Source organism: Manis pentadactyla (genome assembly GCF_030020395.1).
Source record: "Manis pentadactyla isolate mManPen7 chromosome 15 unlocalized genomic scaffold, mManPen7.hap1 SUPER_15_unloc_1, whole genome shotgun sequence".
Lineage (NCBI taxonomy): Eukaryota > Metazoa > Chordata > Mammalia > Pholidota > Manidae > Manis > Manis pentadactyla.
In genome coordinates, this window is record NW_026644588.1 from 327,889 (window position 1) to 449,784 (window position 121,896).

Consider the following 121,896-nt stretch of genomic DNA (forward strand, 5'->3'; position numbering starts at 1 on the left):
ACTCTGACCCTTTCAGATAGCCCAGGAAGATAACTCTAACCTTTTGTGTTCCAGCCTTCACGTTTTATGTTCATTGGCAACATTTTTCCAACTAAAACCTAAGCCCTTGGGGCTGGTGGGTGATTCCCATAAGAACACTGAATTCTCTTCTGCAGGCATTCAAGGTTGGCTCACAGAGCAAATTACTAAATGCACGTGCATCTCCCCGTTCTGCCTCTCAAGAGCTGTGCATGCTGAGGCAGGGGCCTCGAGGTTAGACAGGCTGCTCAGCAACCCTGGGGCCCTCACTCCAAACATCTGTGGGCCCCAGCAGAATCTCCAGCGTGTGGTCTGGCCATCTTTTCACCCATCATCCCCAGCACAGCTTAGGCTCATCACTATGTTCCCTCTCCCTTCTCCCCTTCCAGCAGAGATTCTGGATGAAATCCCAACTAAAATGTCCATCAACTGATGAACTGGATAAACAAAATGTGGTCTGTCCATACAGTGGACCATAAAATGGAATAAAGTATTGACCCATGCTACAAAATGGATGAGCCTTGAAGACAATATGCTCAGGGAAGGCCAGACGCAGAAGGCCACATATTGTATGATTCCATTGGTATGAAATGTCCAGAAGAGGCAAAGCCATAGACAGAAATTAGATGAGTGGTTGCCAAGGGTGGGTGAAGAAAAAATGGTGACTGGTATTGGACACAGGGCTTCTTTTGGGGTGATAAAAATGTTCTGGAATTAGTGGTGATGGCTGCACAACTTGGTGAATTAAAGTCACTGAATTCTATTCTTTAAAACAGTGAACTAAGTTTTAAGAAGTCCCACTCCAAGTCCAAATCTCTGCTCATCCACAGACGGGCATCTTAACGAAACTGGTCTGATACACAACCATGCCGACAAGTTTGCCTTTCAGCAAGTGGCCCCCGAACCTCAGGGGTCCTGGGTGAGCTGCTCAGCAAGCCCATCTCATCCACTCGACCCCCTGAGGAACAGAAGCCCCCAGCATCCTCTGTGACCTTACCTCATGGAAGCCACATGGCCCGACTTACGGTGACCTTGCTGGGTGAAGACACAAGCCCGGCCAGATCCTAGGAGGGAAGGCATGGCAAATGATTTGCTGTCACATTTGAAACTGCCGCAGATGGGAAAAGTCACCTCTAGTGGTCACCTTCTGTCAAGAGTGGCCTTTCAGGATGAAGGGACAGCTTGAGGACGCCTGTGGGTGGCCCTGGGCAGCAGGGCCGGGCACCATGGTGAGGCCGCTCCCGAAGTGCACGAGCGGGGCTGCATCATCAGGACTGGGAGGAGCTGGTGTCCCCGTGGAAACGGCTCCCTCTTCTCCGGGAAGATCCCTGGCTCTCCAGCGGGAGGGCAGCGGGGCCCTGGGCAGGCCCTTCAGCCCAAATGCTCTCACCTCGCAAAGGAGCTTTCCACCTGCTATTTCATTGGCTTAGGCCTTGACCTTAAATAGCTTTAATGAATTTCTACTTTATCTTTGGCTTATTGTGCTGTTTTTCCAATACGTTAAGACAAAAAATTAATTCCTTTCTTCTGGTAATTTCACTTTAGTAATATGAACATCAGCCCACACACTGAGTGCTGAGGCAGGGTATCGAGGGCATCGCGGACCGACGCTCCTTCCGTCTTCTGTTGTCCTTGGCTACACCTCATGTTAGGCCGTAGTCTTCTCATGATGGCTGCCACACACCCAGGGTGTCACATCCATGTACAAGGAATGTATCAGGTTATGGACACGATGAGATGTGATGCAGCCGCCACCAGCCCTGTGCGTGGTGCATAGGAAGCAAGAGGGCTGCTGGTGTGCCCTCTTTCTCTGGGCACCTGGCCACTGCCTCTCTGCTTGTCTGCAAGCCCATTCACTTCTGCAGAGCCAGGGGTGAGGGGCTGCTGAGCCTTCCCTGTCAGCAGGACCCAAAGGCTCTGAAGACGCTGGGCTGAGCAGCGCTCTTACCATCATCTATGGGATGTAAGTTATGCAGAACCCAAAGGTTGAGTCCGGAAGAAGGCATGGATAGGCTGTGGGCTACAGGCTGTGTGACCTAGAGAATTTTAATGTTCTCTCTCGTGAAACGTGGGCATCAAATACACATCCCTGTATTGCATCTCATTGCTTAAGTTGGCGATGTGCATCTGGCCAGAACTGGCATCCCTCAGGCAAAATGGAAACGGGAGGCCAATGAGCGCCCCCCGCCACTTGCCTGGCATTTCCTGCCCTGTAGGCCTTCAGTGATTCCTAGAGGTTCCCATCCAGCCGCTGACTCCACCTCGATTACGCCCTAGGGATGGAAGGACCTGCTCACGCCCACCGCTGGGAAGGGCTATGGCCTTCCACGGATCTGCTAGAACTGGTCCGGCAATCTCCTTCCTTTTGTTGTCATGTTGCTTATTTTAAATGTCAGATCATCAATGAAAAGATTGTAACTAAATTGGTGGGAAAAAGCATTCACAGATTCTACCATAGAAATATACTTTATTTATCCATGTTCTTTTAATCCTTATCCATATGCATAAATATTTTATCACAAATACATCAGTGCACAGACTTTTTGGTACCTGGCTTTTCAAACATACATCATGAGCATTTTCAGGTTTCACTAATATCACTCTTGGTGGCCAAATGAACAAATAATTACAACAAAGCAACTGAATAAAAAGTGTAGATCTGTGTTTCCAATTGTTGGATTCATTAGCAACAACTCGCCACCGGTTTTCACGTTTACTTGTACGCAGGGCGGTCTCCTGCGGCCTTAAGAGAACACCACCGCTCGGCGCCTCTCTCCACGCTGGTCCTGAATCCCGACCAGGCCCTGCAGGACGGTGCAGGACCACGCGGACAAGGCCCGGGCCCCCCAACCCCCTCGAGGGCTAGGCGGCAGGCTGTTTCTTCTTGCACCTCACCCCACTGTGTGTCTTCTGATGCCCGATGAGGTGCGAGCTCTGGGTGAAGGCCTTCCCACACTTGTTACACGGGTAGGGGCGCTCCCCGGTGTGCGTCCGCTGGTGCCTGATGAGGTGCGAGCTCTGGCGGAAGGCCTTCCCGCAGTGCTGGCACGGGTAGGGCCTGGCCCCCGTGTGGGTCCTCAGGTGCTGGGAAATGGCCGAGCGGTCGTTGAAGGTGCGCCCACACTCCCGGCATTCGAACGGCCTCTCCCCGGTGTGGACTCTCTGGTGCTGGGTGAGCGAGGAGCTCTGCACGAACGCCTTCCCGCAGTCCCCGCACACGTAGGGCTTCTCGCCGGTGTGGATTTTCTTGTGCACAGAAAAGTACCTTGGGTTCCGGAACGTTTTGCCGCACTCGCTGCACCGGCAGACCGGGCTCCCTTTGTGAATCCTTGTGAATGTGACGTGCGGAGGTCCTCGGCCGAAGGTCCTCCCGCGGCCACTCTCCCGGGCTCTCCCCGCCCTGTGGCTCTTCTGATGAATGTTTGCCCGGGGATTGCACGTCACTTTTTTAACCCGGGAGCTACGGGTGCGCAAGCGTCTCCCGGTGAGAGTCCTCTGCAGCAGGACGGGGCTTGTGTCCAGGGCGGTGGCTGCCTGGGGCCGGGAGCTGTCACGGTGCAGCTTCTGGGGCAGGGACCTTTCCTGGGGAAGCGCCACCTGTTTCAGCGCCGTGTCTAGGGCCTCTGGGGCCCCGGCTGGCAAGACGCCTCTCGAGGCGGAGGCCCAGGCACCACCCTTTGGGGACTCATCCACTTTCAGGTCCTGGGCGGGTTCTTCCTCCGCAATGTTAGACTCCGGAGTTAACTGTTTGCTTTCCAGTGTAGCTTCCCACCCTGCAAGAAACCAACAGATGTGGACACCACAGTGACGAAGTGCTGAAAAAGGCTTAAAGTGTGACATAGGAGGTATCCCAAGTCAGAGGATTTCCTCCCAAGTACGCTCGTGCACCACGGGAGGAGACTGAGCAGCAGTGCGGCGGCACAGGGGCCTGGCGGCCGGGGGCGGGGCGGCCTCCCAGCGCTCCGAGGTCGCGGTCTCCGGGCAGATGGCAGGTCCGTCCTGCCCTGGACCTGGGGCTGCCGCTGGCCCCACAAGGCCCACCCTCCAGATCCACAGGCCAGGTAAAGGCCCGGGATGATGCAAGGGACTCGAGGGCGTGCCCAGTGCTTGCCCTGGGCCCAAAGAGGGCACAGCCCCAACTCAGGACCCTGCAGAATCCAGTCCTATAGGAGTGGGGCAGCGGTGTGGGCATGGCCTTACCCACAGAGACCAGGTGCCCAAAGGTCTCCAGCATCACGTCGTGGTACTCGGTCCTCTGCGAAGGGTCCAGCAGCCCCCACTCCTCCTTGCTGAAGTCCACGGCTATGTCCAGGAAGGTCACTGGCTCCTGCAACGTCACACTTTGTGTCTGCCCAGCGGGCGGCAGGAGGCAGGCTGGCTGGGACACTGCGGTGCAGGGGGTGCCCCTGCTTTGGGGGTTTGCTTGAAAATCCTGGCTTGGGGCCCAGAAGAGGTCCAAACAAAACCAGAGACAGAGTACCTACTTCATGAAGAGCTACAAGTGCCACGACAAACCACTTCCACCCTGCCCACCTCTACCAGCTCACCTCTCCCCACAGGAGACACCCCCAGACAGGCCCACCGCACCTTTGTGGACAGGGCTGCCTGGGGGTGGGGCGAGTGCCCAGGCTGTGAGCAGTCCTTCCTGAGGATCTGACCACGACTGCAGGTCGAAGGGGCCTCCCTCCTGACCTTGCCTGCATGTGGGAGGCACTCTGCCCTCCGGGGCAGCCTGCCTGGGAAGGAACCGGAGAGCGCGGTGCTGGAAACCACTTCTGGGGAGTGACTGCTCCCACCCCGAGGCCCTGAATACAGCCCTGCCTGAAGCCCACTCAGACCCTCACTGCCGAGGGCCGACACAGTCACTCCTAAGGCCGAGGCCACATGTAGGCCACCTGCAGCAGAAACAGCCCTGGCCACTGCCACATCCATGCCACTCGCTGTGTCACCTGCAGCCACACAGGGCCAGTCCGGCTCTGTCCACAGCCCACCTCTGACCCCTGGGAGAAACCCCAGACCTCCTTCAGGCCTGAACACCTGGGTTGCAGCTGAAGGGCCCACGTCTGCGGCTGTGACACACGGGCCTCCCTGCTGCCTGTTCCCTGGGGGGCCTCAAGGCAGGCCTGCCTCACAGGGGCACCGGGACCAGAGGAGGAAGGCTGACCCCCTCACTCACCTCCGGTGGCATCTTTGCTGGCCAGACAGCTACATCCTCCTCTTCCTCCGGTTGAGCTGTGGTCTCAGGAGGGCAGGGGGGGCCCTTGGCGGGCAATGCTGGGAGGAGAGGCAGCGCGGAGTCACCAGGTGTGGGACCCTGCCTCGCACCAGGCACTGTCTGTCTCTCGGGCCCCTGGGCCCCCAGCACACCCACATGCACCATGCTGGGGGAGCCGCTGGCCCTTCTCACAACTCGGGTCCCCACTAGGCCTCTTACCTGTGCCCGAACCCCCACACCTGTGTGGTTCACCTCTGTCTGCACGGCTTAGACCCCCTGTCCCAACCCTTCCCTCTCAAGGACAGCTCTGGATCTTGGCCTCCTTGAGGCAGCTGCCCGTCTGTGCACCAGCTCGGTGGTGGCCTTGTACCTCCTCAGGGGTGAGGACCCCGTTTCCGGCCTCTGAGTCCTCCATCCCCCCTTCTACCCTCCCTCTGCTACCCTGTGGAGGGCGGGACTTGCCCTAGCTCCAGGGCCCGACCCACTCTCCCAACACACACCCATCTTAATGCAGCTTTTACCAAGTTTCCTCCACCGTAGAAAACGGCTCTGTCTGGCCTTACAGCCCCTCTCAACCACAGGTCCTTCGTGTCAGCTTTCCTCATTGTCCCCACATGGTCCCCGGGCTCCCATAATGACGAGTCCAGCCACACCGGCAAGGGGACATATGAGGTCACCCAGGCTGACCCAGAATGATTGGACCAGGGATGAAGAGGGGGTGTACAGCCAGCCAATTAGAGCCAAGAAGGCTTTTGTTGGAACATTTAGGAAAGAAAGCTCCCTGCAGGGAGGCCCCCACGTGGAAACAGCCTGCCTGTGGGTGAAGCCAAGAGAGGCCAGCAGAAGCACGGTGCAGCAGACAGGACAAGTCCTGGGAACACTACGAGAGCCCCTGGGTGCAGCCACGCCTCGAACTAGTCACCCCGGGGCTTTCTCGTTGAATTCCTCTCCCTTGGCCTTTCTGTGCAAGGCTTTGCGGCAGACACACCCAAGAGTAGCCGGGAACACTGGCCACAAAGGCAGGATCCCTGGAAGGCCTCTTCCTGTCCCCCTCTGCAGTACTAATTCACTTTGTTCAGTCCCAAGGTGTTAAACACAGGACAGACTCACTGACTCTCCCTCATGAGCTCCACAACTGTCTCCTCGGTACCGGTATTAGTCTCCTGTTGCTGCTCTAACAAACTGCCACAACAGTACAGATTTGCTTTCTCTCTGCTGCAGAGGTCAGAGGTCTGGCCCCAGCCTCACTGGCTAAATCATGGTGTGGGCAGGGCTGCGCTCCTCCTGGAGCTCCGGGCCAGGCCGCTCCCTGCCTTCCCCCGCTTCCAGAGGTCTCCTTAGACCCCTGGCTCATGGCCCTTACCGCACTCACTGCACCCTGCTTCGCCGTACCCCCTGACCCTCACCCTCCCGCCCGGTGACTACCCTGGGCCCACCCAAATAACCCGGGATCAGCTCTCCATCTCAAAATGCTTAACTTAGTTGAATCTGCAAAATCCTTTTTGCCATGTGAGGTAATATATTCAGAGATTCAAGGGACTAGGATGTGGACACCTTTGGGGGCTACTATACTGCTAACAGCAGCACCCCAGGCTCAGCTGTGTGAAAAGACAGTGCACGCTACTGCCTGCCCTGCTCCTTCCCACACCTGCTTCTCCAGGAGGCCCTGTCGTCTGTACCCCACCATCCACCCCTGGGTCCCCCCACTCCCTCAATCACAAAAGTCCACCAGTCATTCATTTGCTCTAGAAAAATCTTCTGGGCACCCACAGAATCTGGGTGCCGTCACACACCTGAGCAAAGAAGAAACATTTGTGTTCCACGGAACTCGGCCTGGCAGAGATCAGGCCTCCTGGAGACTCACTCCCAAATCCCTCCCATACACGTGCTTTCTCCCCAGCCCCCCGCCATCACTCCTGCCCAAGCCACCACCCCTCTCGGCAGGAGCGTGACAGCTCTGGGTGGCCCATCTGCCTCTGCTCTTGCCCTGTTCTCAGTGCACCACCGCAGCACATCACAACCGGGTGAAGCTTTAAAGCTCAGTGAGATCGTGCCACCTTCTCCTAGCACTCTTGGACTGGGTCCCCCTGCTTTAGAACACTTCCCATTGCTTTAGGATAGCACGAAAACCCTGCCAGTCCAGCCCTCTGCTCCCTTCTACTCCCACCCAATTTCTCTGCCTTTTGATGCAGCCATCACTCCCAGCATGGCCCTCACAGGTGATGCTCCCCCTGCCTGGCTCATCCTTCCTCCCCTTCTGAGTTCTGCTCTGTCCCAGGGGTCAGCTGCAACTTGCCTCCAGGAGCCTCACCAATGCCCAACCCCTCTGAACCCTACCATTGACACGTGCACATCCATTTGTCAGGTTCTGGTCTTTCCTGCCTAAGCCCAAGGCTTGTTGAGCTCCTGAGTTCAGGGTCCTGTCCTGGGTCCCTTTATCCACAACCGCTCAACCCCAAGTTCGTGCCATTAGGAGGGGCTCTAGGGATACCCTTGTGTGACCGAAAGGGGCAGGAATCCCCAAGGGGCAAAAACGAAGCCCTTCATCCTCAGCTTCCAGCAGAAGCGTGTGGAGGGCTTGTTAACGCAGTGCCAGGCCCCAGCCGCACGTTCCAGGAGCTCTGAGGAGAGGCCTGAGACCTTCCATTTCCACGAGCGGGACGATGCCCAAAGCCCTCGATCCGTGAGCGACAGCAGGAACATCAGCAAGGAAGTGTCCTGAGCTCGGACTCCGGGAACTCAACGGCGAGACGGGTGCCCTCAGCCCCAGATGGAGAGAGTGGCACTCTTCCCCTGCCCCTACCCCTCCCAGGAAGCCTGGAGCTCTTCCTCCAAGATGGCCCTCTCCCACCCTTCCACGACACTCACCTTCCTCCTCAGATATCCAGGTCACATCCTCCACCAGGGCCACCGCCTCCAGGCAGTCCTCTGGATGCTGCGACTCCACCCATATCCGCAGCTTCCCAGGCAGCGCGCCCAGGAACTGCTCCAGCACCAGCAGCTCCAGCATCTGCTCCTTGGAGTGCACCTCGGGCCGCAGCCAGTGGCGGCACAGCTCCCGGAGCCGGGCCAGGGCCTCTCGGGGCCCTGTCACCTCCTCAAAGCAGAATCCCCGAAACCTCTGACGAGCAGCCTCAGGGTCAGCTGGATGCGTGACAGGATGTTGAGTGGGCTCTCTGGGGCTGTCTGGGCTCAGGCCCTCATCTTCAGCATAGAGGGCACGGATCTGGGCGTTCCGGGGACGAGCTACCTCCTGGTTCAGTGTGAGGACTTCAACAACCTCTATTTTCATAAGGGGATTCCCAGCAGGAAGAGGATCCAACTGAGGATCCGGTGGAGGCTCAGGACACTCTAAATCAAAAGCAGAGCAAAAGAGATGGCGAAAGGCACACGAAAACATGCTCAACATCAGTAACCACCAGGGAAATGCAAATTACTACCACTGTGGGATTCCACTTCATACTCACTAGGATGGTTATTATCAAAGATAGACGGTAACAATCGTTGGTGGGGATGCAGAAAAATTGGGACCCCTATACACTTTTGACAGGAACAGGCAATGCTGCACCACACTGCAAAACAGTCTGGCATTTCCTCAAAAAGTTATACTTGAAATAGAAAAGTATGTTATGTCCCAGGAGTTCTACTTCTAGGTATACATCCAAGAGATCTGAAAACATAGGTCAACAAAAAAGCTTCTGCAAGGATGGTCACAGAAGCATAATTCCTAATACCTAAAAAGGGAAAAAGGTTCAAATGTCCATCAAATGAACGAATAAACAAAATGGGTCTATCCATAGTGGAATATTATTTGGCAACAAAAAGGAATGAAGTACTGACAAGCTATAGCATGGATGAAACCTCACCACATTATGCTAAGTTAAGCTGGGCGCAAAAGGTCACATATTATATTACTTCATTTACATGGAATGTCCAAAATAGGCAAATATATAGAGATTGCAAGTTGATTAGCAGTTTTCAGGAGATGGTGGAATTGAGGGGGTTCGGGGGCAATGGCTAATGGATACAGGGTTTCTTTTTGGGGGTGATGAAAAATGTTCTGAAATCAGATCACAGTGACGGTTGCACAACCCTGTAATATAGTAAAACCACTGAACTGCACACTTTCAAAGGATGAACTTTATGGTTTGTAAATTACATCTCCATACAGGGGAAAACGAAAAAGAGCAAGAGACTATGAGGGTTAAGAGACCGGAGGTGCCACAAGTCTGCAGCCCTCAACCTGATCCCCGCTCCATGGGGAACAAGAATGAGAATGTCCGGGAGAGGCAGAGGCTCTGGGTCCCGGAACCCCAGGATGGCCCTGAAATACTAAGGAGAGTGCGCCAAGTCAACAGGAAACAAGAAAAACTACAACGCCAGGGACAAATGCTGATTGTAAATGACTTGAAGCCTTAAAAAAAACAATAGAAAAAGTGTAAATAACCATGGATTTTGCTTTACTTCTAATCAACGATTCTTCACAAAAACAGAAATTGGGCGGGTGACCTCAGGAGCAAACCTGCACTTTCGCCCTTGTTGCTGTGAATTTAAGTGGTTGGCACAACTCTGCCTGGAAAGGAATTTACGGCATGAACTCACACAACCTTAGCAAAGAGTGCCCAGGGACTCCCACCAGGTCACTCTACTCATGGTTAGGGAGCTACCTGGAGGTGAAGGCGGGGTGCAGAGATACCCGAGTACCAACCTTTAGAGATCACAGGTAACGAGTGCTCTGACCCAAAGCCCGGAGAGTCAGGACCTGGCTAATAACCGCCAGTTTCCGTTTCGCCCTGCAAGCCAACAACCTCTAATCAGAACTTCCCCCTTTTCGGCCGTAAATCTCCCCATTCCTTGCGCGACTTGAAAGTCTCCCAAACACGGTGAGCAAAGGTGGGAAACGGAGGGCAACAGGCAACGACCGCCGGACGCACCCTCTTGCAGGCAGGGGCGACCCGGCCGGCCCGCGCGTGTATCACCCGGCGCAGAGTAACTGCGGCTGCGCGAGAGGAAGAAAACCGAATCGAGGAGACAGGCGGTAAAGCGGCGCTGCCGTCCGGGTCTCTGTGCCCGGGTCCTTCCAGCCCCACGGGTCTCCGCGCCGAGATGTCGAGGGCCGGGTTCCGCCCGGGGCCAGAAGCGCGTACCGCGCCGGCGCACTACAACTCCCAGGAGCTTCCGCGGCGCCGACTTCCGGCGCCGCCATGCTGCGGGTCCCGATTCGGGCCGGGCCCCGTTCTGAAGCGAGTCGCCTGGCGCTCAGTTTCGGCCTCATCTGTTCTCGCTCCCTTCCCGGACACCCGCGGGGGCTGAGCCGCTGGAGATTACACACACACCCGCCCGATCTGCAAGTTTCCTTCCTTTTGGGTACAGCGGGGCTGGGGACAGCGCGGTCGCTCCCCTCAGAGCGGTGAGCACACGCTTCCCCACCCATTTCCGGAGCCCCGCTTCTAAACCCCGCCTCTCTTCCTGCCCCCAGCTTGGCTGACTACCCCCTTGGCTCGTCTGTGGCTTCCTGCATTCACCGGTTCCACGGACCTAACAGGTGTTGCGGTTTGCTGGCGCGCCATCCGGGTAGTGAGTCAGCTTGGGGTTAAGAGCCGCCCGACGCCGAGTGCGGCCGCGCCTGCCGCCCCGAAGCCCCAGCGGGGAGTTAGGCGCCCCGGGGTTGCAGAACAGGTCCTGTGCCACACTGTTAGTTCCCGGCCACTACCAGTCACTCCTACGCTTAAAGTGATTGTTTTCTTGATAACTACAGGGGTTTGACCCATTTCCAACCTTTTCCCCAAATAAACATTCGAATTAGTTTCATTTGGGGACTTACCCTTCTCAACTCATTTAACTCTGTTTCTTGGGACTTCTGGGAGTTTATAACTACTCCCCCTGCAAATTCTTGATTTGAAAAACGTAATTCATTTTTCTTTCAATTAAAACTCTTAAGGCTTTAAATTTCCCGAAGGATAACTCGGGAAGCCAGGGACTTACTGGATTTGCGGCAGCACTGGCCCTTTAAGTTCCCCGGATGTGAGACGGGAGAGTGGCAGGAGAGGCTCCCCAGTGGCTTGGTGCTTCGCAGGGGCACCACTTTGGGCAAGAATCACGCATGACACTTAAAAAACAATCTTAATTCTCTGTATTGCTTCATATCTTCCCAACTTCTAGAGTTTTGTTTTGCATTTCTTGGCTAGTCAAGGGTTATTTAGTATTTTCTCCCTTAAGAAAATAACTTGGGTTCATTTTCTTTTACTCCATCCCTTCTGTCCCCACTCCGTTTGTAATTATTTCTCCTTTAATCTTAATCATGTATTTAGTTCCTTTTCTTATTCTCAGGATGGGAGGGCATCAGGGTGCTTTCTCAAAATCTTGCATTGAGTGCTTACTCAAAAATGTTAACTTGCTGCTTTAACTCCTACTGTCTGAGAGCCTGACTAGGTTTGGATGTCAGGAACTCTGCCAATCCTTAGGGTGCTGAGCCCAGTGGATCCACAGCCCAGCTCTCCCTGCTACAGCAGTCGTCAGGCCGACATAGGTTCTGCAGTAATCAGAAAGCACCCGCTGGTGGCTTTGCAGCAAATGAGATGGGTCACAAGCCTGGAAGCTGGTGGTAAGTATCATTATAGGCACCTCAGTTCTCTCATCCCACTCCCAAGCCCTCAGGCAACCAATCCTGCCTTCTGTTCCAGGACATTATTCACTCCACTTCACAGAAAAAATAGAAACTTAAAAATTTACCAGCTGGTAGGGCTGAACTGGGTCCTCACATCCGTGGAGCATAGCTGTGATGGACTACCCCACCCTGTGTGGGGCTGGTAAATACAATTTTTATTAGCAGCAGCTCCAGGTGCTGGCTTTCAACTCATCAGCTTAATGACCCTGGGGAAACTGGGGCCATTTAGTCCCCTGCCTGCAACTCCCTATCTAGTGGATCCTGATATAAATTCACTGACCCTTTGGGCAAAGGGCTTAATCCTTCTGGGCCTCATTTTCCTCACCCTACGTGATTAGGACACAAAACCAGGTACAGCATGTAGTAAAGGTTAACAGGAGCTGCTTCTTTCTCTTACAGCTGTTTTTTATATTGTTTCTCTGTTCCCTTCCTGGGTAAGCTGGCTCCCCACAGTGTGAGTTTCCTAGTGCATGACAACCAGCTAGGAATTACTAGGGCTACCAGTCCACAGATACACTATAATAAGTAACAGTAACTTTTGACATCTTGTTGGGGGCAGGATTAGGCATGCTTGCCTCAACTTCTCTCGCCTCCGTACATACTCCCGTCCCTTTTCCTTGTCCAAAATGCCTTCACCTCTCCACCTTCTGTCCTCCTCTCCCCATCACTCTGCTGGTACAGCTGCACTACTGTTTACAGTGTCTCTCCCCCACTGGACTACCCACTGGATCTGGGGCATCTGAAGCCCTAAAGCCAGGTGCAGAGGAGGATCTGCCAAAGGTACTGATGATCATCTTTATGTCAGTCAAAGTCTTTAGGTCATTAATAGTAGCTACCATTTCATCAAGGCCCCTCAGACCTGGGCTTTTCACAGCCACAGTCCCAGTAAGCAACAGCACTCAACCTTGACACAGAGGAAATCCATTCTGGGAGACACTAGGAACATCACCCAAAGCCATCGGCTGGGGGAAATCCCACACCTGGGATTCAAACCCTGTTGACAACAAAGGGGGCTTCACACAAGCACCACCTTCCTTTTCCCCAGACATGCCCAGGTGTGTCTTGTCCAGAGGTCTTTGCAGTTGCCACCCTCCTAACACCGTCACCTGGTTCCTCTTGCCCAGCCCTCTCAGCGCACGTCATCTCAGCACCGCCTTCCTATCCAGTTCTAAACTAGTATCGCCCACCTAAGCCTCTCTGCTCCTAGCATGTCCTACTGTTTCATTTTTCTTCCCAGCACTGATTGCCATCTCAAAGTATCTGGTTCATACATTTCACTGATCACTTCTCCACCTTCTCTAGGGCTCGCTGCCCCGTAGAACGTCCCTTGTTGAAGGAAGTGTTCTAGGTGTCCACTGTCCAGAATGATGGTGATGAGCTGCAGCTGACCAATGAACATCTGAATGGAGTCCAGTGTGACCGACTGAACTGGTAAGCTCATTTTAGCCAGTTTCATCAGCCACATGTGCTAGTGGCTGCTCTGCAGTTAATGCAGGCCCAGTGAGACCAGGGGACTTGCCAGCCTGTTGTCTCTGTGATTCACCCCAGAAACAGTACCTGGCATTTTGGCAGGTGCTCATTCAATATTTGTTGACTCGACACAGCTTCTGGGAGACTTAGTGAAACAATTTCCTTCCCCAAGACATTTGGGCCTTTTAGCCCTATGTCTTGATCTTCCCATATTTCTATCAGGTTGCAGGAAATCTCACTGACACCAGAATTGCACACCCTATGTAAGTCATCACGGGAGGATTGTAATTTGTTCCCTTCTACTTGGGACACTGAGCAGTGGCTGGGAGTGCAGACGACAGGCAAGAGGGCACCTGGTTTACACCCCAGCTGCTTCTTCCCGGACTAGCCAGGCTGGGGAATTGCGTTCCTGCTACTGCAGGTCCAAGGGCCCCAGCAGCAATTTACTCTGGGTGCTGCTGGCTGGGATGCCTGAGGGTAGGACTTGAGCTGAGAATGGGCCCTCCTGGGCCTCTACTCACCCGTCTTCCCCATCTCACTAACTTAAAATTTTTATCAAATAGAAATTCCTTAATTTTTAATCATTCCTTAATAAGCTGTTCTCAGATACCACTTCAAAAAAGTACTAATACAGTTCCCTCCATCGTGTTAACTAGGCTATTCTTGGTGTAGACCAAAGCTGTTTGTGTATTTTGTAATTTGTCACATGGCTGAACTCTTTTAACTTTCAGAAGACTTTTTTTTTTTTTTAAGATGGCTGTTTGAAGCTGTGCATATTTCCTGCTTCTCACTGTGTATACTATGTAGGGACAATCTATTACCATGCCAGCTAGTCTGTGTTCTGTCCTTGACCTGCTTACGTTCCATGGAGACTATTTTTTAACAGAAAGTTGGGAAATATTCACCACCCAGGTCAGTAATGAGACTGCAACGGTACCTTATTTTAAAAATGTTAATTTTAACATTGTCCTGGGACCAATTTTGACAACTTGCTACTTTTCCAGGAGTCTTTCCATCTTGTTTGTTCATTCCTACACTCAACAAGTAATTATGGAGCACCTGTACTGTATTGGGAACTGGGGACACATCAGGAAGGATAGCCGTTCTTGTTTTATAAGTGCAGTTATGGAGTAGCATCTCTAAAAATGGAAATTCACTCTCCCACCCAGTTTCCTTCTCAGGAGGCAATCACAGCCTAACAGTTTTTACATCCTGCCAGTGACAATCAACCGACACATACTCACATTTGTGTGTGTTCATGTATATATTTTTGAAGGAAAAAAGACATCAATATTATGTACATCTATTTATATATATTAAGATACATATGTTAAAAGATGTATTTTAAGAAACACATCTTGGAGACTGTTTTGTGTCAGTCTATAGAGCTGGCTCATTCTTTCTCACAGCTGTGCAAAGTACTATAATGAAAACTATACATGTTGCCGAACGTATAGTTTTTCTTATACAGGTTTTTGCTTGCCTTTGCTTGGTTTTACACTTTGGCTATCCAGAAAATGAGCCCTTGGATTACTTTTTTCTCCTTCATTTCAGATTTGTTTATCCCTGCTGTATTTATTTTTCCTCTTTCCTTAGGACTTTTGGAGATACTTTCCCCAAAAGAAATGTTTGAGTCAAATGCTCAGTTTGTTTTCCTTTTTGCTCAATTTATTGTTGCATTTTAGGCCTTGAAATCACCCTGGGTAGACTACCAGGGGAGGGTCCCAGATTACACGGGTCCTACGAAGCAGATGCAGAGCATATATTTGGGTGAGTGTATTCTTGAATAAAGATTGCACAGTATGTGAACACACTCTGCTAGGCTGGATTCCTGCCAAAACATGTTTGACAGTCACTTAGATTCTACATTCTTGACTCAGTCCCCAAGGATGTGAGCCTCTCCAAGTTCTTTGTAGCACCATCTGTCTCATCTCAAGATTTCCCTTTACCATCCCTTACCCACCCTTGTCTCAAAACCTGGACTTTTCTTCAAAGTCTCTTTAAATATATCCCCAAAGTCTCTTTAAATGTATCCTCTACCTCTGGCGATTTCTTCAACAATTTATTCACTCAACAGTTTCCTCTAGAGATTCAGTCATTGTGTTAGCAACTGGGACACACACAGGAAACTAAGATGCCTTCCTACACTCACTCACCCAGGTTAAAATTTGTTGATGATGTTCAGATAACAGAACAAGTTGGAAAAGACTAGGCTTAGTGGTCAAAAGTTTTATGTGGTTTTGTCTTCTGTAATGACCTATCTGACATTTCATTTTTATTATTCAATGTAGGGTTCTTCAGTGTAGTTTTTTGTTAAGTAAGATGAGCGCTAAGGCTCACGGTACGCCTGCACAGGTCACCCTGAGGGTCTGCGCTCATATGAGTCCTCTGATCATCCCACGAGGACTCCTACTGAAGTGACTCCCGAAGCCTCTGACACTGATCACATTCCTTGGTGCTCTCCAGTGTGACCTCCATGGTGCTGAGTGAGAGAGCTATGCATGATGCTGTTTGCACAGCAAGCACATTTTCATGGTTTTCGAATTCTCAGATGTAATTATTCAATGTGAGAACTTTTCCAAATTTAATACAACTGGATTTTTTGGGGACCAAAATGAATTCTCTCAAGTCAGACTGGATCAGGCTGGAAGCCTTTCCTCCTTTGGATGACATTCTTGGGATTTGTTACGTTTTGAGTTCTCATGTCAAAGAACTGAATGGATTTCTTCTATTCGGGGTCTTTGCATGTTAGTCTCCTGTGTGAACTTTCTCTTAGTTGAGCTGGTAACAGGCTTTCTCACAGTAAACACATTTATTCAGTCTTGTTCTTGAATGAATTGGCCTCCAAGAGCCACCACATTTGCGTCATAGCCCATGTGGGTCTCCTCAAGCTATACAAAGGATGAGATCTAGAGGATTCCTTCTCTTCCTCCCAACAAAATGACTCCTCCTCGTATAAACTAATGTTTGTACTGGAGTTTTGAGAGTTGGCATGTTCATATTTATATGCCTCATCTCCTGCTTTATTTCTGGACAAGTCAAAAGTTTATACTGTAGGCATTTCTTCAATCATGACTCAGCAGTGTCTTCACCCCATTGCTTTCCTAATGTTTAAGTCTGTGTGTCTCTGGTAATCCACCCAAACCACACATGGAGCAATATTTCCTTCAAAGAAAACTGAGTGATGGCTGGAGACTGAGTGCCATCATATTTCTCCACAGCACCTTTCTAAATCAGTACCTTCTTAAAGATGAACACCATCATCTTAAGTGTTTATCCAGTTACCCTTGTACTGTGATCAGTGCCGCTGCTGCCATTTTTGCTACCATGGAGAGCTGGAGAGGCATGCAGTCTGAGTTGGCACAGAAGGGCCTGGTTCTCCATCTGATCCCCGGTCTCTGCATTAAGCAGAGGCACAGCTGTGAGAGAGAAGACCACTGCAGGAGACAGTTGTCTTGTCTCTAGTAGTAAAGCATCCCGAACGCCTGTGAGTCCTATGTTCTTATGCACTGCCTGGACCTTCTGAGGTGCACACGGGTGCATTCCACTGGCTCCACAACCCAATAGCTGGATATCTCTTAAGTCCCTTCTCATCCATACTTCACAGGACCAGTCCAGACAAGGACACCTCTTGAATCTAAGTGAAAGCTACTAGGGAGTTACTTGTACTAATCATGTAACTCTTTAAAATTACTTCAACATAAAAAGTAAAACAAAACCATACCTCTCTTATCACCCTTCAAAAGTCTGCCTCTGTCATTGACAAAAATTCAGTTATTTTTCTCCTTTATTGTATTTTTAAGTTATATATTGATACATACAAAAAGGAAGTGTGTAGTAAATACTTAATACTTACAGGAATCCCTGGAAGTCTTCACCTATGAGGAATTCTTGGCTGCTTCCTTCCTTTACCCCTTTTTGGCCTAGCCCCAGTGAATCCACCTGTGAGTATGGAGGGGCCTTTGCAGCTTCTCCTCAACCTGCTACTGGTCTCTCAGGCCGGCCAAGTATCACCTCCTCTTCCCTGCATGCTACCATGCCCACTGCCTGCTTCCATCTAGCCCCACAATGGGTTTTTCTTCACAAGCATCCAGAGTGAACTGTAAGGAGCCATACCACACACCTCATCAGTGGAAGTCAGCCCCAACAGTGGAGGCCCTCTGTGCTCTGCTGCGGTTACTGTGCGTGTGAGCGCACCTCATCCTCCCAGCCCCCTGGGTGACCTTCTGTTCCCTGTAGGTGCCAAGCTCATTTCCATTTCCATGGTCACCTCAGACACTGTCTCAGTGCCTGGAAGCTCTCCTCACTGTCAGCTTTACATGTCTCTGGACTTCTTTTCCTTTAGGAATGGGCTCAGAGCTCATCCCTGCAGCGCCCCCCGAACTCCTCTGCAGTGGTTCCCCACAGCTGCCTGCTGTGCATCATGCTTTCTCTCTTCAGTACTCATCACTGTTCAATTGTGTTTACAGTTACGTCTTTGTAGCTTGTTTTGTAGAGGCCGTCATCTATTAGGCTACAAGGCCTACAGGGCAGGGATTGTTAGGTCTTTGGTTTACTACGAAATGTTTAGACTACTGCGTGGGATAAGAGGCTACTCTGCAGCACGGCTTGATCTCCAGTTCTGTTAGGCCAGCTCTCCCAAGACATGCAGTTCTGCCTGACAGCCACACTCAGGGAACTCCTAGGTCATCCAGAAGCACAGGGCTGGAAGGTTTGCCCACACAAGACATGGGTCTTAAGTTCCAGAGAGGAAGGTTTACAGGGCCAGACGGGAGACAACATTAGGAGACTGGAGCAAGAGCCATCAGGGAGGACAGAAACCACAGCAGGTGGAGACACAAACTGCTTGTGTTACTGGGGCTTCCCAGGTGAGGTGTATCGTGCAGTGACCCGTGCTAAGGTTAGAAGGGAGGTTTCCAGTGTAGGAAAAGGAATGCCTTTGAATATGGAAATGAAAGATAGAACAATGCTGAGCCAATCAGGCTGAAAAATGGAGTCCAGAAAAAAGGGATAAAGAGTTGAGACTCCAGTCTATGTTGTGGCAAATAGAAGGTCATCAAAGATGGGGGCCAGCCACAGATTTGGGAGCTGCATAGTGCCAGAAGTGGGAAGTTCCAGTGTCACCTGCATTAGCAAATAGAGAATGAAGCATCCAAAGTTTCCTTTACAAAGCAAGCCTTCTGATACAAAAGTTGACAGCAAACAGGAGAAAACCACCCACCTCCCCAACCTAATTTATGACTATGGATGTAAAAGTCTCCCAAATAAGTCAATGGACACCTGCACATAGTACAAGGGTGCTTCTATATTATGTCACTGCATTAACTTCTGAGAAAATAATATCACCTTGGAAGGCTCTGGAGGACAAACTGGGTCTGTTACTGATTTGCATTTATTAATAAGGACTAGACGACTATTTCTCTATCCAGATATAAAGTGAATCGACAGAATCCAGCAGCATGCTCATCAAAAGCCAGAAACTTTCCCATTTAAGACTAGACACTCACTCTTCACACTTTCAGCTTCACTATGTTTTGGAATTACCAGCTGTGATGAATGAATTACGTGATTGTGCCAAAGAAGTAAAAAATTAATACGAGTGCCTCCTATATACTTGCTGAAATGACTGTACTGAGAAAATCAGAATCTAACAAAATGTCACAAATAATAAGAATTTAGTATCATGGCAGGCTCATCTAGAATTAGCTACAAAAAGCTACAAGAGAGGATTAACCCGAGCAGATAAACTACAGGGAAAGCCCAACAGGCACTCAGAAGGCCTGGCTTAGCACCGTGAGGTGAGCACATCCCTCTTCCTGTGCGTGGGCCTGAACTCAACGAGACAGACAAAACAACTTTGTGTCAAGGGACTTCTAAATCCAATCAAATGTAGTACATATTCCAATTAGGTTTTCTCAATCAAACCTGACAAGCTGATAGTAAATGTTCACCTGGCAAACTAGGCAGTTGAGAGCAGCTAAGAATTTTTTTTTAATGAGAGGAAGTACCACTTACCCAAATTTGTTACACAAAACCACCAGTACAGCATATGGTATTTACTCAGAGACAGAGATCAAGGGAGCCAAAGGGGCCAAGAAAGAGGCTGCACGTGACAACTATGGGAATTTAGTTGATGATTTTTTTAAAAAAGGGTATTTTCAATAAGCAGAAGAACCTAGTCAAAAAATAGTGTTGTAAAAACTTGTACCCCATACCATATAAGGAAACTCCAAATAAGTGGAACAATAGTGTTGTAAAAACTTGTACCCCATACCATATAAGGAAACTCCAAATAAGTGGAACAATAGTGTTGTAAAAACTTGTACCCCATACCATATAAGGAAACTCCAAATAAGTGGAACAGCGGAACAGAAAAAGAATACTAAAATACAATAAAGTATTTGTGCAACCTACCTGTGTATGAAATGAAACCTACAATAGGAATAGACAGAATGGAAAAGTCTGAAATGTCTTTATGGAGATTAAATAAAGGTGTAAGATGAATGTCGGCCTGGGATGTTTGCAATATTAACATCCATTATAGAGTTCCCGTAAAAACAGAGACAGGGCACCACCACCACTAACAACAACAAGAAAAAAGGGAAAGGGAAGTATACATCTCACAAAAGAAAAAAATACAAATGGTTCATAAACTTACAGAACAGTGTAACATCAGGAGGGAAATGTGAATTAAAGTGAACACATTTTTTTCCCATCAGATCTGCAAACTTTTAAGACCACTATAAATTGATGAAGGGGGAAAAGGAGCTGCTGTCCTGTGTACTGGAGAAGTTAGGTAAATTTTAAAGGATTTTAGATAGCAATTTGTTGCTCCCATATTTTTAGCTTATATCTCCGTTGAGGGTGAAATTCCATTTCTGGAAATCCTACCTACATAAAAATCAACTTGAATGTGAAAAAAAATACGCAAGTTTTCTGCAACAATTTCAATATCAAGAGAAATCAAATGTTGACTATACTGCATCTGTTAAAATGAATGAAGCAGGCCTTGTCTGTACTAAGATAATAACTTCAAAATATAAACATACTCATACACAAAGATATGTATCTAAAAAGTCTGGTCAGAGACAGACCAGTGACTGGTGATTACATGAAGGGAGGTCAGCAGACAGTGGAGCTGAGTGAAAGACCCTCCCTACAACCTGCCACTAGAACAGGTTCTTGTTCAAGAAGTGCGCCTCTGCCTCTGAGGCCAGGGGAAAACAGCTCAATTCAGCATGTCTGTGGCTATGCAGCCCAGCACCCAACCTGGGGGTTCCCCCAGCCCACTTTTCTAAGAGACCAGTTCCTGACTGACCAGTCAGCCCGTTTCCTGCCAAGACACCCACGTGCCTGGTTCTCACCTGAAAAGGTGTCTTGAGGAATTCCTCTCTCCACCGACCAGAGCTCTTCCTCCTCCTCTAACTGAGATACCACATCTGGCTTGGAAAGCTGATGTTCTGCCCAAGGGAAAAAGAGACAGGGCTTGGTGGGGTCCGTGTTCAGAGAATGCTTCCCCCCTGTGGCACATGATGTCCCCACCTGCACTCTCCCCTTCTGGGGATGTGGCTTCTGGCCCAAGGCATTGTGGACAATCCCAGCCACCCCCTTCATCAGCGGCTTGCTTTCCTGGACTCTTGCCAGTAAAGGGAGCCAGGGAACTCAGTTCTGAGCAGGAAGGCACAAAGAGAAGTCAGTAGCTGAGGGCCTTAGGACTTTTTCCTGCTAAATGTGACACCTACGAAGAGACCTTGCCAGGGCGGCTCCCTTCCCAATTTCTGCTGAAGATGGACAAGATGTTTGCTGTCAAAGCCATGCGGTTACTAACCTAAGAATGGAAAAATTCACACTAACCACAGAGAGATGGAAGGGATCAGGGTCTTTGACGATATTCCTGAGCTATGGGACACTGACACCATATCCTCTGGAACTGTTACAAAAACAGTAAGCATTCACTACTGCAGCTGAAAACATCCCTGGCAGACCCACCTCCCCGGCACTCAAGACCTCTGGGGATGGACTCAGTGAAACTTCAGAAGTCACGTAAAGTTGCCCTTTTCCTACAGGTACCATGTAAAGCCCTCTCCCTCAGGCTCCAGGGCCTTGACACTTTAACTCTGACCCGTGTAGCTTAGGCCCAAGCAGACACACACTTTAGAGGCACCACATATGCGCTGCAAAACGTAGATCTTTATTGACACAGAGGCCAACCTTACCCACTGAGACCAGGTTCCTGTAGTTCTCCAGCATCACCTCCCTGTACAGGGACTTCCGTTCAAGGTCCAGCAGTTCCCATTCCTCCGGGGTAAAACCGAGGGTCACATCGTCAAAGATCACTGGTTCCTAAAACCCACAGGTTCCTGTTCAGCTAGGGCCTGTGGACACCCATGCTGACAGGAGGGGGAGGCTGAAGGCACAGTGTACAAGATGACCTGAGAGCATTTCAGGTGTCTCATCACGTGTTCTGTATTTGTCTGAAACAGCAAACCCAAACTTAACCCTACTCAAGTCGCAGCGATAAAGACACGTGACACGATTCTTCGTTCTCTGAAAACCTATTTCTTATTAACCTGGGCATTTCGACACTGGTATCAGCCTGTACCATACTACTAGGGAATTCCGAGAGCTGGATCATTGCACTCAAGCCTTCAGCCCCACCGGTTGCCAATACTGCTTCTACTTCCTAGTGACTGAACTCTCGTCAGCTCTTGCCTTGATGCCAAGTTAGCTGCTGAAATCTAAACAAGAAGCCTGATCCCTGCTTAGACCTGCCAATGCCTCTCCCCAGTTTAAAGGGTGTGTTAGAATCTCCTGTAATCTGCCCTCTACCCTAACCACGCTCTAGGAAAGCCAAGGAACGTGCGGTTCCTCCATCCCGTAGGGTCTCGGGGCCTGTCAGTCCCTCTCCCCTCCCCAAGATGCTCTGGGGTTTGGGGGCACCTCAGGGAGGCGGCATCCCACCACCATCCTGCTATCCCCGCCAAGTCCAGGTGCAGACTCAGAAACTCGAAAGAAGCCTCTACTCACACGGAACCAGGCAGTCGGAAGCAGGGAGGCCATATTTTCCTCCTCTTTGACGGGTCTCGGGGGCGTGGGCACAGTCCTGAGAAGGTCGAATTTGGGAGGTGGAAGGGGTGTGAGGCTACGCCGAGGAGCCTGCCTGCCCATTAGCAGCTCCATCAACTGGAAATGACAAGTCCACCCTCCACCTCGGAACATGCCCCAAAGGAGTCGTTCCCACCTACTCTCTAGAGTAGAGAGCCCGCAGCCCCCTAGCCGAGGATACCGCCCTCCTATCCTCCTCACCCAGAGGGGAGCCGACTCCCCTCCCCAGTCCGCACATGCCCGACGGGGGTCGGCCAGCCCTACGTCCACGCCCGGAGGCATGTCTTCCCACTGCCCCACGAGTGCCCGACCACACCGCCCCTTCCAACCCCGCGGCAAGGGGACGGCAGACAAGGCCGGCTCCGCCCAAGGAAAGGGCCTGCGGCTGGGCGCGCCCGCGGAGCGACTCCTGAACGGATCCGCACCGGCTCCTCACAGCCCCCGACGGCCGCCGGTTTCGCGCCGCACTCACCCGCGCGCGGCGCACAATGGCGCCCGTCGGCTAGCGGCGAAGTGCGTCAGCGCGCGGGCTCGGACTACAACTCCCAGACACCCCCACGGCGCGCCCCGCCCGGCCTCGCCCGGGGGTGGCCATCTTGACCGGCCCGTTCTGGGTGGCTGGCGAAGCCGCGGAGGGCCGAACGAGCATCCTCCCCGGAGACCCTTGGCTGTCCAGCGGGGCACGGAGAGGCCTCGGCTGGGGCAAGGCAGGTCGCGGGGCTCTAACACCTGCGTGGGCGGTGCCGCCGCGACAGAGTCGTGCTCCACCACGACGGCGACCACGCGTTGGGTGGGGCGGAAGTTGGGGAAAGAGGAGAGGCGAGGAGAGCGGGCCGGAAGTGCTGGAGTGGGTAAGAGTTGGTGGGTGGGGTGGAGGCGGGACTGATGATTACCTGGGGGTGCGGTGGGAGGGCGGGCCTAACCGCCTCACCCCGGGGTAGAGGGGGGAAGGGCTGGAACCGAGGGCCGCGGGGAGTGCGTAGGGGGCGGGGCGCCGCCGCCCCCAAGTTCCGGGAAGAGGGAGAAACTGGATGGGGCGGAAGCAAGTGTGCATCGGCGTCGAAGGGGGAGGAAGAAGGAGCGGCGCTGGGAGGGCCCGGCGAGGAGCGGGAGGCGGGACTAGAGATATCCTGAATACGGGGCGGGGCCAGGGCAGGGCGCGTCTTCCCGGAAGTATAGTGGGGGGCAAGTGTCCTCCCACACCGGTTTGGGATGGAGGGCCCGGCTTAACGTCCCTTCGAGTTTTGGGAAGAAGGGCGCGGTTACGGGTAACCCTGGGGGCTTGAGGTGGCAGAGGTTTGTCAGAGGTCAACCAGAGCTAGGCAAAGGTTAAAGTGAAAATTTTATTCAATAAAACTGTAACAACAGGGACAGACAGATGCCAATGTAGAATGGAGGTTCTGAATACAACCAGAACAAGTGGGGATTTTATAGCCAGGGCACAGGTTGGATTGGGGTGGTGGGTGTTCGTGGGAAAGAAAATTACAAAGAGCAGATGTCAAGCCTGGGGGGAATTCTGCCTGAACTGACATGACGGTTTTTGCTGAAGGCAGGCCTGGGTGATGATGGGAAGTGGGGTTGAGGACTTTGACATCAAGGGTAGAGAATTATTGATAAACTGACTTAGCAGGGTTCTTGCTAATTCTACAAGGAAGTATACAGATGGGCCTTGTCGGGGAGAGGATTCAGGGGAACTTCATGAATGTTTGGTTACGCGAAGAATCTTCGTCAGGGAGGAGTGGGCTGGTGCGGGATCATCTTCCCAGTGTCATCACCTGTGAGCCGAGCAGCCCATGACCAGGAAATGGAAGAACACTTGTTGCCAGGACCTGGTGCATACACTTCCTCAGGCTCAGCATGCTCTCATTGTCCTTGGACGCCTAGGTCGATGTGCTCGGATACTCTATTGTCTTCCTCAAGTCTGGTATCTGGTGTTCCCTCTCCTCCTTGGTACTTGGGCTCTCCTATCCTGGGCGAGGAACTGGTGTACTTCCTCTTCCGTAGGATTTCCTAGCAGGGCTCAACAGCCCTATGCCTCCCTTTGGGTTATCTTGTCCACTGCCTGCTAAAGTTGTTCCAGGAGTTAATTTTTATGGCCACTGTGGAGAGGATCCACCTGCAGGCTGCACATTGTTCATCTTATTTGTTGCACTTAGTAAGTCTGTTGACTTTTGCATGTTAGTATTTACTCAGAGGCTATGCAGATGTCTTTTATTCTATCAGTATTTCTTCAATTTTTTTCTTGGCTGTTCTAGGTAAAACACCATCCCTGTTCCATAAGTAATTTGGCTCTTCCATTTCTGTATTTCGACTTCAAAAAGAATTGATATTATATAGCCCTAGGGAGTGGAACAGAGCCATGTTTATTATGTTGTTGTTATTTTGTTTTGGATGTGCCTGGGGATGCTTCTAGTGGTTTACCATTGAGTTTGACAGAGACCTTTAACATTTAAGTAAGCAAGCCCCCTTGAAAGTTCTTTCAGTTATTTTTTTGTGTTTATATTACATAGAGTAAAAACATGATTTTAGGTTAAAAGTTTATTTAAGTAAGTGTATTATTAAAGACTGGCCCATGAAAACTACTTTAATACAACTTTGAATAATAAATTGCATGTTCTTTTTCCTGTTTAGCAAATTAGGCATGCTATGTAATTTATTGTAATTTGATTATGTAAAAAAAGAATTTCTGAGTAAATGTTAACTATTGTACATGTAAAATGTCAAAAATATTATGCATCCTGTTTGCATACAGGGCCCCAGTCCCTTGTTCAGCACCTTCAGGGTCAGAAGTATTTTGGAATTCACAAGCATTTGGATTTTAGCAAGATGTTAAGGTGCATATACCACACAGTAAGTAGCATCCCCAACAGGTTTAGGGCTGTGTCTAGCTATCAAACACCTGACCGTATCTGTACTAAAATATATGAACAGTCACTCTAGGTTGGAGAAAGACGAACTGTAAATATCCTTGTTAGTTCAGGTAAATTTTCGCTACATAGCAAAGGAAGAAACTTTTCATTAGAAAGGGTTTTGGAATTAGAATCACAGAAAAGGCATTGTGGATCATATATGAAAATGGCTGGATTAGTAATAATTTATTCAATTACAAAGTTAATTTGTACTTTTTCTCTCTTAATATATTCCATGTATCAGACACATTTATTGAGACAATTAATTGTTGTGGATAAAATTACAATATTTCCAGAATATCTCACCTGGCTTTAGTACATCTGCATATCAATAGGCGTTCAGAGGTGGAAAGAAGTATGGCTTTAGTGCATTTGCATCATTCCTCAGGGGTGGAGAGAAGTTCATCTCCATATCAATGGGTCCAGCCCACCTGGACTAGGAGGGCTTATCTATACCTGAGAGGTGAGGGGAGGGCCGGTTTTGCTTCTGCTAGAGCAGGAAAGAGAGAAGGCCCCAGACTGCAGTTTGTAAGCAATAAATGGGTTTTAAACTTTATTTCTCCCTTTGACTGATTTTGGTTTTTAGAGGTATTTTGCCCTGGGATTTCCTCTGCCCAGACTTACAATTGTTTAAATATGTTAAAACTCTTCTTTATGCTTTCTCTAGTCAATATCCCACCATTGGCTTAATTTAAATAACATGACTAAGAATAAGTAATATAAAACTACACACAAAAAAAAACCAACCAAACAAACAAACAAAACGTATACTGGCCAAATCACTGTGGCAGCTGGTGGTATTCAACTGAGTTATAAACCAGCTGTGGAACTGAATCATGGACTTTTGGTTTAATTTCCACTCACCATTCTCTATTCTTGTTTCATCACACAGAGCCTCTCAAATTGCTCCATGTGAAGGGGAACACATGTTTAAAAGTCATTTTAAAAAAAGAAAGATGTTATCTTTTGTCCTTAAAACATGAGCCTCTAGGACACCTCTTGGAACTTCTCAGAGCATAAGAACTTAAGCAGTAATACATTAATTAGTATTTTACCTGTAATTATTGCTATCGTAATTATTTCCCAGAAAATAGGCTTTGGATCTATTTATTGCAGCTACACATTTATTCTTTGCCTCTTCTCCCCAACACCGATGATAAGGTCAACCCAAAGCTAACTCGGACTCAATGTAGCACATGGGGAAAGGTGAAGAATCTGAGCTCTGAGCAGGGGTGGACCACAGACAGCCTCCAGAGAATGGACCGTCTCAGACAGGATTGCAGGACAAACCGGTCGGTCGGGTTTGGAATAATCCAGCTCACACCTTTGTACTCTGTATCTCATCGGGTGTTTGGTTGTACATAACTGAAAAATCCAACTAATGTAAATAACGGATGCCATTTCCTCACAGAACCGAAAGTCTCTAAGTGGCTCCTGGTGCTGGTTAAACTCCCCACCCGTGTCACCAAAGGGCCAGGCTCCTTCCCCTCCTGCTGTCCTCAGTGCTGGAGTGTCTCATGGTCTGGCCGCGAAGGCACATGCAAGGGACACACCAGCCAGATGCTCGCTGCCGGTCCTGAATGCAGCCCCTTTCGATGTTCCCTGTGCCTTAGGGAGTTGACTTCTCTCCTTTGATGAAAATTGACTCCTGTAATTCTTCCTGAGTCTCTTGTTTATTCACTCCTCAGTTCAACAACCACAGGGCGATATGCACATCCAAATGGAAGGATATCTGCTCTTAGCAATCTTAAACATTTCTGGATGTTCTTGTTACCACAAATAACATATGAAACAGACCTAAGTGATACAACTACTGGAAAAGAAAATGTAAAATGCATTTACTAACAGCATTATCACACTTAAGAAACCCAATTGAAAATTTTTAAAATCAATGAGATTGCAATAAACTAGGCAGAATAAGAAATAAAGATACATATATCAACATGTACACACAAAAATCTCTATAACCTTAACAAGTATATTAAAATTCACAGCAGAATCATAACATCAGAAAATTCTGGGTTTAAATTGTCGGGAAAGGCAGGTGCTCTACATGAAAATGAATTTCTGCAAATAATTACAAGTAAACTTTCGTAAATGAAAATGCTTATCGTGTTCGAGGATGGGAAGGCCAATTGTAAATCCCAAATGGTCCCTAGGCTCAATACAAGAGCGAACAGGGTTACAAAGGAGCCCTTTGGGAGCCTGGCCCTTAGACTCTCCTCAAAGGGATGGAAGGAACTGACTGTAGTTCTTCACAAGAACAATTAAGTTGGATTCAAATTAATCTTAAGGAGAAATGCCTCCAGAAATGACTAGTTCAAAAAGTGCTGTTTTTCACCAATAAATTTAGACTTCAGAGCTATTAACTGCATACAGTTATAATCATGGAACTTTTTTTTGTGGTCGTGGTGGGGCACTCATCTTGCAGTTTAGTAAGTCGGCATAGTTTTTTTGAATTCAGGTGTGCAGTTTGTTTCAAACACCTTTCACCCAGAGAGAACTCACGTCACCTGCTCTGAAGGGCAGTGACAGAGTGAGTCTGTACTGGCATCTGCATATGTAATTTGATGAGCCTACCACATCCCCTTGCTCCCACTGTGTTTTCACATGGGGACCTCTGGAATATCTCATTTCCTCCTCTGTAGCCCCTTGGCTGTGCCTCTGAGACTGTGGCTGAAGTGACCTGGCCCTTCCTGTTGAGTGCAGTGCATCTATGCTCTGTGGTGTGTCTACCTCCCGAGGAGTGACTTTGCGGAACCTGGTTACCCATGGTGGCTACTTTTAGGAGACCCTAACTCACAGCTCAGCTAAGCAAGAGACTTGGGAAGAGAAGCTGCTTGGGAGCAAGAAGGGGATGTCATTTAAGGTTTTTATTTTGTTTGCCACAAGTAACAGAACATACCATCAGTCATTACACTGCATGAAGTCCACAGGCAAGGGCTTCCAGCATTGTTCCTGGGCTCAGCCACCACCCTTAGCCAGGCACTGTCCATCTTCTGGCCCAGCCCTTCTCAGCATATTGTCTTGGCCGTTCCGAAAGCTTGTGTCCTCCTGGTCTCAAGGTGGTTGTCACAGTCCTAAGCATCATGGCTGAAGATACTGGTGTCAGGAGGGTATTTGTTCCTTTGCCACAGTAACAAATTACCACAAACTGTGGCTTAAAACAGGACAAATTTACCATCTCACAACCTGGAGGTCAGAAGTCCAAAAAGGGTCTCACTGGGCTAAGATCAAGGTGTCGCCAGGCCACATTCCTTCTAGTGGCGCTACGGGAGAATCCGTTTTCTTGCCCGATCCGGCTTCCAGGGGCTGCCTGCATTCCTTGGCTCGTGGCCTCTTCCTCTGCCACCAAAGCCAGCAGTGTAGCATCTATAAATCTCTCTCTGACTCTGACCTCCGCTTTCATCCTCTCATCGCCTTCTCTGACTCTTCTTCCTCTTAAACATCACGCCCACCACACGTATTCCAGGGTAATCTTTCTGCTTTGAGATCCTCAATTACATTTGTGAAGTCCCTTCTGATCTGCAAGATAATGTATTCACAGGTTCCAGGCATCAGACTGCGGGCATCTTTGGGTAGACGTGACCTACCACAGGGAAGGAATAAAATGTCTTCAGAAGCCGTTTCTCATAGGCTTCCTCAAATTCCACTGGCCAGGACTGGCACATGTTCTGGCAGTGAGACAAGTTGGACAAGGGAGCGGCTGGCATTTGGAAATCTGTAGGGGGAGCTGGACTCTCCATTATGAAGGAGGGTTACACAGCCACAGTGGCTAGAACAAAAGTCTGTTTGGGTGAAGCTCATCTGCCCCCCGAGTCCTCTCCTTAGGTTGAGCTATAAGGCCACATGCCCAATCTGAGCGCAGCTGGTCCTGGAAGTTTCTGGACTTGCTCTGGCAGAGATCTGGAACTGAATGAAGTCTCAGTATCAAGGGAGCAGCAAGAGGACCTTACCCCTCCTCCCTTCGCCAGAACACTCCAGATACACTTTTGGGCAGCTATGCATGAGGTTTCCTACTCATCCCAGCTTTGTAAGGGATTGTAGTTGAAGCTTGTGAGGTTTGCATCATTCTTGGAGTGTGGATGCTTCACCAGGCTCCATATGCCTTATTAATCCTGCCTGGAAACTGGCTATACCCGTAGAAGTGTGAAGATGCACACACCTATGATGCCTCTCTTAAAATCAATAGTCAAATGCCATTTGTGAAGCACTGATGAGTTAGTATAAAGGTCTCTGATTTGTTTGAAGTGACAGCAGTTGGGTTGTGCAGGAGAAAGAAGGATGGCATGTTCTTCAGCTCTCTTGTATGAATACTATAAAATTATACATACATTGATGCCAATGACACTAAAAGATGAATAATCTCTGCATGACACTTCAAATCTGTAGTTCTTTGGTTCACATATAGTTTAAAAGATAAGTATGCTCTTGTATTTGATAACATTGACATTTTATTTTCTATGGAAATCATTTCTGAGACATTCCCCATTAGGCTTGTGAAATGGTGTTTCTGTGGCCAAAGGCACACATGTAGACTAACTGCTCAAACCTGTCCACCTGTGACTGCAGGGAGCTACAAGTGCAAAGTCCTATTATAATTGGGTACCTATTTGTGGGTCAAAAATAACTTGTGGGCTCTGCTTCCTTTGTGGTTTATTTCTGATGTTAAATAAAGTGGAATTCCAACCAACAGATTTTCTGCATTGAATATGTTCAATAAGTTTCTGTAATCTATGTGAAGTTCCTGGTGTCAAATAAGAGGAAAGCCGTAGTTGAAAGCCTGCTATCAGTGACTATACTCCTGGTGTCCTATGTTCTCCAGGGCTTCAGTACTAGTGTTCTCTAGTTCTCTACTCTGAGTCCTCTTGTGTTGAATTAAAAAAAAAATGTGTCCTGAAAGCTTTTCCACACTACTTACATATATGGAGCTTTTCCCAGTATGAGTTCTCTGATGTAGAATCATTAAGTGTTGCGCTTGCGCTATATTTAAAGGCTTTCCCACGGTGACTCTATCCATAGGTTTCTCTCCAGTGCATCCTATGATGTTGAGTAAGGAAGGAAAAGAGCATGAAACCTTCCCCTGAATGATTACATTGTAGAGTTTCTCTCCCTTACAGATTCTTAAATGTAAAGTAAAACAGTCACTCCTTGAAGACAGTGCCCTGAAAATTCACTACAAATATGAAGTTTCTCATAATTATCAGTTCTTTCTTACTGTGGAAGGGGTAATTTGTTCCTATATATTTATAGAGTTTTTATCCTGTATGTATTCTGAAATTACTGAAAGGCAATCTTTCTCAGTAAAGACTCCCACACTCAACAAAGTTGCAAGGTTTGTCCCCTGAGTAAATTTGTTCATAGTTAAAAGAGTTGACCTCTGTTCAGACCGCTCTATACTCATTACATTTATACGATCTCTCTCAAGTATGACTTCTCTGATATCATTGTATAGTGAAAGAAGGGGTGAGTTCTAATTAACTTTTCACCCAAACTCTTTACTCTTGCAGCCTCTGTCTTGAGTCAGTGTTTCCTCAAGAGCTGTATGTTCCCCCATCTCTCCTGTTTCTCCTGCTGCTCCATTAAGTGGGTCCCACATTCCTGCTCTCTGCCAAGTGTAGATGGCTATATTTCATTCCTTGTGAATCCTTCTATTTCAGGATAGCAGTAGAGCTCTAAATGAAATGCCCTGCTTTCTGGTTAACTCTGCCTTTCATTCTAGTTTCCAATCTGGAAAAAATACAAGATAATTATAAGTGTTTAGTGAAGACTTCCTGGAGAGAAAATAGTGAGATTAAATGAAGAAGCACATCTGAAGCATGTGGATTTATTTTCAGATATGCCCTGTAACGAGTGACTGAGCTGTGAGCAGAGAGAATGAGCCCAGCCTCTCGAGGTGGCTGGTGGGAAGACAGAGCAGTCTATGATTTTTCCATAGAATATCTACTGATGGCTCCTCCTTCTCCTTTTCCAGATGCTCCTCTGTGCCCTGGTTCTCTGGGGACTGTTTCTGAGCCTCCTTATCTCTTCTGCCAGTGTCATCTCTTTCATTCCCCTGCATTCAGACACCAATCTGAATGTTACACAGTTATACAGCTTCAACCCAGATTCTTTTCTGAGCATTAGACACATTCAGCTGCCTACTGGGAATCTCTACTTATTCTGTGACCATAATCTGTCAAAATTGAGTACTCATTCCACAGACACATCTGCTCCTACCCCAGCTGTTCCCCATGAGTGGATGGTGTCACATCAACCCAGTTGCTTGTGCCGGTAGCCAAGGACCCCGTCCACCTCTGTTTTGAGTCAATAACCAAATTTTGAATCCACCTTAAGTATACATCAAGTCAGTCTCCTTTTTGTCTCCATGGTCCTGCCCTACTCTGAGTTGCTGCACCCCGTTGAGCTACCGCACTGGGGCTTTGTCATCCCTTCTCCTTTTCATACCGTGTCTCATACACTCATCCAGAGCAGTCCTTCAAAATGTAACCAGATCATGTCATTTTCCTTACTGAGCTTAAACAATGGTTTTCAATTACTCTTAAGTATTTATGATTTTTCCATAGAATATCTACATCTACTGTGTTGACGCCACGGAGTAGGAGCTGAGTAGTTGGTAAATGCTGGTGAGTGAACGGAAGGGATGGAGTTAAAAGGAACTCAGAGGGATGAGTCTGGGCCCTGCTACCTCGTACTTAGATCACTGAGGCAGCCTTAATATGCTCTCCTTCGTCTTTGCTCTGTGTCTCATGCTGATGCCAACGTATCTCATATGTACGAGTAACGTCACATCCTCAGGGCACCATATAATCCCAGTGACCCTAAACTGTAAGCCCTCCAGTACGGTGATTTGAGCTCCTTAGGAGGCCATGGCGCCTCCACTTTTCTCCTTACTGAATTAATAGTGTGTTCAACTGAGAGACATAAGAGATATGTGTAGCCTACGGTCCTCAAAGAAAATCCATCCAAGGGACACTTGTAGCCTGTAGTCCTCAAGGAATCTTTCACGGAAGAAGCAACTGAATGGAGATGTCAGGTCGTGAGTGCAGTGTAACCAAAAATACCAAAGCAGGGCTGACTGGTCAAGTAAGAAGCCTGGTCCGCAAACTCCTGGGAACACAGGTAACAGAAAATCATCTGTATGACCTTTCAGGTTTCACATCAAATCAAGTAAAAGGAAAATAAATGGATGGTGGTATGATAGGCAGTCTCCACAACGACCTCTAGTGGACCCCACCTCCTAGTATTCACACCCCTGTGGCTCCCCACTCACACATGTACTGGGTTGGTCTGTGCGGTTCATAGAATGTTTCAGAAGTAAGGGCACATCACTCCCAAGAGTAAATTGTAGAAGACCTTGTGGCTTTGGTCTGGTTTCTCTCTCTCTCTCCTCTCACTCTAGAGGGAGCCATCTGCCATATCATGAAGAACACTCAAGCAGCCATGTGGAGAGGCTCGAATCGTGAGGAACTAAGAGGCCTCTTGCCAACAACCACATAAATGAACTTGTAAATAGATCACAAGTAAGGTTTCATGTGACTACATCCTTGACCAATATCTTTTTTTTTTATAAAGGTATCACTGATATACACTCTTATGAAGGTTTCACATGAAAAACAATGTGGTCACTACATACACCCATATTATCGGGTCCCCCCCAAACCCCATTGCAGTCACCGTCCATCGGTGTAGTAAGATGCCTTGGTCAATATCTTGATGACAACCTTGATTACAACCTAGAACTATCTGGTTAAACTGTTCCCAAATTCTTAACCCACAGAAATTGTGAGGATATCAGATATTTGTTGTTTTAAGTTAGAAGTGAGAAAACTTACATCCTCCAGGCCTAATCCTGTCTGCTGTCTTTTGTTTGTGGTTAAAAAAAATCAAAAGACAAATGACATTTTATGTGAAAATTATATGAAATTCAAATTTCATTGTCCATAGAGTTTTAAGGGAACGCAGCCATGCCCATTCATTACTTAGTGTCTATGGCTGCTTTGGGTTGAGTAGTTGCGACAGAGACCGTACGGTCCACCAGACTTAAAATACTTACTATCTGGCTCTTTACAGAGAAAGTTCGCTGCCCTTGTTTTAAGCCATCATGTTTTGGGATAATTCCTTACACAACAGTGGATAATTATTAATACACATCACATGTCCTTGTCCCCCAACTTTGGACTAAGGCATGAGGTTTGCTTCGGCAGATGGGTCAGCAGTTGTGATGTGAGTAGAGACTCGGAATGTGCTGCTGAGGCTGGGCTTCCCCTTTCTGCTTCCGCCATCACCGTGACAGGAGTGTGGCCTAGCTGACCTGCTAGTCTGAGGAGGGTGGGAGACAAGGGGAACAGCTCTGCTCCTCATCTGAAGGGTGAAGGCTGGCTCAGCACCCCGAGCCTGGGTCAGCAGACCTCCCGCCCCCCATGTCCCCACCACCCATTGGCCTGTAGACACACGAGCCAGAATAAATGACTATGGTTTTAAGCCACTGTTCTAACAGGAGCAGTTTTTTGTACATTCTTATTGTGGTAATAACTGACTGATATGTATTCCCAGTAGCAATATAGACAAGAGATTTCTCCTTGACTTACAGTTAAAACAGGAATAGTCATTCCTTTTAATCATGACATAATATTGTATGGTGACAAGAAAAATTTTAAACAGTATGATCTTAACCAGGCAAAAAAAAAAAAAAAAGCATGAGAAGAAACCTAGGAAGAGTAAATATGCTAAGATGTTCACAAAGATCATGTTTCAAATAAGACCCATTCAGTAGTCATTAGTAATAACTTACTGTAAATAGTTGAGAGTAGATGGCATTTGTTCTGGAATCTAAAAAGTATTGACCAGCTTTGCTGGAACAAAAATAGCTCTTGGACTTCAGTTGTCAGAACTTAGTCTTTGTGAGGACAGCACCATCATTAACGAGTCCCAGCTGGTCCATCTGCCAGTTCCACGTCCTAACTTTAGATCCCAGGAGAGGGCTGTGAATGGCCCAACGAAGGTCAGGTTATGTGCAACAATGAGCCAGAGACAGAACATGGGTTATGTTCTATGTCATGGCCATGTGCCAGACAACCATACGAGTGCTAGGGGTCACGGGCATTGCCAGAAGAGGTAGATTCTGTGAGGAGGAAATTACCTTGGGTAATTTCCTTCCTGCTTTTCACTTTTTACTAAATGCTGAAAAAAAAATTTTAATGAACATTACTAATTTAAGATTAAACTGTATTCCTCCTTAGCAAAGCACTTTTTTCTCACTCTTTTTTTATTAAGGTATCATTAATATACACTTATGAAGGTTTCACAAGAAAAACAATGTGGTTATTACATTCACCCCCATTATCAAGACCCCCCATACCCCTTGCAGTCACTGTCCATCAGTGTAGTAAGATGCCACAGAGTCCCTATCTTCTCTGAGCTACACTGTCTTCCCCATGATCCCCAACACCATGTGCACCAATCATGATATCCCACAATCCCCTTCTCCCTCCCTCCCCACTCGCCCTTCCCCACCCCTCCCCTTTAGTAACCACTATAGTTCCTTCTTGGAGTCTCTGAGTCTGCTGCTATTTTGTTCCCTCAGTTTTGCTTAATTGTTATACTCCACAAATGAGGGAAATCATTTGGCACTTGTCTTTCTCTGTCTGGCTTATTTCACTGAGCATAATACCCTCTAGCTCCATCCATGTTGTTACAAATGGTAGGATTTGTTTTCTTCTTATGGCTGAATGATATTCCATTGTGTATATGTACCACATCTTTTTTATCCATTCATCTACTGATGGACAGACACTTAGGTTGCTTCCATATCTTGGCTATTGTAAAAAGTGCTGCGATAAACATAGGGATGAATATGTCTTTTTGAATCTGAGAAGTTGTATTCTTTGGGTAAATTCCAAGGAGTGGGATTCCTGGGTCAAGTGGTATTTCTGTTTTTGCTTTTTTGAGGAACCTCCATATTGCTTTCCACAATGGTTGAAATGCTTACACTCCCACCAGCAGTGTAGGAGGGTTCCCCTTTCTCCACATCCTTGCCAGCATTTTTTGTTCTTAAGTCTTTTGGATGGTAGCCATCCTTACTGGTGTGAGGTGATATCTCATTGTGGTTTTAATTTGCATTTCCCTGATGACTAGTGATGTGGAACATCTTTTTATGTGTCTGTTGGCCATCTGAATTTCTTCTTTGGAAAACTGTCTCTTTATATCCTCTGCCCATTTGTTAATTGAGTTATTTGCTTTTTGGGTGTTGAGGCATGTAAGTTCTTTATATATTTTAGATGTTAACCCCTTGTTGGATATGTCATTTACAAATATATTCTCCCATAATGTAGGGTGCCTTTTTGTTCTGTTGATGGTGTCCTTTACCATACAGAAACTTTTTAGTTTGATGTAGTCCCATGAGTTCATTTTTGCTTTTGTTTCCTTTTCTCGAGGAGATGTGGTCAGGAAAAAAGTTGCTCATGTTTATATTCAAGAGATTTTTGCCTATGTTTTCTTTTAAGAGTTTTATGGTTTCATGACTTACATTCAGGTCTTTGATCCATTTTGAGTTTACTTTTGTGCATGGGGATAGACAGTAATCCAGTTTCATTCTCTTGCACGTAGCTGTCCAGTTTTGCCAACACCAGCTGTTGAAGAGGCTGTCATTTCCCCATTGTATATCCATGGTCCTTTATCATATATTAATTGACCATATATGGTTGGGTTTATATCAGGGCTCTATAGTCTGTTCCATTGGTCTTTGGTTTTGTTCTTGTGCCAGTACCAAATTGTCTTGATTACTGTGGCTTTGTAGTAGAGTTTGAAGTCAGGGAGCATAATCCCTCCAGCTTTATTCTTCCTTCTCAGGATTGCTTTGCTATTCTAGGTCTTTTGTGGTTCCATATGAGTTTTAGAACTATTTGCTCTAGTTCGTTGAAGAATGTTGTTGGCATTTTGATAGGGATTGCATTGAATTTGTAGATTGCTTTAGGCAGGATGACCATTTTGACAATATTAATTATTCCTATCCATGAGCACAGGATGTGTTTCCATTTATTGGTATCTTCCTTAATTTCTCTCTTAAGTGTCTTGTAGTTTTTAGGTATAGGTCTTTCACTTCCTTCTTTATTCCTAGGTATTTTATTCCTAGGTATTTTATTCTTTTTGATACAATTGTGAATGGAATTGTTTTCCTGATTTCTCTTTCTGCTAGTTCATCATTACTGTATAGGAATGCAACAGATTTCTGTGTATTAATTTTGTATCCAGCAACTTTGCTGAATTCAGATATTAGACCTAGTACTTTTGGAGTGGATTCTTTAAGGTTTTTTATGTACAATATCATGTCATCTGTAAACAGTGACAATTTAACTTCTTCTTTGCCAACCTGGATGCCTTTTATTTCTTTGTGTTGTCTGATTGTCATGGCTAGGATCTCCAGTACTATGTTGAATAGAAGTGGGGAGAGTGGGCACCTTTGTCTTGTTCCCAATCTTAAAGGAAAAGCTTTCAGCTTCTCACTGTTAAGTATGATGTTGGCTGTGGGTTTGTCACATATGGCCTTTATTGTATTGAGGTACATGCCCTCTATACTCATTTTGTTGAAAGTTTTTATCATGAATGGATGTTGAATTTTGTTGAATGCTTTTTCAGCATCTATGGAGATGATCATGTGGTTTTTGCCCTTCGTTTTTTTGATGTTGTGGATGATGTTGATGGATTTTCGAATGTTGTACCATCCTTGCATCCCTGGAATAAATCCTACTTGATAATGATGGATGATCTTTTTGATGTATTTTTGAATTTGGTTTGCTAATATTCTGTTGAGTATTTTTGCATTTGTGTTCATCAGGGATATTGGTCTGTAATTTTCTTTTTTTGGTGTCTTTGGTTTTGGTATTAGAGTGATGCTAGCTTCATAGAATGAGTTTGGGAGTATTCCCTCCTCTTGTACTTTTTGGAAAACTTTAAGGAGGATGGGTATTAGGTCTTCACTATACGTTTGATAAAATTCAACAGTGAAACCATCTGGACCAGGAATTTTGTTCTTACATAGTTTTATGATTACCAATTCAATTTCATTGCTGGTAATTGGTGTGTTCAGATTTTCTGTTTCTTCCTGGGTCAGCCTTGGAAGGTTGTATTTTTCTAGAAAATTGTCCATTTCTTGTAGGTTATCCAATTTGTTAGCATATAATTTTTCATAGTATTCTCTAATAATTCTTTGTATTTCTGTGGTGTCCAAAGGAACTTTTCCTTTCTCATTTCTGATTCTGTGTGTAGACTCTTTTTTGTTCTTGATAAGTCTTGCTATGGGTTTATCTATTTTATTTTCTTGAAGAACCAACTTCTGCTTTCATTAATTATTTCTATTGTTTTATTCTTCTCAATTTTATTTATTTCTGCTTTAATCTTTATTATGTTCCTCCTTCTACTGACTTTGGGCCTCATTTGTTATTCTTTTTCAAGTTTCATTAATTTTGAGTTTAGACTGTTTATATGGGATTATTCTTCCTCCCTGAGGTAGACCTGTATTGCAATATATTTCCCTTTTAGCACGGCCTTTGCTGCATCCCACAGATTTAGTGGTGTTGAGTTATTGTTGTCATTTGTCTCCATATATTGCTTGATCTTCTGTTTTAATTTGGTCACTGATCCACTGGTTATTTAGGAGCAAGTTATTAAGCCTCCATGTGTTTGTGGACTTTTTTGTTTTCTTTGTGTAATTTATTTCTAGTTTCATAACATTGTGGTATGAGAAGCTAGTTGGTACAATTTCAGTCTTTTTGAATTTACTGAAGCTCTTTTTGTGGCCTAGTGTATGATCTATTCCTGAAAATGTTCCCTGTGCACTTGAGAAGAATGTGTATCCTGCTGCCTTTGGGTGTAGAGTTCTGTAGATGTCCATTAGGTCCATCTGTTCTAATATGTTGTTCAGTACCTATGTCTCCTTAATTATTTTTGTCTTGTTGATCTGTCCTTTGGAGTGAGTGGTGTGTTGAAGTCTCCTAAAATGAATGCAATGCATTCTATTTCCCCCTTTAATTGTGTTAGTATTTGTTTTATACATGTAGATGATCCTGTCTTGGGTGCATAGATATTTATAATGGTTATGTCCTCTTGGACTGACCCCTTTATCATTATGTAAAGTTCCTCTTTGTCTCTTGTTACTTTCTTTGTTTTGAAGTCTATTTTATCTGATACAAGTACTGCAACTCCTGCTTTTTTCTCCCTATTAGTTGTATGAAATACCTTTTCCCATCCCTTTACTTTCAGTCTGTGTATGTCTTTGAGTTTGAGCTGAGTCTCTTGTAGGCAGCATATAGACAGGTCTTGTTTTTTTAATCTATTCAGTGACTCTATGTCTTTTGATTGGTGCATTCAGACAATTTACATTTAGGGTGATTATTGATAGGTATGTATTACTGCCATTGCAGGCTTTAGATTCATGGTTACCAAAGGTTCAAGGGTAATTCTCTTACTATCTAACAGTATAATTTAACTCATTTAGTATGCTATTACAAACAGAACCTAAAGGTTCTTTTTTTCCCTTTTTCTTCCTCCTCCATTCCTTATATATTGGGTATCATATTCAGTATTCTTTGTCTATCCTTTGATTGACTTTGGGGTTGTTGATTTGATTTTGCATCTGCTTAGTAGTTAATTGTTCTACTTTTTTTACCATGGTTTTATTTCCCCTGGTGATAGCTATTTAGCCTTAGGAACATTTCCATCTATAGCCGTCCCTCCAAAATGCACCATAGAGATGGTTTGTGGGAGGTAAATTCTCTCAGCTTTTACTTAACTGAAAATTGTTTAATCCCTCCTTCAAATTTAAATGATAATCTTGTCCAGTAGAGTATTATTAGTTCAAGGCCCTTCTGCCTTATCATTAAATACATCATATCACTCCCTTCTAGCCTGTAAGGTTTCTGCTGAGAAGTCTGATGATAGCCTGATAGATTTTCCTTTGTATGTGATCTTTCTTCTCTCTCTAGCTGCTTTTAAAAGTCTGTCCTTATCCTTTATCTTTGAGATTTTAATTATTATGTATCTTGGTGTTGTCTTCCTTGGGTTCCTTGTGTTGGGAGATCTGTGCACCTCCATGACCTGAGAGACTACTTCCTTCCCCAGATTCAGGAAGTTTTCAGAAATTACCTCCTCAGAGACACTGTCTATCCCGTTTTCTCTTCTTCTTCTGGTATCCCTATAATGCGAATATTGTTCCGTTTGGATTGGTCACAGTTCTCTCAATATTCTTTCATTCTTAGAGATCCTTTTTTCTCTCTGTGCCTCAGCTGCTTTGTAGTCCTCTTCTCTAATTTCTATTCCATTTTCTGTCTCTTCTACTACATCTAATCTGCTTTTAAATCCCTCCATTGTATGTTTCATTTCAGATATGGAATTTCTTAATGATTGAATCTCCATCCTAAATTCATCCCTGAGTTGTTGAATATTTTTCTGTACCTCCATGACCATGTTTATGATTTTTATTTTGATCTTTCTTTCAGGAAGATTGGTGAGTTCAATTCCACTTGGTCCTTTTTCTGGTGTTTGTGAGGTTTTGGTTTGAACCAGGTTCTTTGACATTTCAGATTTGTATGTGGCGGCCTCTAGTGCCCAGAAGCTCTAGTCTCTGGAGCTGCTCAGCCCCTGGAGTGATGTCAGGAGTCACAGGGGAGCAGCGCTGGTGCCTGGGGGGAGGAAAGAGCTGTTTCCTGCTTCCCGGCTCCAGTGCCTGTCTACACTGTCAAAACCAGTGGGCTGAGCACACAGGTGTAAGCCTCTGTGCTTTCCATTTGTAGCTGCCATAGGCGGGGCCTCCCTCTGGCTGTGCTGACACCAGGGCAGGGATTGCCAGTTTGCAAGCTGGTGCCAGCAGGCCAGGAGGAAGGCACAGCAGGTTGCATATCACAGTGGGGCGCCTCAGAGTTGTGTTGCCACCCAGGGGGATGGAGCACCTGAAGCTCCTAACTGAAAGTTCCCAACCTGCTGGGCAGAGCACACCCAGACAACCTTGTCCACCTATCCCTTCTCCCAAGCAACAAGCTCAGTGCAATCCCTGCCCCTTAAGAAGCCCTCTCGCTGCTAGGAAGCCTCTCCAACCACCCACCTTTCCTTTGTCCTCGAGCAGCTGGATGTGGATCCCTGTCCTCCACAAATGGCTGGAATCTCAGTCTCTCCAAGTATTCTGCCTGTCTTAGCTTTCCAACCCCACTAATCTCCAGAGCACCATGCAATGTAGTTTCGTGCTCCCAGAGCAGATCTCCAGGGCTAGGTGTTCAGCAATCCTAGGATTCCACACCCTCCCCGCTCTGTTTCTCTTCCTCCTGCCAGTGAGCTGGGGTGGGGGAAGGACTTGGGTCCCACTGGATCAAGGCTTTAGCTCATTCCCCTTTTTTGTGAGGTCTGCTCTGTTCTCCAGGTGTATGCAGTCTGGCGCAGCCTTCTTTCCTGTTGCTGTTTTAGGATTAGTTGTATTAACTATTTAATACAACTATTTAATAACTATTTTCATATTATATGTGGTTTTGGGAGAAGTTCTCTGTCTCACCTCTCATGCTGCCATCTTTAATCTCTAATAAAGCCTTTAAAAATTTTAAATTCTGTAAGCCCATTATATAATGCCAATGTCAAAATTATAGCATAATGTATACTCAAAGAAGTCTACTTTCTGTCCTGTCCTTGCTACCCTAGTGCATGTGCCATCTGTACATAAATCATTTTTATTAGTTTTTTCTTTATTCTTCCATTGTTCTTTATATATTTATGAAGAAACATGTTTATATAAAAATATAGACCTATATGTGCATCATATACATAGATATATATACATATGTATTACATAAATATGCCTCCTTCCCACTTCCACAGGTAGCCCTTGTTAAGTCACTAGCAACATGTAGGGACATGAAATCCTCCATCAGGGAAAGCAGCAAAAAACTGGGACCACCAGTTCAATTGACGGCTTTTCAGTCAGTGAAATCACGAAGCCCCTAGTATGTACCAGGTATGAGTAAAAACCCAAAGAGGTCAAAGAATTTGCTGGTAGATACCAGGTGTAAGGGTGTTCCAGGCAAGGAGAAATAGCACATGCAAAGGCCCTGAGAAGGGCGCATGTGTGAACCCATATGTGAGCACCAGAGAGAGGACCAGGGTGGCTGGAACTGAGAGTGGTAGAGGGAAAGGAGTGGACAATGAGCTCAGGAAAGCAAGAAAATATCTTGCTGGCTGTGGTTTGGGCTTTGGTACCACTTTGACTGTGGTATGGACTTTTACCTTCAGAGAGCTTGGAACCCTTGAACATTTTGAGCAGAGGAGGCCTTCACACTGTAGGTGGGAGAAGTATGAAGGGAGATTTCATAATATATAACTGAAACTATTTAGAATGTTTATACTATGCTCTCTACATCTAGGAATTCCACTTTTAGCAGTTCTTCCTAGAAGCACTTACAAGTTAGTAACAATGGCGAATTTGCATTGAGGGTTTCTTGTGTGCACAGAACAGAGATATTAATACAATCCTCACAGCCCTCCAGTTATTCCAATTTTCAAATGAGAGTTGAGGTCTTTTTAAGTCAGTTATGGAGCTAGAAAGCATCTATGCTAATCTGAGGCAGAAGCTGTGTCTGTTTAAATCCATGTCATTCTCAATCCTATTTGATTATCATCAAAGTCAATCAAATAGTGAACATGTGGGTAGTCATATGTTCTGTTACTGTACTGTTATAGTACTGTTAGATATTGTCTAATTTAGGGCTGGGTACATGGGTGTTCACACAGTTCGGTTGTTTTCTGAACATTAGAAAATGTCTTAAATAGAATATTGAGGAAAACTAAATCAAATAAATGCTCTTTCTTAAGGTTCAGTTATCTTTGGCTGAGGGAATTACCCTTCATTACTTTCTAAACGAATTGTCTGTGAGCCACCCACTGATTTTTCCTTGTAATTAAAACACACTCGGATAAGAACCTAGGATGCCAATAGCTAATGTCAGTCACAGATAAATAGTTATCTACCTCCCCCTACAGGCAAGAGTCCGTGCTCTGCGTGCAGCCCGCAAGTGTGGATCACAGCGCGGCGACCGGCGGCAGGTTCTCGTTTGTTGCTCCAGTGTGAACACCGCAGGTTGTTTTTCCTACACCTGTGGGGTTCACTTTAAGGTCCTGCGGCCCCAGAATCCTCCCTGAGCGTCCTGAAAACCTTGCTGTCCAGGATCCGCTGCCACCTCCCCTCTCCACCGTAGACGGCACCGCCACCACTGCTAACGGAACCAGCCCGAGAACGCGGGCATCGCGCGCCCGAGGCCTTCTGGAAGATTCATGCCGCGGTGGGGGAACACGCAAGCGCAGAGGAATGCGCCGAGCGCGGGCGCATGCGCGGTGGCGGGGCACTGTCGGCGTTGCCGGTAGGCGGCCACTGAGAGTCTTGCGCCCGCAGGACTGCTGGTGGTTAGAGATCTCTGGGCGCGCTGGGGCCCGGGCGGCGGAGGGCCTGCCCGGAGGGCGGAGGCCGTGGACGGTTCGAGTGCGGGCCCGTTCCTGCGGTTGGCTGTGAGCGGGGATCCCACATCCCAGCAAACCTCCCCTTCCGGAGGTGGAGCGTCAGTGGTGGCAGAAGGCCTCTGGTCAGTGGATGTCTGTGAGCGGCTCCTTCCTAAGGAATGGCTCAAGTCCTGGCCAGGCACAGGTTCCAGCTCAGGTCCAGAGAATACTCGAGATCCACGGGCCTTTTCACTGACGGAGGAGTTACGAGCCCTCCCCCACTCCCGATGCACGGTGGTGAGCAGCGACAGCGTTCTCACAAGAAAACGCAGACCCCAGTGTACAGCACTTCGGAAAATGCTGCCTGACCGCAGAAGAGGCTCCTTTAGACCCTGATTCTTCTCCCTGGGAGAAACCTCCCTATTCTATGGCTTTGGGTTTATGGGTTTTGCCCAGCTTTTTCTCCTAGCATTATACACAAGCAGGCCAAATCCTGAATCGTAGGCACAGACAGCAAAACTCTGGGAAAATCCCATTTCTAGCCAGAGGACCAGAAAAAGAAGCCTTAGTTGTTCAGAATTTCGGGGGAATCCTGTTAATCTTGCTCTTTTCACCCACCATTTTTCCTGGAAGGCATACCCTGTTGCGTGGAACTGCACAATATAGCACAAGGGACAAACTTTGAGAAAAACCTATTTCTATGGCCAGAGAAATCAGGCACATGGCCACTTTGTTCAAAGACTGTGGGGAAAATCTCAATTATTTTTTCTCGTTTTCCTTTCAGTGATGTACCCCAAAGGTGGCCTCAGTAGCACAGAACTGAACTCTGAAGTAAACATATTTTTTCCTGGCCAGAGAAAATAGGAAAAAGAGATGCTGGGGGCCAAAAAATGTGAGGGAAAATCCTGGTGAGGAGAGACCTGAAGAGGGTCCTCAGATGTATGAACTGACTTAAGTCCTGGGCTCACCCTCATGAACAAGGATGAAACAGACCCAAAGAAGCATGTCAGGCTTTGGGAACAGAAATAAATATAAACCACTGCCCAACTTCCAGAATAACTCCTGAGTGATGTGTATGTCAGCAGACCCAAAGACCATAGCAAAGACTTTGAACTAACTTTGGAACCACCATCCACAGAAGATGAGACAGAACTTACAGTCTAAACCTAGCTGGGTCGATAGCCTGATAAGGCAAAATATTCAACATTTTCCAGCTGATTTTAACAGACTTCAGAGTCTCACAATGTAATACTCAAAATATCCAGGACACAGTCCAACTATTTGACTTAAAAAGAACCAGCAGATATGACCAATGGTCAACACTTAAAGGAAAAGACTCTCAGGTGTCAATCCAGATGTTGCACTATCAAAGATTTTAAAACAGCTATTATAACTATGCTCCATAAGGTAAAGGTAAACACACTTGAAATTAATGGAAAGATACAATTTTCTTTTTTTCTCTACTTTATATTATTCTTTTTTTAAATTTTGGTATCATTAATATAAAATCACATGAGCAATATTGTGGTTACTAGATTCCCCCCATTACCAAGTCCCCACCACATACCCCATTACAGTCACTGTCCATCAGTGTAGTAAGGTGCTATAGAATCACCACTTGTCTTCTCTGTGCTATACTGCCTTTCCTGTGCCCCACCCCCACTACATTATGTGTGCTAATAGTAATGCCCCTTATTCTCTTTCTCCCTTCCCACCCACCCTCTCCAGTCCCTTTCCCTTTGGTAACTGTTAGTCCATTCTTGGGTTCTGTGAGTCTGCTGCTGTTTTGTTCCTTCAGTTTTTACTTTGTTCTTATGCTCCACAGATGGGTGAAATCATTTGGTACTTGTCTTCTATGCCTGGCTTATTTCACTGAGCATAATTAACTCTATAGACTGTGAAAAGTTAGATATGTATATCATAATTCCTAGAGGAACCACTAAAAATATTTCACTGAGCATAATACCGTCTAGTTCCATCCATATTGTTGCAAATGGTAGGATTTGTGTTCTTCTTATGGCTTAATAATATTTCATTGTGTATATGTACCACACCTTCTTTATCCATTCATCTACTGATGGACACTTAGGTTGCTTTCATTTCTTGGCTATTGTAAATAGTGCTGCGATAAATGGGTGCATATGCCTTTCTGAATCTGAGAAGTTGTTTTCTTTGGGTAAATTCCTAGAAGTGGAATTCCTGGGTCAAATGGTATTTCTATTTTTAGTTTTTTTTGGAACCTCCGTACTGCTTTCCACAATGGTTGAACAGTTTACATTCCCACCAGCAGTGTAGGAGGATATCCCTTTCTCCACATCCTCGACAACATTTGTTGTTCTTAGTCTTTTCTATGTTAGCCATGGAAAGATATAATTTTCATTAGGGAAATTGAAACTATAAACAAGAGCCATATGGAAATTTTAGGACGGAAAAATACAATATCTGAAATAAAGACTTCACCAGATTGGTGGGCTCAAGTGCAGAATAAGATGACAGAGGAAAAATCAGTGAACTTGTACATAGATCAAGCTGAAAATAGGCAGAATAAAAAGATTTAAAAGTAATGAAGAGCCTCAGCTACTGATGGGACAATATTTAAAGGTCTAAAATTTGTGTCATTAAGGCATCAGGAAAGAGAAAAGACTTGTGCAGAAAAAATGTTTAAGGAAATAATGGCTACAAACTCCCCAAATTTGGTAAAGGACATAAATTTATAAAATCAAGAAGCTCAGTCATCCCCAACAGAAAACCATGCTCAGACACATCATACTCAAACTTAGAAGCCCTCCCCTCTCAAAAAGAAAGACAAAAATGTATTGAAAACAACCAGCAAAAAATATTGAAAAGGAAACATATATAAGGGACCAATGATTCAAATGATGGTGGATTTCGCATTAGAAGCCACAGAACCTACAAGAGAGTGGGAAAATATCTTTAAAGTGGTGAAAAAACCCTGTTAGATGAACGTTCTGTACCTAAAAAAATATCCTTTTGGAGTGAAGCAAAAGAAAGGCATTCTCAGAGGAAGAAAAAGTTAGAAAGTTCCTTACAAGCATATGTGCTCTACAAATGCTAAAGATCGGTCATCAGGCTGAAGGGAAATGATACTGGATAACTGCAAGGTTAACTGGAACCTCAGGAATGAAGGAAGAGCAACAGAAGTGGTAAATGCTTGGATAATAACTCTATCTTCTTAAGTTCATTAACATGCACGAATGTTGAAAGAGAAGTTATAACATTGCCTGAGGGTTGTTCAGTGTGTGTAGACATCACACCTATGCGTAAAGGGATCTATATGACTATAAGGCATGTATCTCCTACCTGAAGTAAAAAATATTAACTCTAAACTGTGAAAAGTTAGATATGTATATCATAACTCCTAGAGGAACCACTAAAAATAGTACAAAGATATATACCTAAAATGCCTAACATGGCATATATACCTAATAAATAAACTAACATGGAATTCTACAAAATATTCACATAAATCAGAGAAGGCAGGAAAGGGGAAACAAAGGAACAAAAAAACAAGAGACAAACACAAGACAAATAATAAAATGGTAGGCCTAAATTCAATCTTATCATTAATTACATTGCAAGTGAATGAGAGAAATACTCCAATTTAAAAAAATTTGTCAGAGTGGATTAAAAAAAATAAAAACAAGACCCAACTGTATGGTATCTACAAGCATTCCCCTTTAAATACAATGCTAGAAGTAGGCGAAAGGTAAAAATATAGAAAAATACACATGGCAAACACTAATCAAAAGAAAGCTGGAGTGGCTATGCTATTATCATAGTAGACTTCAGAGCAAAGAATATTACCAGAGATAAGGAAGGACATTACATAATGATGAAAGGTAAATTCATCAAGACATAACAATCCTAAATATGTATGCATCTAATAACAGAGCTCCAAAATAAATGAAGCAGTAACTGGTAGAATTGAAGATCTAATCCATAATTATAGATGGAGACTAACATTCCTCTCTCTGTAATAAGTAGCAGAATGTAAGTAAGAATACAGAAGACTCAAACAACACTACCAATAAACTTTACTAATTTGTGATTTGCTCCTTTCATAAACCACATTTCTGGCCTTTTAATTTTTTTTCCTATACTCTTTTTACAAAAACTGAATCATAATATTGTTTAATATAATCTTTTGCTTACTAAATGTGAACTTATTTTCATAAGAATAAATACAGGGCTAGAGCTTTCTTTCTGAATTTTATTTTAGAAATGATTTTAATCTTACTGAAAAGTTGCAACAATGGCAGACTGCCTGTATACTTTTCACCAGCTTCCCCTAATGTTAACACTTTATGTAACCATGACATATTTATCACAACTAGGAAACTACTGTTGGTTTAATATTGGTGGTTAAATTACAGACTTTATTTGAATTTTATGTTTTTCCCCTAATGTCCATTTTTGTTCCAGGCTCCCACACAGCACGTATTTTGTTTCCTTAGTCTCCTCCAATATAAGACAGTTCTTCAGTCCTTCCTTATTTTACATGACCTCGACACTTTTGCAGAATACAGTTATTTTGTAGAATGTCTCAGTTTGAGTTTGTTTGGAGTTTTTCATGATTAGATTGAAGTGGTGCATTTTTGACAAGAATTCTACAAAAGTGATGATTAAGGTGGTGCCTGACAGTTTTCTCCACTTTACTGTTTATTCCTTTGTAACAAAAAATATATTGAGGGAGATTCTTTGAGAACGCTCCCCTCACCTTTGATTCAGGATGGGCTAGAGGATCCTGGCCTGGTATCCTGGGGCTCATAACCTGCCTGGGCTACCCCAGGGGTCCCACCATCCACACCCATCCCCCACCCCCGCGATAATGCTGAATGGTGGGAGTATGGGTATTTGTTTACTATGTATGTATTCAAGTTGTTATTGAAATTATTTTAATACACACATCTAAAAGAACATCTGTTTCATTTCAAAGCACATCTCTGCTTTTTACTGACTTTTATAGATTTTTCTGTAATACATACATTGATTTGTATTATTTATCTTCTATGTAAAACCCTTAGTTAACTGTCCTTCTAATTCAAAAAACATGTAGCCTGTTTCAAATTACAAATTATTATACTGTCAATGAACGAGATGGGCTTCTGTTTTAACATTTTTTCTCAAAATAAAATAATGGTATAGAATTATTTTTGATATCATTAATCTACAATTACATGAGGAACATTGTGTTTACTAGACTCCCCCCATCACCAAGTGGTATAGAATTATTTTGGCAAATTGCGCAGTAAATAAAAATAAGCCTGTACAGTAATGATGGCATCGGATTAAAACCACAGGAGAAAATGAACATCCGCGAGTCCATATTGGTAACAATAAATAATTAAGTAAGGAAATAAACAGGCAGGAAAGGCGAGCGCTCCCGGACCGCACTCAGGCAGAGCGGCGGGTCTGGCGGCGCGGACGTAAGGGCGAGGTCGAAGCCGCCCGTGCCGGAGGAGGAGGGAGGGCGAGGGTGACGGGAGCCGTGAAAGGTGCGAGCCGACTCCCTGCACCGCGGGGCGGGGCGGGGCCGCGCGGCGTCCGTGGACGCGCACATCCGGTTCCTGGCGCGCGCACGCGCACCCGCCCCGAGCATGGCCGCCGCCGCGCGTCCGCCGTAGGTGAGTCCCGCCGCGCCCCTCGGCCTTCGGCGCCTGCCTCCCCGCAGAGGCGGTGTGTGGGCGGGCAGGGCGTCCTGCTGGGGCCCGAGCTGCGCGCCTGGGGCGGGCTCCCCGCGGGCCGCGGGCGGCGGGCTCGCAGGGGCGGTGGCGGCTCTGGGCTCGGCCGCCCTTCCCAGGGAGGACGCCCCTCGGCGGGGAGGTCGCCCCAGCACTTCCCTGTGCGTTGCGCGGGGCTTCCGTGCTCTCTCCAGCCACGGCGCCGTTCGCCCCGGCTCGAGGGGCGTTCTGGCCGGGCCGTTAGGGTCGCCCCCAGTCCACCGTTCTTCCTCTGCCGGGTGATGGGGGGTCGGGGCCCTCGTCGCCGGGTCCCAGGCCAGAGTGGCCACGTTGCACCAGTGGACTGTGCCGTTTCCCGCCGACTCCGCTGGTGTCAAATCACCTATTTTTTTCACCACCTAATAACTGCAAAGTCAGGTTTGCTGCAGTTCCCAGTGAGGGCCGCGTTTTCTCGCCTGTTTAGTGGCGGTTCCGCTATCCTTCTCCTTGGTTTAGTGGTTCGTTTCCTTAGCTGCTCTTCCCCCAGTAGTTTAAGACAAAAGTTTTCATATATATAGAAAAGATGAAATTCTTGTGCAACTTTATACCGACCCATTAGCACCTGCTATACTTGTTGTATCCCGTATATTTTCCTCTGTCCTTTAACCATCCATCTTTTTTGGGTTAACATTTCAAGTAAGTTGCAGATATCACAATACTTCCCCCCAAAGACCTCACTATGCTTAACATCAATCAGAGTTCAATATTGCTCTTTTAAATTTTGGGGGCAAAATGGACTTACAGTAAAATGAACAGATCTTCACTGTACCACGGGAGGAGCTTTGACAAATGCAACCCAAATCTGTCAAAATCACCATCACCACGGAAAGGTTCCTTATCCTTTGCCAGTTAAAAAAATTGGTTATCTGGCAGTTGGATTTGTAAAATATGTTTCAAATACCAAGTCCCCCGCACCTTTTTCCTTTACAGCAAGTAACTTTCCCCTATTCTACTGCTTGTTTCTCTGTCTTCCCACCCAGTGTATTTTGAAAAGAAAAGTTGCAGGAATAGTTTAATGAACACCTGTAAAGTCATCCAGATTTTCAAGTTATTAACACTTTGCCACATTAGCTTTATCTTTCTCTTCCTTGCCCCAAACACACACCAACACTCTCTCTTCATATTTTACACACACACCAAGAGGGTAAAAGGTTTATTAATCACATACTGAGACTGTCTGAGAGTGTCTTAGGAGAGCAGGACAGCCATCCCAAGGAGATTCAAAAATTGCTTGAGAGCAGGAAGAGGAAACTGACTGGACTTTTATTGTGATTAGAAATTGCCGCTGGGGTGCATTTGTTGGGGCCTTCGTGGTTGGAACTTCCATCCACAACAATGAGAAAACACCTAGGCTTTCTTGTTGGCTTGCCTAGATGTGGGGCTGAAGGAGAAGGGGCACTGGGGGGTGGAGGCTTTAAAGCTGTCGGCAGGCAATCATCAAAAATGGAGTCAGACTCTTACCACAATTGAGAGTTAGGTGGGTGACTTTATTAGGACATGGCCAAAGGTGGCAGACAATTTACTTTTTGTTAAAAAATTTGCACAAGTAAGGTAAACATTATCATGGTGGTCCATAGAGATGGTAGGAACATGCAGATGCGGTCAGACAGCTGAGGTCTGACAACCATTGATGTCAAACCTCCAGGCATCCGGTCTAAGCGGATCCCTCTGCAGAGTTGTAAAAACGGATAAATCCCTTCACAAGTGAGTGGCTGGGAATGGAATTCTACCCAAGTGTGGTATGTCCCTATAAAACTTTTACCTCTCTAATGAAGTGTTAAGGTACCAGAAGTGTGCCAGGTGAGATCTAGACCAGTGGTTCTGACCTTGACAGACTCAACACCAGCTTATTTTTTAAAAACAGCTTTGTTGAGATATAATTCACATACCATAGAGTTCACTTTAAGGTAAACATTTCAGTGGTTTTTAGTATATTCACTAGGTTTTGCATTCATTGCTACTATCAATTTTAGAATATTTTCATCCTCCCAAAAAAGAAAACCTGTGCCTCTTAGCAGTCACTCCCCATCTCCTCCATTCTTCATAGCCCTAGGCAATCACCAGTCTACTTTCTGTCTATGCATTTGCATATGCTAGACATTCCATATACATGGCCGTACAATATGTAGTCCTTTGTTTTGGCTTCTTAGTATAGTGTTTTTGAGCTTCATCCATGTTGTAGCATGTATCAATACTTAATTTTTATGCATGAGTAATATTCTATTGGGATATACCACATTTTGTTTATCCAGTCATCAGTTGTTGGACATTTGAGATACTTCCACTTCTTATATATTATGAATAATGCTTCTGTGAACATCTGTGTGTAAGTTTTTTTTGTTTTTGGGGGAATGCGTGTTTTTATTTCTCTTGGATAACTACCTGGAGGTGGAGCGGTTATAGCCATCCTAGTGGGTGTGAAGTACTATTTCACTGTATTTTTTATTTGCATTTCCCTGATGGCTAACAATGTTGAGCATATTTTCATTGTGCTTATTGGCATTTGTATATCTTGTTTGGAGAACTACCTATTCAGATCCTTTGGCCATTTATGAAGTGGGTTATTGATCTTTTAATTACTGAGTTGTGTCAGTCTATATATAAGTGCCTTACCAGAATATGATTTGCAAATGTTTTATCCTATTCTGTGGGCTGTCATTTTGTTTTCTTAATTACATTCTTTGAAGCACAAAAGGTTCTAATTTTGATTAGTCTAATTTATCTACTTGTTGTCACTTATGCTTTTGGTGTGGTATCCGAATTTCTGAAGATTTATGCCTGTGTTTTTCTTTTTTTTTTTTTTTTTTTTTAAATAATTATTTTTTATTGAAGGGTAGTTGACGCACAGTATTACATTACATTAGTTTCAAGTGTACAACACAGTGGTAGAACATTTATATACATAATTCTAGGTTCCAGCTATCACCCTACCAAGCTGTTACAATATCTTGACTATATTCCTTATGCTATACATTACATCCCGGTTACTTATTTATTTTACCATTGGAAGTCTGTCCTTTTTTTTTTTTTTTTTTTTTTGTGAGGGCATCTCTCATATTTATTGATCAAATGGTTGTTAACGACAATAAAATTCTGTATAGGGGAGTCAATGCTCAATGCACAATCATTAATCCACCCCAAGCCTAATTTTCGTCAGTCTCCAATCTTCTGAGGCATAACAAACAAGTTCTTAGATGTAGAACAAATTCTTACATAATGAATAAGTTACATAGTGAACAGTACAAGGGGAGTCATCACAGAAACTTTCGGTTTTGCTCATGCATTATGAACTATAAACAGTCAGTTCAAATATGAATACTCATTTGGTTTTTATACTTGATTTATATGTGGATACCACATTTCTCTCTTTATTATTATTTTTAATAAAATGCTGAAGTGGTAGGTAGATACAAGATAAAGGTAGAAAACATAGTTTAGTGTTGTAAGAGAGCAAATGTAGATGATCAGGTGTGTGCCTGTAGACTCTGTGTTAATCCAAGCTAGACCAGGGCAATAAAACATCCACGTATGCAGAAGATTTCTCTCAGAACAGGGGGGGTGAGGTTCTAAGCCTCACCTCTGTTGATCCCCAATTTCTCACCTGATGGCCCCCCTGCGACTGTGCCTGTCTTAGGTTGTTCCTCCCTTGAGGAATCTTACCCATCTCTGGCTAACCAGTCATCTTCCGGGGCCATACAGGGAAATGTGAAGTTGGTAAGTGAGAGGGAAGCCTTATTGTTTGAAAAGGTTAGCTTTTTACTTCTTTGCATATTTATGCCCTGTGGCTTCTATGCCCAGCGTTTGTCTTGAGGTATCTTTACCACTTGGAGGAGTTATGATACTCGGTAAATTTGATATGAGGGCCTGTGTTTTTCTTTCAAGAGTTTTATAGTTTTAGCTCCTACACCTAGGCCCATGATCCATCTTGAGTTAATTTTTGTGTAAAGCTCACTCATTTTGATCAATAGTTTACAATGTGCCTTTTATCATCCTGAAAGGAATTTTATGGACAGTATTAAATATCCATATAATTAAAAAAATTATAAAGTCTTATGTTCACATAATGAATCAATAAAAAGAAAGGCATTTGTCTTAAGATTCCATGCATTTCTATAATTAAATGCTTGGGCACAGCTACCCTGGAAGACATAGGGAGCAGTCTGGTGCTAGAGACTGTAGGTTTGGGTTAAGAGAAACAGACTGTTGGAAATCATTGTCTTCAGTGAAACTGAGTGAGGTATGGGTGGATGCTGCTGGAACAGTGAGTGTTGGGAAAATGGGCCTAGACCGAGTGGATTCAATGAGAAAAAAGACATTATATTGGAAGCAGGTCCTCAACACTGACACAGTAAAGCTGTCTGGATGGGCTATGTCTTCCTATCCACAGGTGGAGGGTCAGCCACCCCTGTGATATGACCAGGAACAGCATCAGGACAGTTTGTCACAGAAAACAGTTCTCCAGACCTGAAGTCTCAGCATGTGCTGGGGCAATATTCAGTGTGTAGAAAGGCCTGGAGACCACCACCTTTGATGCTCATGGAGAAGAAAACAGGCTGAGGAACATTAGTAATATCAGGGCTTCAGAGGAGTGGTAGGGTGGATATCGAAGGAGACGGTCAGAAGAAGACTGGGGGAGAAACGGGGAGCCCCCAAAATGTCTGAACAGCATCTGTTAGGGTCCGGAGTCGACCACCTCTAAAATAGACAGAAGGCACTCACAATAATGCAAGTCACACAGCGAGGTTTATCTACGGCTAGCTGGGGTCCAAGTGTCTGCCCGACGCAGTGGGTTTCAACAAGGACCCAGAGCACTCAAAGCTGGGGGTTTATATGGCATTTTCAAAAAGCACTTATTCAGTAATTTTCCATAATTTTTGGCTTGTGCCACATCCTGGGGGTTAAGCAAGAGCAAGATAAGACCACTCCTCAAATATTAGGGTGGTTCAGCAAGATAAGCTGACCAGAGTCACTACCACCCACAACCCAGTGTCCATGATTAACTTGTTCTTCAAAACCTGTTTATCAAGCCTTACCCAGTTAGTTCCTCCTTTCCTGTGTCATGCACTGAGAAAATGGCTTTTCAGCCCTTTAGATGGCCATTCTCATGCTAACTCATTCTTACACATAAAGAGATTTTTACAACATAAGTTTTGTATCATTTTACTGCTAAAAATGGTAATACACAAAAAAGTAGGAGAAAAATAATATGAGATATTTTTAAAACAATGTTAGTTAATGAAATTCAGTACAGTTCCTGCATTACGTATCCTAATACTTTGGCTCTGAAATCTGTCCTAATGTCCTGTATACTGGTAGTTACTTGTTTTTGCGGTAACCTCTTTATGGCGCTCAGGCCTTCATCGACTGAGTATAGTTGAAATGGCCAGTTTTCATCAAGGACAGAGATGCAGAGTGAGGAAAGAGGCGATGAGTTCCGGGCAGTATGCGGATTTCCTTTCACTGCCTTCTCTTAAATGAAGCATCCTTTTCCCCACTGTGTAACTCATGTAGTACTGTTCTGTTCTAAAGGACCCCCAGTTGATACCTGCATGGACTTTGGTCCCAAGGATGGTCACGCATCATATGGAGTTGTCCTAAGCCTGGGAACAAATCTGCACCCCCAGCCCAGGCACCTCAGATGCCAGGAGTTTCCCCCTGCCTCCATCTTTGTGACAGTCTAACACCCCCACAGATTTCCAGATGCATTGCTTTCGAACTTACAAGTTTATTTGTTACAGCTTTATTGAGATAGAAGTCATGTGCCATACAATTCATCCATTCATTGTGCACAATTGAGTGGTTTTTAGTATATCACAGAGCTGTGGGACCATCATCCCTTGGAATTCCAAAACCTTTTCATCAGTCCAAGAGGAAACCCCACACCCATTAGCAGTCACTTTCTGTTCCTCCCTTCTCCCAGATCCTGGCAACCACTAATTGACTTTCTGTTATATGGAATTGCCCATCCTAGACATTTTATACAAATGGAATAATCCAATATGTAGCCTTTTGTTTCTGATTTTTTTCACTGAGGATAATGTTTTTAAGGTTCATCTAAGTTGTTGAAGCATGTTTCAGTACTTCATTCCTTCTCATGGCTGAAGAATATTCTTATGCATGGATTTCCACATTTTGTTTATCCTTTCATCAGTTGAGAGACATTTGGACTGTTGTCACTTTTTATCAAGAATAGTGCTGCTATGAACTCATAATTCATGTACATGATTTTGTTAGACACACGTTTGCATTTTTCTTGAGTAGATAGATACCTACTAGTAGAATTGCTGGGCCATATGATAATTCTATGTTTAACTTTTTGAGAAACTGTCAGACTGTTTTCCAGGCAGCCAAACCATTTTATATTCCCACCAATATAAAATGTATGAGGATTCTAGTTTCTTCACATTCTCACAACATCTGTTATTGTCTGTTTTTTAATATTGGCCACAGCAGTGGGTGTGCAGTGGTTTCTCACTGCGGTTTTGATCAGCATTTCCCTAACGACTAATTATGTTGATCATTTCATGTGCTTGGCTATCTGTATGTCTTTGGAGAAATGTCTATTCAGATCCTTTGCCTATTTTTAAAACATGAATTGTCTTGTTATTTTATTTTCTTGTAAGATTTTAAAAATATTTTCCATATACAAGTCCTTTATCGGACGTATGTATGCTTTGTAAATATTTTCTCCCATATGGTGGGTTGTCTGTTCACTTTCTTAATGGTGTGTAAGCTTTACTTCAATAGAGGAAGTATATATTATAGATGAAATGGATATTCCCTTTGGTCCTCAAGACCTTTTCCCGTCTGCATCCCAACAGTTATGATCACAGCTTTGGTAGGTGTCTTGCCAGGATATTTCAGTATTTTCACTTCCAGAGTATTGTGTGATCCCTAATTGGTATCATCCTATATACGACTTATTCCTTTTAAGTACAAACATTCCTCTTCTCCCTACAAACCTGTAAGGAGGTGATTTCCATCTCTTTGTTTTCATAGGACAGCCACAGGCTACCCACACTCTGGTCTAGTTAGAAGGCCTACTATCAGAAACACGGTGGCCGGACAGCATCAGGAGGCCTTTTCGGTGGGAGAGGTCCTCTTGGCACCAGTGGTGGCAGCTGGGGGCATAGCCCTCCTGACCGACCAGCTGGCCCCTCCACATCACTGTTGGATGCTGCGGGCATCACAGGCATCTGGGGTTTGGTCTTGGCTTCAAAGTGAACAGATCTGATGTTTCCTCATTAGCTGTGATGTTTACCTTAATTCCCTGTGTTCAGAAGTTGTTAAGAATTTTCATCATGAGTTGGAGATTTCCTTAAAGTACTTTCTGAATTTATTGACATAGTGTAAAGGGGTTTAATACTTTAATCTGAGAGTATTTTGGCCATGAGTCTGAGTGAGATTTCCTTAAATTACATTCTGGATTTGAGATACAGTGTAGGGGACCATCAGCTTTTATCTGAAAATATGGGCAGTTTTATCAATAGATATTCTAATGTTTCACAGTCCTTGCATTCCTAGGAGAAGTCCAAGTTTGCCGTTTTGGTAATTTTCTACTGTTTTTTGGTTAAATCTCCTTTTCATGACTGAATCACTTATGTGTGCTATCTAGTTCTCTTTTTATGATAATTCTTGCCAAAGGAATGTCTATTTCATTAGTTTTTTCAACTAACAGACTTCAGGTTTTCATAATTGTCTTGGCTGTTTACTTGTTTTCAGTTTCTGTAATTTCTGCTATTACCTTTATTATCACCTTCTTCTACCTCCTGTTGGTTTACTCTGTGGTTCTTTCCCGTAAGTCTTAAATTGAACAGTGAATTCACTAACCTTCAATCTTCTTTTTTAAATAAGCATTAAAGACCCTTTCCACCTGGGAACTGTGTTAGCTGCATCCTCCTTTGTCAATGCTTTGAGATGTACCAGTTCCATTGTTGCTGAGTTCTAAGTGTTTTCTAATTTCTATGAAGATTTCTTGTTGATCTGTGAAATACTGAGAAATAAGTTTTCATTTTCCCAAATAGTGGTTTGTTTTATTTACTGTTTTTCTTGTACTTGGCTTTCTTCCTGTTACCGGTTTTTAACTTGACCACATTTGTAGTCAAGAATCTGTGGTCTTTGTTATGCTTTGGTCTGGCCCTGGCTGAACTTGTTCTTTGGCCTGGTTTATGGTCAGGATTAGTGAATGTTTTACTTGTGCTTGGAAAGCATTTGGCTTTAATTGTTGATACATGGCTCTTCAGCTTTGTGATCAAGCTGACTAATTACATTTTCTTCTGCTTATCTCTATTTAGATTTTGTGGGTGACCATTTCTGAAAGAGGTTTATTAAAACCTCCCAGTATGGTTTGATTTGCTGATTTCATCTTGCAGTCTTGCTGAATTTGCTCTGTTTTAAGGCATGTTGTTAATGTAGACACTTTTGCTGTATTGTTGTTATACTTGACGTTTATCTGTTGGTTAGCAAAGAGTCATAAAACCTTTGGGTAGCATTTGTTCCACACTTTGGCTTTTGTCTTTCATGTCCTTTGGCTTTGTGTGTATCTGTTACAAACACATTCTTTTAAATGCAGTCTGGCGCAGTATCTTTATCTGGCCTATCAAGGCCATTTGCGTTCATTGTTATTGGTGATATCCTGTCTTATACTTTCTGTTTAACCTGTCCTTTCTGGGCTTTTCCCCCTTACCACCTTCTGGATTGATCTGGTTTTCTTTATTATTCCTCCTTCCTACAACAGAGTTTTTCCACCTTAATGCTATTGACACTTGGGGCTGGATGGTCCTGTGTTGTGAGGAGCTTCCTGTGCGTTAGAGGATGTCAAGCAGCATTCCTGGCTTGACCCACTAGGTACCAGTAGCATCTGCCCCCCAGTCATGACAACCAGAATCTCTCCAGACAGTGCCCAGTGTCCTTTGGGGGCAACACCATCCCTGGTTGAAAAATATTGTTCTGTCGGCTTGGAAGTTTTACCCTACATTGATTTTTTTATTCCTGACTTGATCAGATCTAATACAAATCATGAACAGTATAAAGATGTCAGGACACTTTAGTTTGTTACCCTTTTCCTGTGTCACAGGCCACTGCTATCCACTATTTTAGTCCATCCTGTTGTTAGCCCCTTGTGTCATTGCTATTTCTGCATTTTACTATTGTGAGTGCTGGATTTGATTTAAATACATGTTCATTTCCTTTTCATTCCTTCTGAGTTTTCTCCTGAAGAACAGCTTTTCCTAATTCTTCCAGCTGATGTCCTTGGAGATAAACTGCTTTTGCTTTTCTGGAGCTGGCATTATCTTACCCTCACTCTTGAACAGTGTGCCTGGTAATTTTTTTCGTTAGCACTTAGAAAGTAACATTCCATTAACTTCGGGTTTCTACGTTTGCTATCAAATGATCTGTCAAAATACTTTTCTTCACCAGTGGTCTCTTTTCTCTCTGCTGGCCTTTTAAGACCAACTCCTTAGTTATTATTGATGCCCATTTATACTTGGGACTCATGCTTGCCTAGTCTGAGTTGCTTCCAAGTGGAATTGTGGAATTGCTGGGTAGTGGAATGTGTCCATTTTATGTTTCTATGGCTGCTACTAGAGTACTGTGCCAAGTGGACTGACCCACTGGACATGCCTGCCAGCCCTCCCCAAGTTTTGTATTATCACACCTTCTTGCATCTTCATTCATATCACACATGCATACTTTGTGTTCTTAAAGATACAGTTTATAATTGCCTGAATGATGGTGAGAGTGAGCAGATTTCATGTTTTGGGGAAAATTCTATTTTCTCTCCATGAAGTGTTTCTTTGTATCCTTTACCCATTTTTTTCTTTTTTGTGCTGTTCTATAAGAATTATTTTGTACACGTTGGACACTATTTCTCTGTTTCTTTTGTATTTTATAATACTGTCTATTTGTTGCCTATGTTTTGACTCTGGTTGTGTCTTTTGTTTGGAAATTTTAAGTGTTGATATCAAATTTGTTAATCCTTGTCTGTATGGTTTTTGCTCATTCAAGCCTTTTTTGTTAAGGACTGCCCCATTCATAAAGGTTTCCTACATAATTTAAGTTTTGATTTTATGTTGAGGTGTTTATTCATCTGGAATTTCAAAATGTGTATTTTTGAAGTAAGGGTCTAATATCACTTTACCTAAAAAAAACGACCAGTTGTCTGGATGTCATGATGACAGAGGGGTGAGAGAGTAATCAGAGGAAGACTGGCAGTGGTGAAGACCCTGGCGATCACAGATGCTTTCCATTTCCCAGCTCAGAGCCAGCCCCGGCCACAGCCTCATTCTCACGGTAACCATACAGGGTGGTCCTTGACCAATCTAGGGTTTTCAGAACTTTCAGTTCACTGAGACAGTGCTGCATCCTACCCTAGAAAGCAGTACACTGCCCACCAAGCTGGGGCAAGAACTCATTCAGTGCCATTGTAGGCACACTGTGAAGTTAGGGCTTTGAAAATGTGTACTGATTGTTGGCAGGCATCGGGTGATGGGAACGAGCCCACAGTGGCCAAGGTGGTGTTCCAGTGCGACCAGTGACACCTGTCCCCCAGTCTCATCCTGCTGGTGCTGTCCACCCCAGTACCGTTCCTCCTGTCTGTTCTCTCGGAGGGTGAGAATGCTTGCTGCTCTCTCTGAATATGCTCTTGGCGCCATCCCTTGACTTTCACTTTGCCTTCCCTTTGTACAGCTGTGAAATTGAGAAAGAAAACAAAAATACATACCCATACACCTGGTTTTTCATCACTTTTCATTCCTCTTATGATAAAGCTTCATGTACTTAAGTCTTACCTTTTTCATTCTTTACTTTTCAGCCTGGAACGTAAGATTGAAAATGACAGCTCAGAATATTCCTAATCAAGAACTATCCTGTGATGCAGAAATGGAAGGCTGTATGAGAGAGGGTCCCCGTTTTTCCATTCTAGGTGACAGTTGGGCCTATAAGAACCAGGAGGGACATTTGAAGCAATCAACTTTAACTCAGGAGAAACTAAGGGCTCAGGAAGCAGTTTGTGTATATGCTGGATTTGGAGAGCATTTGAGTGTGAGCTCAGACCTCTCACCATCTCAGAGTGTTCTTACAACAAATGGTTTTCATATATGTGACTCAGATGTTAAAAGTTTGGATTGTGACCCAGCTTTACACGGTTGTCAGAAAAGTTACATACCTAAGAGAACTGGTGACAGTGATGCTTGTGGAAAAGCCTCCAACCATTCCATGGAAGTTATTCAACTTGGAAAAAAACAAACAAGGGAGAAACCCTATAAATACCCTGAAAGTGTTAAATCTTTCAACTGTTTTACCTCTCTTGGCGAGCAAAAAATAATGAAAAGAGGGAAAAAATTGTATGACAATAAGGACTTTGGGGACATCTTTACCCTGAGTTCATCTCTTAATGAAAACAGGAGAAGTCACCTTGGAGAGAAACTGTATAAGTGTGCTGAATGTGGAAAATGTTTCAAACGGAATTCTTCTCTTGTTCTGCATCACCGTACTCACACTGGAGAGAAACCTTACACCTGTAATGAGTGTGGAAAATCATTCTCCAAGAACTACAACTTGATTGTGCATCGAAGAATCCATACAGGAGAGAAGCCCTATAAATGTAATAAATGTGGGAAAGCTTTCAGTGATGGGTCAGCTCTGACACAACACCAGAGAATTCACACAGGGGAGAAACCTTACGAATGTCTAGAATGTGGAAAAACCTTCAACCGAAATTCATCCCTGATTTTGCATCAAAGAACTCATACAGGGGAAAAACCATATAGATGTAACGAGTGTGGGAAACCTTTCACTGACATCTCCCATCTCACCGTGCATCTCAGAATCCATACTGGGGAGAAGCCCTATGAATGTAGCAAATGTGGAAAGGCTTTCCGAGACGGCTCATACCTCACCCAGCACGAGAGGACTCACACTGGAGAGAAGCCCTTTGAATGTGTGGAATGTGGGAAATCCTTCAACCGTAACTCTCACCTCATTGTGCATCAAAAAATCCATTCTGGGGAGAAGCCCTATGAATGTAAAGAGTGTGGGAAAACTTTCATTGAGAGTGCTTACCTCATCAGACACCAGAGAATTCATACAGGTGAGAAGCCCTATGGCTGTGACCAGTGTCAGAAACTTTTCAGGAACATTGCTGGCCTCATTCGGCACCAGAGGACTCATACTGGTGAGAAGCCCTATGAGTGTAATCAGTGTGGAAAAGCCTTCAGGGACAGCTCCTGTCTGACCAAGCACCAGAGAATTCACACCAAGGAGGCCCCTTACCAGTGTCCAGAATGTGGAAAGTCCTTCAAGCAGAACTCTCACCTGGCAGTCCATCAGAGACTCCACAGCAGGGAGGATCCCAGCCAGTGTTCTCAGTGTGGGAAAACATTCAGAAGGAGTTCATCCTTCATCCAACATCAAAGAATACACTCTGGAGAGCAACCCATGGAAACACAATCATTCCCCACTTGCTCTCACAATTCTGTGGGAAGGGGAATGTCTTCAGAGGCAACTCGGTGGTAGAAAGGAACTCTTTAAGCTATCCAGTGAATTGGTGAATGTAAGACATTCCTTAGCTGTACTATTAAATATGTACATCAAGGAACTCCAGAAGAAAACATAGGATGGTAATAAACATGAGAAAGGCTTCAGGGTGAGTCAGCCTGCAGCAGACATGAAGGCACACACACTGGAATGAAACCTGTGAATGTCAGAAGATACTTCCCTGGAGATAACTAGTTACTCCTGCCTGAATGTTTAAACTGGAAAGAAACTGACTGTTCAGTAATTGGTGTAAGGAGTCCCTTAACAGGATGTGTCACCTTACTGAATGCAAGCAGATGCATTGTAGAATCAGGTGTAATCAGAGAATTTTTAGCAGGAGCTCTTGTCTTTTCTTTATCAGCAATGACGTCATGGTGCAAGGCCCCACACAGTGCACCACCCCACGGCAACCACAGAATTTTAGACTTTGCTGTTGAGCGTATCTCTGTATTACAATCCTGGCAAATGCTGAGGACTCATTTCAAAAGGGGCAGCTGGATGAGGAAGTTGCCTGTAAATGAACAATGAAGTTATCTTCTAAAACTGAAGCAGGCTTGTACTATGATGGAAAAAGCTGCTGCTGAGAAATGTGATGTGTTGTTGAAACAAAAAATACTGAGTTAATGTTTACGTAACCGTCCCTGCATTGTTACTCCTTTAGGACATTTCTAATTTGTTTCATGCAGCCATGCTGAACCATAATAATAGTGGGTTTTTTTGCCACGTTGAAAATGCTTATTATATGGCAGGCAACACAAGCAAAAAAGGTATAAAACAAACTTGCAGTTTTACAGCCTTATAAAGGTATGTGCACGCATGGATGTAATTTGGAACTTGATCATGGAGAAATAAACGTGGTTTTCTTAGGCACTACACTTGCATATGATTTTTTTTTTCTATTACAAGTCATACATCTTTGCTATAATATTTTGAGAGAGAAAGGCAAAGCCAAAAGGAGATGAATTTTGGGCTTTAGAGGCTGATGGACTGTGACAGACTTGGTGCATTTGGGTTTAACCCTGTACTAGAATGGGCTAGATCATGACCACAGAGTGGCCATAGCATGGATGGGGAGCATCCAGGCAGAAGCTTCCCTTGAATCACAGCATCCTACAGCTCGGGCATAAGAAGAATTTCCTTCTTAGGGACTTGGATTGTGAGGTGGTGTCCTTGTGGAGGAGAGGATGTCTATCTGAATAGGGAATAGGAGGCCACAGAGAGGTCTGGGGTGAATGGGGAGCTTCCCTCCTGAGGCAGTGTAATGCTGGCTGCCACCCCCTTGGAATTTGGACTTGCTCCTATTGAGAGTCAGAGTGAAGGCCATTGAGCTATTTAAGACTGTGGCATAATAAATTTGTGTTGTTTTAAGCTGCTGGGATTGAGGTCATTTGTTACAACAGTAGACAACTAATGCAAAGTTCTTGCTTGCCTTTTCTCTCTTGTCCACTTGGTGCTCTTTCTGCCTATTCCTTGTTCAGACTCCAGCAGAGCCACTTGCTTTCATACAAACTAGGAAGAGGGGCTCATTGGGGCCGTGCAAAAGGACACTTGCACCTTCCCTTGCATTGGAGACACTACACCTGGGTACTGGGCTCCATCTCATGCCAGAGCTGTAAGAGGCCAGTGGACTGTGAGAGGCCTGGTGCATCGCCCCTCACAAGCCCTGTCTGACTTGTGGCCAGTAGGACTAGTTTTAACCATTCGTTTCCAGACTCAGGCCCTCCTCCATTCTCCCACAGATGGGGTTGCAGTCTTTCATTAACACAGCAATCAGGAGCTCCCCTCCGTAGGCTCAATACTGGTCTCTCAAATACGTTTACGTCCTACTCCCTGGAACCTGTTATTATTAATGTATATGGCAAAGGGACTTCGGGGGAGTGGTTAAGTTAAATATCTCCAGATGGGGAGATTATCCGGGTGGGCCCAAGGGTCCTTATGAGAGGGAGGAAGTCGTGTCGGAAGATGTGATGGCAGAACCATAGAGTGATGTGTTTTGAAGATGAGAGAGGTGCCGTGAGTCCAGGAATGTGGGCAACTTCCAGAAGCTGGAAAAGACAAGGAAATGGATTATCTTCCGAGCTCCTCCAGAAGGAACCAGCCCTGCTGACACCTTGATTGTTAACCCAGTGAAAGCAGTGTTGGATGTCAGACCTCCAGAACTGTATGAGAATAAATGTGTGTAGTTTTAAGCAACAGATGGGAAATTTGTTATACTAGATTAAGGAAATGAATACACTTCTATTTCTAGTTCTTTTAGACCTTTAACCTTCCCTGCTGCTGCTCGGTGAGGTATTTTGGTGTGTGTTCCCTTGCCTGGCAAGTTAATAAACTCAGCTTGAAAAAACAAAGCCTCGTCTACTTTCGGAGTAGGCATGGCCTGCTCAGCCAGGTGCTCTTTGGTCATACACACAGCCCTGAAGTCGAGCTAATTTAGAAAATTAAGTCCTATTACTGAACAGCCGTTAGTGAAAAGAAATATCAGAAAAGTTCAGGAAGAGGTGCCCTTTCCCTGTATTCCCACCTCCTGACCCGTTGGTTGGCTGAGGGGGAGGCACCTGTCAGCATCCTAAAAGTCCATCGCTGTGTCATACAGAGACTTGGGATATTCATAGCTGTTGCTTCCATGTTCCTACTTCCTATTAGTCCACATCCTTCTTTGAGTTAATGTATAACATCTCAAAGAAAGGAGGCCTGGAGTTCTATAGAGGCAGATAAAGGATGGAGTCATCCTCAAATCTTAATGGGAGACACGAGGAAGGGTGGAGTCCCTCTCTACCTGAGTCCTGTCTTGGAATATGTGGGAGCAGGGTGATGTTTTGCGTGGTTAGCTGTTCTTGGAGCACAGAAGGATAAGAGAATTTTTCCAGGAGCACAGGTCTCAGATAAAGTTCAGTGTTGTCCGTACATGTCTCAAGTCCATTCAGGCTGCTCTAACAAACTACTACAGACTGGATAGTTTAAATATTGAACATTTATTTCTCACAGTTGTAGAAGGTGGGAAGTGTAAGATGAAGGCACTGGAAGACTTGGTGTCTGGTGAGCGCCTGCCTCCTAGTTCACAGACAGCTGTCTGGGGTCCTCACATGGTGGACAGGGAAGAGCTTTCTGGGCTCTGTTTTATAGGGGCGCTAATCCCGTTCATGAGGCCTCCACCCTCATGACCTGATCGCCTCTCAAAGGCCCACCTCCAAATATGAGCACACTGGGGTGTAGGAGTTCAACATAAATTTGGAGGTGGAGGTGGACACATTAATTCTGTGAAAGTACATAGGTTTTCAATTTTCTTGGGCAAATACCTAGGAGTGTGATTTGTAAAAAAAGAAAACTGCAAAGTTCCTTTCCAAAATTGGTTGTATCATTTTGCTTTCCCACCAGCAACAAATGAGATCTGTTGCTCTGCATCCTTGCCTTTTAATTTTCATTTATTTGTTTGTTTGTTTTTTGAGAGGGCATCTCATATTTATTGATTAAATGGTTGTTAACAACAATAAAATTCTGTATAGGGAACTCAATGCACAATCATTAATCAACCCCAAGTCTAATTCTCAACAGTCTCCAATCTTCTGAAGCATAATGAACAAGTTCTTACATGGTGAACAAGTTCTTACATGGTGAACAGTACAAGGGCAGTCATATCACAGAAACTTTCGGTTTTGATCATGCTTCATGAACTATAAACAATCAGGTCAGATATCATTTTATTTTTATACTTGATTTATATGTGAATCCCACATTTCTCCCTTATTATTATTATTATTTTTAATAAAATGCTGAAGTGGTAGGTAGATGAAAGATAAAGGTAGAAAACATAATTTAGTGCTGTAAGAGGGCAAATGTGGATGATCAGGTCTGTGCCTGTAGACTAAGTATTAATCCAAGCTAGACAAGGGCAACAAAACATCCACGGATGCAGAAGATTTCTCTCAAAACGGGGGGTGAGGTTCTAAGCCTCACCTCTGTTGATCCCCAATTTCTCACCTGATGGCCCCCCTGCGACTGTGTCTGTCTTAGGTTGTTCCTCCCTTGAGGAATCTTACCCGTCTCTGGCTAACCAGTCATCTTCTGGGCCATACAGGGAAATGTAAAGTTGGTAAGTGAGAGAGAAGCAATATTCTTTGAAAAGGTTAGCTTTTTACTTCTTTCCAGATTTATGCCCTGTGGCTCCTATGCTCAGCATTTGTCTTGAGGTATCTTTACCACTTGGAAGAATTATGATATTCGGTAATTTTCAATATGAGGCACGAATTCTACTGAAGGGCTGTAATTAGGAAGGAAAAAGAAAAGCTATAGAAGTAGCAGATGGAAGAAAACATGGGAAGATTAATTATTTCTTTGACATAACTTCTTGTAGAGTAACGTAAGCATGTATAGGTTGCCTTTTTATTTTTATACTAGTCATTCTAATAGGTGTATAGAGGCTATGAAAGTAATTTTAACCTCTAAAAAGGCAGTAATTCTGGTGGTTAATTTTATCAGTCAGCTTAAGGTAAGTTATGCTGCAGTAGCAAATGACAGCCAAAATCTTAGGGGCTCATAACACCAAGGTTGCATTGTCTTTTGCAGCTCAGCTGCCACTCTATTCCATGTTACCTTCATCCTGGGGCCCAGGCTATCAGAGCAGCCTCTCTGAGGCATTGCTGGCCTCATGGCAGAGAGGCATGAGAACAGGTGGATCCATGCAGAGGCTCTGAAAGCTGCTCAGAACTAGCATCTGCACTTCCACTCATCTTTCACTGCCAAAGTGAGTCCATGACCAAGCCTCAAGACACTGGGGCAGGGGTGTGTAATCCCTGGAGGAGAGGCAGCAGATATTTTCAGCCACAGTACAAGTTACCTCAGTTGTCTTTATTTTTGACCTGACAAGTTTTAATTGTGGCCTGTCACCTTCCGGGTCCCATCTTCTCTCTTCCACCCTCAGTCACTCAGTTCCAGTCTCAATGTCCTCCCTGCTATTCCTCAAATATGCCAGGCATGTTCCCAAGGTGGTGTTCCACACTGTTTCCTCTGTGGAGATTCTCTTCCCCCAATACCTTTGGGCTCACTCCCTCACCTTCTGCAGTTCACTACTCACACTTCACCTTCCCAGTGCAGCCTTTCCTGACTTCTCTATTCAAGACTGCAACTGCCCTTACCCAACACACACACACACACACACACACACACACACTCTCTCTCTCTCTCTCTCTCTCTCTCTCTCCATTCTCTTTCCCTGTTTTATGTCTTTCCAAGGCGTGGACTGCTATCTCATTGAGAACATGATGTATTGTACATGTTTTTCTCCCTTGCTGGGCTGTAAACACCTTGTTCTGTTTTCTGCTGTATCCCTGGCCTTTAGAATACTGCAGCAGGTACTCAATGTATGTTTGTTGAACTAAGAGAATTAGATGCAGGTGAACCACCAGCACTAGTGAACAGTGGGCAGCCACACTTGGGGTGCATGTCTTTATTGTTGTCTAATTCTAATGTAATCCTTACACACTGAAAGAAAAGACTTGGAATGTACAGAAAAATATGAAGTTAAGAAATTGCATCCAGAATCTCACGTGCTTCCAGCCATCAGGAGTGTCTTGGCAAACATCCTGCGGTTCATTCATGCAATCAACAAGCATTCGCTGAGCATCTCAGATGCCAGCACGTTGGTCCCCTGCGGAATCTGGGAGCGGGACAGACGGTGCTCAGTCTCAGGGAGCTGTCCTGCTAGAGAGCACACGATGGGCGCTTATAAGACAGTCACAAAAAACATGAGCGTGAGCCAGAATGGGGGAAAGAACCAAAGTAACCGCGCGGAGAGCTGCGACAGGAGGGAGGGCCGAGGGGTGGGAGGGCGGCAGGGCCGGTGCGGGGGGAAGCGGGATGCGGAGGCGAAGCAGGCGGAGCTCTACCTGCTCGAAAACTTCAGATCATGTTAGGGGGACGCAGAGTGGAGGCCCAGGAAGCACGCGACCAAGGGAAAAGTGGAAAGAACGTAAAAATAACCTCGGCCAAAGGCTCGGGCGGCGCCGCCCTTCCGGCGCTCCGCCGTCTCTGGAGGCCCATCCGGGAACCCAGGCGCGCGCATGCGCACAGTCGGGCGCCGAGCGGGGCGGGAGGCGTGAGCGCCGATGCCGGCGGCCTCGCGGGTTCGGGTTTCGGCCGCAGGGGGCGGAGCGCAGACCGGCGGGGGAAGGCGGGGTGGGCGCGGGCGCCGCTGGGGAGCGCGAGTCCGCCGGTCGCTGGCCCCTCACGCCCTCCGTGCCTGTGAGATGTGGACCTCATTTCTTCGTGCGGTGCAGACCCGCCGCGCGCTCCGCCCCGGGCGCAGACTCCCGGTTCCCGCCCCCCGGAGCCGCAGACGCGCCCCCGTTCTCCCCTCGAGGTGCGGACCCTCACCCTGCCTCCCTCTCGCCGCGGCTGGGTGCGCCCCCTCCTCGCCCTGCGCAGTGCGGACGCCCCTTCCTCCGGCCTCCGGTTCCCCCTTGCGGCTTGGGCTGGCCCCAGTCATTCTGTTTACTGTGCCCGGCTCCCAGAGGTGCTTACCCCCATTTCGCCTTCCTCCTCCGAGGGCCCTGTCCCTGCCCGTCCGCCGTTTCCTCGTCACAGACCGACTCCCCTCCCTGCGCCTCCGGAGTGCCTGCGAACATTTCCTGGCGCTGCCTGCCCTCTGTGAACCCTGCCTCCCGGGCTTCACCTCCGCCCCCCAGTCGTGGCCCCTAATGCCCAGAAACTGTTTCGGGGTCGTCAGCTGAGCCCCTGGTCTCTCCCGATCCTTCCAGTCTCTGTAAATGGCTGCTGCTTCCGCCGACAACCCTCAGTGTCTACCTCAGTTGATGTTTCTTTCCCCAACCGCTGCATCGTCTTTCTGTCCGAAAATCCCATGCGTGTACCTTTAAGGTATTTCCAGAATTTAACTTCACTACTGGCTTCCACCTGTGACAGGCGCCCCCTCCCTGTTGGCCTGCATACGTCCCGAACCCCCGCCTCCTCCCCGTTGGTAGCCAGTGGGAGCCCGTCAGGTGTTTCAGGTCAGGTCCTGTCTGCTCTCCAGAACCCCGGGCTCCCTCTCAGTAACACCCGGAATCCTCAGGAGCCCCTGAACTGCGGCTGCTAGCCCAGGAACTGTTGCTGGATTGTGGGTGATAAGGAGCTTGCATGAGAGCAGAAATCAGAGCCCTGCCTCCTTCTTCGCTGGCTCCGCTTGGTTTGTGAGTTGTGGACAGTGAGTAGAGATTGGGCCAGTTGGGGCACCAGCCCTAACTCAGAACACCGACCCAGGTCTGTGTGCTTTCTGAGTTTGCAGAGTGAGCGATGGAGACAGGTTTTGCATTTTTTTGCTTGTGGCTTCTCCACTAGAATGCCTGCTCCACCAGCCTGGGGGTCAGGTCTGTCTCATCCATTGCTGAATCATTTCTATGTAGATTAGGTGTTCGGTAAATATTTGCTAAGTGAATGGAAAGGGCCACATGTGACCACAGGAGGGGGCTGGCCCTTGTCTGAGATACTGGAGATCATAGAGGCGGTGTGTGATGTGTCTGCTTAGCAAACACTTATCCTTTGACCCCAGGCTGTAGTTAGAGCTTTTCCCTTTATAATATTTATAACCTCCAGCGACACGAGGTGTGGTTTTTTGTGTGTATTTTTGGGATTGACATGCTTGATGTGTGAACCTCTGCAACCTGCTTCTCTCACCTTTCCTGTACTAAATTGGGCTTTCTGCATGTACAGTTTTCACTGCCCTATAGTATTCCACCTTGTGAAGATGAGGTACTGTATTTGTTCCCTGCTTACCCCACCTCCTGTTGATGGGCATCTTGGAAAAGTTTAATAAAGTTTTTCAACATTGTTTTTCAACATTGCCAACAGTGCTTTAGGGGGCATCTTGAACATGTGTCCTTGTAAAATGTGTGGGGGTTTCTCTAGCCTGGTGACTTTCAAACTTTTTGACCCAGGCACTTTAAGAAACCTTTCTATCACCACCTAGTTAAATATGTAACTGGAGTAAAAGTTTTATGAAACAACATTTACCAAGTATGAGGTCCTCTTATGTTTTTTTTTCCATTTCTTTTGAAGTATTGTTGATATATAATCTTATATTGTTTTCAAATAAACAACACAGTGGTTTAACAGTTATCCATATTATTAAATCCTCACCCCCATTAGCGTGGTAACTATCTGTCAGCATAGAAAGATGTTGCAGAATCATTGACTATATTCTCTATGTGATCTGGAGACTGGGTTATAAAAACCAGGAGATTCAGAGAGCTTCTGTGCTAGTGGACACATCAATATTCTGAGAGGGAGGCGTGCTTGGAAGGAGGCGTGGGAGCTCTGTGCGCACTGCCCCCCCCAGACCCCGCCCTATGTGTCTCTTTCATTTGGCTCCTCCTGGGTTATAGCCTTGATACTGAATTGGTAAACATAAGTGTTTCCTGAGTGCTGTCAATTCTTTAAGAGGTGGGGTGAGTGGCTTGTGGGAATCACCAAATTTGTAGTTATCTGAGCAGAAGTGTGTAGCTTATGGCTTGTATCTGAAGTGGGGAGAGCCTTGTGAGACTGAGCCCTTGACCTGTGAAGTCTGCATTAATTCTAGGTCCACAGTCTCAGAATTCAGTAGTTGGAAAAACTACAAAGCTGGCCTCAGAATCAGTGTCAGAAGGAAGAAACCCAATATCCACAGGGGAAAAAAAATGAACCTCAACATGAACTTCATATCTTATACAAAATTAACTTTAGTGATGATTGACAACTGTAAAACATAAAACTATCAAACTTTTAGAACAAATACAGGAGGAAATGCTTGGGACTTTGGGTTGAGTGGAGTTCTTAAATTTGACACAAAAAGCATGAGCCATAAAAGGATAAGTTGTCAAGTTGGACATCATCTAAATTAAAGTCCTTTGCTCTGCTAAAGGGCATGTTAAGGCAGTAAAATGATAAACTACAGATTGGGAGAAAACATTTGTAAGCCATGTATAAAGGGATATAGAAATATTTCTCAAAACTCAACAGTTTTTAAAAAACAAGAATTGGGCAAAAATGAACTGACATTTCACTGAAAAGGATATACAGATGACAAACATGAAAATATGCGCAACGTTAATAACTATTAGGGAAGTGCTAGTTAAAATCACAATGAGATGCCACTACACATCTATCAGAATGGCTAAAATAAGAACACCAAATGCTGCCAAAGATGTGGGTAAACTTGTTCACACATACATTGCTGGTGGAGATGTAAAATGGTGTCACTACTCTGGAAAAGAGTATGGTGGTTTCTTACAACACTAAACATGTGTGTAACATGTGATCCAGCAACTATACTCTTGGGCATTTACCCCATGAAGAGTTACAAAGGTTCACACAAAAACCTGTACATCAATGTTCACAGCAGCTTTATTTGTAATAGCAAAATCCTGGAAACAGCCCAAATGTCCTTCAGTGGGTGAATGTTTGAGCCAACTATGGTATATCCTTACTATCAATTACTACTTAGCAATAGAAAGGAACTATTGATACAACTTGAATGGATCTCAAAGGAATTACATTCAGTGAAAAAAAGCCAATCTGAAAAGGCCACCCATTCTGTGCTTCTATTTATATGACCTACTGGAAAATGCAAAACTGAAGCCTCTGGAGAAAGACAAGTACTAAATGATTTCACTCATTTGTGAATGTAACGAGAGCAAAACTGAAGGAACAAAACAGCAGCAGACACAGACTTCAAGAAGGGACTAGCTGTTACCAAAGGGAAGAGGTTGAGGAGGGTGGATGGGGAGGGAGGGAGAAGGGATTAAGGGGCATTATAATTAGCACACACAATATAGGTAGGTCACCCCGAAGGTAGTATAGCACAGAGAAGACAAGTAGTGGCTCTCTAGCATCTTACTACACTGATGGACAGTGATTGCAGTGGGGTGGGAGGGACTTGATAATACGGGTGAATGTTGAAACCACAATGTTGCTCATGATAACTTTTAAAAAAAGCTGTAGCCATGAAAAACAGCTCAGTGGTTGCCAGGATTGTGAAATGGGGAAAGGGGAAGCAAGAGGGAGTTTTTTGTGATCTTTGTTCTGATTATGTTGGTGGTTATACAAGTTAAAATACACAGAACTGAATACCCCCAAATGTGAGTGTTGTTTTATGTAAATAAACTGCAGATAAACTTTTAAAAAGTCACTTCAGCCTCATAAACTCTGCTACCTAGAAAATTCTGGAGTAGGAAGCAGCGTCCTAGGCCTTGTCCCGTCTGCTGGAGGGGTGACAGCTATTTTTTGGCTTCTGAGCTCGTCACTCACTCACCGCGGTTGCCTCTCTCACATTCCCTCCACTTTATCGGCTCTTGAAGCCCCCAGCGTGGCTGTCATGGAATTCTGTCAGTTCCCCGGGTGTGCAGAACTGGTCACTTTTTTAAGCGAAATCAGTGTGCACAGGACCGCAGTGCCTCCACACCTCTGTCCCCGGACGTCCCCGCCGTTTCTCAGGTTCTGGGTCTCTCCGTCTGTTGTCTCCCTGTTTCTGCTTCTCATACGTCCCTTTCTCTGGGTCTTCTTATCTCACGGTCTCTCTGTCTCTCCTTGTCTGTTCCCCCAGTTCGGGGCCCACCCACTTCTGTCCAACCCTGCGTCTGGACCCCGCTCCGAGTCCTCCCTTCCCTGTGTCTCCGCCCGTGGGTCTCTCCTCTTCTTTCCCCTCCTGTGTCTGCCATCAAGGCTCCGGGACCTCGGTCTCCCAGCCGCTCTCTATCCCGGGTACGCGCGTCTCTGTCACTTCCGACCTCCGTTAGCGGCTCTCTCTGTGTCTCGCCCTGTCTCTGTCTCTCCGGCAATGTTTTCCCTTCTCTGCCCGTCCGCCCCGTTGCCCCGGCATTGGAAAAGGACGCAGCCGCAACGGAAGGCGAGAAGCCAGCCGGGAGAGCTCTGCCTCTGATTGGCTGCCCACCTTGCTCCTGCGTCTTCGCCCCGCCCCCGCCCGAGGGGGCGCCTCGCGCTACAGGCCGGGAGTCGTAGTCTGCTGCGCGGGCGCAGCGCGCACGCGCAGTCTGAAGGCCGCCATTGCGCCGGGCGCCCGGCGGCTCGCACGGGCTCGGGGCAGCTGCGCAGGAGGTGGGTCTGGCCGGCTGCCCGGGAGCCGCGGCTCTCACTGAGCAGGTCGGAGCGCTTCGGCCCGCGGAGGCCGCTCAACTGCGTTTCTAGGTGACTGAAGGGGCGGCAGCCGGGAACCCGGCTGGGGGAGGGGAAGAGGGCCCATAGGCGGTGGGCCCGGGTGGTGGGGGGCTGGCGGCCCCTGAAGTACGGGGGCGGGGGCGACTCCGCAGGCTGCGGGTGGGAAGGGAAGCTGAGAGACCCAGGGTCGGGGAGAGGCCGGGCGCCCCCCTTCGGGTGTCGGGCACAGGGTTACGGGAGGGGCTGTGGGGGTCCGGGAGGCGGGGGCTGAAGGGCTGAGGGTTCCGCTAGTGGGGTCGGAAGAGCGGCTGTGGCGCCCAGGCGGGAGCGTGCAGGGGCCGAGACCCTCGGAGGGGAGCTCCCCGAGCGGGGGCGGGGCTGGTCTGCTCGAGGCCGCCCGGGGCCCCGGGACGCCCCGTCTCGTCCCAGGCCCTGGGGGGTGGGTTCTGTTTGAGTTAGGTGTCAACCCCAGCTCTGGGGCCTCTTTGGTGGGCCAGTAACGCCACCAAATTTTTCGGATGCACCTGGTGGGGGAGCCGGCAGCGGGGAGTGGGAACCATTGAGGACCATTTTTTTTTATTAAGGTATTATTGATATACGCTCTTAAGAAGGTTTCACATGAAAAAACAATGTGGTTACTACATTCACCCTTATTATCGTGTCCCCCCCATACCCCATTGCAGTCATCACTGCCCATCAGTGTAGTAAGATGCCACAGAGTCCCTATTTGCCTTCTCTGTGCTACACTGTCTTCCCCCTGAACCCCTCACACCATTTGTGCCAATCATAATATCCCTGAATCCCCTTCTTCCTCCCTCCCTCTCTGACCTCCCCTTTGGTAACCGCTAGTCCCTTCTTGGAGTCTGGGAGTCTGTTGCTGTTTTGTTCCTTCAGTTTTGCTTCCTTGTTATACTCCACGAATGAGAGAAATTATTTGATACTTGTCTTTCTCTGCCTGGCTTATTTCACTGATCATAATATCCTCCAGCTCCATCTATGTTGTTGCAAATTGCAGAATTTGTTTATTTCTTATGGCTGAGTAGTATTCCATTGTGTATATGTACCACATCTTTATCCATTCATCTGCTGATGGACACTTACGTTGCTTCCACATCTTAGCTATTTAAAATAGTGCTGCAATAAACATAGGGGTGCATATGTCTTTTTGAATCTGAGAAATCATATTCTTTGGGTAAAGTCCTAGGAGTGAAGTTCCATGGTCAAATGGTATTTCTATTTTTAGTTTTTTGAGGAACCTCCATGTTGCTTTCCACAATGGTTGAACTACCTTACATTCCCACCAGCATTGTAAGAGGGTTCCCCTTTCTCCACGTCCTCGCCAGCATTTGTTCTTAGTTCTTTTCAATGCTGGCCATCCTAACTGGTGTGAGGTGATATCTCATCGTGGTTTTAATTTGCATTTCCCTGATAATTACCGATGTGAAGCATCTTTTCATGTGCCTGTTGGCCATCTGAATTTCTTCTTTGAAGAATTGTCTGTTCATATCCTCCACCCAGTTTTTAAATCGCATTATTTGCTTTTTGGGTGTTGAGGTGTGTGAATTCTTTATATATTTTGGATGTTAACCCCTTGCGGATATGTCATTTACAAATATATTCTCCCATATGTAGGATGCCTTTTTGTTCTGTTGATGGTGTCCTTTGCTGTACAGAAGCTTTTAAGTTTGATGTAGTCCCATGTGTTCATTTTTGCTTTTGTTTCCCTTACTTGAGGAGATGCATTCAGAAAAAATTGCTCATGTTTATATTCAGGAGATTTTTGCCTATGTTATCTTCTAAGAGTTTTATGGTTTCTTGACTTACGTTCAGGTCTTTGATCCATTTCGAGTTTACTTTTGTGTATGGGGATAGACAATAATCCAGTTTCATTCTCTTGCATGTAGCTGTCCAGTTTTGCCAACACCAGATGTTGAAAGAGGCTGTCATTTCCCCATTGTATGTCCATGGCTCCTTTATCATATATTAATTGACCATATATACTTGAGTTTATATCTGGGCTCTCTAGTCTGTTCCATTGGTCTGTGGGTCTGTTCTTGTGCCAGTACCAAATTGTCTTGAATACTGTGGCTTTGTAGTAGAGCTTGAAGTCGGGGAGCGTAATTCCCCCAGCTTTATTCTTCCTTCTCAGGATTGCTTTGGCTATTTGGGGTCTTTTGTAGTTCCATATGAATTTTAGAACTATTTGCTCTAGTTCATTAAAGAATGCTGTTGGTATTTTGATAGGGATTGCATTGAATCTGTAGATTGCTTTAGGCAGGATGGCCATTTTGACAATATTAATTCTTCCTATCCATGAGCACGGGATGTGTTTCCATTTATTGGTATCTTCTTTAATTTCTCTCTTGAGTGTCTTATAGTTTTTAGGGTATAGATCTTTCACTTCCTTCTTTATTCCTAGGTATTTTATTCCTAGATTAGGTTTATTCCTAGGTATTTTATTCTTTTTGATGCAATTGTGAATGGAATTGTTTTCCTGATTTCTCTTTCTGTTAGTTCACCATTAGTGTATAGGAATGCAACAGATTTCTGTGTATTAATTTTGTAGCAACGTTAATTTCAGCAACGTTGCTGAATTTAGATATTAGATCTAGTAGTTTTGGAGTGGATTCTTTTAGGGTTTTTTGTGTACAATATCATGTCATTTCCAAACAGTGACAGTTTAACTTCTTTTTTTTACCAATCTGGATGCCTTTTATTTCTTTGTGTTGTCTGATTGCCATGGCTAGGACCTCCAGAACTATGTTGAATAAAAGTGGAGAGAGTGGGCATCCTTGTCTTGTTCCTGATCTTAAAGGAAAGGCTTTCAGCTTCTCTCTGTTAAGTATGATGTTGGCTGTGGGATATAGCCTTTATTATGTTGAGGTACTTGCCCTCTATACCCATTTTGTTGAGAGTTTTTATCATGAATGGATTTTGAATTTTGTCGAGTGCTTTTTTGGCATCTATGGAGATGATCATGTGGTTTTTGTCCTTTTTGTTGATGTGGTGGATGATGTTGATGGATTTTCTAATATTGTACCATCCTTGCATCCCTGGAATAAATCCTACTTGATCATGATCGATGATCTTTTGGATGTATTTTTTAATTTGGTTTGCTAATACTTTGTTGAGTATTTTTGCATCTATGTTCTTCAGGGATCTTGGTCTGTAATTTTCTTTTTTTGTTGTGTCTTTGCCTGGTTTTGGTATTAGGGTGATGCTGGCCTCATAGAATGAGTTTAGAAATATTCCCTCCTCTTCTACTTTTGGAAAACTTTAAGGAGGATGGGTATTAAATCTTCATTGAATGTTTGATAAAATTCAGTGGTGAAGCCATCTGGTCCAGGGGTTTTGTTCTTATGTAGTTTTTTGATTACCAGTTCAATTTCTTTGCTAGTAAGTGGTCTGTTCAGATTTTCTGTTTCTTTCTGGGTCAGCCTTGGAAGGTTGTATTTTCTAGAATGTTGTCCATTTCCTGTAGGTTATCCAGTTTGTTGGCATATAATAATACTTCATAGTATTCTCTAATAATTCTTTGTATTTCTGTGGTGTGTAGTGGTTTTTCCTTTCTCATTTCTGATTCTGTTTATGTATGTAGACTCTCTTTTTTTCTTGGTAAGTCCGGCTAGGGGTTTATCTATTTTGTTTATTTTCTTGAAGAACCAGCTCCTGCTTCTGGAGTCACTCCAGCAGCCTCCTGTAGAAGTGTCTTTTCTTGCTCCAAAACCAGGCCAGGACCACCTGTTGCTTATTGTCCCAGTTTCTCTGCATGCTTCTTGGGTCTGTGACTTCCTTCAAATTCCTGACCTTGAATCTTTTGGGGATCCCAGGCTAGCTGTGTTTCTTGGTTTGGGTCTGTGTTGAGTGGATCCAGAGTTGAGGTCTTGGCAGGGACCACAGAAGGCAGCTGAGACATTAGGCTGATTCCTTGCTGTACATATTTTCATTTTAAAGGCATGTTTCCTGCCTTTAAAATGAATTTAAGTAATCCCTGGGTGAAGAGAGGAGACCCTGTGAATATCCTCAGTTATGTGAGGTGGGAATGTGGGGAGAAGGGAAATAGGGGTGGGCCAGGGCCTGGAGGCAGAGCTGAGGCACTAGGAGCCAAGCTCGAGCCCCACTCAGCCCAGCATGACTGGGAGGCTCATTGGGCTTGGGGCCCCTTAGCTCAGCTGCCCACCCACCCACTGTGGCTTCCTCTGCAGCCCATGTGCTGAATGGTGCACTGGAGTGGGGGAAGCCTGAGCTCCCGGAGGTTGTCCTGGGCAGTCCCCAGGATGTGTGGGGAGAGGTGACCAAGCCAGGAGGAACTTGGGCAGCGAGGCATGGCCTCACCTGAGCAAGCTGGCCACAGAAAGGATCCTGGTGGCCCCTCTGCCTTACAAGAAAATCCCTGCAGCAGCATGACCAGGGCCAGGGAGCAGGTTGTGAGGCTGATAGGGCAGATGAGCCCATGTGTGTATGTTACCAAGTCCACTGTTACCTTTGTGGAGACAGCTTCTGTGCAGGAGGAACATGCCAGTGGAGTCCTAAGAAAACCAAAATTACATGCTTCTGCAACCACAGATGCTTGAATGCCATGTAAAGCCCTGTGTATCCCGTGTCCATCAGGATAAATGGGGTGGTGCCAATTGGATGGAGCTGGAGATATTCCTCATGCCAAGTGAGGTTCTGGATGAGTCAGAGGTAGAAACACTGTTAAAAAAACTAAGTCTGGGACAGAAGTCGTCAAACTCTGGCCCATGGGTCAGTCAGCAGCCTGCTTTTGTAATGAAGTTGTGCAGGGACATAGCCAGGCCATGGAATGCAGGGGGCCCCAGCTACTTTCACACCACGAGGTGGAATTGAAGTCGCAACTGTAACTGTCTGGCTTCAAGAGCCTGATATTTTTGTCTGTACTTTGCATTTGCCATCCCTGCCCTATCAGAGTGAATGCAAGAATGCACTTTGATCTAGGCTAGGAAGCCCTTTCTTTCAATCAAGTTTCTGAACTCAAAAATGTTTCTTTTTAAAGGTGAATTTGACAGTAAGAAACATTAGGATCTTCTAAGTGTAGCCAAAAGGGGAATGAAATGAAAAGATAAGCTACAGAAGGGGACATTAGCAAGGCAGCCAGAGAGCACGTTGGTTACTTAATGAAAGGATTGCTGTAAGAACAGTGCTGTGGAAAAGCAGGTGGTTGACCCACAGTTGTAAATCCTAAGAGAAGTCTGGCAGCATAATGACCAGATGCTGTGGTCTGAGGGTCCCAAGTGCAGGGCATGAGGAGGGGACCTCCCTGGAAGGCACTGCCATAGTAAGTGATGGGCAAGGTTTCCTCCTGTGGGCTGTCCAGTCACAGTATGTGCCCAGGGACTCAGTTTCCGTACTTCTCCATTTACTTCCTGGATATGTCACCAACCTGACACCAGATGCATGGTCATGAAGGTCTGTAATGGCCAATGAAAATTAGGCACAGTCAGCATGCCTCTTAACAGAACCAGCACCATTAAATAATGCTGGCAGTCAACAAATGCCCAAGGACCCGTGTGAGTGAGCCCTGATGTCCTGGGTTTCACATCCCACTTGGGGGAGGCAGGTAAAGGCAGCATGTGGAGGTGTGGGGGCTTGCCAACAGTGGAGGGGAGGTCATCAGTGACGCCCTCACAGGGCAACATTGACTCCTGGCCCCTCGTCAGCTCACTTAAAGAGTTTTCTCCCAAAAAATGAGATTGCTGAGAAAATGGCTTTACCACAGCTGTGGGCATGCACATATTTTTGAAATTTTCTTGGAATCCTCAGGCATGTGTTTGGAAGAAAACATTGGTTAGTTTCTGTGTTCAGCAAGGAGAGCATGTCCACTGGGTTGGGTGTGGCTTTAGTCTGGGACATCTCCCTCTTTGGGGGCTTTGTGGACCTTTTGGTCTTGCAGGGAGAGGTGCGGACCTGACAGGTTCCCGGAGGAGCACGAGTTCGTGTCTCTGTGTACCGCCAATTAGAGTGTCTTGGCAGCGGGAGACCCGGCCAGCTGCAGCCCACCAGTTCCTGTCGTTTAGCTTGCTCGGTGTTTCCCGACAGTGCAATCGAGAGATTTCACCTGAACATCCTGAATCTGCCTTCTTGTGAATGATGTGGCCACCCACCGGGATCAGCTGAGCATGGGAGAGAGCTCCCCTCTGCTGTACCTTATTTCTGGCAGACTCCTTAAACCTCCCTGCTCAGTGGCTTGGCCACGCCAGGTCTGCAGGCCTGTGCCATTTCCAGAAGTGGCTGGGTTGTCCACTGATCTGTTTCAGATCTCAGTTGTTTTACTAGGAGGAGCAATCCTATTATTAGAGGATGTAGTTCACATTTGGAAATAACTCTTCATAATACATTTTTGGTATTAAACCTTGCATTTCTGGGAGAAGCTCAAATCTGGTGTGATGTTACATGCATTGTGTATATAACAAACATTGTTGGAATGAATTTACTAATGTTTTGAGGTTTTTACATTTTTGAAAGTGAGATTGTCCTGTTACTTTTGTCCCTCTATCCATGAGTTATTTTTTTTAATCCTGCTATTGCCAAGTTTTGCAAAATGAGTTGCACCTCCCACTTTTCATGTTAATTTTATCTATACAAGTACAAAACTCTAATGTTTAACAAGTGGATTGCTTGGAAATAATTCTGCATGGACTTAGGGTGTGGTGGGCGTGGGGCTGATGAGCTTGGAAGCCCCTGCTGGCGCTCCTTCGGTGTGGGTGCTCCACAGGCTGCTTCTCACTGTGTGGGTGACTGTCCTCTGCAGGTCTGGAACTGGCTGAGGTCAAAGCATCCTGTCGTCCCTGGTGTCTTGCTCTTGGAGCCACAGTTGCGTGAACCTGCCCTCCACGACAGGTGCCCTGTCCCTGGCTAGCACCTGTCTATGCAGGTTTGGAAAGATGCTGCCTTTGGAGAAGGCGTTTGCCACCCCCAAGAACTCCCCAGCTGCCCCAGAACTGCCCATGCCAGGGTTGGCAGCCGGTGACCGGCTGGAGGAACCTGAGAACAACCAGGGGAGGAGGGCCCCTGCTGACCTCGAGTCGTCCCGCCTACACTTCCGGAACTTCCTCTACCAGGAGGCCGCTGGGCCCCACCAGGCCCTGGCCCAGCTCCACGGGCTATGCCGCCAGTGGCTGCAGCCCAAGGCGCACTCCAAGGAGCAGATGCTGGAGCTGCTGGTGCTGGAGCAGTTCCTGAGTGTCCTGCCTGACAGGGTCCAGCGGTTGGTGGTGGCGCGGCATCCCGACAGCTGCAAGAAGGCAGCCTCCCTGGTGGAGGACCTTACCAAAGCCATGGAGGAGCCGGGTGAGCCACCACCCCAGAGGGGAGCATACTTAAGAGGAAATGAGGGGGGTCAGCCCTGGAAGGAGTGACATTGGCAGTATAAGGCTCAAACCCCAACCATTGTCTCACTTGAGAGAGTTTAGTTCCCCCACATAAGAGAGGCACAGAGGTGAGCAGCTCAGCTGGTGAAGTGGCTCCTCATCAGGGACCTGCCCCCACCACCCTGCCCAGTGCGTGTCACCCTTGGGGTTGCCTCATGGGCCAGTGAGGATGCTTGGGCTCCTGCCTTCACATCTGCTTTCCAGATACAAGGAAGCAGGAGGAACCAGCCCCTTAAGAACTGCACAAATGTTCTGGGTACATTTCTGCCTTCTCTGGGAAGAAGGGGACTGCTGGGGATGGGTGGGCAGAGTGCACCTCATCAGCACTGCTGGTGATGGGGCCTTGGGCTCAGGTCAGAAGCTTTGGTCCCTGCCCACCCCCTTCGGGCTCACTGTGTGATGGTTGGCATGTGTCTCAGCCTCAGGCTCACTCCCTCCGGTGTGAACAAGGATGCTGTCAGGTCCCCAAAAGGGTTGTCTGTGGCTTTGAGACAGGCATGGGAAACATGCTGAAACTTCGCTCTCTGCCACTGTTAGGTGGGCCGGTGAGGGCCAGTGAGGACCCGGGACCCAGTGGGACACAGGCACCCCCCGAGCCCTGTGAGTGACCGGCAGCCCTTGGGCGGGTGGGGTGGGGCGGGGTCTGAGGTGGGCAGAGAGCAGGAGGGAGGCCCCGTGCCGGTCACCATGAGGGGCACCGGGCAGCCACACCTGGAAGTTCACCCTGTAATTCTTACTCTTCCTGTCGGCTCTGGTGAAAGAGGCAAGTGTCATTTTCAGTTAAATTCTTCGGGTATTATGCAAACTGTACATACTACAGTGTAAAGCACTGAGATGTGAGGATAAAGGTAATGACCAACCTACTCCCGCACGCCCTGCACAGCACCTAAGTGGTGCTCCCTGGGCGCGGGCCCCTGCACATCTGCATCTCACAGGTGTGCACGTCTCGCCCACGACCCTCCGCAGAGGCTCTGTAGCAGGTTTCCCTGGAGATGAGGCACTTGTGCCTCAGCACACGCTGTTCGCATGGAGCAGCCCCCGCCCGTCCAGGGCCCTCCGCGTGGGGGCGCGTCTCTTCCCCTCCGTGGTGGTTCTCCAGTCCACCCTTTCTCCCCGCGGATCTGTAATTTACTGCCGCCTCCTAAGGTCTGCAGTAAAATGACCTCAGGCATGGGCCTGGGCGGGGAAGGTTTTGTATAGGATGGATTCCTCAGGCTCTCTGGACAAAGGGAATTTCCACATCATTTTCCAAAAGTTTGGTAGCATTGATGGTGCCAGTGTACAAGAGTGCCCACTTCCCCACATTTGTGCCAACACTGTGTGTGGTTGCCTCTTAAGATTTGCACCAGTCTAATGGGTAAAAAAGGAAATAACTTTGGCTTTAGTTCAAATATTTGGGGCCACCACTGAGCATGAGCTTCTTTTTCCTCCCGGCTCCTCTGCCCTGCAGAGCGTGGGGCCAGGTGAGCCGGGCCAGGCTGAGCCTGTGACGTGGGCACGCTGGGGCTCCCCTGACTGGTGTTCAGGAGCCCAGCCACCGGAGCCAGTCTCCTCAGCTTTGCCTTCCCTTCTTCCCAGCCCGTCCTGCTCCAGACCCTGTGCTTCCTGAGCGAGGGCGCCCCAGGGAGGAGAAGGCCGAAGAGGACAAGCCCAGAAAGCCTGAGCCAAAGGTGAGTGAGGCCACCCTGCCCAGCGGCGCTCAGGGCCTGTCCTGGAAGAGGAGGAGGAGGAGGGTCCGTTCCGTGTGTCCGTGCGTGTCTCCCCTCACCCCGCCGCTGATCCACCTGTCTCCCTTCCCCGTCGTTGGGATGCTGCCAGCTGCTCCAAGGAGGCCGGAGCGGTAGGAGCCCAGCCAGGGGACAGTGGGGGTGGTCGGAGGCTCCAGGCACCCCGCCTGTGGCCTCCCCCAGAGCCGGGAGATGAGTGTGGCCCCCTCTGGGACCACCACCTCCTTGGATTGCCGGCCAGGCAGCTGGTCCCAGGAGCCTCCGCCAGTCCGGCCTGGCGGCTCCCTGGCCCCTCCCTGGCCCTCTGGCCAGGCCTGGCGCACTGTCAGCCCCGGGAGGGTGTGCTGCGGCTCCCCACTGTGCCTGTCCTGAGTGCTGCTGCCCCCACGTCCCGCCTCCCGCCGGGTGGACTCCTCGCCTCCTGGGGCAGCCTCTCCCCATCCCAGGCACTCGCCCTGCACTCGGGTGGTGCTGCCCTCGGGGGCGCTCAGACTCCCCCCTCCATCTAGGACTCAGGTCCCCCGGACCCAGGCCCCAAGGCAGCGTCACTGTGCGGCCGCCTGCTTTGCCTCTTCGTGTCTGTAGGGGTCTCCCGGTGTGGCCGTGCTAGTCCAGCTGCCCCTGGTGTCAGCGCAGAGCCCCGTGTGGCATGCAGGCATGGGGGAGGCAGTCTTCTACGGCAGGACTGCCGACCAGGGGAGGTCTTCCCTGTCCAGGGACACGCGGTGAAGTCTGGAGACAGCGTTGGTAGTCGGGCCCGCACAGCGGGGGTGCTCCTGGCGTCGGGAGGGAGGAGGCTAAGGGCACTGCGGATGTGCTGCACAGGCCCAGCGGCCCCACCACAAAGAGTGGCCGAGGCCACGAGGCCTGCTCCCGTGTCCACCGGGGCAGTTCAGGGAAACCTGGGTCCCTCAGCAGAACCTAAAAGGTGGTAGGTAGGAGCCCCCAGGACGGTGCCACCGCACTGTGTTGACAGGGTTGTGGGACCGAGAGTCCACCCTCCCTCGGGACGAGAGGCCTCATCTGGGGTTGTGCTGCCATTTCAGAAGCTGAAGTTTCCGGAGATGCCTCTCTACCTGGGGGAGTGGGGCCACCTGGATCCGGCACAGGAGAACTCGAAGACCTACCGGAAACTGCTTTTGTGGGGTGAGACCTGCCTCTCACGGTTTCCTCCCTGATCCCTTCCACAGCCGTTGGCCTAGGGGCCTGTGACTCGCACACAGGGCTTTGGTGGGGACACCACAGTATTTTAAGTGTATTTGAACTTGAGTGTGTTTTACGTATGTTTGACCTTGAGTGTGTCTGCAGAGCCCACCTTGGTCCCGCTGTCCCTGGTCTGTGCATCGGAGTCCTCCCGGGGCTCTGGGCCTTTAAGAGTGTGGCTCTTGTCTGTAGGACCTGAAGCGTCTGAATTTGGACAGGCTCCTGGCCTCGGGTCAACTTTCCCGTCCTCTTTGGTGCAGAGATGGGGTCTCAGCCTTTACGGGTCTTCCATCTCCTGTGTGGACATCTCTGCCCCGGAAGCCATCCTTTGCCCCAACACTGTTCCTGGGCTCTTTGTAGCTTTAATTTCATGTTTGTGTTCACCTTTCCTTTCCTTGAATTGCCCCCCCGCTTCCTGCCTCTCCATTGGCCCTTCCAGCCTTACCTGGCGGACCCTCCTTCCGTCCCCCCACCCCCCGTGCTCCTGGCCGCCCCAACTCTGGGCGGAAGGCAGCTTGGGCAGGTGCCCCAGTGCAGAGAAAGACCCAGGCTCAGCTGAGACCCTCAGCTGCTCTCTGCTCTGGTTCCAGTGTCTCCTTTAGTTTTCCTGGTTTTTTTATTCATTCAGGGTATCAGCTCGCCCAGCCTGATGCAGCCTGCAGGCTGGAGCCCGAGGAACTTCGGCTGGTGGAAAGAGAGCCGCCAGAAGTCAGCGTCCTAGGTGAGGTCAGAGTGCGGTGCTTGGGGCTGGGTTGGGGGGTGCCTTCCTCTTGAGGCTGCAGGCCTCCCTCAGCCCTCACGCTCCCGAGGCAGCCCCTTTCTCTGAGCCCTGGGACTGGGACGGCTCACGCTCTGACCTTGTTTCAGGCGGTGGGAGGCAGGACAGCAGAGAGAGCGCATGTGAGGTCCCCAGGTGTGAGACACTCATGGAGAGGCTCACGAGGGAGATGATTCTCGTTTGCCCCTTGACGGGCACTGCCCGGGAGGAGGCGGAGCAGCTGCAGAAGGTTCTGGAGCCTCAGGAGGTGGAGCCACGCCCTGTCAAGCTAGCCCAGAGGCAGTCAGTCATCCGGGAGCCAGCCCAGGACAGGGGCGCAGCTGGGGAGGCCCTTACTGTGCCTGTAATGCCGGCCACCCCACGTCAAGGCCAGGGAAGAAAGAGACCCCACCCAGAGGATGTGGGTGAGCGGGATCCCAGCTGTGTCTCCAGCACGAGCAGCTGCCAGCCATGCCAGGTGAAGAAAGGGCTTCCTGCAGCCAGCCGCAGCCGAGGGGCCCTGACCAAGCAGGACCGGGGGGCCTGTGTCGTGAGCTGCTCTGAGGCTGTTGAGCCAGGGTCATCCAGAGGGAAGCCGTATGCGTGCAGTGAGTGTGGGGAGACCTTTGCGTGGATCTCACATTTCATCGACCATCTCCAGAGCCACAGTGGCCGGAAGCTGTACGCGTGTCAGGGCTGCTGGAAGACCTTCCACTTCAGCCTGGCCCTCGCCGAGCACCAGAAGACCCATGAGAAGGAGAAAGGCTATGGGTTGGGGGGGACCGTGGGCCCCTACCTTGCTGCAGGCGGGGCCCGTGTGGGTGGGAGGATGGGCAGGCTCCCTACATACATGGAGGGTGTGCCGTCTGAGGCACGTAGATGAGCCACTGCACTGCAGGTGTCCCTGGAGAAGGATAGCTCCGCCTGCCTGGGATTCCCAAGTAATGTTTTAGGCTCCTTTGAAACCCTTGTGTGGCTTCCCGCAGTGTCTGTGGGCATAAGTCTGCTTGTTTTCTAAATGAGCTAATGTGGCTGATGCACTTAGAACCCCAGAAGGGCTCATAGGAAGCCCCCACCTCCTTGCAAACACAACCACACAAAAGCTCATGTGGGGCCCAGGCACCAGGCGTGAAGGCTCAGCTTTCTCCCGTGGCCATTTTAGCACCACCCACACATTGGAACATCTGTTATTGTGCAAAGTGTAGAGTTGCCTTAAAGTGCGTGATCTAGCTCTGTCTTGAGTCAGCCATGTCTCTGTTCCTCCTGGTGCAGCTCCCCAGGACTGCTGTTCAAGTAGAAATCTTGCCAGCTGTTTGGCCTTTTCACAAATACATTATGTGAAGTTCACTTCTGAATTCTCAGTATCAAACCGTTTCCTAGTTAAACTCACATGTCTTTACATGTATGGAGTGGCTTAAAAGATCACAAGAACACTTGGAGCCTAGTCATGCAATGTTTTAATACTGTGTGTCTCATCTCATTTGTGAATTGTGAAGCCAAATTAGTGGGTGGCCATCAGCATTACAAAGCAATGAAGTAGAATAAAATAGGTCAAAAGTCATCATGTAGTAAAGGCAGATACTGTCTTGTGAAACTTTTCAGCCATATATCTAAATATGAAAACTGGTTGTAATGTAAAATGTGTTTCTTACTTGGGGGATGGGGGGGCTCATGATCAGAACTGCTTGAAAACTAATAAATGTTAATGACATCTGTCTGCCTGGGCAAGAACTCCTTGGGCTGCATAAAGTGAGCTTTTGTTTTTTGCATCTAATCTCAGTGAGAGCACTGTTTCTGTTGCCTGTAACAACTGATTCCGTTAGAGACAGAAACCGGAGCCTCTTTCTGTCACTGTTTGAGAAGGCAGTCTGTTGTAATGTTGCCCACATCATGAGGGTTTAACAATAAAGGATTTATTTCTTCACTCACATTACAGTCTGTGGCTGCTGCTGCTGTGTGTTGGTCGGAGCGGGGAGCTGTGCTCCATGTGGTGATTCAGGGGTCTGGGCTCTGCGCCCGTTGCAGGTGTGCTCTGCTCTCCCCGGACCCTCGGAGCACTTGGGAACAGTGGGCTTCTGCAGTGGAACCACTTCAAGAAACTGGAGCGCAGGTCACACTTGATGCAGCCTGGTTCCTGTCCCTCAAGGTGAGGCCTTCAGATCACCCAATGCCTTGGTGTACAGATTCTGGAACCCAACTCAGACCAACCAGAGCGGAGTCTCAAGTTTAACGCCCTCTACCTTCAGCTGTTTTTCAGTCGTAGCAGAGTTGGAGATCCACTGCCGGGCTCTGTCTTCCCCATGTTTGTGCAGAAGTCCCTGGAGTGGGATTGGAACCAGGTGAGGCCGGGGTTCTTGTTTGCAGAGTCAAGAATGAACTTAGCAAGCACCCAGGGTAGGAGAGCCAGGGAGAGGCTTTTATTGAGGGATACAGTGAGAGGACAGAGCTCCCGGCTCGCGCCAGGAGGGGACAAGAAAACATAGTGGTGCGTTGTCTCGGGGTTTATAGGCAGTTGAGGATTTTTGGGAACGTGAAAAAAGGCTTAGGGGTGTGGACTTAAGTGGTCTCTGAATATTTAGAATTAACACAAGGAACTTCCTGCTCTGATTTCTTCCTGAGGTACCGGTATCTTGGTCTGGAAGCATATCAAACAAGGCCGCCTGCCCAGCCCCCAAGATGGGCTGAGGCATTGTTTGCTAAAGAGTAAGTTAAGAATCATACTTCTTAACATCCTGGGTATTAAAATGCAACCTTATCTTTAAGGTGGAATCCTTCCTACCTTTTACTATGTTGTTTATGGCTGGGCTTACTTGCTAAATTAGTTGCCCAGTTTGCAAATCACCTCATCAGATTTGAAGGAGGAAAGACAGCATAGGCCTGGGCCTTTTAGCATGCTAAGGTGAATCTTATACATTATTACAAATGATTAACATAATAAAAACATGGGTTTCTTTTCTTTATCTGGGGAATATTAACTGATCTCACTGAAGAATGACTCTAGAGCTTAATGTCTAACACAGAGTTTTGGCAGGGGGTTGTTTCCTTGCATGTAGTTACATTGCTCTGACTGCAAATATCCTGCCTTGCTTTCTCCAGAGGCCCTCACCCTACTCTGTCTAAGCCCACGGTCCCTGTCTCACAGGGATCAATCCAGAGTCATTGGGTCTGAAGCTCATCTGACTGAGGAGTCCCTCTTAAGGAAGAATTAAAAACTACTAAAATAAAATTAGTGCTTGGCCTTGGAAAATGGTGCAAATGAGGGAAGGGACCTTGGAGTTTCAGCTTAACTTCATGGCAAATCCATGATACCCTAGCCTCAAACCATAACGCACCCCAGGTCTCTAAACCTGTAAGAACCCGAGTTTATAGAAAGCACAATTCCCAGGAGCCTCAGTGAAACGACGGGCTCTCCAGCTCCAGCCTTTGACGGAGAAAAGGTATCCCTGAACGGGCTCCACGGGAGGGCAGTTGTCAGGGAAACGCCCCCCGCCGGAAGATGGCTTCCCGGAAGTGGGGGGTGAGGCCTTTGCACTTGTTCCTCCGCCCTTTTAGAAAGGCTCAACCTGGTGCTGTGGTCGATCACCCCCAACCCCCACCCCTGCCGCCAGCCCACCACCCACAGCACTGCAGGCATTCTTGTCTCTAGCTGATTTCTCTCTATTCTACCTTATTTTCTGATGACCTGATTGCTTGTCTTGCCTGCTGTCTTGAACCTTCATGAGGTCAGAAGCATTTTCTGTGCCATTCACACTTATTTAACTCTGGGCTAGGTACTTAATATCCTTCAAAAGGAAGAATAAGTAAATTAATCCCTCTTTGACAACAATGTCTAGGGCCTTAAGAATCCCACTCTCCTAAAGCAAAAATGACCGGTGTGAGTGGGCAACAGAAATGCGCAGAGCAATCTTGAAAGGCAAGAAGGCCTCCCAGCAGAAGTCTGATTGGGTTCAGATGTGGGTGAGGGAATGACGTGTGGTTTGATGGTTTTGCTGTTGACCTCTCCTGAAGACAGCTAAAAGCTCAGACCTCTTTATGAATATGTAAGATACATAAACATATATTTCTATGTGCCAATATAAAATAATGTGTGTTAGAACATGCAAGCTCTTTAGAAAAGGGTCTCTTTGGCTTTACACATTTAATGGGGGGGGTTATGAGTGATGAAAATAAACGGATGTTTTACATTCACTTTGTACTTTGTAGCAGCAGGCTTTGGTATTCTGTGAGCTTATTTAATCATCACTGCACCCTGAGGAACAAATAGGTAATCAGTTGTTTCTTTAATTAGGGTTGAATTTTCTGTTACTTGCAAGGACGCTAAGCCAGAAGGGGATTTGTTGGCTCGTATAACTGAAAAGTCCAGGGGACGTGGTATTTCCCTTCCTTGCTTTTTTCCTGCATAACACTTACTGTGTAATGTACCTATAGCCTACTAATTTCTCTTTATTATCCTGTGAGTCACTGTGTTACTATTGCTGTATGCCAAACCACCCCAAAACTTAGCAGAATGACACTACCATTTCATTTTGCTCAGATTCAGTGGGTTGGTAATTTGGAAAGGGCACAACAGTGATGGCTTGTCTCTGTTCTGCCATGTTTGGGGCCTAGCTGGGAATTTGAAGGCTGAGGCACATTGTAAGATGTGGTAGTGGAGTCACCTAACACTTGTTCACTTCCATGCCTGATGAAGGTCGGGGGACTCTAGGACTGCTGGCTGGATTAACCGGTAGTTACTCTCTTCAGTGTTCCTTGATCTTTTATGTCAATAACTAAGGCATATCAGCAACTGTCCAAGTAAGTTAGGTCCTTTAGACACAGGAGTTCATCTCCCCCTGCAGTTTTGACACCTAGTAAAACTCTCTCAACTTCCCTCCATTGGCTTGGCACTAGTAGGGAAGGAACTCTCATCTTATTTCTTGGTTTGGGATACAAGTGACAGTGTAGGCACCTCTCCATGTCCCCAACTTCCTGCTGCAGTTCCTGTTTGTACCATTACAGGGAGTTAGATGAGGAGGGGCTGAGTGGGAAGGCAGGAGCCTGCGGATGTTTCTCAGTGACAAGGCATTTTCAAAGGATTGCAAAAGTGGTTGGGTTACTGAACTGAATCAGAACACAGAAGCTTTAACATCTCCAAATGTAATGTTCTATGACAATAATATTCCTAGAGAGCCTGAAACATGCATAGCCACCATTACACATTTTCCACACTGGACTTAGGGGAAGGAAGACTAGGTCATGCCACTCACATAAAGAAGCTGATCGTTCCAGCACAGCTGGTGTCATTGAGGACTAGAAGCTACGCAAGGATAAAAGCACAGGGAAAGGAAGAAGGACACATGTAATGGAGGGAAGATGTAAGAGCTGACCAAAGGAATATTAATGAGTTGCTCTGTCCAGTACAGCCACTGGCTAACTACATGTGGCAAAAGAGCACTTGAAATGTGGTACAGTGAACTGAGAAGTGCTGCAAATGTAAAGCACACACCGGACTTCAAAGGTGTAGCGTACAGAATGAAAAACTCATTAATGATTTTTTACAGCAATATGTTACCATTTGGGATATAGGAACAAATATTACATCAATTTCACCTGTTGCTTCTTGCTTCTTAAATGGGCTATTACAATATTCAAATTTACTGCTGTGGCTTCTTGTACATTTCCTTTGGAGAGTGCTACTATGTACTATTTACTGGTTTTCTTAGGTACCTGTTAAATGACTAAAATTAATTCCAAAAATGAGAAGGAATTCCACAGCCATACTGAGGAAGAGTACTGTAACACTATTTGCAACATGCTGCCCCCAAGGGAGAAATTTCAAGTGAATTGGAAACTTATATTCCATATTGATTAGGAAAATGAAATTGACTGATAGAACCCTAACAGGTGGTTGGTGACCAAAACCAGCCAATGCAATTAAAATATGCATTCTAATAAGGGTAGCAAGTCACCATTTAAAGGTCATGGTTGTCAGGGAGATTGCTGTTAATGGGATTCAAGGTTCAGCGAAATACTAATGCCTTTTGGTTAAATTATATAAAAACAAAAGCTTTTTAACACCAGGATGAGGAATCAATGGAAAAACAGTTCAAGATTGACTTGCACATTTCTCAAAAGAGATAAATCTCGCAAAACATGAGGTTCCAACATGGAGATACTTTTGTTCATAAGGTAGTGGCTTAATGAAAGAGAAATCCTCCTCTTTGTGAAATAGCAATATATGTGGTTTCTAATGCCTGTGAGTCTTGTAAGGAAATTTATAGCAAAAACAGAACAGCAAAAGCTATCTCAGAATCTACAAGGTACCACAGAAGTGGCCTTACATTTCAAGTCTTCCTATGCGAGTCTTTTCAATTCCTTTGCTTATAAAGATTAATTTATTAAAAAGTAATGCAGATAATTAAAAATGCTTATAGTATAGTCATAGAGAATTCAAATCTGTAACACTGATTGCCACGTATCTTGATCAGTTTACACACAGAGAACTTTGTGCTGAAACAGTTGAGTACGGTAATTCCATAAAGATACCACTCCCTTATTTAGAACACTGCCATATTGTTTTTAGGGAACATCAGAGTCAATTTGCACCACTGATAAGCACTTCCCCCTGTTCTCCAAGACGTAATGTGCAATGATAAATTCCAGCTGCATTTGGTTCTTTCATATGAAAGGCATTTGTTGGGTTTCTCACCACTTTGAAAATCTCTAGTTTGGAATATAGTGAATCCTTGGACAGAAGCCATATTTCCAGACCCAGTACACTTTTTTCTACCTCTCTCTTTTGCAGTTTCTAAAACAGCATTGGTGGGCACTCATGGCTGAAGGAACTCAACATTAGCTCTACATTTCTTTGGATGATTGGATATTGGGATGGATGATTTAGAGCTCAGTATTCCACAATTTCCATCAGTATGAACACTGGATGTCTGAGCAGAGTGTATTGTGTGGGAAGGCTTGTGTATAAATATGTTTGTGTTGTTTCTCATGAGTATGACTGGGTAAATTCTAGTAAGGGATGAGCTATAGCTTAAGGCTTTCCCATCTCCCAGCACATGTGGAATGGGTCTATCCAGTATGAGTTCTCTGGTGCTTGGTAAGGGAGGAGCTGTGTGTGAAAGCTTTCCCACAGTCCCTGCACTCATATGGCTTCTCTCCTGTGTGGATCCTCCGGTGTTGAGTAAGGTGGGTGCTCTGTCTGAAGGATTTTCCACAATCCTGACATTCATAAGGCTTTTCCCCAGTATGTGTCCTTTCATGCTGGCTAAGTGATGAGCTGTGACTGAAGGATTTCCCACACTCATTGCACCCATAGGGCTTTTCCTTGGTGTGAATCCTCTGGTGTTCTATGAGAAGGGAGCTCTGGCTGAAGGCTCTGCCACACTCATTACATTCATAGGGCTTTTCTCCTGTGTGGATCCTCTGATGCTGAATGAGTGGAGCAAGCTGGCTGAAGGCTCTGCCACATTCATTACACTCATAGGGCTTCTCCCCAGTGTGGATTCGCTGATGTTTAGTTAGGGATGAGCTGTGGCTGAAGGCCTTGCCACAGTCGCCACACTCATAAGGTTTCTCACCTGTGTGGATTCTCTGATGCTGAGTGAGGTGTGTGCTCTGCCTGAAGGCCTTCCCGCACTGACTGCACTCGTAGGGCTTCTCTCCTGTATGCGTCCGCTCATGCTGGCTGAGGGATGAGCTGTGACTGAAGGTTTTCCCACACTCGTTGCATCCATAGGGCTTCTCTCCTGTGTGAATCCTCCGATGCTCAGTCAGCAGTGTGCTCTGGCTGAAGGCTTTCCCGCACTCACTGCATTCATAGGGCTTCTCTCCTGTATGTGTCCTCTGATGCTGAATCAGTGGTGTGATCTGAGTGAAGGCTTTTCCACACTCATGGCACTCATAGGGTTTCTCCCCGGTGTGTATTCGCTGGTGTTTAGTCAAGGAGGAACTGTGGCTGAAGGCCTTGCCACACTCTCCACAATGATAAGGTTTCTCCCCCGTGTGGATCCGCAGGTGCTGGGTGAGGTGGATACTTTGCCGGAAAGCTTTCCCACATTCGCTGCATTCATAGGGCTTCTCACCCGTGTGAGTCCGCTCATGTTGACTGAAGGATGACCTAAAACTGAAGGACTTCCCACACTCACTGCATTCATAGGGCTTCTCACCTGTGTGAGTTCTCTGGTGTTGGATCAGTGGGGCAATTTGGTTGAAGGTTCTCCCACACTGAGTGCACTTATAAGGTTTCTCGCCAGTGTGGATTCTCTGATGTTTGGTAAGTGCTGAGCTGTTTCGAAAGCCTTTTCCACATTCATGACATTCATAAGGTCTCTCTCCCGTATGCGTTCGGTGGTGTTCAATGAGTGCTGAGGTATGACTAAAGGCCTTTCCACATTCCTGACATTTGTAGTGTTTCTCTTTTTCATAGGTTTTCTGTTGAGCTTTTAACTTTGAGTCTGGATTTACCCTTTTTCTGTGTGTTCCCCACATGTGGGAGTCTTGTCTATCAGGAGTCACTGGTTGAGTTGGAAGATTGGAGCTCAGATTCAGATTTTCCCGAAACCCGTTTTCCTGCTGCTGTTCCCAAACGGGTGTCTTCACAGGCATGAAGGCCTCCTGTACCACATGGTTATCTGGGCTCGCACAACTCCGTCTCCAGTGGCCCTCAGGACCTTCACTCTCAGAATACCACAGACTATCCCACAGGAGCTTTTCAACCAGGATACTATTGGGTATTTCTTCAATTATGTCTTGCCTGGAGCTGACACTTTGGTTTTGGGTCTAGTTTCCAAGTCTGAAAGAAACAAACAAAAATAATAATCCTTTAATCCTGGTTCTAGGGGAAGAGTCTGTGGTGGCTGGGTGCATAGAATAAAACTGATGGTCTGAAAGATTCAAGGCACATGTGGCTATGATCAGTTAAAATTACAGTTTTGCAAATGAGCGAAGCAACAGGAGAGGGAGGGGAAGCACGGAGAACCAGGGGTGAGGAATCTGGAATAGAAGGTATGGCGGGGTTTGCAAAAGGAGCAGAAAATGAGGGTGGGGACAGGATGCTGAGGAAAGAGCGTTCAGGAGAGCTGCCAACAGATGCCCCAGGCTTGAAAGGGGCAGAGTGACAGCCAAGCACTGGCCGAAGCAGCCTCTACAGTGCCCGGTGGTGATGGAAGAAAAGCCACGTGGGGAAGGAGCGCACAGCCCAGCCCTCCCCGACCACTCAGATAGGTTTCTTCCTGGTGGTCTCTTGCTCTTGTATCCCTCGCCTAGATGTAAAAAAGCCCATGGGCTCCTGCAAACTGGAAGTACCTGAGATGTCTATCACTAGGAGGGTGGATAACAACCTGTATCAAGAGTACTTGGATCTCATTTATTCTGTCTGACTCCCTAACTGGAAGCTTCTGTCTACCTTGGCCACCACTATACCTGCAGCCCAAAGCACAGGTCGACAGATATGCTGAGTGCATCCCCCCGTCCTCCTCCCCAGCAGGGCTGCCTCTCTGCCCTAGTACACAGCCCTCTTTGCACAGTCATCGCCTCAGTGGAGTGGCCTAAAGTGTGATGTATCTTTCCTATATTATACTCCAGTGAAAAATTAAAAAAAAAAATCAAGTCAGGTGTGGTTGGCAGACTAGGAGCTCCCAAAGATGTCCATCCCTAATCTCTGGAACCTATGAATATGCTACTACCTTACATGTCAAGGAGGACTTAAGGTTGCTAGTCATTTGACATTAGCTGATTATCTGAGATCACCCTGATCACTAGGGTTGGCCCAAGGTAATCACAGAGATTCTTAAATATGAGAGGCAGGAAGGTCAGTCACAGGATATCATGTGAGATTGGACCAGCCAAAGCTTTGAAGATGGACAAGGCCACAAGTCAAGGAATGTGGGCAGCCTCTAGGGGCTGGAAAATGAAAGGAAATGTATTCTCCCCAGACCCTTCACAGATCGAACTCTGCCCTACTGACATGCTGACCATAGCCCAGGGAGACCCTTTTGGACTTCTGACCCCTAGAATTCTGAAGAAATTTTGCATTGCTTTAAGCCACTAAGTTTGTAGTAATTTGTTGCAGCAGGAATAGGAAGTTAATATACTGGGTAAGGGCTGGTTATTATTTGAGGCAGGGAAAACCCTACTGTGAGCCCCTCTCACACAGGAGCCCTCCTTCTTGGGCCACTGCTTAAATGGAGTCAGTCCCTGATACCGGTGGGAAATTACCTGCCAGAGGGCCAGGACACCCCCACTTCTTTCACTGCTGCCTATTGATCTCAGGAGCTGGACAAGCGGTGAAGAGCAGAACCCTCAGCCAACCTATAGGCATATGGAAGAGCCCGGCCTGGATCCACTAGGAAATAACTCATGAGCTGTAAATGATTCTTTGATCTGAACTACTGCAGCTGGAGTGTTACACAGCAAAAGCTGACTTGTTACACCATTGTCAATGCCTTTGTACTTCCTGTTCTCTTGGCCTGGAGTTCTGTTCTCTGTTTCATAGATGCATCATTCTCATAATTTAGGTTTCAGCTCACAAGTTATCTCCTTGGAGAGGCTGGCCTACATCTCTCTGCTCATGTCCTCCCCCCATTTTCTCAGCATTCATCATAATCTGTGACCATCTTGTTCACTGTTATTACTATTATTTTAGCTATTCATTGTGCACCCCTCTTCCTTATCAAGAATGTAAATTCAATCATAGCAAAACAGGTCCTTGGTGTATGTTCATTAGAAGACTGAGTAGTCAACTTTCTCAGAAGAATCTGAGAACATATGTGGAGACAGAACCTGGGGGATGGGGTGACTGGGCTCTCCCCAGCCCCACAGGGCCCCCACCTCACTCGGGCTCACACCTCACCCAATGCTGATGGCTCTCCTCCCGCTGCCGCTGGGAGACGATGTCCGGCTTTGGGAGCCGATGTCTGGCTCAGGGGGAGCCCACGGAGTGAGCACCTGTGTCTCAGGACCCCTCCCAACCCCCACCCACCCCACCCCTTCAGTCTTCTAGGACTCTCGTGGACGGAGGCCCCAAGAGGCCCAAGTCATAAAACCCCGACATTCCTGAGGGATCTGCCCCCCCAACTCAGTCCCTTACCCCACCCCTGGCTCCAAGGTGGACCCATGATCCATGCCTGGCCAGACCTCTGCTGCTTTCCCTGCCCACTAGCAACAATGACCAGTGCGGAGGGCACCTGGCTGCCAAACCCTGCCAACCCAGGGACCTTTGATGGGTTCCCAGGACACAGATCCTGTCTTTTCTGCTGCTCTCAGATCCAGAAGAGGAATCCTGGCAGCTGTCTTGCCACCTTCAGAGCCAATATGTGACTAGAAGCAGAAAGAGGTGCAAAGGCAGGAAGTGAAGAGAAGGGCCTCCTGACAGAAGCACAGGACAGCCCAGGTCTACTCCGGGATTCTGTGATCATGGGACCCAGAATGTCCCTTTTACTCCATGATTTCCTGCTTCTGGTATTTTCAGGTGGGATCTGTAACTTGCAGCCAAAATATCCTGATATTCCCAACACTGAACCAGCCAGGTCACTGAAGCCCAAGACACATCCCAGGCATTCAAGGCTTAGACCTACTCCCACTTTTAACCCAGGAGGATCAGAAATTGTGCCAGGGCCAGAGCGCTGGGGCACAGGAGCAGCCTCACCCATGGAGACCAGGAGCCGGAGGGTCTCCAGCATCACATCACAGTGCAGGCTCCAGCTGCCCCCACGCCTTGAGGGCGAAGTCCGCGACCACATCCCCAAACGTAACTTGCTCCTGAAACATCACAGGTATCCTCAGGCAGGCCCAGCCTGGCTCCGGGTGCTGCTGGGAGCATCTGGTGAGTGGAAACGTCAGTCAAGCTGGGCAGGAGGAAGTTCTCTCAGATTTGGGGATTCAGGTCAGGTTTCTCCTGTGAGACCTGGAGGCCCTGCTGGAGGAAGAGGGGGTCTCTCTCAGGATGTAAGAGGCTGTACTCCCATCTTCCAGCAATCTGGCTGGAGAAAAGTCTCTTGAAATAAGAAATGAAGTGGTGGCCAGTTCTGGGCAAATTCAGGTTCAAGGGGAAGTGTGCTTGCATGGGAGGCCCCTGGGAGTGGGCAGCTCCACCTGGGCAGTGGGGGAAGGAAGGGAAAATGGATAGATCCCTGCCTCACTCTTATGGCCCAAACAACATCCTGGCAGATCCAAGATATATATATATATATATAAAATGAGTGAAACAAAGCCCTTGAAAAAAAAGCTTTTAAAATCTTGGGGCAGAGATTGTTTAATAACACAAAATCCTGATGCTCCCCTCCACTTGTATTAGTTACCTGTTGATGCACATATTACCCCATAGTGTCCTAAAATAACGCCCATTTACTATCTCATAGTTCTGTAGGTCAGAACTCCAACACAGCATGGCTGAGTTCTCTGCTCAGCTCTCATAGGGCTAAAAGCAACCAGATTGTGTTCTTTTCTGGAGGATCTTGGGGAAAATCTGCTTCAAGACCCATCTGTGTCAACAGAAATCAGTTCTTTGAGGCTGTAGGATTGAGGTTCTCACTTCCCTGCTAGGTACTGGACAGAGGTCACTCTTAGCTCCTAGAAGTCACCCCATTCTGTTGACAGCTCACAATGTAGATATTTGTTTTTTCTGGGCAAGCCAGAATTCATCTCTCCAACTTCTACAACCAGCCATGGAAAACTCTGCCTTTGAAGGGCTCATGTGATTAGGTCAGGTCAGACCCACCCAATCTCCTTTTCTTCAAAGCAATCGTGTTTTATTACATAACATAGTCACAAGAGTGCTACCTCACCATATTGACAGGTGGTGGGGATTATGCAGGGCGTGTACACTAGGAAATCTTGGATGCCATCTTAGAATTCTGATTAACACACTCCTCTCCAAAGAAAAAGGGTTGAGATATTCAACAAAATTAAAATGTACCCAACTGCAAAGACTACCATAGATCTGATGAACAGATGGCCAACTGGGAAATAGATGTGCAACATGTGATGTACTTGGGACACTAATTTCTTTCCTTAATACACAAAAGCCCCTACAAACCAATAAGAGGGCAACCACATCCAACGGTGAGTGGCAGACATGAGCCAGGAAGGGCCCTCACTTCCTCAGGGCAGAGAAGGCGGCTTCCGCCTGCTGTGGGTGCTGAGTACGCCTCCTTCATCTGTATGACCACGTCTGGCCAACTGGGAGCAAAGATGATAATGGCTGTCATGTACTTTTATGATCTCAACCCTGGGATGTGGTAATTAAGCATTATTAGAGGGGGACTAGGCTTCACCAGATGTTAAAATACATATAAGATGACAATAACTAAAATTATGTGCAGTGGGCAGGGAAACGGGCTCAATGAAAACTAGGCCTTGCTACAGGAAAGAAGAAGCCCAAATTAGTTAGAAAGAGAAAGATCGCTCAGGAAACATACTGGTAATAACCGATCAGCCTAGGGGGTAAAATCTACTTAAATCCTCACCCTCTGCCACACCCAAAAATATATTCTAGATGAGTTACAGAAGACCAAAACTGACTCAATACAGCCATGTCCCACATTGCCCAGGCGGGCCCTGGACCAACACTTCGTCACACTGACTCTCATCGGCATCGTTGTGGGAGGCCCATGCTGTGGGAGGCCGCGTGAGCTCATTCTACTGAGGCTCCGAGAGCTTGCGTGTATTTCCCGAAGTTACAAAGCTGGTAAGCAACAAGCCCAAGGCTTGAATCTGGGTAATTTTATTAAGTATCTGTTCACTATGTAAATTAAATTTGAGATACGATGACCCCTGTGTAAGTGGAAAGTGTGGTACTAGAAGCATTTCATATCACTGGGCACACTGGGTCAACTAGCTATCTGTTTAGGGGAAAAATCAGTGTATCTCAACCCACACCATAAATAAATCCCAGAAATCTTAAAAGGGCTAAAAATAAAAATGGAAAAAGTTGGAAAAGTATAGGCTATTAATTTCATACACTGGGGGTGGAAGAAGTCCTCACAAATAAGAAAGAAAACACTAAAATTCAGAAGGAGGAAAACTGAAGTGTGCTGGGCAGAATGCTGGCTTCCCAGAGATGTTCACATCCTGATCCCTGGATTATGTGTCAAGGAGAAGTTGAGACTTACTAGTCAGCAGATCTTAAGACCACCCCGGAGAATCCTGGCGGGGCCAGAAGAGTCGCAGGGTGTCTCGGCGGGGAAGAGGGAGGCGGAAGAGCGCACGTCACAGTAACGAGGTGCGAGGACAGCTCAACCAGCCCCTGCCGGCTCGGAGGTGCCCAGGAACGGGGCGCTCCCGGGGAGCTGGGGAAGGCCCGCGGCGGCCCCTCCCCCGAGCCTCGGCAGGAGTCCCGCCCCGCCCGCACCTCCAGTTTGGCCAGTGAGGTGGCACTTCAGGCTTCTCACTCCAGACTGATAAAATACGTGGTTTTAAGCCACTGAATTGGTTGGGCCTTGTTACAGAATCAATAATAAAATACATTTAACAATAAAAAATTATGACTTCTAAATACAAAGTCATTACAAGCCACTTAAAGGGCCAATGACAGCAGAACTAATACTGCAATATAAATGGAAAGAAAAGGATTAGCAGCCAACGCATGTGAGGAGCCGACAAATCAGTAAGTAAAAGGCAAACAACAGGACAGAGAAACCTGGCCTCTCAAGAGAGGGGAAGGGTCAGGACACGGGCATGAATGACTTCGGTAACTGGTTTTTTAAAATGCACATAGACTTTTCCCGCCATCCCCTCCCTCTCACCCTCCAGCCCCAGAACCTCCCCGGCTGCACCGGCTGCTCCTAACAGGCCGGACGGCAGCAGCCTAGCTGCCCATCAGGAGGGGGGCAGCCGAAGTCGGGCTCTCCCACACAGCAGAGCAACAGGCTGCCGAGCACACGATGGAAGACCCTGACACACAGCTGGCCAACGACCCTCCAGCTGGGATAGGGCAACACCCCTAGCACAGCGCTGGTTACGTAGAACCAGAGGAAACGGCGGTGTTCCTGTCCATCTGAAGTGCACATGAACCCAGGAAAATGAGACTCACCGAAGCGATACCAGGGGCAGCTTTGGGAGAAAGCCTGGGAAGGGGCCGGGACACCAGGGAGACTTTCTAAGTGTTGCTTGACATTTTTTATAATAAGAGTATCATTGTGTGGCCTTCGAAGATAAATCAACCAACTCATCTAGAAATCATCATGGAAAATATTAGGTTTTTGACTACAACATTAAGAAAATCTGTGAACCTTAAAAAAAATTCAGAGCAGATGCACAGATGGCGCCTGAACTGTGCCAAGCACTGTGCCGTGAGACACACAGACATTGCCCACTTAACCCCAGGCTGTGGGCGATCACATCCACCCACCGTTTGTCTGAGGAGGATGCCAACGAAGTGGCCTAAAATGACCTAGTGAGAAAAGGGCTGGGCCAGGATTCAGCCTTGGGGAGTCTGGGTCCAGCGCCCACCTACTGGCCATGCAGCTGAGCCGTCTCCCTGAAAGAGAAGTGAAAAAACAGGCTGTGGGGGCTGGAATGGGGTTCTGGGCCTTGCGGGCAGGCAAGGAGCTCTGACCCTCCCATCTGGTTCCTCTCCGGCCAAGCACAGGACCCACGAGGCCAAGAGTGTCAACGGAAAGCAGAGCGCGGGGGATCCCTGGGCTGGAAGCCGCCCGCAGCTCCACTGGAATGTCCCCTGGCGTCTGTGTCACCGAGCTGCACGCACACATCTGCGCTGCGCGGAAACGACGCCTGAGCACAGAGGGGAGCTGGGAGAGAGGAGAGCCAGCGGGGAGTGCTGGGCACAAGGGTGACGAAACGCGTGGGAGGCCCCGGGGGCAGGGCTTCCGGAGGTGGTTTCCTCGCCTTTAATTTTGGACATTTGACTATCGGAGTAAAGCACAATCCTCAAAGAGAAAGGCCGAGCGTGGGGCGGTTCCTGGGGCACTACCCATCATTACGACACTTGCTCACGTTTTCTGCCACTCCCACAGGAGGCCAGAATCTTCCATGAATGGACAGGAACTTATGATTTTCTTCAAGGTGTGTGAGGGTTGGGTGCAGACATCCTCCACAAAGAGGCCTTCATCTCACAAAATCAGGCCCTGTGGAAGGCTAGGAGGCAGACGCAAGGCTGATGGCCTCACCTCGACTCTGGGTGTCACAGCCCCATGTTGTGGGGGTCGGGGACACAGGGGTGCCCAAGTCCTGGTCCCTGCCCTAGCAGGCAGAATCTGCCTCTACTAGAATTTCTCCAGCCAGTGGGGGGCTCGTGGGCAGCAGAGGGTGTGAAAGGGCCCTTGGTGGGTGATGCTGTCTAGACCTGGTCCTGGACCCAAATGGTCAGGATCCAGACCCCAGCCCCAAGCACATCTTTTTAACTGCCCATGCCGGTCAACCCCCTTTTGGTAAGGTAATGAGAACTGCCTGAGAGGGCAGCTAGGAGAAGGGATGGAGTTCACGTGAAGCAGGTCCCCGTGCCCAGTACAGAGTGGGTGCTTTGCCTGTGGGAGCCGCCATTCACAGAGGTGTGCTGGGGGCTCAGGGAGGTTTTATTTCACCAACTTTCCCTATTTTCTCCATTTTTCCAGACTCCATAGGTCTTGCTCAGTGGTTATCCACAGAATCCTACTGAATACAGGTCACTCTTTTGGGTACTGCACATTCTATTCAAACGAGACACACACCCAGCCTCAGGGCACTCCCGAGCTGGTTGCAGGGTTCAGAAGATGGCAAAAATTAAAGTCCCCAAAGGGGTCAGTGCTCTGGGAAAGGTGGGAGGGACACGTGGAGATCTGCAAGAGCCCCACAAAGGCAGCAAGATGTGCCTTGGGTACTAGGCCCTCCGAGGGGCAGATGGGCTCAGCCGGGTCCAGCCGTGGGGCCTTGGGCAAGTGGTTTGCCTCTGGTTTCCTCCTCATTCCCACCTCATGGGGCTGACGTGGGAGTTGAATAGGGTGACATATGCAGCACTGACCACAGGTTCAGAACATCCACTATTCAACCCATTTACCAAGCACCTACTGTGTGCTGGGCCTTTGTACAGGCAGAAAGAGCTTCCCAAGGCCCCAAGCCCCATGCAGCTAGGCTAGACCTTATTCTTGGTCTTCCTGCTACATGTGTTTGCCTGTCCATCACAGAGTGCCTGGCATGGTCCCACTTCCAGGCCTGCACTCACGCTGCTCCCTCTGCCTGGTGCATGCTTCCTGTGGACCTCAATCTCATGCTTTCCCCTCCTGCAGGTCTCTGCTTGGGAGTCTCCTCAGGGAAGCCTCCCCGGCTGCACTGGTTAACGCCTGGTCCCAAGCCCATCCTCTTCTGGACCTCAGCTCCCTGCACAACACTTGGCATGTCTACATTCCTCATATGGACCATGAGCCCCACAGGGATGGTGATTTCTGCTGGTCTTATCTGTTCCTGCACCTACAATTTCTGCGATGGTGCCTTACACCTTACAGGTGATCAGCACCTGTCTGCCAAGTGACTGAATGTAGGGTGAGCTGGTAACCTAGAAACCTGTGCTGAGGAAGTGCCAGACACATCAGTGGGATGGACGAGTGACATCTGGCAGGGCAGCACAGGGTAGGTGGCGGAATCTGGGAGGGCCTCTCAGGAGTGGTGAGGTGTGAGATCTGGAAGAGGACATGGAGCTAGCTGAAGCAAACTCTGGGCAGGGGGCTGAGGGAGGGCAAAGGACCTGAAGGCAGAGTGAGCCTGGCAGGGACCCCAGGCCAGGGCCTGGGAGGCTGGAGCTTGAGGGTGGCAGTGTACTCACCAGGGCCCTGGCAGTCAGGAGCCCAGCGGTCACTCCCTCCTCCTCTGACTTCTTGTGTGAACAGCCAGTCCCTCTGAAGGCAGTTCTGGGGGGAAAAGGGAATATGAGGGTCTGGGCACATGCCTGTGGTGGCAAGAGACCCCCAAGCCTTGGAAACCCTGTGTGCAGGTGTAAGGAGCTGAGGTTGCCACAGCCTGGAGCCCAGCACCCCACAACAGTGACCCCCCCAGCTTGGTGTTTTCCAAGCACCTGTTTTGTGCAATTCCAAAAACTGTTGAAGGATGATCTCAAATTTTACCTCATTCCACAGATAGGAAAACTGAGCACCAGGGTGGGCAAAGGGCACACCCCCAGTTACAAAGATGATTTCCAGGACGATGAGTATTTCTGCTACTATGTCAGATAGCCAGACATTTCTGGGGTCCTTGGGCACTGTTTGGTGTGTATATTGCCCTCCCTTGTAAAATGAGGGTGGTGACCCAGCACGGAAATTACTGGGAATTACAGTGTGAAAATGGCTGAAACACGGAGCCCAGCAGCCAGCAGTATACACATGCAGGGGGCTGGTGCCGGGAGGGGAGCCTCTTGCTTTGAGCATCTATTCAGTGTCTACTACATGCAGAGCCCTATTCCCAGTAGTTTCCAAGCTCACCCCTGCCTGACTGCCCAGAACGAAGCTCCCACCAAAGGGGGTGTGCGTTTTCCCCACCTCTCAGAGCCTTCCCTCAACGGCCCTGCCTTTGCCCCCTGGATTCTGCCCCGCCCTGCGTGTGCCCCAATGTCCTAACTGCTATTTCCAGGACGGGAGTTGCCTCGTTCAGTGATATGCTGATGAGTTTCCTATCATCTCCGTGACTCCCCTGCAGGCTCCGGAGGCAGAGCCAACGTTGGGGCTGTCGGACAAAAGACCGAAGTCTGTGTTTGCTGAATTAATGAAGGAACCTGACGGTGCCTGACATGCAGCAAGTGCCAAACAAGACTTTAATATAATGAGTCTGTTTCCGGGGTCCAACGCAGCTGCGATTAAATATTGTGCTTTTGCTGTCCCTCACCTTCATCCTTTCGGGACATAAGCCCCTCAAAACGGTGAGGCTCCAGAAGACTCCACGGCGGGGCCTCGGCCTTGCCCACCCTAAACCGCGGGCGTCCCATCAAAGCAGGGGACGACGCACGCAGGCTGGCTCCCGTCTCTGAAGGGACCGGCCAGCTAGTCCCTCAGCCCTGAAGCCGGGGACTCCGAACACCTCCGCCGCAGCCAGGACCCCACCCGGGACCCCACCCCTCCTCTCGGCCCCGCCCCCGCCGCCCGAGCGACCCATCCCGGCCCAAAGCGGCCAAAGGGCCTCGACACAGACACGCGCGGGGCGGTCCGCAGCCCAGCCGGGGCCCCAGGGAGGACCCTGGGCTTCCTCCGGCGCCGGCCGCCGCGGCCCGGCCGCCCCCATCTCACTCACCCGCCGGCGGGCAGCACAAAGGCCGCGGCCGCCGCCAGCCCGGACTGCGCCTGCGCGGGCGGGCACCCAACTACACGTCCCAGAGGGCGGCGCGCGCGCTCCCGGCCGTTTCCGTGCTCGCCAGCCCCGCGCCTGTCGGGAGCCGAGGCTGCGGCGCTCGCAGTCCAAGCTCGGCCTCGCAAACCGTGGGCCTTGGCCTCGCCTGCGCGCCCCAAACCCTCCCACGCGCGCTCCAGCGCCGCCTGGCGGGGCAAAAGCCACGTCCGCCGCTGGCCGGACAGCGCCTGCGTGGACGGGCTCGACCTGCGACTCTCGGAGGGCCACGTAGCGAGGCGCGCGTCAGCTCCGCGCGTGGTGCTGTCCGGGCCGCGAGTTCGGGTCCCGGTGCATCTCCTTAAATAGCTCTTAAATATTTACTTCCCTCCCCCTGCGTGAGGGGCCTTTGAACGTGATTTCCGCGCTCTAACAACTGGGGACTGATTGGGGGACTGATTTAGACAAAGGTCAGAGAGAGGCCTTGGGGACACGTGGAGCAGGGGCAGTGGTGGGATCCTGGGAGCCGCGGTGGTGGGAGAGAGTCAGAGGCCGGTGAGGAGGGTATTGTGGGCATCCAGGTGAGTTCCCTGGAACACCGACATGCAGCTTTCATATTGGGAACTATACCTATACCGTAAACTTTATTGTGAACCAAATCGGTGTTTACAAAACCTCACACGCGCGCGCGCACACAGTTAAAACAAAAACATCCATTGAGATTCCAAACTCAAGTTTGCCAGGCCCAGGAGCCGCAGCCCTCGCGTGCCCACCTTCACCGCTGTGTCCCGGCAGGACTGACGTTCACTAATGTACGTGGAATCCGTGGAGCAGTGAGTGGGACGAATCTTAACAGAGGCTGGGCCATGTGCATTTGCCCTTTTAAGAAAGGGCTGATGATTCCCATCTGTCAGGGCTTCCGGGCTGGATTTGAGGCTGAGAAAATGTTTCAAGACAAGGGCATTTTTTTCTTTGACTGAAACAATTATTTCGTTGAAACAATGCTGACTCTGAAAACAGAGACTACAATAACAAGTCTTATGTAAGGGAAAATACCTAGCTGGTTACATTTTCTTCACAAATACAGAGACACTTGCAAATATTTAGCTGGTTCACACAAGAGTGAAAGGCTTAAAATTTCATAACCCCTAAAACGGTGGTTATGATGAAAAGATAGGATGGATGGCTCAAAATCAGAATGCACTCATGTAAACAAAGCAAAGGCAAGCAGTATTGGCTTTTCTTTAAAGGTGTTCTGTGCATTCAAAGACTAAAGGCCCATAGTTGTGATTGCTGTACTGAGATACTGCCTGCTTTTCACTCTACTGCAATACAAAAGCTTTAAAATATACATAAAATATCAATTATCAGTTCCCTCACCCACAAACCCCAATGCAAAAAAAAAGCTTCATTTTTTTCTGTTAACTTTTCTTCCACAAAATGTGTACTCTCTACATGCTCCCCAGTTTCCTTTTAGGAATCAAAAGGTCTGAACACACATCTCACGATGAAGTCTTTTCACAAAAGTTCCAGGCAGAGTCCTGTAGATGGGCTGTGGTGCTGCTACACAGCACCCAGGAGGACACACCTCAACCCTAATGTTGGGCCGGGTTGCCCTGGCCACCTCCTTTGGGACTTGCCCCTCTGGCCTAATCCTTGGTTTTTCCCACCAACTTTCACAAATAAATGCCCGCAGAGGCTGGCCTCCAGCCAAATGGTACCATGTGGACAGGTAAGCCCAGCGTCCCAGGTCTGGATTTGTCAAGAGAAGCCAAAGATGTGGATTTATGTGTGACAGCTCTTGATTTCAAAAAGCTGGCAGGGAATTCAAGGGGTTACAAATACTGCCAGTCAAAATAAGTTCTGCTGAAGGCTACCTCTTGACTGCAGTCACCCCTCCAGACCATGTGACAACCACTGCTTGGCCCTTCTCAGCCCAATTTTGGCTTCCTCCAACCACAGAAGTCACCCCCAAGTGGCTGTAACAGGACCTCACCAGGAGCAGTTGCATTAGAAATTAGAGTAGCTTCAAGGAATTCTATAATCATGTGGATAGCAAACTGCGTTTTTGTTAAAGCTAATTTGTTCAAATATACATGGAAATATTCTACAATGTTTGTATAGCCCTATGGGTGCATTTCTTCCTTTTTTCTTTTTTTTTAAATCATTTCAGGAGCCTCAGAGCTTTGCAGTGCCCAGCCTTCTTCTGACCCCAAAGGCCCTGGCTGGTATGGGGAGGAAAGTGGCTTCCAGGGCTCCGGTCCTCTGGAGCGTCAGAGGAGGGTTCCGGCTACACTGCAGCACCCAGGCCCAGGCCCAGGAGCTGCTCTGAGACAAGAGCTGGAGGACTAGCAGTGAGGCCAGAAAGTGTCCCTCTCAGCAGGTTTTTGGGGTCTTGCAGGGGATGCTGGGGGAGGAAGGCACTGGGTGAGCAAAATATGCATGCAGTGAGCAGAAAGAGGAGAGGGGCTGGTGCTCTGTCCCAGCGTGGGCAGCGTCTTGGGACTGGGCAGGCTGGGCAAAGAACTCAGTCTGGTGGCTTTGGTGAACTGGAGGAGTGGCTCTCTAGGCCCAGAACTCTGGGCCTGATTCCCACCTGTGTCAGCCTCGGCAGAGAGCAGTGAATGTGGGCTTCCCTGGCGCAACCACCCCACCTCTTCGGAGGTCCAAGTAAGTCTCCCCTGGCTGGTAACTGCAGCCCTGTGATGGTGTCTTAGCAGGGGGCACTCACCCATCCTCCCTGGCAAAGGATGGCTTGGGGCTGGGTGCAGTATAGTGCTGTAGAGAAGCCTGTTCTGGGCAGAGGAGGCAGTGCTGGAGGCAGTGAGGAGGCCTGGGGTGGGAGTTCAGTGGGAACAGGCTGGGGGCTACCAAGCAGTAAGCGCCTGGAGAGAGCTGGGCTGCTGGGCTTTCTGTCACTACAGTGTCTGGGCTTCCAAGTGAGTGGCCCTGCCGGCTGCCGGCAGTGGATGGGCTCCATACGGGCAGCTGCAGACATCCAAGCATGAAGGAAAGAAGAGAAGAGAGATTGGAAGTCTGCAGTGGGAGAGTGCAGAGGAGAGACAAGAACAGGGTGTTGTCGGGGATCCTGGGGCCTTGGAGGGTGGAGGGAACCCCAGAGGGGAGGCAGTTGGTTTTCTTTCCCATAAGGAGAAGATGAGTTCTTTTGGACAAGCTCAACTGGAGACGGAGGGGTGCCAAGCAGGTGTCTCAGAAGGGCTGTTGGTCCATGGGATGCCCAGGCAGACATCTCTGGAGAACCCCATCCCGGTGGTTTCAGCTGTGAGCACAGGGATGGCTGGAAGCGGGAGCAGTGAGGGGCCAGCTCCGGGTTCTCAGTGGGGCCTTGTGGACACCCTGTGGGTGGTAGCACCCACTCCCTCTTGCAATCCTGCTCCAACCAGCAGAGCCCTTGAATGTGCCACTGGCTTATGGGATTGGGATGAAAACTGCATGGGCTGAGCCCCTGGCCCTTCCCCGCAAGTGGGGACGCTCAGTGTTCTGGGTCCGTATAGCCTGCTGTCGCCTCTGAGCCCGGCCATCAGGCGTGCTGTACCCGAAGGCACGGGGGGCTGACGGTGGGGCCAAGAGCCCAAGTTGCCGCCTGAGCTCTGCCTCAGCAGGACGAGAGTGGAGGTGCAGGAGGCCACCAGATTCAGGCACGGGGCAGAGCCAGAAGCCCCCACTAGGGGCTGCAAGGATAAGCCGGGATTGGGGAGGGAGCCGAGAAGGGAGGCCCGGAGCTCGAGAGTTCCAAGAAGGCAAGCGGCGAGTAGTGCGAAGGCAGCGGAGGGCCCTGGCACAGCCCAGAAGGGTGCCAGGGGACAGGCCACAAGTGGGGTGCAGGAGGCAGCTTGGTGGAGCAGCAGCAGCGGGTTGGGATGGGCAGGTCCAAAGGCTTTTTGAGTTGAAAGGCGACTGACAGATGATTCAAAGGAGGTTTCTGCTTACAGAGACAGAGTCAACCTAACACTGTTTCCACGCGAAGTTGCAAAGAAAAAAACTTGTGAAACTTCCGTTTGCATGGGAGCAGTTGCTGTGCAGTGGGATGGGGTGGGACGTGTGGAAAGTTGAATCCAGGCGGTCGCAGGCTACGCCCAGCAGCGCGGGGCGAACGGAGGCGCCTGGAAATCCAGGGCGACCAAAAAGCCAGAGTTTGGGGTAACATCTGTGGTTTGAAAAAATGTTGGCGTCGATATAAAAAAAACAAAAACAAAAACCATTGTGCGAGTCAAAGAAAATATGCGAGCGGGTCTGTTTTGGTCAGACCTAAAGTCTACGGAGGCGGAAGCAGATTAGGGGTGTCGAGGCTTTGGCGGGGGCGGGTCCCATGCGGGGCGATGGGAATGCCCGTGGCCGTGGCCGCACACCGCCGTGCGTGGACCCAGAGCCCCTGAACGTGCATTTTAAAGGAGTTAAAAACGGCAAATTTTACCGTAAAAGAGGGAAACCAGTGGCAAAGGAGGAGAAAGGGTAGGGCGGAAACGCCCGGCAGCAAAGCCCCGTCTGGGCGGCGGTTCGCGCCCGCGACCGCCCGCGGCCGTGGGAGGCGCCGGGGAACCCGGGAACCTGCGGTCGGCGCGGGACCCGGGCGCGTGCTCCGAGGAAGCCCGGCTCCTGGGAAGGCTTCGGGGCAGGAACCTGACGAGGCTGCGCTTTGCTCCAGAAACGTGCAAATCACGGCGGACAGCTGGTGAGTGGAGGGCTGCGCGGGCGCGTCGCCGTCACCCCGACCCCCGAGGCGGCGGGGACGGGCCGTGGGGGCGGGACCCGTCAGCTCCCCGGGGACCCGGGCGGCCACTGCCGCGCGTCACGGGGCCGCGTGGAGCTTCTGGTGGTCCATGAGGTGGACCATCCAGGGGAAGGCCTTCCCGCAGACGCTGCACTGGAAGGGCCACTCGGGGCTCGCGGCTGCCGAGGCCCGGGGGTCCTGCTCGGGGGGCTGCGCAGCGCCGGCGCCCCGCTGCCCCTGGGCGCCGTCCGCGGTTCCCTGGGGAGAGGCCAGCGGCGCCGCGGGCGGGGAGGGCGCCCCGCGGCCCCGGCTCCGGGCCTGGTGCGCCCTCCTCCGGGACGGCGCCCGCAGGTGCCTCTTGCTGCGCTCCTGCAGGGCGGCGGCGCGCCGGAAGGCCTTGCCCTCCCCGAGGTGGCTCTTCTGGTGCTCCATGAAGGGCGTGACCCACGTGAAGCCCTGCCCGCACGTGGCGCAGGCGAAGGGGTGCGCCCCCGGGGGGCCCCGCGGCAGCTCGGAGCGCCCTGGGCGGGGGACCGCCGGCCCGCCCGCGGCGTCCTCAGGGAGGGCTTTGGAGCGCTTGAGGAGGCTGTGGGCGCCGCCCGCGTCCCCGTCCCCACGCCTCTTCCGGGGACGGCCGCCCCGAGCGCCCGGGACGGTGAGGCCTGCGACCCCGTTGCGCTGGGGGCTCGGGGGCGGGGACCCCTCCGGAGCCCGCCCTTTGCCCGCAAGGCCCTGAAGCGCAGGGTCCCCGGGGGCAGCCCCTTCTGCCTGCTGGTCCTGGGCGCACGGGGCGGCGTCCCGGGCCTGCCCGGGGCGGCACTGCCCATTCCGCAGGGCCGTGTCCCCGACCCGCGCACAGGGCGGGTCGTCCCAGACACCAGGCTTCAGAGGCGAGCGGCTCGGTCCTGGGGGGGTGAGGGAGAAGGGTCTTCAGTGACGGACGGGCGGGAAGCCAAGCCCCGCGCATCTCCCGGGGACCCCCTCGGCCGTCGGCTGCCGGTGCTCAGGGCAGCCTCCGTGCTCTCGCCCTTTCCTTCCCCAAGATGAAGGCATGTGGGGTGGGGTGCGGACGCCACAGCCCGCAGCCCCTCGTCCTCACCTGGGTCGGCCCCTGCGGGGACCCCGTGCTCCCGCTCCCTCAGCCGGTCTGCCTTTACGCTGGGAGGCCAAAGCCCTGGCCGAAGGATGGACACGCATGAGTGGCTGTTTGGGAGGGCCCCAGGGGGTCCCCAGCTCTTAGTCCCCACAGTTGGGGTGCACGGTATCCGGGGGAGGTGTGGGGTTCACCAGCGAAGCCTCCCAGCGCCACAGTTAGCAAAGTCTGTGGCCGTGGATGAGTCCCCAACCCCGAGCCGGGCCCCACCCGTTTATTCCCAGCTGCGAGGGACCCCGCAGGAAGGCAGACACTCACCCAGTGGGCCCGAGGCCTCGGCCACTGCCCCGCTGTGAGGGCTCCGCCGGGGCTGGGCAGGCGGCAGCCACGCGCCCTCCTGGGGCCCCAGCTCTAACGCCTGCAACGGCAAACAGCCCTGCTCAGCAGCTGCCCGGAGAGCAGCCCACCCGGTGCCCCAGCACAGCAGAGGGATGGCATGGCCTGTCAGAAATACAGGAGCCCCGACATTAAAGCCGCCAAACTCGTAAGCAGTACTCGGTAGGAGTTTATCATGCACGTGAGAACAGTTCTCAGACTGGGAGCTTTCAAACCCAAGAATGGTCTGAACTTCAGACGCATGCCGTCCCCGGATGGCCTCTGCAGTGACCAAGAGGAGGCTTACCCTTTACAGTGACGGTTCTTAAGGTGGGGGTCCCCCAACGGCAGCGGACTGACTCTGAGTGATTGTTTTTTGCTGTTTTTAGAACAATGGCTTACCTTTCTTTTATGATTATCAGCGGCATAATTACTTAATTATAGTAAAAGTGATGTGTGTGCTTGTACAGGTCTAATAATTTTAACATATGTATGGATTCCTAAAAGTGCCTATCAAGACACAGAACAGTTCCACTGTCCTGGGAAAAACTCCCTCATGTCACCCCTGTATAGTCAACCCTTCCTCCACCTGTATGTAACTCTTGCCTGTAAACCACTGGTCTGTTCTCCGTGGCTATAGTTTTGTCTGTTCAAGAATGTCATGGGAGTGGACCTACACAGTATGTAACCTTTTGAAGTTGTTTTTTTGACAGCATAATGCCAAAGTTTTTTTCTTTATATTGCCAGGGTGATATTCCCTGGTGTGCAAAATAAACAATCTGCTTATCCTTTGCATGGACATGTGGGTGCATTCGTTTTTCTATTGCAACAAAACTGCTATGAACATTTGGGTACAGTCTTCTGTGAGAATGTAAGTTATTGATTCATTTGGGGAAATGTTCAGGAGTGAGATTTCCGGATCATGTGTTATATATGTATTTAACTTTATAAGAAGTTGCCAAACCATTTTCCAGATTGGTTCCACTACTTTGCATTCCTACCAGCACTTGGAGTGGCCCCTCTTTTTAATTTCAGCCATTCCAGTAGGTGTGTAGTAATGTTTCATCACAGCATTTTCCTGATGGCTGGTGATGTCAACATCTTTACATGTGCTCATTGGAACATTCTCATTTTGAAAAGGGAAGTACATGACTCCTGTCCTTTTTCTTTCTGAGCACAGACACAGAAAACAAAAGGAAGGCAAAGATGCTTCGAAGCTGTAGCCAAATGGTGTGGAGGGGCTTGGGAGGGGAAGATGGCACCACTGGTCGTGAATGAGGGAAGCTGTGTGACCCTGTCTGAGAGGTGGGGCAGCCCTGGGACACCAGGCTGTTGGGTGTGTGCCCAGGATGGCGGTCCCAGCAGGGCAGAGATTGGGGGTTAGCATTTGAGGTAAGGACAGATTAGTGGGCAATTAAGAGGCCTGTGGTCTGAGGAAAGAAGAGGACATAGTGATGGGAGGTAAGGAGAACACGGTGTGGACGTATGCTTGGTGCCAGAGGGGAAGGGAGGGTGGCTTGGTTTTTGTTTCTTTTGTGATTCACCTATTAGCATATGGCCCGACCCTGGTTTTAATCACTCCAGTCCTTTCTGAGGGCTCATCTCTCCTGGGGCTGCAGCCACACCACGTTCCACTTGGTTCCTGACACGCCCCTTTCACCCTGGGGCCTTTGCATGAACAGCTTGCTGCTGGGAATGCCCTCTCAGCATCTCTTTCCTAGTCCCCTCCAAGAATCCACAAATTTCTCTGAAAAAAAGACTGCTACAGATTCTCATACTGTGATGAACAGGGGCCAGGCGGGGTACCCAAGCTCCTGTGTGGCAGCATTTGGAAATCTTTCCCTATACCCAGCATCAGGTTATGGGTTACCCATAACAGGGACCTCACCACCTGGTGCCTGGTGAAGGGCTGGCAGAGGGCCTGGGTAGAGGGAGACAAAAATGGCAAGTCTGTGAGGTCTGCAACATAGTACATCTGGATTTACTGTATTTTGCCCAGCATTGAGTCCCAGGTAGTTTTGGGATTCGTGGAACAGGTGAGAGACCTGAGCTCAGGTTTCCTGGGAGTGTTGGGGACAATCTTGCCCAGTGAGTGGATGGGATGTCCTTGAGCCTGTCACAGGAAGGGACACATGGTTATGTCCAGGGAGTGCAGGAGCATGGAGCCAGGGGTCCTGGGCTCACCTGGGATGAGTCTTGGTGGGACCTTATGTTCTTCCTGTCTTCTTCTTCGCTGATGCTCCCGTCCTGGTGATTGGTGAGAGATACCAGAACTGGGTGGGAGAAAGGAATGGTGAGAAAGGCTTGAGCAACCCAGGGCCCCCAACTCCCCTGATTCCCTTCACAGGGAGGGGAACATGTCCCAGGAGCATCTCTGAAGACCCCCAGTGGCTGAGGCAAGAGCGATGGTGGGTTACTGCTTCCGTCCTTCCATCAAGCTTATACATGCGGTCCCACCCACCTGCTCTAGACCCTCCCGTGGCTGCCATGCATGAGCTTGTGGTGACGCCCAGGGCAGTCAAGGACAGGTCTTCTCGCCCAGCACTCCATGCCCACGTCTGTCCCTGAGAGAGCTGCAAGGACATTCACTGCAGCGCTAAGTAACAAGGCAAGCCTGAACAGGAGCTCATGCCCCAACCAGAAAGTGTTTAAAGACATGCTGGAGTCTTCCCCAGAGGGAAAGCTGTCAGGCAACAACAATGGTTGAAGAAGCACTGCAGGGAAACAGGAATGTGGAGATGTGCACTGGGGGTGCAGCCAACTCCATGATGTGTTATTGCTTTAAAAACAAATATTCAAATATGCCAAATATTCAAAATGTCCAGGTTCCAACAAATTAAGAGTAATGCAAAGACCTAAGAAACGATGGTTCATTCATGGGAAAAAAGTAACTCACAGAAATCGTCCCCAAGGAAGCCCAGACATTGGACTTACTAAACAAAGGCTTTAAATCAACTGTTTTAAGCACAAAGAATTAAAGGAATCCGTGAACAAAGTGCTAATGGAAACCAGGAGAATGATGTTCTCAACAAATAGAGGATTATCAATAAAGAGACAGAAATCATAGAAAGAAACCAAATAGAAATTCTGGAGCAGGAAAGAACAACTGAAATGAAAAATTGACTAGAGGGGTTCAAGATCAGGTTTAAGCAGACAGAGGAAAGGAATGGTAAACTTGAAGACAGATCAGTTAAAACTATACAGTCTGAGGAGCAGAAAGAAAAAAGAAGGCAGAAAGATGAACTGTGCCTAAGGGACCTACAAGACACCATAAAACATGCCAATAGACATATAATGGGAATCCCAGGAGAAGACAGGAAGAGGGGCAGAAAATATTGAAGAAATAATGGCCGGAAACTTCCAAAAATAGACGAAATACGTGAACCTACAAATTCAAGAAGCTGAACAAAGTCCAAACTGAAAGAGCTCTACACTGAGAGGCATAGTCAAACTGTCATGTGGTTCAACATATGAAGATCAAGCTATGTAATTGAGACAGGGACCGTGGGTGTAGTCAGAGTAGGGTGGGGGCCTCCAGAAAAGACCCCTACCAAAACTCCGTACTAAACAGTTAAGCAAAGTCAGAGTCACATTAATTCTCTAAAGTAAAATATCAAACTAGGAGTATAAGCATTCTTCAGTGAGATTAGTTAAAACTAAAAAGCCAGGAATAACCCTGCCTGGAATGTTTGAACATCCCCCAGATAAGAAAATACCTCAGCATAGCCCGTGTCTTCATTGTGTCAATTAAATGAGGCTACTGTGAAATTTACTTTAGCCGCTAAAAGGCCCGGCTTATCTTAAAACTTTGCCCAGATGCTGCTTTTCCTCCTCCAGCCCCTAACCAAGTCATATATAACCTGGGCAATTAATATAGCAGGCAGGCCCAGCCGTAAACAACATAGGGAAGGGCAGGAAGGATTCCACCTTAAAGATAAGATTGCATTTTAACACCGAAGAAGTTAAGAAGTAAGATTCTTAACTTATTATTTAACAAGCAGACAATAACTCAGCCCACCTTGAGAGCAGGACAGGCAGCCTTGGCTGATAAGCTCTCAAACCAAGAAACTGCTATTCTGGAAAAGAATCAGAGCAGTCAATTTCTTACATTAACTCTGCAAAATAGTCCGGAAAACTGATAAGAAACTTAGTGTCCCTTCAAAGATAAACATTTAGAGACCATTTGATGGGTCTGCATCCCTAGCTCTTTGTCTGTCAACTGCGTATAAATCCCCTAGACAGCGCACCACCCGACTCTCCTGTCCCTTCCTGGTGCGAGCCACTGTATCTCTCAATAAAAATCTCCCTGGCTCTCCTACCTTGGGTGTTTGCTAGGTTCATTCTTCGACTCTGCAAACAAGAACCCCGGCATCATAATGTACTACGTTAATAGGCCAGTGATCATCTCAATTGACACCGAAAGAGCATTTGACATAATCCAGTGCCCTCTCATGATAAAAACATTCAGTAAATTATAAATAAAAGGAAATTTCCTCAACCTGATAAGGCTAATTACTGAAAAAGTTATAGTAAACATCTTAATTGTGAGAACAGAAAGCTTACTCCCTAATCAGGAACAAGGCAAGGATGTATGCTTTTATCACTTTTATGCAACATTATCCTGGAAATTCTAGCCAGAGCAATTAGGCAAGAAAAAGAAATAAAAGGCATCCAAATTGGAAAGGAAGAAGAAAAACTATCTCTGTTCACAGACGCTAATGAGCCAATAAATGAATTCAGCAAAGTCGCAGGACACAATATCAACACATAAAAATCAATTATATTTCTATAAAATAGTGATGAGCAATCCAAAAAGGAAACTAAGAAAATTCCGTGTATAATAAAAAGGGTGAATTCTACTTACAGAACTAAAAAAATAGAATACTTAGGAATAAATTTAGCCAGGGAGATGCAATGAAAATAATTTTTTAAAAACCTAAATAAATGGAAAGATATGTGTTCGTGGATTGGAAGACTTGATATTCTTAAGATGGCAACACTACCCAAAGTGATGTAGGACCTGTCTATAGATCTGGTTCAATCCCTCATACCCTAACTGCCTTTTCTTCTCTTTTTGCAGAAATGGAAAAGCTGATCTGAAAATTCATATGGAATTGCAAGAGACCCAGAATAGCCCAAACAATCTTGAAGCAAACGAACAAAATTGAAGGGCACATCCCTCCTGATATTGAAACTTACTACAAAGCTACATCGCTGGCCTAAAGATAGACATGCAAGAAGGAATGGAACAGAGAGTCTAGAACAAAGCCCATACATGTATGGCTAATTGATTTTTCACAAATGCGCCATGACATTCAGTGAGGTAAAGAAGAGTCTCTTCAATAACGGTGCTGGGACAGCTGGTAATCCACATGCAGAGGAATAAAGTTGGACCCTTATCTTGCACAACATCCCAGCCATGCCGGGTGCTGACCAAGTGCCCACCCCACCCCAGTTCTTCCTGCTGTTGTGGCTCGCCTCCCCCTCCCCCTTGGCCTTTGGCTGTGTGCCCACTGGATGTCTGGCACTAACCATGGCCAGGAAGTGCCCGGAGGTGGACGCAGAGTTGTGCTCTCACGCAGCTCACATAAACCGGGGCAGACAACAGATGTGCAGGGAAAGGACAGACCCTATAAACGTGACAGGAAGGGAGGACCTGGAGAACATGGGCTGGGGCCTGTGTGCTGGGCTCTCCAGGCCTTGATGATGACTGGCTACCCCTGATCCAGAGAGGGCCCAGGCTGCGTGTAGGGAGGGAGGAGAGGCTGTGGAGGCGGGTGATCAGAGTGCCAGCAGGCAGGACCGCAGTCGGGGTCAGGCCCGCTGCAGGGCTGGCATGCGCGAGGCTGACAGTTCCCTCTGCTGCTGTTTGGACAGAGATCAGGTTGGTGGATGTGGGGGAAGCAGGGAGCCACGCCTGACATTAGACTTTTAACTGCCAAAACATCTATTTCAAACCCATGCATGCGTGACGAACGTCTTCCAGCTGTATGGCACAGCTACCAGCACAAGCACAGCCGAGGGTGTGACCACCCCACCCTGGAGGGCCCCTCTTTGGAAAGCCCTGGTAGCCTTTATGACTGACCACATGCGTGACCTACTTCTCATGCCTTAATTCCCGCACTTGGGCTTTAAATTAGCCTGAAGAATGAACCCAAGAAGCCCCAGACACACCACCTAGTGAAGCAGAGTCCCAGGTTCTCCTTTTCGCTCTCGCCACGCTCTCCACCTATGACCACGAGTCCCGACCGTGGCGGCACCCAGCTCCCAGCTGGGCCAGTGGGAGAGACACACACCCGCGGACTCAGGTGGGGAGACACCTGTGGCGTTCACATCTGTTTCTCTGGACACCAGCCTAGGGGGATGGAAATGTCCGGTCATCTTCACCCTGTGCTTGCACCCGGGCAATTGGAGAAGCTGCCCACAGGACAGACAAGAGCCAGCCTCCCATCAGAGTTGGCCTGCATGTCCACGGCCCTGCCCCGCTGGGCCCCTGGGCCCCTTCCCTCGGCGCACGTCTCATCCTGCCCTTCCCCGCTTAGCACCTCCAGGAGCTTCCCCTTCCAAGGAATGAAATGAAGCCCGGTCCTGAGGCCGCTGCGGGCAGACACAGCCTGTCTGCCTGCCTGTCTTCCAGGAACTTACGCGGGAGCTGGGGGTGCCTGTCAGGCCCAGCCACCTGCTGGCCTGACTGTCTCACCCTCTGCAGGAAGGGACATGGCTGCGTGCAAAATGCACATACAGGCCCCTTGCAGGAAAATGGTAGAGAACTTCAGAGGGCGGCCGCGAAACGTGAGAGCCAGCCCGGGCCCTCCTGAGCTCGAGGCCCTGTGGGCTGTCTGGGTCCAGCGAGGGCCAGAAGCGAATGCTCGTTGGCACCTTTGCCCCAGGAGCAGTGAGTTCCAGGGTCACTTTATCCTTTACTGCCTTGCATGTCTTCATGATGCCACAGAGACCTGGGAATGAGACCCTGTGAGGCCTCCGCACCTTCTGATGCGGCCTACGCACTCGCCCTGCAAAGCAGCATGTAGAGCTTCTCGAGCTCGCCCGCTGGCTTCCCGAGAGCAGTGCGGGACCCTGCTTTCTGTCCTGATCTGAGGGCCGGGAGTGCCCTGATGGCCGCACCGGGGCCGCGATGAACCGACCTCCTCCGGCTGTGAGGGGCCTGACCCCACGGTGGGGGGCCTGGGACCAGGCCCGATGGGATAAAATGTCCTGCCTGTGACCCCCAGACTGGTTGCTAACAGGCAGCAGGAGGGTGCCACCTGCGCACAAAATGGCCACAGTCACCCCTAGCCTTCGCCCCCTGCCTGGCGTCCCTTCCTGCTCCTCATGCCCTCGCTGGCACTCCTCCCAGGAGCTCTGCGCTGCCTCAGCTGCCTCTGCCGTCCCGCCTGCTTCTCTCCGGCCTCCCAGTGTCCAGTTCCTGCACTTGTGGCATCGTTAGGAAAGAGAGGGCCCTGTTCTATGGGACTGGGTCCTGGGAGGATGGAAGTTCCACGGGGCTCACGGGCAAGAGAGCAAAGGACAAAGCCTGTGCAGGGGAAGGGGAGCTGAGGGAGAGAGGCAGGGCACATTCGCCCTGGGCCCCGAAGCTGCCTGGGCCCCTGTGTCTGCTGAGCTTCCCTGGCACCCATTCGTGACACCTGCAGAGCAGGATATCTGCCTCGGCCCCCAGCCTTGGGTCTCTGGGACGGGTGTTGCGGCCAGGGACCAGGTGCAAGGGGGACAACTGGCCCCAGGATTCCGGGACAGGGCGCAGGCCAGGGAGAGCATGGCCCACAGCCCTCATGTGCGGAGAGGAACCGGCGTCGTCTGAGGGAGAGCAGACAGATGCAAAGCCACAGGCCAGACAGACACATGGTAAGATGCATGGATCTCTAATCACCGACGGAGCGACAGAAGTGAGGCAGACAGGTGTGTAGTACAGTGACATTTATGTAAAAAGAACCAAACACAGGTGCATGGAGCGACAGAGCGCGTTGGGCACGTACAGGCATAGGGTTTGCTCAGACAGCCTGGGGTGCTGCTGGGTGGGAGGGGAATGGGGAGGAGCAGGTGCGGGGTGGGAGCACGGCTGGGTGGATGAGACACTAAGAGTCCCAAAGGAGAACGAAGCACGATCCTTGGGCAGTGGGCCATGGAGACACGAGCCAGGACCCAAACTCGGCACCTGCTCCCCCACCCCCTGCACCCGCTCGCTCTTGGGGTGTCCCTGTCCCCTCACCTTCCTGCTGTGACATCTGAGTGAGGTCCTCCACCAGGCTAGCGGCCTCCCTGCAGGTGCGGGGACCCTGGGACTGTACCCAGGTCCTCATCTTGCTGGGCAGCGCGCCCAGGAACTGCTCCAGCACCAGCAGCTCCAGCATCTGCTCCTTGGAGTGCACCTCGGGCCGCAGCCAGCCACGGCACAGCATCCAGAGCTGGCCTAGTGCACGGTGCGGCCCCCCAGCCACGCGGTACTGGAACTGCCGGAAGCGCAGGCGCCAGGCCTCAGTGTCCCCGGGGCTGGCCGACTGAGGAGCCCTGTCCTGCTCACTTGGGGCCGGGGGCTGGGGACTTCTGGGGGAGAAGAGGGCTTTGGCCAGCGGGAGCATCTCCGGCCTCGGTGGGTGAGCTGGCTGGCTCCCAGGACAGTCCCAGCGGCTCCAGCTGACCCAGAAGGCGGCAGGTGGCTGCAGTCAGCGATCAGGCCTGCAGAAAGGGGCAGGCGCAAATTGGCCACATCAGGCAGAGGCCGTTCTGCTGTAGGCCTCCCCTTAGCTCCTCACCTCCTTGTCCTGACCTCCAGCATCACAAGGAGCTGACTTGAGCCCTTCTCACTTCATTCACACTGCATTGAAGATAAGTCACTGGCCACCCCAGGGCCTTAGCATCTGCTGCTCCCACCCAAGCCCCTCCCTGGAGTTCGTCCCAGATGTCACCACAACAGGGACAGTCATCTTCATCCCCTCATGCCCTCACAGTGCTGTGTTCTTAACCCTTATCCCTTCCTGAATGCGTCTTCTTTCCTTACTGAGTTTCACATCTACCTCCGCCTCATTCAGTCAGTCATTCAACACGCAGTTTCCTGAGGAGCTGGGGGAACAGGACTTCCTGCCCTGGTGCAGTAGCCAGTGCTGTCCAGCAGAACTTCCCATGAGGCTGGGAACGTTTGCCATCTGTGCATCCAATACCGTAGTGCAGGCTGGGTGGATGGATGTGACACGTGGCTCCTGGGCACTTGAAATAAGGAACTGGATTTTAAATCCCCTTTAAATGGAAAAAGCGGGATATGCTCTAAAGCACCCCAGCAGTGAGCACCTACTCCACCTATGCCGTTTTTCTTGCTTTTCCTGCCAAGCTGGGGCTGGGGAAGGAGGCTGTGAGGCAGGCAAGGGGGAGTGGAGACTTTTAAGGCAGGAGGGAAAGTGGGAAGGACAATGAAAAATAGCCTTTTGTACATGTTCCAAGCTTCCTATAGCGAATATATTAAGAAAATACTAGAAGTTGTAAAAATAACAATGGGGCAGCAATTTGTTTCTAAACAACCATGCTCTGTGCTGATCCACTGATGAAAAGTACGAACTGGGACGACCTTTCTGGAAAGCACTGTGACGACTTGAGTATCAACATTCCGGAAGTTCGCATGCTATGGAATTTATCTGCAATTTGGACAAAGATTTAGGCACCAAGATTCAAAACAAAGGTGCCCAAGAGTCCAGCTTGGAGGGATCAATTACTGTCCCATCACACAATGGAGTACTGATGACGACAAAATACACAGTAACATCACAACATGCTCAAGGGAAGCGGACATGACATACAGACGTGAGGTATGGGGGGAGAGTGGGATTCAGAATGACATGGGTTCTGCAAAGGGCCACCAGGAAAGAGGCTCTCGGATGGCCGACCAAGCGCTTTGTGTTCTTCATACTTCTCTGAATCTCCTCAAATGGTATCATGATCATGTGTGAACTTCATCATGGCAAAAAAAAAAAAAAAAAAAAAGAAAAGAAAAATACTTAGGAAGGACTTTTAATGACATGGAAAATGCTTGTGAGAGGACAAGTGAAAAGCAGTGGGGTGTTCCTTCTTGGGCCTCCGGAGAAGGCCTGTGTTCGTGTGCGCGCGTTTCCCAGGGGGAGAGGAGAGGTGCGCGGGGCGGCGAGGGCGACTCACGAGGGCTGCGCCCTGCCGGCAGTCTTGCAGCCTCCGCCTGGTCGCCGGCACCCTCACTGGGAGTTCACAAGCTGGTCATTCCTGTTGGGACCACAGGCAAAAAAGTACCCTTGAGCTGCAGGAACACTTCGATGTATGTATTTTTGTAAAAGGAAGAAGTGCCCACGTGGCAGCCCCCCGGGTTGGGCAGCCCGTTGCTCTGGGTTCTCACCCCTTACCCTTCCCTCCGGTGTGCAGGGACGCGTGCCCCAGGCAGGTTCCAGGGCGAAGAACTGCAGCCCCTCGGCGCCCTCCAGGGTCCTGGGGTGAAGTCTATGTGGGGAGAAGCTGAGTTTATGGGGCGCGGGGGGGTCAAGTGGGCACCTGGCTGAAAGCACCTGAGGCCTGTGGGTGTGTCTGGGCCCGTGTGAGGGCTGATGTCCTCATGTGGGGGCCCCGGACAAACGTGGGATCCCAGGCTCATGCAGGGAGCCTTAAGTATGGGTCCTGGGCCGATGCAGGGGAGTCACGGTCCACGGAGGAGGATCTGGGGTCCGCATAAGGGGCGCTGTGGCCTTGGGGTCCCAGAGATCCATTTTGTGGGGGACCTGGGTGGATGTTGTGGGAGGTCTCTTGAGGGTCGCTTGGAAGGCTCGAAGCCACGTGGAAGGGCCAGGTTCACTGGGGTGGGCACTGAGATCTGCAGCTGGGGCCCCACGTCCCAACAGGCGGGAGGGCGGGGCGTGGACGATGACTTCGCGCTGACACCGGACACTTCGAAGACAGTAGAGATACTCGCTGGGTGAGGAAGTTAATGGGTCTGCGGTAGGGGTCCAGCAGGGGTTGGGAGCCCAGGACAGCACAGGGGCGGGGGGCTCGGTACGTCGGTGGCAAATGGATGAGGCGTGAGAGGGCTGCACACAGGGAGTGCGGCAGGGGCGGCGATGGGCCTGGGGGCGGTGGAACAGGTGGGGGGAGTGGGTCCTGGACTGCTGGCTGGTAGGGGCAGGCAGGGCTGGGCCGGCTGGGGTCCGGAGGACTCAGATGCGGGTGGAGGGGCTTTCTGCCCCACTCTGATGGGGCGATGCCAATCGGGGCGGGGGCTTGGCGGAGGGACGCCCTTGGCGCCCCCCCCCACATCGACCTCAGCCCCCCAGGACCTCAGCACCCCGCGTGGCCTGAAGGCTCGCCCGTCTCCCTTATCCCCGGGACCTGGGGATCCCTGGTAGGCCTCCCGACCCGGCTCGGCCCCGACGCCGGCCTGGGGCTGCGCCCCCCGCCCGAGCCCGTGTTCATCTCCACCCGTGTTTCCTCCTACGCGATCCCCAACCAGCTCCCGCCGGCTCCGGCGCCCTCGGCCCGCCTCGTGGCCCTTCCTCGGGGCCGGCCAGGCTGTCAGGCGTATTGACGGACGAGGGACGGGCGGCGGACTCACGGCGCGCGGACTCCGCTCCGGCCAGCGTAGCTCGGTCATGGCGCCGCCTCGGCTGGCGGGCGAATCCAGCAGCCACCGGCGCACTACGACTCCCAGAACCCCGCGCGCCGCGGGCTGGCTCCGAGGGGCGGACCGATCGGCCCCAGCGGAGCCGCGCGCGGGACTGACTGGCGGGGGCGGGACGGGGGCGGGACGCACAGGGCGGCGCGCGCCAATCGGAAGCTGCCGGGGGGTGTCCCCCGCCTCTGCCCCGCCCCGGAGCCTTCTGTCGCCAGGGCAACCGGGCACGCCGTGCCAGGAGCGGTGTGAACGCTGCGAGAACCGAGCGGAGGGTGGGCAGCATCTGCCGGGCTTCCAGACGCCACGGTTAGGCGCGTTCTTTACTTGCAGCTGCCGGGCGAAATGCGTAAGTTCCATTTAAACGACGGGCTGCTGTTTGTTTTTTTTTTACTCTAAGTGCGTCTCATGTTTAGCACGTTTAAAAAAATTTTTAAATGTCTGTTTAGTAATAATATGTCCCAGAATAGCATTGCCAGATTTAGCAAATAAAATATGAGGTCCAGTTAGACTTCAATTCTAGAAAACAGTGAATGTTTTTTTAGTATTAAAGTGTTTCACATTTACTGTACTTAAAAAATTTTTTTAATGTAAATATATTAGTAAAACTAATTTTCAGCGTAACTATGTCCCATAGTAGGATTGCCAGATTTACTAAATAAAAGTGCAGGATTGAAATAAACATTCATCGAACACTGTTTTAGTATAGGTGTGTCCCATATTTATTATAAAGACTTTTTTTTATATTTAGTGTGAGTTTTAATATGTATCAGAGTAGCATTGCCAAGTTTAGCAAAAATACCGGACAATACCTAGTTAAATTTGTCATTTCAGATAAATAATAATTTAAGATAAATGCGTGCCAATAGTATATTTAGGAGGAAGCTGGGCGAGGTCCTTGCTACAGAACTGCTAGTCCTTGCTAAAGACAGCGGGGCCGCTGGATTCCAGGAAACCTCAACAAAAAGGAGTTGAGAAACCAGGAGGGGGCGTCCTCACACCACCCCACTCCACAAAATAACTTTAGTTTCTCTTGTGGGACTAGCCTATGGTTTTGCCCTAATTGCATATCTCAAATTGCAATTCTCTGCTATTCCTGAATAAACTCATTTTTGCTAAAATTTGGTAAAATAACTGATAGTTTTATTTTTAAGGTTAACAGGCTCATTTTCTTGTGGCTTAAAAGAAACTTAAAAGATGAATTAAGAGAGACGAAGCACAGAGCAAAATGTTAAATGACTGTTAGATCAAGATGGTGGGCACACAGATGGTCATTAGTATTCTCTTTGTATGTACTGTTAAAATTTTTCACAAATAAAAACGTTTGAAAAAGGCCTATGATGCAATAATAATAATAATAACATTAAAGATGATAACAAGTATTGGTGGAGATGTGGGTAAGTTGCTGGTGGGAATGCAAAATGGTGCGGCTACTTTGGAAAACAATCTGGCAACTCTCCAAAAGGCCAAATGTAGAACTTCTTTA

At 48.3% G+C, this 121,896-nt stretch overlaps 5 protein-coding genes and 3 long non-coding RNA genes across 26 annotated transcripts; 3 read left to right on the forward strand and 5 right to left on the reverse strand.

The window, feature by feature from the left end:
• Positions 1-2,465: 2,465 nt before the first annotated feature.
• On the reverse strand, positions 2,466-23,080 carry ZNF274 (zinc finger protein 274). Of its 7 annotated transcripts, none has more exons than XM_057496496.1 (8): positions 22,948-23,080; positions 22,398-22,473; positions 21,587-21,713; positions 20,735-20,830; positions 8,102-8,584; positions 5,195-5,292; positions 4,219-4,450; positions 2,466-3,791 (listed from the first exon to the last, which is right to left on the reverse strand). In XM_057496496.1, exons 2-8 carry the CDS (start codon positions 22,428-22,430, stop codon positions 2,881-2,883), a joined length of 1,980 nt encoding a protein of 659 aa, XP_057352479.1. In that variant the 5' UTR covers positions 22,431-22,473; positions 22,948-23,080; the 3' UTR covers positions 2,466-2,880. The 7 variants fall into 7 exon arrangements, with proteins under 7 accessions (XP_057352479.1, XP_057352478.1, XP_057352477.1 ...); XM_057496495.1 differs by having other exon boundaries at positions 22,398-22,553; positions 22,948-23,076; XM_057496494.1 differs by lacking the exon at positions 22,948-23,080 and having other exon boundaries at positions 22,398-22,658.
• A 25,313-nt stretch (positions 23,081-48,393) lies between these two features.
• On the forward strand, positions 48,394-85,275 carry ZSCAN18 (zinc finger and SCAN domain containing 18). 4 transcript variants are annotated; one of them, XM_057496524.1, is made up of 7 exons: positions 48,394-48,498; positions 79,040-79,578; positions 80,196-80,258; positions 81,237-81,328; positions 82,432-82,531; positions 83,217-83,309; positions 83,456-85,275. In XM_057496524.1, the coding sequence occupies exons 2-7, from the start codon at positions 79,173-79,175 to the stop codon at positions 84,226-84,228; spliced, it is 1,527 nt and encodes a 508-aa protein (XP_057352507.1). In that variant the 5' UTR covers positions 48,394-48,498; positions 79,040-79,172; the 3' UTR covers positions 84,229-85,275. The 4 variants fall into 4 exon arrangements, with proteins under 4 accessions (XP_057352507.1, XP_036756539.2, XP_036756543.2 ...); XM_036900644.2 differs by lacking the exon at positions 48,394-48,498 and adding an exon at positions 72,118-72,300; XM_036900646.2 differs by lacking the exon at positions 48,394-48,498 and adding an exon at positions 72,140-72,210.
• On the reverse strand, positions 66,560-67,169 carry LOC118920198 (uncharacterized). Of its 2 annotated transcripts, none has more exons than XR_008995497.1 (2): positions 67,014-67,169; positions 66,560-66,825 (listed from the first exon to the last, which is right to left on the reverse strand). It is a non-coding gene; the product is annotated as an uncharacterized LOC118920198 (long non-coding RNA). The 2 variants fall into 2 exon arrangements; XR_005027795.2 differs by having other exon boundaries at positions 66,560-66,828; positions 67,014-67,145.
• Positions 85,276-90,336: 5,061 nt separating the features above from the next.
• On the reverse strand, positions 90,337-102,518 carry ZNF135 (zinc finger protein 135). The gene is given in 4 exon segments (XM_036900630.2): positions 90,337-92,095; positions 92,098-92,130; positions 101,092-101,176; positions 102,144-102,518. Coding segments are annotated over 4 exon segments (1,812 nt in total). The 5' UTR covers positions 102,150-102,518; the 3' UTR covers positions 90,337-90,407.
• On the forward strand, positions 94,990-99,272 carry LOC118920204 (uncharacterized). 2 transcript variants are annotated; one of them, XR_005027801.2, is made up of 3 exons: positions 94,990-95,160; positions 96,887-97,023; positions 98,921-99,272. It is a non-coding gene; the product is annotated as an uncharacterized LOC118920204 (long non-coding RNA). The 2 variants fall into 2 exon arrangements; XR_008995503.1 differs by having other exon boundaries at positions 98,926-99,272.
• A 4,622-nt stretch (positions 102,519-107,140) lies between the features above and the next one.
• LOC130682267 (uncharacterized) lies at positions 107,141-109,577 on the forward strand. Its single transcript, XR_008995504.1, has 2 exons — positions 107,141-107,271; positions 108,688-109,577. It is a non-coding gene; the product is annotated as an uncharacterized LOC130682267 (long non-coding RNA).
• On the reverse strand, positions 108,061-118,755 carry ZSCAN1 (zinc finger and SCAN domain containing 1). Its single transcript, XM_057496543.1, has 4 exons — positions 117,006-118,755; positions 110,963-111,051; positions 108,722-108,821; positions 108,061-108,484 (listed from the first exon to the last, which is right to left on the reverse strand). Exons 1-4 carry the CDS (start codon positions 117,373-117,375, stop codon positions 108,195-108,197), a joined length of 849 nt encoding a protein of 282 aa, XP_057352526.1. The 5' UTR covers positions 117,376-118,755; the 3' UTR covers positions 108,061-108,194.
• Positions 118,756-118,779: 24 nt separating this feature from the next.
• Positions 118,780-121,678, reverse strand: LOC130682260 (uncharacterized protein DKFZp434B061-like). Of its 8 annotated transcripts, none has more exons than XR_008995487.1 (4): positions 120,221-120,235; positions 119,527-119,738; positions 119,158-119,251; positions 118,780-119,020 (listed from the first exon to the last, which is right to left on the reverse strand). XR_008995487.1 is itself a non-coding variant. In XM_057496547.1 (4 exons), the coding sequence occupies exons 1-4, from the start codon at positions 120,694-120,696 to the stop codon at positions 119,004-119,006; spliced, it is 627 nt and encodes a 208-aa protein (XP_057352530.1). In that variant the 5' UTR covers positions 120,697-121,678; the 3' UTR covers positions 118,780-119,003. The 8 variants fall into 8 exon arrangements, 6 of the variants coding, with proteins under 6 accessions (XP_057352530.1, XP_057352531.1, XP_057352528.1 ...); XM_057496547.1 differs by lacking the exon at positions 120,221-120,235 and adding an exon at positions 120,354-121,678 and having other exon boundaries at positions 119,151-119,251; positions 119,527-119,692; XM_057496548.1 differs by lacking the exon at positions 120,221-120,235 and adding an exon at positions 120,354-120,793 and having other exon boundaries at positions 119,527-119,692.
• Between the last annotated feature and the right edge of the window lie 218 nt (positions 121,679-121,896).

What these genes read in the sequence shown, in the direction of transcription:
- ZNF274 (XM_057496494.1), bottom strand. Translation starts at nt 22,589, where the DNA reads ATGTTCCGAGGTGGAGGGTGGACTTGTCATTTCCAGTTGATGGAGCTG. An exon ending in TCCTCAAGACACCTTTTCAG is followed by an intron (nt 8,585 to 20,734) that starts GTGAGAACCAGG and finishes CTTTTGATTTAG; the next exon opens with AGTGTCCTGAGCCTCCACCG. An exon ending in CTGGATATCTGAGGAGGAAG is followed by an intron (nt 5,293 to 8,101) that starts GTGAGTGTCGTG and finishes CTCTCCTCCCAG; the next exon opens with CATTGCCCGCCAAGGGCCCC.
- ZSCAN18 (XM_057496524.1), top strand. Translation starts at nt 79,173, where the DNA reads ATGCTGCCTTTGGAGAAGGCGTTTGCCACCCCCAAGAACTCCCCAGCT. An exon ending in CAAAGCCATGGAGGAGCCGG is followed by an intron (nt 79,579 to 80,195) that starts GTGAGCCACCAC and finishes TGCCACTGTTAG; the next exon opens with GTGGGCCGGTGAGGGCCAGT. An exon ending in ACAGGCACCCCCCGAGCCCT is followed by an intron (nt 80,259 to 81,236) that starts GTGAGTGACCGG and finishes CCTTCTTCCCAG; the next exon opens with CCCGTCCTGCTCCAGACCCT.
- ZSCAN1 (XM_057496543.1), bottom strand. Translation starts at nt 117,375, where the DNA reads ATGCTCCCGCTGGCCAAAGCCCTCTTCTCCCCCAGAAGTCCCCAGCCC. An exon ending in TCAGATGTCACAGCAGGAAG is followed by an intron (nt 111,052 to 117,005) that starts GTGAGGGGACAG and finishes TCTCCCACCCAG; the next exon opens with TTCTGGTATCTCTCACCAAT. An exon ending in CCCACCAAGACTCATCCCAG is followed by an intron (nt 108,822 to 110,962) that starts GTGAGCCCAGGA and finishes TTGCCGTTGCAG; the next exon opens with GCGTTAGAGCTGGGGCCCCA.
- LOC130682260 (XM_057496545.1), bottom strand. Translation starts at nt 120,770, where the DNA reads ATGGAACTTACGCATTTCGCCCGGCAGCTGCAAGTAAAGAACGCGCCT. An exon ending in GGGAGCTGGTTGGGGATCGC is followed by an intron (nt 119,252 to 120,236) that starts GTAGGAGGAAAC and finishes CTCCCCACATAG; the next exon opens with ACTTCACCCCAGGACCCTGG. An exon ending in ACCGGAGGGAAGGGTAAGGG is followed by an intron (nt 119,021 to 119,150) that starts GTGAGAACCCAG and finishes TGGTCCCAACAG; the next exon opens with GAATGACCAGCTTGTGAACT.